Genomic DNA, 144,179 nt, shown 5'->3' on the forward strand with positions numbered 1-144,179 from the left:
GCTGGAAGAACCTGACGGCCAGGTCTGCTTTGATATATTAAATATGCACTTCAGTCCCTTGTCCTGGAGTTCAAAACCAAACACTTATGGCCACATAAAAACATCTAATCAACTATTTGGCATTGAGAAAAGCCCCATTTCAGTGGAGTCTGGATTAGTGCAGAAGCAAAGAATACTCTGTGGCTGAGGTGACCTCGATGTCCTGTGCTCCTTTGGGACTTACCTAGGTTATGACTGTCCCGTGAATTGTTCCTTCACTGGCATTAGAGCTGGATTCTTTGAGAGTCCAGCATCTCCTGAAGACCAGCTGAGACATTCAGCCTTGAGAACTGAACAGCTATTAGGTTCTTGGACCTTCCGTTCATAGGCAATCATTGTTGGATTAGCTGGACCACAACCTGTAAGTCATTCTAATAAATATATATATATAATATAAATATGTAAATATATTATATATGTATGTGTGTGTATGTATTCTATAAATTCTGTTACTCTCAAGAACCTAGAATAATATAGATTTTGATACCAGAAATAGGGTGTTGATTGATAGACCTGACTATGTTTTTGGGAGGATTGTGGAAGGACTTTGGAATTTTGGGCTTAGAAAAGCCATTGACTGTTGAGAGCTAAGTGGGTTGTTCTGTAGGAGCTTGGAAGATAAGAATGCTGAGATCAGTGCAGACAATGGAGGCCTGGCTTGTGAAGTTTCTAAAGGAAGTTTAGAGATGCTGCCAGGGCCATATGCTATTTTGAGTTGAGGATCTGTGTGTCTCTTCTGGTCAGCTGGGGCTGAAGAATCAGTTGTGATTACCAAGAGACCAAAACCAATAAAGTACAACCTTTGAGTTACAGGGACAATGGATGCTGCTCAGCTGGAGCTGTGAAATTGATGGTGATTGAGAGAAGAGAAGCATGACTGAGGCAAATCTTCTGGAATGTTTCCTCAGGGTCAGTACTCAGAAGCCATGTTCCAGAAATAGACAAGGTTGTACCTGGTGCTGGCAGCCAAACTTGGTAGAGTAAGAGTCACCCAGGTGATACTGATTTTGAAGCCATGAAGGGTCATGGAAATCAGCTGTGGCTTGGCATTGTGTATGGTAGGGCTGGAGTCCCTGAAGAGACTCCAGGAGAGGCTATTGGTGAAAGTGCAGCCCAGTTGCAGCAGAGACCTCAGCCTTTTGGGGATGCCAGTGCCATGGGATGACCTCCAAGAACAGCAGCAGTGGAGTGGAGCCAGCTGGGGCCTGGAAGACAAGCTGTGTGTGCTGCAGAGGGCAGGGACAGAGAAGTGACCTGCCCTTTTGAGGAACCCAGAAGATAGTGAGTGGGTCCTAGACATTGGCCATTGAGTTATTTACACAGTTGGAGTTTGGTTTTGCTTTCATTGTATTGTGACTGTGCCTGGTTCTTCTCTCTTGAAGTAAGAAAAGAAGCATATTTTTTTATTTTATAGGCGCCCATAGCTGAGAGAGATTATATGATTAGAGACTTTAAATTTTAAAAGAGACTGAGTTTCTGAATGTTTAAATTTTTAAGTGTTTGAATTTTTAAAGGCTATAGAACTTTTTAAGTTTGCCAAATGTTTTATATTGTGATGTCTTTACTAATGTGTGATTTTATTTAAAAAGATTTATTTATTTATTTACGTATTTATTTATTTTATGAGTATGAAGGAGTACACTGTAGCTGTCTTCAGACACACCAGAAGAGGGAATTGGATGCCATTACAGACAGTTGTGAGCCACCATGTTGTCTGGGAATTGAACTCAGGATGTCTGGAAGAGCAGTCAGTGCTCTCTCCAGCCCTAATGTGTGATTTCTGGGGGGGGGGGGGGGGGGGGGGAGGGGTGAACAAGAGAGGAAAGATTGCGGCTTAACAGTAATGTGTTTGTGCATTATGTTGACAAGGGGTCAGTTGTGCTGGCTTGTTTTAGGTCAACTTTACACAAGATAAAGTCATTCTTGGGGAGGGAGTCTCAACTGAAAAAATGCAACCATAAGATCTGGCTGTAAGGCACTTTCCTAATTAGTGATTGATGGGGGCGGAACAGCCCACTGTAGGAGGAGCCAACCCTGGGCAGGTAATCTTAGTTTCTCTAAGAAAGCAGGTTGAGCAAGCCATGGGGAAGAAGCCAGTAAGCAGTACTCCTCCATGGCCTCTGCATCAGTTCCTGCCTCCAGGTTCTTGCCCTGTGTGAGTTCCTGTCTTACTTCCTTTGGTGATGAACAGCAATGTGGAAATGTAAGCTGGGTAAACCCTCTCCTTCCCAAACTGCTTTGGTCATGGTGTTCATCATAGCAGTAGTAATACCAAGACAAAAGGTCACAACTATCACTCTTTCTTTTCAACACAGTTATAGAATTTTAATTAAATATGTATCTCAGCTGTTTGAGTATTGCCTAGCATGCACAAAGCCTTGGGTTCAAGTCTCAGCTCCCTATAAACAGATGTTGATAAATGATATGATCCTAGCACTTAGGAGGGCAGGGCAGGAGGATCTGAAGTTTGAGATCAACTTTGACTACAAAGGGACTTTGAGCCCATTCTTGACTTATATGACCCTGTGTCCAAAAATAAATAAACAGATACATACTTATAAAATGATTGGAGAGTTCATGTTCCTTTGAAAGTAATTTCATTTCATCTATATTTAAACCATCCAACCTTGGGTTATTGCCATGTAGTTAAAGGAATACATTTGTTCAATGGTATCTCCCTGTTTTTTTTGATTACAAGGAAAGTCAGTTCATGCGATCCAATCATTGGAATACTATTTTATACTTTTTTTTTTTAAAGAAAGCAGAGGGGACAGCTAAAATTAGAGAAGCCTTTTCCCCCCATTTGATGGATATTAAGAAAATATAGAATATTTGGAATCTTTGACTGAAAACGAAAACAACAAAGACACGTGTCAAGTTCTATGTGTGTGGAAATTTGGTGAAAGTGTTCTGGGGTGGCTGTTAACCAGGAACAGCCTGTCTGTTTAGATGTAGAAAACCTCTGGGTATTCACCTTTAACTTTCTATCTGTGTCTCAGTCATGTGAGTCAATGGCTTGATCTTATCAGCTGTCTTAGCTGGTGTTCTATTGCTGTGAAGGGACGCCGGCCGTGACTGCGGCAGCTCTTATAAAGAAACGCACTTAACTAGGCCTTGCCTACGGTTTCCAAGTTTTAGTTCATTATTGTCATGACAAGAAGCATGGCAGCATGCCAGTAGACACGGTGCTAGAGAAGTACCTGAGAGATCTACATCTGGATCCATCCATAGGCATCAGGCAGAGAGCAATACTGTGACTGGCTTAGGCTTTTGACACCCCAAAGCCCACACCCTGTGACACTTCCCCTAACAAGGCCTCTCAGGCAGTACTACTTCCTGATGGCCAAGCATTCAAATATATGAGCCTATGGGGGCCACTCTTATTCAAAACACCACATCAACCTTTAGTCTCTCTCTCTTTCTCTCTCTGCTTTTTATTTATTTCCAGAACTATTGCATTGGGACGAGCCATTCGTGTTGTGGAACTTACCACCTTGACCTTACACATCCTCTGGACATCCTGAGCCTTTTGCTACGTTTACGTAGGAACTCTTCTTTTTCCCATTCGCCTCAGTGGGATAGAATAAACTACATTCTTGAGTCTGTCTTTCAGTGAGCAGGGCCACTTGCTTGGATTCCTGACTCCTGAAACTAAGAAATGTTTTCTGTCAGTGTCTGATGTATATAGAATGCCCTGAATAACCTCTCCGTGGCCTCCTCTCTCTTTCCAACTGACTGCAGAGGAGGAGTTCTGTATGAACAGGCTTTACTGCTGCTATTCCACTGAGATCTGGGGTCGGTGCTTCCTTTGCTACTGTGGCTATTCTCTCGCTTCATCTGTCTTTTTTTTCTTCTGTCCTTTCATTTGTTTTCTTGTGCTTTGCTGTGGTTTAAATCTGAATTCTCCCTGGTGGCTCATGCAGTAGAGGTTCAGTCCCCAGAGGATAGGCCTTTGGGGCATGATTGGATCATGAGTATAAACATCAGGAATAATTATTGATAATTCACAATTTGAAGGCATTATTGATAATGATGGGGTCTAGTTGGGTAAATTAGGTCACTGATGTGTTCCTTGGAAGAGTAGATCTTGACTCTGACCCCATTTTTTCATTCTTTCTGCTTTCTGGCTCTGATGTATGTGATGGCTAGTTTTTCTGACAGTGACTATTGACTTTGAACTGTGTTTCTGCCATTCTCGGATCCGGCAGTGGAGCCAGTTAACCATGGACTAAAATTTTGAGCTAAGAACAGTCCTTCCCTCTCTTAAATTGCTTCCTTGTGGTATTTTGAGTGACACAAAACTAACAGGTCCTTTTCTCTCGCTTTTTTTTTTTCCTGTGTAGCCCTGGCTGTCCTGGAACTCACTCTGTAGACCAGGCTGGCCTCGAACTCAGAAATCTGCCTGCCCCTGCCTCCCAGGTGCTGGGATTAAAGGCGTGCGCCACCACCCAGCTTAGGTTCTTCTCTACTCATTGCTTCACTGTTCTGTGTGTAAAGTTCCCTGGCCCAGTGCGTCCTTTCTCAGCATCTGCTTTTGAGATGCTAAAGAGGACGACAGTAAACATGTTCCTTTTTTTTCATGTTCGAGTGAGTGATTACATGTATGTGGAGAGGTGCACCTGCATACATGCATGCCTGGAGTTCCGAGGGTGGTACGATGTCCACTTGATTGCTCATGCCAGTGGAATCCCGAGGTGGATGTGACAGCTCCTTGATTGTTTTCTATCTCATGTCTTCAGCAGTGTTTCTTGCTTAACCTACAGCTTGAATATTTGGCTTCTAGAGCCTGGCTAGCTAGTTTGCTCTAGGCGCCCCTGTCTCTGAGTCTCATGGGCTACAGTTACAGACCTGATGCCGTGTCCATCCGGCTCTTTCAAGAGTTCTGGATTCTGAACTCCATCTAGTCTTCACACCGAACAGTGAGCGTGCTGTGCCTCCTAGGCCATCTCCCCAGTTTACATCGAACTGTAGACATGTTTTATAGCATGTGCACACTGAGTTGATTTTATACTGTTTTATGACGTTATTTATTCATTTATATTTTTTTTTCTCAACAGGATTTGTTTGTGTAGCCCTAGCTACTCTGGAAGTCTCTTGATAGACTAGGCTAGCCTCAAATTAGAGATCTACCAGTCTCTGCCTCCATAGTGCTGGGAATAAAGGTACTTACCACCATGCCTGGCTCTCATGAGGGATTTTGTTTATAATTTTAAAAGCTTTATTTTTTCACCTCCTTACTCCCTACTAACTGGAAAGTTGGTTCTTTTGTTAGAACTATGGAAACTCATTTATTCAACACTTTATATGAACTGAACACACACACACACACACACACACACACACACACATGTATCTGGGGATCCTATACATCGGTATATTTTATATATCTGAAATGTGCCCTGAAGACTCACGTGTAAAAGGCTTGGTTCCAGATGACAGGTCTTTGAATTCTGCAGGTTGACAGACCTCGTGGGTCTAGAGACATGGCTCATTGGTTAAGAGTACTTGAGGTTTGCTGAGGACTCAGGGTCAGGTCCCACCTTCCACATGGTGGCCTGTCATCTGCAGCTCTAGTTTCAGGTCCTTCCTGAGGCTCATTTGGACTCCCTGGTACCAGGCATGAAGCATGTGGGGCACAGCCACACATTCAAACAACACCCATACTCATGAGAAAATAAGTCTCCAAAGTGTAGCTCTCCCAAGCAATAGCTGAGAACGGACACACATTCGTTGTGTATCTATTCGTGTATATGAAGGCAAGCTTTCATTCTGAAACAGCTCACAACAGTCGTGCAGTTGTGAGAAAACAGTCTAATCTCTCTTTGCCATTTTAGGTTGTAATGAACTTAAACAGGTTACAAGAATGCCTGTTGTACACACAGCAAGAACTCTAGTTGTCAGCAGTTATTAGCAAGTGAAATAATTAGAGTGGATAGAAAAATATCCGTTCCTTGGGATACATTTGCTGCTGCTGAAGGCACCATTTTTTTTTTTTCAGGAAACATATTCTCATTCTTGACAAATAAATGCAATTATGGTGTATTCCTGTGAATGTTAATATTATCTCAAAGGCTTGGAGGTGCACAGTTTATGATTATTGCTTAACTAATAAAAACTTTTGAAGGTTTTTCATGAGAAAAAAGTTCAGTGAAACCAAAGAATTTAGTAAGGCAGAGTATTAGAGTATTCTAGAACGTTTAGTTCACTTCAACAGGTTAGGAACTTGTTGGTTCGGTTCAAAAGCAAAGCGAATACCTCTAATTAGTGTGCTACTTCCCTCAGAAGCCTATGGCTGAATGCTTGTTAAAAGGGAGATTTAGAAGACCCTCTGGGAAATCTATTGATTACCTGAAGAGTCAACCAGCATTTCAGACGTCTCTTTGCATGACTCCAATTTGGACAATCAAGGCATATTCCTCAGTGCAGAATCTGCCCTATCAGAGTCCAAGGAACCCAAATCTGGGGCTTCTTTCTGGGTGTCTTGACTGGGTAACTGAGTTTCTACACCAGATGCTTTGGCCGCCTGGCCTGTTTAACATAAAACCTGTCTGCGCCAGTACTCCAAGGTAGGCCCGATGTATGTTGCTGGTTCTTTCGAGAGCAGGAAAAGGGAACGGTATTTTGGCAAACTAGCGATTGCAGACACCAGAGAGAGGCCTATTCCACGTTAAAGGGCCTAGGCATTCCTGGTACTTGGGTCTTGCAGAGTTTGGTCGCCACCATATTTGGAGCGTGCCTACTTTGGGGCGGGAACCTCCTCCGGAGTGGTTAGGTCACCGCTGGGGGAGGTGACCTTGTTTGGTTTTGGCACGGGAGAGCAGCGGTGCAGCGTTTCTGCCGCCCCCCGTGGGTCTGATTGGCACGGGAGCTCGGGCTGCCCGAGCGCACGGGCGCGCCTCGCTGGCCTCCCCCGGCGGCCCGCGGCCAGGCAGAGGCGGGAAAGCCGCGCGCCTGCGCCGTGGGAACCGAGGCCGGAGGCGAGAAGCGGGGAGCGGAGGGGGCCGTTGGAGCCGAGTAGCGTACAGAGCGGCGTGTGACGCGGGGACGCCGCGCGCTCCCAACGTCGCCCCGGTTTGACGCACACGGCACCAAACTGTGAGTTTCGGGGGTCTTATTTGGTCGGATTAGCCCGGGCCCCGGCTGCGTTTCGGACGTCCGGGCTGAGGCGGTGGCGGGGCTGAGGGTGGCGGACGAAGTTGTGGGGGGACCCGGCCCGTGGCGCTCGGGCCCGGGGAGCTACGCCCTAGGCTGGCTCCCTACCCTCCGAAAGGACGCGTTTTGCTGCACAGGCTAAGATGGCGGCTGCTGCCGAGGAGGCGGAGTTGCTGCTGCACAAGGAGCCCGGGCCGCGGGGTCCGGGAGGCGGCGGTCGCGGGGGGCCGCGGAACCTTAGGTGAGCGGCGGCGGCCGCCGCGGGGCGGGACTTGGAGGCGGGCGGGGGGCCTTTCCGCTGCGGCGGCTGCGGATCCGGTGGCGGACACAAAGGGGCTGAGCCGGGCTGCAGACTTGGGGGTTTTGTTTAGTCACATGTAGCGGAGCAGCCAGTGAGCGGTAGGGGGAAGGGGGCCGAGATCCGGAGGTCCGGGGAGCCCTGCGGTCGCCATTGTAACGACCCGAGTAACGGGGCGGTCCGAGAGCAGCCAGCCGGCGCCCCGTGCGAGGCTACTCCGTGCCGGCCTGGAGCTCCGGCCCTGGCGCTAACTGTCCACACCCCTCCCCTGACTTTGGGACCAGAGCACATAGCCTTCCCCTTCTTCCCACTGGTCTGCAACGTCTTGTGCCGCTAAGTGCCTGGGAAATAACTCCAAGAGGTTAAAAAAAAAAAAAAAAAAAAAAACCCGAAGGAAAAGGACCAAAAAAAAAAAAAAATCACTCGAAGTGTTTGGGTGGCCAAGGGGCTTGGTGGGTATCCAGCTAAAGCTTTTTGCCTCTCCAGGTCTGATTCCCTGGCCTTTGTGTCCCTGGGAACTTAATCTCTGCCAGAGGAAAGCAGGTGTGCTCCATCCACTCCTCCCGAGAACATGAAGATGAGTTGTCCCAGACCCTTCCCCGTGATTGGAAACTTAGGTGGTTTCTTGTTGCGAGACTTCACAGACGACTCTCGTGTTGGGATCCATCCATGGTTTTAGCGACATTAGTGGAAAAGTTTTCTTCAACTGTTTAAGTAATACTGACTTAAATGTAGTTGTTATAAGACTTTCATATTAGATTTCAAATTTTATGTGATAAACTCAACGAGGGGATGGATCCCCACGGCTTGTGGCCCTGAAATGATGGCCCTGTTCTGTGCACGAGTTAATTTCCACAAAAGTACCCAAGCACCATCACCTGTTGTGGCCAGTCCTGATTGATGCCAAGTTGACCGCATCTGGGAGATGTGTTGTATTTGCCTTTAATCGTGTTGTAGTTTAGTTGATTTTGGCCCCACGAAGGAAAGTATTTCAGAACCTAAACAACTAAAGTTCCCCAGATCAAGAAAATCTGCTTCAGGGTCATGTGTAAGTATCTAGGGAACTAGGTGTCAGCAATACAGCTGTACCTTATTTCGCCGTAGGTTTGGTAAGAAAGAAATGGATTCTATACTGAGGTTATAACTCAGTGTAGACCTTTAGCTTGGTGAAACCTGAATGCCCGACTGGTACTAGTATGTATGTTGCTGTTGAAAATATGGCTGTAAAAGTTTTAAATACTTTATACTGTGTTTGCATCATGCATTGTATTCCAAGTAACTAATATGGAAGTGTGAATTCCAAAAGAGCTGGTGCCTTGTAGTGCCATTGATATAATTACATGAAGGAATATTAAAACATCTTTAGTTCTTTGAACTTTTTTTTTTAACATTACTTAAAACTTTAGTTTTCCTTGTTTCTTTCTGGGTATGTATTTTCCCTTTGTTAGCTTTCCTTCAAATACAGAACAGTTTTCTATTAGCAGGCAGGGGATACGCTAACAAGCAGATGGATCATACAATATTACAGAGAAAGCTGGCCGAAAGGGCTACTGTTCTTACTCATTGCCTTAGTATTGAGTAAGTTAATGGTGATGGAAGACATCTCTAACTCCTACCCTAGTCCTAGAACCTGATAGTGGTTTTAAAAGCAAAGGGCATTACTGAGCATACCTGCTAACTAAAGCGTCATTAGTGAGACCTTCTGAGACAATACATTTAATGTTATGTAATTCCGTAGCAGCACTGCTTATGTATAGATTTTGAGAACTTTCCAACACTTGCATGACCGAGAAATGTAAAAATTGAAAACAAAGAACGAGCTTGATAACTGACCTTGAAAAGATGGAGATACTTGCTGTTACTGCTAGGGAAGGCTGGGGAAGATACAAGATGTTACAGGCTGTGCTCGTACCTCTCTCGGTAATGTCATTTTGTTGGATAAACAGACATGCCTCTCAGACTACTATTTTAAGTGACTTTAAGGCCCACTACTGCTAGTACAAGTCTTAGGAAATGCAACAAGTGGTGAGACCATCCATGGTGGAGGTCACAGTGCTGCTTGGTGTGTAGCTCCTGTGGGTCATTTAAAGTGCTTTTTATTTTATTTTCTTTCTCCTAAGGGTTGAAACGCTAGTTCACAATTTTCAACCCTGAGTATATTACACTTAGTCTTGTGCTAATTAGGGTTACTTTGAGGTTTTTTGTAATTATAAAGTGTCACCTGCATGCCTTAATCGCGCTTTAGGTTTTTCAGTTCAAGTTCTAGGAGGGTTTGGCTAGCAGAAGAAAATCTTGAGAGATAGAAATGGTGGAAGGTCTGCCATACCAAAGACACTGTTATTGTGTAGGATTAGAGTTTGAACTCTGCTCACAGTGTGGCTCTGGGAGGGAAAGGGCTGCTTGCTACGTGTACCGGCCACAGGAGGGACTTGGCCTGTAGTAAATGTAGGAGTTGACTTATCGAGTTGCCAGTATGAGTTTATAGAGCATTCTGAGTGCTTAGCAGTTCTGTTAAGAAAATTAAGAAAGATTTAAAATTAGTGGCTTTGTAAATTAAACAGTGGAGTGAATGGTGGATTTTGTAATTTGGGTATTCATGAGGTCTTTGTTTTTCTGAATTTATCTGGTATAGATGTATTTTTTTTATGTGAAAACATTGGACAGTTTATTTGGTGTAGTCCTAAAGGTGCTGTTTGTGACTAGGGTTAAGTAGAAGGACATAGCTGCTTTTAGTACTACCATCTATGCCATTGAATTTTGGAGGTTTTGAAAATGACTGATTCTTTCCAGAGTGGTTGTACCAATTTGCAACCCCACCAGCAGTGGAGGAGTGTTCCTCTTTCTCCGCACCCTCTCCAACACCTGCTGTCTCCTGAATTTTTAATCTTAGCCATTCTGACTGGTGTAAGATGAAATCTTAGGGTTGTTTTGATTTGCATTTCCCTAATGACTAATGAAGTGGAGCATTTTTTAAGATGCTTCTCCGCCATCCGAAGTTCTTCAGGTGAGAATTCTTTGTTTAACTCTGTACCCCATTTTTTAATAGGGTTGTTCGGTTTTCTGGAGTCTAACTTCTTGAGTTCTTTATATATATTGGATATTAGCCCTCTATCTGATGTAGGATTGGTGAAGATCTTTTCCCAATTTGTTGGTTGCCGATCTGTCCTCTTGACGGTGTCCTTTGCCTTACAGAAACTCTGTAACCTTATGAGGTCCCATTTGTCAATTCTTGCTCTTAGAGCATACGCCATTGGTGTTCTGTTCAGAAACTTTCTCCCTGTACCGATGTCCTCAAGGGTCTTCCCCAGTTTCTTTTCTATTAGCTTCAGAGTGTCTGGCTTTATGTGGAGGTCCTTGATCCATTTGGATTTGAGCTTAGTACAAGGAGACAAGGCGGTTCCTCCGAAAACTGGGCACCTCACTTCCAGAAGATCCTGCTATACCACTCCTGGGCATATACCCAGAGGATTCCCCACCATGTAATAAGGATACATGCTCTACTATGTTCATAGCAGCCCTATTTATAATTGCCAGATGCTGGAAAGAACCCAGGTATCCCTCAACAGAAGAGTGGATACAAAAAATGTGGTATATCTACACAATGGAGTACTATTCAGCCATTAGAAACAATGAATTCATGAAATTCTTAGGCAAATGGATGGAGCTAGAGAACATCATACTAAGTGAGGTAACCCAGACTCAAAAGGTGAATCATGGTATGCACTCACTAATAAGTGGTTATTAACCTAGAAAACTGGAATACCCAAAACATAATCCACACATCAAATGAGATACAAGAAGAAAGCAGGAGTGGTCCCTGGTTCTGGAAAGACTCAGTGAAACAGTATTTGGCAAAACCAGAACGGGGAACTGGGAAGGGGTGGGAGGGAGGACAGGGGAAGAGAAGGGGGCTTACGGGACTTTCGGGGAGTGGGGGGGGCTAGAAAAGGGGAAATCATTTGAAATGTAAATAAATTATATCAAATAAAAAAAAAAAAGACAAAAAAAAAAAAAAAAAAAAAAAAAAAAAAAAAAAAAAAGAAAATGACTGATTCTAGTGATAGCTCACCCTGCTGGTTGGCTAAAGTATCTCTCTCCTCTTACACAAACAAGTACCTCATGAGATCTGGAGGGTGGAACACCACATTTAGTAGAGTCTTTCATCAGGGAATGGAGTCTGTGTGAAAGGGTCTTTTCTTGTGTCTGAAGGCCTCAGTTTCTCTGCTCCTTGGTTTTTCTCAGCTTTCCACAGTTGACCTGTGGGGCTACGTGTTTGAGCTTAACCTGGAGCTCTTAACTGATGATTTGGTTTGTATGCATCTTTGTTTTTAAATTGAAGGTCTCTTGAGATTAGAGAGTTGCCAGGCTTGGAACCCCACACTAGTAATTTTCTCACTGGTGTAGCATTGTGAATTTGAGGCTGTAAAGGCTGGTGCCCCTACAGTCCCATCTTCTTGGTCCCCCCCAAAATCCCTTCCCAGATGAGTGATATTAACAAGAAGTCTTGTGATATAACTGTTGCTCTCTTAGAAGAAACGCTGAGATTTCAAGAGGAAAAAGAGTGACTTTCTTGAGGTTGGGGGAAGGAGGCTAGATTAGGCTAGCTTGTCTTAAGAAATTGCCTATGCCTATGCTAATCTTTGATAGACTTCTATCTGTATGGAATTGTTGATGATATTTTGGGTCTGCAGTTTCATAAGTAAATGTAGATAAGTGATTTATTTTATGAAATTTAGTTCTATTAATGTAGATTGTGGTAGAATTAAAATAGACTAGAGTGGTCCAGACAGATAATGTGTAGTAGGCCTTTCTTAACATGCACACCGTTCATTTAATGCACAGCGTCAGAAAAACCTAAGGTGGCAAGTCTTTGGGATTAAAGCACCTTTTACCAGATGCGCTTACCTATATTCTATTGATTATTGAATTTAAAATTTTTGCTTTGTTTGTCCACATAGCTGTGGCTGTCCCGTAACTTTGTATGTAGACCAGGCTGGCCTAGAACTCACGGGGAGATCCCCTAGCCTCTGCCTGGGGTTCAAGGTGTGTAACACAGGTGCTGGGAATCAGGGTGTACATACAGTACCACTTCTTGCTCAGTTATTTCAATCTTTTAACCTTCCTCCATGGTGTTTGTTTGCCATGCACATATTTTTTTTTTTTTTTTTTTTTTTTAGTATCAGATCACCATTAATTGGAGCGGGAGGGTGGTTTCCAATTTGTTTGCAAATAGTTTATGAAGGTTTAGAGGAAAACTTTGCTGGAGTTGGAACTGACTGCATTTGCTAATACTGACAAAGTGAGTATGTAAGCATGTTTATGGAATCAGCTGAGGTAGGAAGAGAGAAAAGTTTAGAAATGTGAACCTTCATTTTCACTGCGAGCACCGAGTGGTTCTGACAGCATCACTGTTTCTTCCAGAAGTCACTTAAAGTCAGCTTTCCTCATCAACAGCAGTTACTGTCATTGTCATTCCTATAGGAACTCAGTTCTCACAGTGGTAGGGTTAGAATCGTTGGCTTTTGTACATGTCCAATTTTAGGCTATATTTACAAAAAAGGAGAATGTTAAAAGAATCTTTTGTTTTTTTTTTGTTTTGTTTTGTTTTATTTTTTGTTTTTTCCAGACAGGGTTTCTCTGTATAGTCCTGGCTGTCCTGGAACTCACTCTGTAGACCAGGGTGGCCTCGAACTCAGAAATCTGCCTGCCTCTGCCTCCCAGAGTGCTGGGATTAAAGGCAATGTTAAAAGAATCTTAGAGCAGGCATAGAAGTGTACCCCTCTGATCATAGAGTAAAACCTGTAACCAGGTTAAAATTCATGATACTTCACTTACTGCAAGTGGATGAGCAGAGAGACTTGGGATGACTGCTTCTTCGTGTCGATGCCCCTGTTTACAACATTCTTTTTTTGTTGCTTTCTCTCTCTCTCTTTTTTTTTTTAACTTTTTTATTAGATATTTTCTTTGTTTACAATGTTTACAATATTCTGAATTCCATTGCTGCCCTTTAACATTTTGGTCATGTGGCTGTGACCATTGGAGGAGAGGAGGGGGTAAGCAGGTTATGTGTGTGTCAGTGTAACACACACACACATACACCCTAGGTAAGAGTGAGGCGGCCTAGGGAGATGGCTCATTTGGTCCCTGCTGTGCAAGCGAGGCCCCAAAATGAGATTCTCAGTGTCCAGGTAAAAGCCAGCTGAGGCTGTGCCTGTGAGTCAATCCCCATGATAAGCCAATAAAGATATATTCCCAGAAACTATGGATCTGGAGTTTCAGGTTCAAGAGAGACCTTGTCTCAAAAAAATAAAGATGGAGAGCTATTGAAGACCTGATGCTAACCTCTCGTCTTCATAAACATGTATATAATGCCACCACCTAGAAACACACCCAAAAACAGGTGAGGCAGGAAATGGGATCTTCCTACTGTAGTCTTGAGTGGGATTCTTAATTTCTCTTAATAGAGCATTTCTTTGCCCATTTTCTTTTTTTTTTCTGTGCACCCCCACACATATTTGATATGTTATCTTTTCTTTAATATTTTTCTCTTTCCCCATCAACAAAATTGTACAAGCTAGTAAAATTTCCATTTTACACAAGGAGATATGTAAACGTGAAATATATTTTATTTATGTTTAAAAGTTTTTGGCAATTTAAAGAATAAGGGAAGGTCTCGAATAATCTTTTTCCAGACAGGGTTTCATGTCGTCCCTGCTGCACCCCACTTCATCATATAGCCAAGGGTGATCTTGATCTCCCATGTGCTGGGGACAAGTCTTCATCATTACTCATGACCTGAAAAGTTGCCTCTGCTTCTAGCACCCTCATATAGTAATGGCATTATTCATATAAAGTGAAATTTGTCTATTATGTGTTTCTATGATGCTAACAAGGTATAAATCTCCATTTTACATATAAGGAAATAACTCAGAGTTAAAACATTATAGTTAACAGATCACCAGGTTTGGATTTGATTCTAGAAATGAGATGTTTTTATTTTCTCAGCGTATGTCTGTCCATCCCTTTACCCTCTTGTACAGTACTTATCTCCTGGTTCTAAAACTCAGCAGTATAAGAAGCATTTTTTGCCTATTGTAAGTAGTATCTTGTTGCCGATTATGGTTAATTGTGACCATTGTATAAAGACTCTTTGTCTCAGTAGTTGGACATTGGTATGATGATATTGGCTAAAATTGAAGCTGCTTTTTCTTTTCTGAGTGACCAAGATGAACAAAATTAATTATAACAAAATCTCAGTGGACTAGGATTGCTACAAGTTTAATCATGCTGTGATGCTCTGTGGAGGACGTTTAATTCAAAATTAGATATAGGTAAGGTGTGCATGGCATACTGAATGTAGCCATCTGAAATTAGTTTCTCTTGTATCTTTATACTCTTAAAAGGCCATAACCTTTGTTAGAAATCATTAGTTGCTATTTAAAATAGGCAAGTATAGACACAGGTCTCTAATTCCAGAGCTTAGTCAAGGTGAGAGAAAAGCGAGGTTCTGTGTTTGGTTACACAGTACGTTCTAGGCTATCCTGTGTTACATAGTGAACCCTTACTTCAAAAACCAAACAAAATAACAAATAGCTGTAATTTTAAAAATCAAATGGACATTAGAGTATTTTATTTCTAAGGAATTTGTTTTACAAACAATAGCTATATTTACTTTTACCCTCTCATTTAGAGGAAAAAACCTGGTCTACAGAGTGAGTTCCAGGACAGCCAGGGCTATACAGAGAAACCCTGTCTCGGAAAAAAAAAACAAACCAAAAATCAAAAAAAACAAAAATTGTATATTCAAAGATAATCTGTGAGGTATTAGAATTGTGGTTAATATTTTATTCCTGGCTGGAATGGAGTACTATTCAGCCATTAGAAACAATGAATTCATGAAATTCTTAGGCAAATGGATGGAGCTAGAGAATATCATACTAAGTGAGGTAACCCAGACTCAAAAGGTGAATCATGGTATGCACTCACTAATAAGTGGATATTAACCTAGAAAACTGGAATACCCAAAACATAATCCACACATCAAATGAGGTACAAGAAGAAAGGAGGAGTGGCCCCTGGTTCTGGAAAGACTCAGTGAAACAGTATTCGGCAAAACCAGAACGGGGAAGTGGGAAGGGGTGGGTGGGAGGACAGGGGAAGAGAAGGGGGCTTACGGGACTTTCGGGGAGTGGGGGGGCTAGAAAAGGGAAATCATTTGAAATGTAAATAAATTATATCGAATAAAAAAAATATTTTATTCCTGGAAGTTTTACATTTTAGATGCTCTTACTGTTAAGAATATATGAGGTGTTATATACCTTTAGTTTAGCTATTCTACAATGTATATATTTCATATATATGTGTACACACACACAGAGAGGCAATTTCTGTCAATTTGAAAAAGAAAAGTCGTGGCAGTGTGTACCCATAATTTCAGGGCTGGGGTGGTGTAGGCAGGGTAATTCTCAGGGCTTGTGAAGCAGCCAGTCTAGCTGAGTCTGTAAGCTCCTAGTTAGTGAGAGACCTTGTTTTCAAAGAGCAAAGGGTAGAAGAGTTGAGGGGATACTCCAGCATCTGGTCTCCATGGGACTCTGAAAATGTGTACCCACAAGTGTACAGGACACCCAGCAGTTACTCTGTAGGTATATTAATAGTACAGGTCAGGACTGCACAGTAGAGGTGAGCTATGAGAATTTAAATTATAGCCACACTGAAAGTATTGGTCAAAATGTAAATGTATTTCAACCCAGTGTATATCCAAAATGCTAGTCTAATATGTTTATATAACTGAAATATTTACATTTGCTATCCATATCAAAGCTTTAAAGTCACAAGCTACTACAGACATAAAGCACATATTTCTATTTAGACAACATAACAGTTACTGAATTGGACAATGTGGGTCCTAGAAAGTCCTTTCTAGGGTTTGGAGGAAAGTATAAAGTTGAAACTTAATTAAATGATGGTTGAAACAAAGGAATGCCTGAGAAGAATCTTACTTAAAAATTGGATAAAAATTAAAGTAGATATACATTGAACCCAAGTGATAGATTGGAAATCTGGGTTAGGATATGTAAGGTATAGAGACACAGGCTAATAATAATGTACATGTGTATAATCTTATTATGGATATTGAGCTGGTATTTAGAATTAATTAATGCAGAGTTAGAAAAATGCTAAAAAAATACCAAAGGCTTGTGGCTCTTCCAAGATTTTCCATGTAGGGGGATAATGTTATGTGATGGTGATGAATCAAGTAGATTGAAAAATGAGGAATGAATCTTAGAGACCTACAGTGATTTGTTTTTAAATGCTTTATTTAGGCAAAGCTTAACCCAGATCTATTAAGTACCAAGAATATACACAGGTAGCTTTTTCCTAAAATCCAGATCATGAGAATGAATGTTTTTTGCAGGGACTGGGGAGGTGGCTCAATGGCTAAGAACACTTGCTGTTCTTCCAGAGGATCTGGGTTCAGTTCCCAGAAACCATATCAGCAGGTTCACAACTGCCTAACTCAGGCTCCAGAGGATTGTATGCCCTCTTCTGGGCTCTGTGGGTACTATACTTGCGGTGCATACACACACACACACACACACACACACACACAAAATCTTAAAATTTTTTTTCTAATTCTAGCACTCTTATAGAGGCAGGCAGATCTCTGTGAGTTCAAGGCTAACCTATGCTCTGTATTTCACAACATAATAACATTTCTGCACTGAAAAAGGTGATCTGTGTTGCCTTGTCATAATTCCCTGTTAGACTGTGCTAGTATTCTGACCTTTTATCACCTAGGTTGGCTTTGTTTCTGAACTTACTGATGGCATACCTAGTTTTCTTTTGAAGGGTGGGAAGAGTTAATGAGTCTTATGTCCTTGTTTGCCATTGTATGACTTTAGAAGTAAGTCAGATGACACTTGGTATGATGGCTTTTTACCCCCATTGTGGTTTATGCCAAGATCGGAGAGGAGCATCTCAGTTTTTACTAGCAGTAACCCTTTAGTGGTTAGTGTTATGACCTCGAAGTTTATTTAGAATTTAGGGATTTGAATTACCCTAAGACAGATAACAGCTGTCTTTTCATTATATTATTATCTATGCATATAGACAAGAAGTAAGTGACTTGTCCCCTTAATGGATACCTTTTGGAGCCTTTTAAATAGTCACTTCTAGATTAAATGTGTGGTTTTTCCAGGGAGCTTGATAAGGTATTTGATTTCTTATTGTAATTGTCGCAGTAGTAATAAATTGTACTTGTTTTACAATTAAAGTATCCACCTCTTAAGTAAAAGGATTCTAGCATTTGTTGTTAACCTATGAATAACTGGAGCCTAACCTTTCAGGTTGTTGCACGTGAGTATAAATAGTTAAAGCCTATAAAGGAGGCTTTACTAACTGAACATTGTGATGGGGTTGCTGGTCAATCATAATGGTATCCTGGCCTGTTATCCTAGCACATGGGAAGTGGAACCAAGGGATTGGGAGTTGAAGGTCATCTTCTGGCGGCAAGGTTAATGAGGCCATCTTGGGTCCTGTGAGCCTGTCTCAACTCTCTTCCCCACTCCTCATCTCCACAGAAAGAAGAAAGAAATGTAATTGTTTATCATGATTTTTGCTTACAGTGTTTGAATTTTCTCTTCAGTTGGAAGCAGTAATTACATGACTGTTACTCATTAATGCTAATCAGTGGAAGCTTTATAATGGCATAATATTAAACTGGTGCTTTGGAGAGAATCTTTTTTTCCCTGAAATCTAGAGTTGTAAAGGTATATAGTAAAGAAAATATGCATCTTTATATTTTATTATACCTAGTTTTGAAGAATGGATATGTTTTGTATATTCTGTAGAAATTGCCGTAAAAGATTTTATTAATATTTAGATTATGAATGTGTTTGAGCTAATAAAATTTTGTATTCTGTGTGAAGAATTTTGGTTTTTTTTTGAATAAACATATTTAATATATTGCTGCTCTTGAGAATTTGCATAGTTGTCTTGAGGATGGCTAACTGTATCTGCTGTATTTTCTTAGGGTAGGCAACTAGGGCTAATGTACAATTGGGTAGATCAGACATTAAAAAAGTACATTCTTTGACTTCAGAATGTTAAGATTTTATAAAAGTGTGGGGGTCTTATTTACTGGATTTAGGAATTTACAAAAGAATTCAGGTGTCATTATGTGTAGAAAACCTGAAGAATATGTTTTATGTTACTGTGTTGTTTGATAACCATTTGTGAGTTTGCGTTTGAGAAATTTGATTTTTTTTCAGAAACATTGTGTTATGGCATGTCTCATTTTTCACATCTTTTTTAAAAACTGTTTGAAACTTTGTATTGCAAAAATAGTTTTTACTGCAGTATGTGTTTTGTTGTATTTTTCTAGTTGAAGGTCAATATGTTACACTTTGAATTGTACCTGAGCCTGAGCAGCCTACCTTGACAAGCAGGCAGGCAGTGCAACAGAAACCGAAATAGGAGCCAGGCAGAGTAAATGCAGAACACATCAGTAAACATTACAGAGTTGAAAATTACAATATCAGTAAAAGTGATATGGTTTACAGGGCAAATCTGCCTGTCACATGTATTTGAACCTGGAGTCATAGAATAAGTTATTTATGTTATTTATTATATTTAAAAAGTTTTGTTTACATCAAGCAGAATTGGCAATCTATGCTTACTATACTTAAAAAAAAAAAAAAAAAAAAAAAAAGGAAGCAGGGTGGAAATCCAGACTAAAAAGTAATGTTCTCTAGGAAATCCAAAATCCAACAGCTTCTTTTAACTATTTGTTAAAGACCTGAAGCAATTAACAAAACCAGACAACACAGCTGTGCTGCAGCTGCCCTGCATTGTCTTCATATAGGGAGGTTGTCCAGTTGACTCAGGGTCTGCTGGGTGCTCTGCAGAGCTGCTGCTGTGTTAATGTGTGAGGGTTGTTTTGTAAAGCTGCTTTGTAAAATAATGTACCTACATTTTGAAGAAGTGCTATGAATGGATACAGGGACTTAGGGAGAAATGGCGGTTCAGAGAAAATCAGAGGTGGGAATTATAGGATATAGTCATTTTTCTTTACTAGAATTAATTTTAAAACAAAGTAACACAAACTTGATACATTGTAGCATGAACTAGAGGGATCTGAAGTTTCCCTTGGAGATTTGAAAAGGGTTCACTGATCTTTGATTGTCCAGAATTCTATGAAAAGGAAAAAAGGTAGCGAGAAAAATGCTTGGGGAGGTGAGTGAGGTTGAGGGGTCAGGCAGAGCAGAGGAGTCACTAAGAGGAGGATGGCTGGTGGGTATGTTTCTGAAACTAGTTTTCAAAATGCTGCCTCAAACTCACCATGTAGACGAAGTAAACTTCACGTGCACAGATGATGTCCTCGCCTCTGCTTCCCAGAGTCTGGGATTAAAGCTGTGTGTCACCACATCCAGCAGAAGATGGATTACAAAAAACAATTGATAATAAATACTGAGGCTCCTAATCATGCAGTACAGAACTAAATAAAAACCTACTTGCTGCTGGAAAAAAGGCTCAGTGAGCAACGCACATGTGAGGGCTTGGATTTGGTAAAAGCTAAGTACAGATTTGTGCATTTGTAGTCTCAAGTTCCTGTGGGGAAGGACAGGAAGAGGGGAGGGGTGTGTGTGTGAGAGAGAGAGAGAAAGGGAGAGAGAGAGAGCAGTGTGGGAAGTGGTGGTGGTGGTTGAGGAGACAGGTGTGTGTGTGTGAGGGAGAGAGTGGTGTGTGTGGGGGTGGTGGTTGAGGAGACAGGTGTGTGTGGGGGGGGGGAGTGGGTGGTTGAGGAGACAGGCGTGTCTGTGGAGCTCCTTCACAGGCCAGTGTAAGTCTAGCTGAATTGACAAGCTTCAGGACATCTCCAGCCTCCACAGGCAGGCACACACATGAGCATATGCACTCATAGGAACATATACATGCCCAGTACTATTCACAAAATGAAACAGTATTACTATTTTCTGCTATTCAACCATTTAGTTGGTGGAAAAGTTTACATTTGAGTTATAAACTTAAAATATTTTTGCATTTATATAGATATGGGTACTTTATGCATGTACATCTGCACACCCACCAGAAGACAGCATCAGGCAATTGTGAGCTGCCATGCGGGTGCTGGGAATTGAACTTGGGACATTTGGAAGAGCAGTGAGTGCTTTTAACCACTGAGCCATCTTTCTAGCCCTGAGTTATAAAATCAAAATACATAGGTCTTTTTCCCTAAAAGACTCAGTGACTTGAGTTTTTGTTAAGTTTGGTGTAAGAACACTTGAGACTAGCGTGGTCTACATAGCTTCAGGACAGTCAGGGCTACACAGACATTTCTCTAAAAACAAAACCCACATTAAAACCCCAGAAAGTTGTACTGTAATGATTGAATTTTGAATGAAATATTTGAGTTTAATGGAATGTAATGCTAATATTAGTCATAGTGTAAGAGGTAATTGATATAAGATCTGATAGAAAACCAAGAAATAGTTAAAGGTAATGATCTGGACCACCTGGTTCTGTTATCCTGTATTAGAGGTGGGTAAAAATCAGGCCCTGTGCTTGGCCAGGTGCTCTGCCTCTGCTCAGCATTAGTAGGAAATACACATTTAGTTCCATGACAGGTACATATCTTTACTAGAATTTCTCAAAGCTTCTGAATTGAGTGTATATTATGCTTTATAATGTCTAGAAGTGTATGTGTAAAAGATAATTCTTGGAATAAAATTAGGAAAAAAAACATGAGAGTTACAGCCATAATAACATTTAAATATTCTGCTTTTTAAAAGAAGAGTTCAAAAATGGTGTCTTAGTTTTAAGTTAGTAATGTGTTTTGAAATAAAATTACATTTTAGCTATAATAGTATTAGCTTACAGAAACGTGATAATAGCTTTTAGAAACATGGGAAAATAGTTAAATTTGACTCTGTCTGAGTTACCTTTTGTCCCCCAAATCAGCTAAAGGAAAGACATTTTCCTTGCTGTCAAGTGGGAACTAGAGATTTCATCTATATTTTTCAACCTGGGAGTTCATATAGATAGGACAGGCGAGGAGAGACAGCAGAAAGCCACTCTGATAGTGTGTGGGCACAGGAGGCCCAGCTTTTCCCAGCTCTCATTCCTGTCGTGATTCCTGAGCTGTGGGAATTTGCGTCCTTGCCGTGGATGCTTGTAGGTTGAGTAGTAATGAGAAATGTGTACCCACAGGAGCAGAAGGCGCCCTGTGAAGGGCACCAGGACATTAAGTGACTGTCAGACACTGCATTAGCTTAGGAGAGGTGTAGGACCTAGAGGCAATGTCAGAAGTCCTGTGTGATCTGGTGAATGCCTTAGGCTGACCATGCTGTTGTAAAGGTGGCCCTCTAGGTAGATATCATTTACTGGGGGAATTGCTTTTCTGCCTGTCTCCTGGCTATCTTGTTTTCTAAGCCTGATTCACCAGTTTTCTTTTCAAATGTAATTATCTGAGACTCAACCAGAATTGATTTCTACTCCTTATCCATTAAAAATTTTCTGGGTTTTGTTTTGCTTTCCATTTCCTTTTCCTGTACCTCCCTTCTCCTCCTCTCCCCCTTCTCCTCCCTTCCCCCTTCTACTCCCCTCCCCCCTCCCCTCCCCCTTCTACTCCCCTCCCCTCCCCTTCTCTTTATTTAATGCAGGATCTCACTCTGTAAACTAAGCTGGCTTGGCTGCAAACTCAGTGACCCACCTGCCTCCTGAGCTGGAATTAAAGGCTTGTGCCACTCTGCCTGGCCTTGCTGTGTTTTTAACAAGTGATAACTAAAGATGAAAATGAAAAACGGTAAAACCAATACTAAAACAAACATGATACCTCTATGCTAAACCAATTGAGTGAAAGAGGAATTTGTTTCATTAGTCAGTGTATTAAACACAGTATTAGGCTTAAATTTGTGATTAAAAATTCGCTTTGAGACATAAACAATATTTCTCAAGTTGATAACTCTAGGGTTGGATTTTAATTCACCTTTAGAATTTTATAAATCAAGTAAACCATAACTGAAGACTGGACTGATTTGAATATAAATGTTTTATTTAATAAAATATTGCTAATGTCCCCAGAAGAGTACATATTTTCTCAAATTCCTATGATTCTTTCTGTTTTATTAAAAAGTGTTTTAGAAAGTTTAATATTGGGGGCTGGAGACTTGTGGATTATGAGCACTTGTTGCTCCTGCATAGAAATCTTTTAAAGAAGGTTGTATATCGGCCTCCAAGAGGGTTTTAATTTTATAGAAGAAAAATTCTATAGACAGTTATTGTAGTGTAGTAAAACTCAATGTTAAAGGATAATAACTAGAGTAACTACTGTGCCTTGCTTGACCATGAAAACATTTGACCGCTGTAGGTTAAAGAGCCATTTAGCACCAACATCCCATTAGAATTATAATACAGATTAAGAGAGTGATCACTGAAGTACACCCTGGCAGCAGGTGGTGAAGACCCTTATAGAGAAACCTGCTGATGCTCAGTGGACAGGGCCTGCAGTTGGCCATGAGCTGGTGAGCATAGGGCCTAGTAAGTGTGAAACAAGCAACACTCACGGATCTTTTCCCTTCCAATTTCTTTTCTTACTCTGAACTGGAAGATCTGCGTAGATGAGAGTTACTAGGCGCAGCTCAGGGTAAGGAATATCATACCTGAACTCAAGGTAGATCAGATAGCTACACGCTGTACTAGGATTCAACACCAGCCTGTTTTCTCCTCTTAGTTGTGGCTGTCAGGATCCCATCCCAGATTAAAGATGGGAATATTCATCCTTTTACAACAGTGATGTGATAAAGAAAAAACAAAGTTGATAGCACAAGACCCAGGTAAATGGTTCAGATTGGCTACACTGTAGTTGGTACCTACCCACACAAAGCTTCTGAGCAACTCTTAAAAAACGTATCTACCCTTAGAACTGAGAGTCACCAAATATTTGAGAATAGCCCCCATCCCCGCCCCCAAATGGTAGGGAAGGAAGCAGAAATGTTGCGAGAACATGGTGATATGTTTAGAAATTTAAGTAAGAGTCATAGAAATATAGACTGGAGTAATGGGATGGGAAATTGAGAACACTGCACACCTAAGAGAAGAATTGAGAGTTCAGTATCTTAATAGAAATTTGGATGGTAAAGTCAAGTCTTCCACAAAAGGTAAAAAGGGGTACACAGTAGAGAAGGTAAAATTAGAACACTTTGGATGGTCAACATGGGAAAACAGACTAGGAGAAATGGATGGAAGAACTAAGTGGTTGAACAAGAATTGAGTTTTACATAACAACAGGGTTCACTGGAGCCTGGTGATGGTACATGCAGGATTGCAGTTGGAGAATAGTATGGGAGGGATATGGAAGTAGCTGAAGTTCAACCTGAGTTGTGTAGCAAGACGGTGTCTCAAAAAAAAAGTGGGGGTGAGGATGGGGTCAGGCTGAGCTGTAGCTCAGTGATAGAGCCCTTGCCTAGCATGCTCACGGCTTTGGAAAACACAGATGCTTACAGAATGTTTAGCATAGTGTTTGGAAACATGTCCATGTCGAAGTTTTAGACAACCAGAAATAAAAGGAAGTACTTTCCCCTAATCATGAAAAGGATTCCAAGTCAGCATTGGGAAATAGTCGGTCATGGGATGACGCTTTCAAGACTGCAGGAAAGTGACTCCGTGGCTCCTTTTGCACTCTATTAACTTGTCTAGTGTGAAGCAGGTGTAAAGCCAAAACCTAGCTGAAAGTTTTAGTTCAGATGCAGTATGCCTTAGGAGGTAACGGAAAGGCATATGTTAAAGTATGGGGTGAACTCAAGAACACGGTTCATTCTAGACATGAGTGCATGGAATCCCTGCAGTGATGGCAGAGGGAGAACCAAGGACTGCGTGTTTGAAGAGTAGCCAGCTCCGATTAGGGCGGGAGGATAAATAGTTCTATGTAGTTTTGGGAAAAACAAAACCCTGGTTGAGCCCTTTCCAGCCCCTGGAACCAGAACTGTTGTAGATTTCAGAGGTGTTTTTTGTTTTGAATATTTAAGTGGAAAATATCAGTAGACAATCTGATACTCCTAAAGTTTTGGCTTTTAGGAGCTTTAGATTTCAGATTTTTGAATTAGGGGTGTTTATAGAGTGAAATTTTGTGGCTTATATGGTTAGGGGTTTTAGAACTTTTTAAAAAATGGTGTCTGCTTTTGGTGTATGAGTTGTGTTGTCCTAGCAGAGTTGAGGAATATTCTAGTTTTTTAAAACTTTGAAGAATGATGCTAATTCTTAAAATATCTGGCATAGATGTCAACTTTGGAGACATCAGCTGAACCTTTCCTGGTATGTCTGTTTAGAGTCCTCATATCTTGAGTCAGTTTTGGCAGTTTTGCTGTTTTATTTTTTTTTGGGTTTTGAGATATAGTTTTTCTGTGTAGCCTTGGCTATCTTGGAACTCACTCTGTAGAATAGGCTGGCCTCAAACTCACAGAGATCCATCCACCTGCCTCTGCTTCCTGGTACTGGTAGTAAAGGCATGTGCCACCACTGCCCGGTATATGCTTGTTTTTTGTTTTTGTTTGTTTGTTTGTTTTGTTTTTTTGAGACAGGGTTTCTCTGTGTAGACCTGGCTGTCCTGGAACTCACTCGAGGCTGGCCTCGAACTCAGAAATCCTCCTGCCTCTGCCTCCCAGAGTGCTGGGATTACAGGCGTGCGCCACCACCGCCCGGCCATGCTTGTTTTAAATAGGAAAGTTTTACAATTTACTTGTCATCCTTGTATGTAGGGCATGCTAATGTGAAGAAGTTTAGATGGGGCATTACTGTAAAGTACCTTGGTGGCTGAGAAAATTGAATTAATGTGCTATTAGAATGAGTGGATGAGCTAGCCAGCAGTGTTTCTGGCCTTAAGTCTGCATTCAGCAACTGCATTCAGGAAGGCGACTGACTGGCTTTGTGTCTCCTGATTAGCTTTTCTCCCACGATTAAGGGAGTTCCTTGGCTAAAGCAAATGGGTGAGGCAGTGAGACATCTTGTCAGACTTCAGCTGAGTAGAGTGTTTGAATGGTGGTGGCAGGATTCTGAAAAAGAGTAGTGCTCTATGTGCCCTGTGACCTTCTGCTGAAGTCTGTATGCCTGTGACATGCTGCACCCCATGACAGACACTCTGCTACCATTCCTTACAACGTCAGTCAGCTCAAGAACCATTGTGATTGGAGAAAAGACTACCTCCTGGTGGGTTTCATGACGGTGTCTTGATGGGTGATTTATGTGATAACAATACACTTGTGATTTTATTCTATTTATATGTGTAGTGTATGGGTGCTTGGCTGGCCTATAACTCTGTATGATGTGCATACAGTATTCTTGGAGGACAGAAGAGGGTGTTGGATCACTGAGACTGGAGTTATAGGTGGGTGTGACTTGTAGGTGATGGGAACAGAATCCAGGTCCTCTGGAAGAGTGGACAGTCTTTTTTAAAAAAAAAACTTAACTTTTAAGATTATATTTAGATTTCTCCCTTCGTCAGACCTTCCAGTATACCCTTTCCTGTTCTTCTAATTCATGACTTTTTCTTTTTCCACTAATTGTTATTGCATACATGTTATATATTCCTAAATATATCCTATCTAGACCATGTAATATTTTATGTGTGTTTTCTAAGCTGACCATTGGGACTGGACAACCAGTTTGTGTGCTCTTCTCTAGGGAAGACACTCTCCCAGCTTTCCTCTGTTGCCAAGAGTGCTTTTTTGTAGCGTTGAGGCCTTGTGGGTTTTTCTCCATCTGCTGTGGCGTGTCCATCGATATCATTCTGGTTCAGCTATGTTCTGGCAGTCTTGTTGGTGAGACTTGTGGGTGTAGCTTCTGACATTACTAGGAGACAGTCTCAGAGTAAAATCCCTGATTCTCTGGCCCTAAAATCTTTCTGTCCCCTCTTTTGAAATGTTCCCTAAGCCTTAGGTGCAGTCTGTTTTGTAGATGTGTCCACTGGAGCTAGACTCCACAGCTCTACATTTTGATTGGTTGTGGTTTTCTTTCTTTTCTTTCTTTCTTTCTTTCTTTCTTTTTTTTTTTTTTTTTGATTTGGTTTTTTTGAGACAGGGTTTCTCTGTATAGCCCTGGCTGTCCTGGAACTCACTCTATAGACCAGGATGGCTTCGAACTCAGAAATCCGCCTGCTTCTGCCTCCCAGAGTGCTGGGATTACAGGCGTGTGCCACCACTGCCCAGCGGATTGTGGTTTTCGGTAGCGGTCTCTGCCTGATGCAAACAGAAGTTTACTTGATGAGGGGTGAGGACCACACTTAACTGTGGGTTTAAGGACAAATGTTTAGAAAGTAGTTAGTGATCATGCTGGTTTAATCGTGATTGGAGGCTCTCCTCCAGTAACTGAGTTCACTAGCACTGAATAGTAAGCTAGGTTTCCAGGCATGTTTCCCTCTTGTTGAATGGGTCCTAAATCTATTAGAGAGTTGTTGTTTACTGCCAAGGTTTGCATGCCTGAGTGTGATTGTACCTGCTGTTGTTGACATGGTTTGGAGCCATCTTAGCTGTGTCTGACTTTGAGTAGCTCCTTCCTTTGGCAGCTGGAATGGTGCCTTGTTGTGCTGTGAAGGCTGGTTCTCAAAAGGGGGTGTTCAGGTCGGTTCCAGCTAAGGAGTCTCTAGGGTAGCCAGTCTAGTCTTAATTGATAAGCCATCTCTTCAGCTCCTGGATTCTGTTTTGATTCAGCCTATTACAGTAGGTTAATTTCTATTGCAATTTAGCAGGAATTTTATGTTGTCCATTTAATAGTACAGGTTATTCCACTATGTTTAATAAAGTATGTTGTGAGATTTTAGAAGATTTTGTTTATATATTGAATTACAATCTCTCCAGTTGTCAAAATGTTGGCAGATTACAGATTATGAGCAATAACTCATTTGTACTTGACCCTTCTGGTTGCCAGTTACATTATTGTTTTTGAGTTAATTTATTACCATTTTAGCTTTCCTATTTGAAATTGCATTTTTCTTAAATTTGACATAATGTGACTATTTTAAGTATGGAGAAGTAACTGTCAAATCATACATAAAATTACAATTGGACAGATTTGGTAGCTATAGACACCCATGACATTGCCACTGTGCCAAGGTAATGAACATGCCCTTTACGTTCAGAATTCTCATCCTGCCAACACAGTCCTTTGTTACGGTACTTCCTTCGTGTCAAGGAATTGGCTGATTGCATTTTTCATTTATGGATAGTTTGCATATTCAGAGTTTTATTAAATGTTATTAGATGAAATCAGAATTCTTTTGTATGGAGTTTCCTACACAGCATAATTTTGAGATTCAGACATCCACTTCATTGACACTTAGTATGATTGATCTTAACAGTTGTATGATGTATTGATATCTTACTGTGGCTAGGGATGAAGATACCATGTGTCTTTTCAAATAAATCACTCAGGATTGAAGTAAAAATCTTAAAATCTTCTGCCTATTTTGCAATAGTTGTTTTCATTATTGGAAGTATACCAACAGGCACTAAAGCAGACACTTACTTGTAGTCTGTTTTATGTCTACGGAGGAGGGTTGGCTACAAGACCCTGAAAGTCTCCAAAATAGTTGGTGTTCAGAAGTCTTATATGAAATGGTTTAGTATTGACATTTAAGTTTGCATATCCTCCTCTATTGTTTAATCTCCTGCCTTAATCCCCGATACCAGCTGAGTGCTGTGCGCGCTGTGCTGGGTGGTTCTGTGCGATTCTTCCCTTCCCTGTCACTCCTCTTTTACTGTAGTTTTTAAACAGCCTGGCATTTACTATTATCTTCTTTTTTTTTTTTAACTGAGTCAAGATCTCCTTTTATACTGAGTGTTAGCTAAATTATGATATTTTCTACACTGTCTGAAGGGAACAGGCATGATTCCTGGTTCTTTTGAGTCAAGGGCAATTTTTCTTCTTTTGGGATGATTACAGGTTTGACTGGTTTCTATATAGGTTGCGTCACTATCTCACGGCTGACACAGGTGTCTTTCCTCTAGTCAGTCCTTCCATATTCTGCCCTTAAGTTGCTGGTTGTGGGTTTTGGACTTGCAGCTGAGTCTCTTCTCAGAGACCGCCACATTCTCTGGCTGTGTGCTCTGTGAACTGGGGCTGTATCTTCAGGTATTGCCTTGCTGCGCCTTTTATTTCTCTTGTAGGCTCACCCTGAAGATTGGTGTGTTGTACTTTTTGGGGTGCTCTTTTTGGGGGTGGTTCTTAGACTGCTCCAGCAGAAGAGCACTATGTGAATTCTTTCCCTTTATGTTGTTTTTTTTTTTTTTAAATCTTTTTTGTTTGTTGTTTTTTTGTTTTGTTTTTTTGAGACAGGGTTTCTCTGTGTAGCCCTGGCTGTCCTGGAACTCACTCTGTAGACCAGGCTGGCCTTGAACTCAGAAATCCGCCTGCCCCACCTCTCGAATGCTGGGATTACAGGCGTGCACCACCACCACCCGGGCTCCCCTTATGTTTTTTCCCCCTTTGGATTTTTTTTATTAGATATAGTCTTTTTTACATTTCAAATGTCGTCCCCTTTCCTGGTTTCTCCCCCCCCCCCAAAGTCTCATAACCCATCTCCCCTCCCTCCGTTTCCCAATCAACCTTCTCCCGCTTCCCTGTCCTGGTATTCCCCTGCACTGCAGCATCGAGCAAAAATTGACAAATGGGACCTCATAAAATTACAAAGTTTCTGTAAGGCAAAGGACACTCAATAGGACAAAATGGCAACCAACAGATTGGGAAAAGATCTTTACCAACCCTACATCTGAGAGAGGGCTAATATTCAATGTATACAAAGAACTCAAGAAGTTAGTCTCCAGAGAACCAATTAACCCTATTAAAAATGGGGTACAGACAAAGAATTTTCAACTGAGGAAACTGGAATGGCTGAGAAACACCTAAAGAAATGTTCAACATTCTTAGTCATCAGGGAAATGCAAATCAAAACAAACCAGAGATTCCACCTCACACCAGTCAGAATGGCTAAGATCAAAAACTCAGGTGACATCAGATGCTGACAAAGATGTGGAGAAAGAGGAACACTCCTCCGCTGCTGGTGGGATTGCAAGCTGGAACAACCACTCTGGAAATCAGTTTGGTGGTTCCTCAGAAAATTGGACATAATACTACTAGAGGACCCTGCTATACCACTTCTGGGCATATAACCAGAAGATGCTCCAACATGTTAATAAGGACACATGCTCCACTGTGTTCATAGCAACCTTATTTATAATGGCCAGGAGCTGGAAAGAACCCAGATGTCCCTCAATGGAAGAATAGATACAGAAAATGTGGTATATTTACACAATGGAATACTACTCAGCTATTAAAAACAATGAATTCATGAAATTCTTAGGCAAATGGGTGGAACTGAAAAATATCATCTTGAGTGAGGTAACTCAAATCACAAAAGAACACACATGGTATGTACTCACTGATAAGTGGATATTAGCCCAGAAGCTTGGAATGCCCACGACAAAATTCACAGATCAAATGAAGCTCAAGAAGAAGGAAAAATAAAGTATGGATACTCTGGCCCTTCTTAGTGGAACAAAATACCCACAGAAGGAGATACAGTGACAAAGTGTGGAGCAGAGTCTGAGGGAAGGACCATCCAGAGACTGCCCCACCTAGTGATTCATTCCATATACAGTTACAAAACCCAGACACTATTATTGATGCCCACAAGGACTTGCTGGCAGGAGCTGGATATAGCTGTCACCTGGAAGGCTCTGCAAGTGCATGACAAATACAGAGGGGAACAACACTCTCAGCCAGCCATTGAACTGAGCACAGGGTCCCCAATGGAGGAGCTAGAGAAAGGACCCAAGGAGCTGAAGGGGTTTGCAGCACCATAGGAGGAACAAGGATATGAGTCACCGAGTAATCCCAGAGCTCCCAGGGACTAAACCATCAACCAGATAAATACACATGGTGTTATCCATGACTCCAGATGCATAGGCAGCAGAGAATGGCCTTGTTGGACATCAAAGGGAGGAGAGGCCCCTAGTTTGGGGAAGGCTTGCTGCCACAGTGTAGGGGAATCCCCTTATGTTTTTATTTGGTTAAGTAATGTAACATTAGGGGCTGGAAAGATGGCTCAGCGGTTAAGAGCACTGACTGCTCTTCCAGAGGTCTTGAGTTCAATTCCCAGAAACCACTTGGTGGCTCATATCCATCTGTAATGAGATCTGATGCCCTCTTCTGGTGTGTCAGCTACAGTGTACTCATTTAGATAAAAGTAAATATTTGAAAAAAGGTAATTAACATTAAAAAATTTTTTAAAAAGATTTATTCTGTTTTGCTTGCATGTATGTCTGTGTGCCATGTGCATATTTGGTGGCCAAGGAGACCAGAAGAGGTTATTGAATCCTCTGGGACTGGATTTACAGGGAGTTGTGTGGGTACTGAGAATCAAGTGTGGGTCTTCTATGAGAACAAACACTTAACTACTGAGGTCCATCTTGGCGGTGGTGGCGCACGCCTGTAATCCCAGCACTCTGGGAGGCAGAGGCAGGCGGATTTCTGAGTTCAAGGCCAGCCTGGTCTACAGAGTGAGTTCCAGGACAGCCAGGGCTACACAGAGAAACCCTGTCTCGGGGAAAAAAAAAAAAAGACCTACTGAGGTCCAGTACCCTTACCTATCTCTTCAGCTCCAGGAGCATATGGCTAGGCAGACCCAGCCTGCTGTTCTCAAGGACGCAGGTAACTAGCCTTATGCAGCATATCTCTTTAACTTTAACTTTTAGTACTAAAAACTGAAATTCTGTGCCCAGTAAGTTCTGACTTTTTTGTGTCCACTCTCCATTTGGATTTTGATAACCATCTGTCTGTTACTATTCTGTTACTAAATTTGACTAGATATTGCACAGGAAGAGAATAATATTAACTCTTCTGATTGTTTTACTTGAGTTTGAATAATGCCCTCAAGTTTCACCCATATTCTTATATATGACATATACATGTATTAACTTTTTGAAGACTATACAATATTTTATTACATATAACAATATATAATCTTTTTTCATTTATCCATTAATGGACTGTTGAGTTGTTTCCATGATATGAGTATTGTGGATATAGCTATGTAAATATATGTTCTGCTATGAGTTTTTTTTTAAATCTATATGCTTGCTAACCGTGTGCTAATTTATTAAAATGTTTTAGGGATTGCTATTGTTGATCAGCATGGTCACATCTTTTTATGTGGTTGAAAGTGTACCATGTGTTCAAGTTTTGTTTTGTATCCTCACCAATGCTGCTTTCTGTTTCTGTTTTATAGTAGCCATCCTACTGACTATGGGGTAATGTCTCAATATGATTTTGATCTGTAATTCTCTGTAATAAGTGATGGTGAACATCTTTTTGTAGGCTTATTTTTTTACTCATCTTTGGAGAATTAGTTTTTCAAATCCTTTACCCATTAAAAAAGTTCCTCCCCATCCCCATCCCCACATAAATTAGTGTTTCCAATGAGAAGTTCTTGAGTTTGGAATCCCATGTGCCTTTCTTGTTGAATCAAGGACAGTTTCAGGACAACGACCTGAAATTTTTCCCCTAGTTTTTCTTCTAGGCATTTCATGTTTTTACATTGTGTGTCTTAATTTTTATCCATTTTGAATTAATTTTTGCATATGGTATGAATTGTCTATGTTTTGTATGCGGATATTGGGCTTTACCAAAATCATTTTTGAAGAGATTTTTTTCCCCACTGCATTTTTGGTATTCTTATGAAAAATTATTCAGCCTTATGTTGGGTGTCTGTCTGGGTTGTTTTGTTCCATGGGCTTGTCTTTAAGTCACTATACTAGTCTGTTGGTGATACTGATTGTTTACTGTGTTTTAAAATCAGGAAGACTCTCCAAGTGCATTGCTTTTATTTGAGATTGTCTTGGCTCTTTGGGCTCTTTCTGTTACTATTCAACTGTCAGGAGATTTTGACGGGGATTGCATTGATTGTAGATTGCTTTAGGTGACTTTGCAAATTTAACTTTATATGTTTATTCACATCTTTAATATCATTATTATGATTTTCATAGTATGATTTCTTGGTTAATTCCTAAATATTTTTGGTGCTATTATAGATGAAGTTGCCTTTTCAGTTTTTTTTTTTCTGATCATTGTTGTATATATAAGTAATGGGTATTTTTTTTTTTAAGATTTATTGATTTATGTATGTGCATACACTGTCGCTCTCATCAGACACCCCAGAAGAAGACATCAAATTCCATCAGATGGTTGTGAGCCACCATGTGTTGCTGGGATTTGAACTCAGGACCTTCAGAAGAGCAGTCAGTGCTCTTAATCCCTGAGCCATCTCTCCAGCCCCCAGTAATGGGTATTTTTAATGTGTTGACTTTGTATTCTACATTGCTCAATTTCTTAATTAGTAGCAACAGGATTTTATTTTTGTACTCTTTAGATTATTTTTCCTTTAGTATCATATCATCAATAGACAAAGAAAAATTTCCCTTTTTCTGAACCAGATGCATTTTATTACTTTCCTAATTGCTACATATGAATTTCTGGTTCTGGGTTGGATGGGAATGGTAAGAATAGGAAGTTTGGTTTTGTTCCTGATCTTAAAGGAAACATGTTCAGTCTTTAATTCTTGTGTGTGTTACTTGTGGGCTTTCCACACATACAATCCTTATAGTTTGTGGTCAATGCACATCAGGTGTCCAGGATAGCTATGAATGTTGCCAAACATGTTTATAGATGACAGCATTATGTTGTGCTGTAAAAAAGGTTGGATACCCTTTTGTCGTATAGTTATTAGCTTGAAGTGGTTACCATATTTAGTTTTATAATAAAGTAGTGCTGAGTTTGGTTGGGTGGGTTTTGTGCATCAACTGAGAAAGCTGTCCTCCCCTCCCCTATTATTGTTGACAGTGTTGATTGTTCTTGTGTTGAGCTGCCCTTCCTGTCCAGGAATATGACTCACTAGGTGGTGGTGCAGACTTGTTTACTGTACTGGTGGATTTGTTTTGACAATACTTTGCTCAAGTCATTCGCATTCTTCATTAAAGATACTAGATTAGTTTTCTTCTTGTGCCTTTGTCTTGATTTGCTTTCAAGATAATGTTAACCTTGTGTTAACTCTTTTTAAGTGTTTGGTAGAATTCTCTAAAGACTGTTACTGGGCTTTTTTTAGTTGGAAATTTTCTAAAAAGGAATTTTAGAAAATCAGTGTTTTGTTGAATGCGTATGTGTGCATCACAGAGACTAAATGATGGTGACAGATCCTCTGGAATTGGAGCTAGATAGTTGTGAGCCACTGTGTGTGTGCTGGGAATTGAACCCCCAGGTCTTCTGCAAGAGTATTACCAAGTGCTTTGAATCACTGAGCCCTCTCTTTAGCCCCTTAGTTGAAAATTTTTAGTTTCTGCATTTTGTTACTCATGTCTCTATGGACTTAGGGCAGGCAAGGTCCCGGTGATTTGTGACCTTAGAGCTTGTCAGTCTGATGGCCCAGGCCATGGCAGTGTAGTGTGTGACAGGAACATGTATGCTTTCAAAGGCTCACCCCAGTGACCTGCATCTGACAGGTAGGCTCTATAGCATGAAGGTTCCACAGCCTTTAAAAACAGTATCACTACTGGGGGACCAAGTCTTCAAAGCACAAGCGTTTGGGAGGCATTTCAGATTAAAACCATGATAGCATCTAACCCTTTTAATAGTTATGGGTTATTCAGAGATTTTACTTTTCTTTTTGTTTGTTTGTTTGTTTGTTTTTTGGTTTTTTTGAGACAGGGTTTCTCTGTGTAGCCCTGGCTGTCCTGGAACTCACTCTGTAGACCAGGCTGGCCTCGAACTCAGAAATCAGCCTGCCTCTACCTCCCAAGTGCTGGAATTACAGGTGTGCGCCACCACGCCCGGCTGTGAGATTTTACTTTTCTTGTGACTAAGTTTTAATATATATATATGATTTATTTTTAAGTATGCATGTATACTGTGTCTGTGTGTGGGTATGGACATTTGAGTATAGGGGCCACAGAGTCTGGAAGAGGGTATTGCATCCCCTGGAGCTGGAGTTACAGGGTTGTGAGTCACGCAAACCGGGTACCAGGAACTAAACTTGGGTCTGCTGGAAAGGCAACAATTTGTTAACTGCTATTTCTTATCCCTAATAGTTGTGTCTTTATATGTTCACTTCTGGGTGCTCTGATCTGTTGCCTGCTGTTGTTCACAATCTTTTAGAAGGATCTCCCAACATCGTCTTCTTTGCAGTGTCCTCTTTTGTTTCTATTTCTAGTAGAGTCTTCTTGGTTTTTAGTTTTGCAGGTCTTTTTCATTTATTGGTGTCTTAGTTTTTTTTTCCTGTCCTTCTTTCTAATTTGTTTTAGCTTAGCTCTTTTTCTAGTTCCTTGGCATAGTTTCTAAATTCCCTGGTGATGTCTATTTAGATGCATCTATTGGTTAAGAGTGAGGTTTTAGGTCAGTGGTACAGCAAATGCCTGTGAATTCTAGGACTAGAGGTAGCCTGGGCAACATATTTATCCAGGGCTTGTCTCAGAGATACCTTTCACAGATTTACTGAGAGATTATTTAAGATGCTAACCTTCCACTGATGTATAAATTTTCTGCTTCCCTTCTGCTATTGACTTTAGTTTCATTGTATTAAAGTCATATAGATGCTTTTATATCTTAAATCTTGACCCTTGTTTGGTAGATTATGTGTATCTGAACGTTTGATTACTTTTATGAAATATGTTGTTTTCTACAATATATTTGTCTGTTCAGCATATTTTCCTTCCCACAGCGGGTGTTATTTGGCGCTTTTGTCAGCATCACTGAGCCAATCCTGTCAGTCACACACTGCTCAAACCTTTCTTCCCTATTATTCTTTTCTGTTCAGTGTAGCACCTAACATTTGGTGCTCATTTTTTCTGAAGATTCTTCACAATGTTTTTAATGAGTTTAACACTTTGAGATGTATTGGTTAGCTACATTAGAAGATCTCTGTTGGAATTTGTTTTTCTCATGATTAGAATATAGTGTGTGGTGTTAGGAAGACACATTTGACAGTTTGGAGTCCTCTCCCAAACCCTGCTGAGGTGACGTAGCCTGCTGCCCGCTGTCGCTTTCTCCTTCCCTGCATCCCCTCCTACTGCTTGCGTAGAATAGTCCTCCTTTATTTCTAGTTAGGTGTGACCTTGGAAGTGCTCCTTTCAAAACAACAGGGAAAGTTGATGGTAACTGGTGCTGGTTTTGGTAAGGGTGCAGAGAAAAGAGGACACCGTGGACTGCAGTGGAATATAATTTAATAGAGCCCTTATATAAGGAGAGCGGGAACACGAACAGATTGAGCCCCACTTCTTCCTATATTCCACAAGAACTGAAATATGTATGCATAGAGCTGTCTATGCTCCCAAACAGCTGTAGTAGAAATTCTGATAGCTGTACGGATGAAGACCAGTTGTCCATCATCAACAGATAAGTACGGAAGGACGTGTGTACATACAGGGTGGACTGCTACTGAGCTTCCGGCTGAGACTAGGGGATGCACCTGGTGGGCTTTATGCTGAGGGAAATGGGGCAACCTAAAGGCACGGCCGCACATGCAGGAGGAGCCGCAGGAAGTGGAACTCCAAGTGGAATAAGGATTTGCTTAGGCTGAGTGTAGATAGGTTCAGGAAAGCATTAAATATTGATCAAAGAACACAATATTTTGTTAGAATAAGAGATATAATGTGTTATACAGAATAGTGACTGATACGCCTTGTATATTTCAGAGTAGAGAGAAATGTTTCATCACTAAACATTAAGTTATCTGACAGTGTAAACCCAGGTCAAAACATAACATTTACCACTTCAGTATTGTGTGTGATTGTTTTGTTTGTTTACTTATTTGGCTATATATATATATTTTTTTTTTTGAAACAGGATTTTTCTATGTAGCCTTGGCAGTTCCAGAATTCACTCTATAAACCAGGCTGGTCTCAAACTACAGATCCGCCTGCCCTTGCTTCCATATGCTGGGATCAAAGGTGTGCCCTACCACACCTTTATATGACAAATACATGGTAACAATTATTTGTTAGCTAAAGTGCACCAGTGTGATTTTGGATGAACATACATTTGAAAAGTTTGTTTTTCTTTCCTTATTTTGAACAGAACAGTGAAAGAATAGCAGGAGTTACTTCATTTATACTGCGGTTTTGTTTTCTCTTGTGGTACGTGTACTTAGCAAAACTTAATGTTTTAGTAAATTTTACTCTATAGTTGGGCAGATTTACAATCTCTTATAACCATAAGTGTCCTTGCATGTGCATTAGTCTACTTGGCCTGCCGTGATAAAATGCCTGGCGGTGATGGAGGCTAGAAGTAGATGATGCGTGTGCAGGTGTCTCTGCTGTGGCGTTGGCAGGGAGCCTTTCCTCGTGTGCACAACGGTATTTGTTCTCGAGCGGTCACTCCAGTACTAGATTATGGATTTGTTCTTGGGGCCCGGCTCATTATTTGCCTCCTGAAGTGCTCTTCCTCCACACGTAGTCAGGGGTCAGTGCTTCCATGAAGGACATTTGAAGGGACGAATGGATGGCCAGTTGTGGAGGCTAGGAGGCAGGCATTATAGCTTTTCAGGAGGCTGGGGCAACTCGGCAAGTTCAAGGCCTGGCTGGGCTATGAAGTAAAGGCCTGGGGTGGGGGTGGGGAGAATCAACTAATTAAACCCAAACCAGCTGGGGAGGTAGCTCCTAGCATTTGCTGTATATGTGAGGTTGTAGGTCCTGTGCTGAGAGGGGGGAGGGAGGGGAAGGGTGTGGTGTCTGGTTGTGTGTGGTGTCTGGTTGTGTGTTCATAGCCTAGTGAAGCAGAGAGAAGAGGGCTGAAGTCGTGCCCATCTCCTGCTTCTTCATGAGTCTGCTGGTGCTGCTCCTGCTTGTGGCCATACTCCCTGGTTGTCAGGGCCATGCCTTCTCCTTGTCTGTGTGTATTCTGTTTTCCTCCAGCCTCCTTACAGCTACGTGCACTCTCACTTAGGGCACGACAGATAATCCAGGATAATCTGGCTGTCAACCTTCCCTTTCCACAACCAAATGCACGGGTTATACAGTACACCACATTGTATACCACAAAGTATACCACATCATTAGAGATCATTCCCACGGGGGCTGGAGAGATGGCTCAGCAGTTATACAGTACACCACATTGCTAGAAATCATTCCCATGGGGGCTAGAGAGATGACTCAGTGGTGAAGAGCACTGGCTGCTCTTCCAGAGATCCTGAGTTCAGTTCCCCGCAACCATCTGTAATGGGATCCGATGCCCTCTTCTGGTGTGTCTGAAGATAGCAGCAATATATTCATAGACATGAAATAAATAATTCTCTAAAAAAAAAAAAAGAAAGCAATCATTGTCTTGAGTTTGTGCATCTGGGTCTGTAGATGTGTTGTAGGCTCTGCTTCCCATCTTCAAAACAAAATTCTCAGGTCACAACAGTAAGTGAAAACTTACTATGGGATGGCACAAGGCAGGTGGCAGCACCTTAACTGTGTGTGTTGTCAGCCCAAGGACTCCTTCCATCCTTTTCAGAGTCTGCTAACTTCTTTGTGTAACATTCCAAACCGCCTATCAGGCTTCCTGCAGAGACTTTTTCCTGTGGGGGACAGCTTGTAGAGGCTGAGGGGATGAGGGTGGAGTCTTATGGAGACTTGCAGCCCTGGCACTGGGGAGGAGAGTGTTCTCATCCAGACAGCAGAGGGAAATGGAGGTCTGTGGTTCCTCAGTGTAGTCCCCAGAACAACATCACCTCAGGAAACACACCACTTCTCAGAAAGGCAAACCTGCGTGTTTCAGCGTAGACCCTACAGAAATCGAAAGGACAGTGGCAGAGCCGGCTGTACTGTAAGCCCCCAGGAGGTCTCTCTCTGCACACCTAGAACCTCTTTTTTAAAGTCTTGGCATCATCTATGCCCAAACTGTATTTGTTGGTGTCTCTAGGCTTGCCTGTGAAATATTAACATGCGTTTAGGATTTCTGGTTCACAAACTTTCTGCAGAGATAGAACCCCTTAATAACCAATTCCTGGTCGGAATGAATAGACTGATTCAATAGAAGATACCTCTGGGCTGTTTATTATCAGCTGTCACTGTGAATTAATGTGGTTATTTCTTAGTGTTGGTATATCCAGAAATAAAAGTGAACTTTCCCTTATTTCTTGAAAACATGAACTGAATTTATTACCCTGAGTTTTACTTGATTATTTTATATCATATACATGTTAGAATTTGACAGTTTGGATCTCTTATTTAGTTTGCACTGTTACGGTTTTAAAACTGTGCCAGTTGGGCATAATGGCACATACCTTTAATCTCAGTCCTAGGGAAGTAGAGGCAGGTGGATCTCTGAGTTTGAGGCCAAACTGGTCTACAGAGTGAGTTTCAGGACAGCCGGGGCTACTTAGAGAGACCCTGTCTCAAAAAACTGTATTAAACCAAACCAAACAAAACCCCAAAAAGTATACTAGCTAGTTGTACTAAACTGAAATAAGAGAGTTTATGTCTTCAGTTTGTTCACACTGTAGGTCAGGAAATGCACAAGCAAACAAAATAGTCACTATTTTAGAATTACGCAGGTTTCATAATTCAATGAAATAATTGATATAACCCTATTTGATAGAAGTGAGGAGATTAAAAACTAGTCTATTGGGATTACTGCCAGGAAAGCCATTTGCAAAGTTAACAATAGTAGAAGGTAGTGATGACCGAGCACTTTAGGTCAACATGGGAAAAAGCTTGGCAGCTGAGAGTTTGGTCTGTCTTAGAAACCGGAAACATCTGGAATGGTATGTGCATGGAGAGTTGAGAAAGTGACGTCTGTGTTTAGGATGAGCACTGTAGAATGACTCTTCAGTTCTGGAAAGGGCAGAATTAGAGGCCAGTGAGTCTTAAGTGGAACTATTGGAGTCATCTAGGCTGACAGTTGAAATATGTGTGGTGGGCCCCCACCCCTGAGAATGTTAAACTTAAAAGATTGCTTTTAGGTAGGAGGAGGAGATTATAGAATTTTGGATAAGACAAAACTCAGTTTTCAGAATTGGTAGAGACAAGTTTTTGGTAAATCCACTTTTAGTGGATTATTAAGAGTAAAAGTGTTAACTACTAAATTGAGGAAGAGTGTTGACTCGGCGTTTCTAATGTGTAGTACATACTTCTATGCTTAGTTGCTGTTAGCTGCTGTCACAGTTAGCGTTTTATTAATGTATCCTTTATTTTGGTGTGGATACAATATTAGATGAACACTGAAATGGCTTAGAAGTATGTTTTATTCATAAACACTCAACTCCTCATACCTGGGCTCTGCTTCCATGGATTTAACAAACCCTGTATTAAAAATGTCTGTGCAGGGGCGGGGGAGGGGGAAGGATTGTGTTTATACCAAGTACGTACAGAGTTTGTACCTAGTACTTACAGACTTGTCTTTCTTAACCATTAGTCTCTAAGGACATCATATCCATAGCATTCACATAGTATTCACTTTTAGAAGCATTGAAGCAACGGTGTAAAGTACATGGCAGTGTGTACATAGGTTGCACACGAAGACTGTGCCATTGTATATAAGGGATCTGACTACTGCAGACTTTAATACCCATGTAGAGTCAGAACCAACTGCCCATAGTTATACATGGTAAGACCAGTAGGACCGATGCTATTTTACTATTAAAAATAATAACATTATTAATAGAATTATTAAATATAATATAAATAATATATTATTTAAATATGGCATATTTAATATTTAATAAACAATACATATAACAGCATATTAAATGTATAAATATTATCAATAGTATTAAAATTAAAAGTAACAAACATTTTTAAGAATTGCAAATTATGTTTCTTTTAAAAATATGTTATATGTACAAGTGTTCTTTTTGCATGTATATATGTGTGCCACCTGTGTGCAGTGCTCACAGAGGTCAGAAGAGAGCACCAGAGGTCCTGGAGTTACAGATAGTTGTTGCCGCCTGTGGGTTTGGGACCTGACCTTTGGTCTTCTGCTTGTGCCTGGAATTACTAAGCCCCTTTTAAGTTTCTTGCTAGGATAGATTATTGCTCCCCTTGAAAAGGTACTTAATTTATCGAGCATTAAGTTAGTCATGTTAATTGTTGAACACTGTTAGATATTTTATGAAAAAGGAAAGTTATAGTTTTAAATTTAAAATAGTGTATCATAGATAGTTTTTTTTCCTACCTAAAATGAAACAAAGAAAACTAAGCGATTGTTTTTTACATGTATTGTTTCAGGCTTGTTTTAATTTTGGATGTGATTATTCTTGCATCGACATGTTAATAAGCCAAAATTTAGGTAAGTAAAACACTTTATTAAATAGTACATATCAAAGTAGGAATAATAAAATGAGTTTGTAACTTAAAAATGTACCTACAAGTCTAGATTAAAGAATTTCAATAAAATTTTACTCTATGCTCTTAACTCTTTGACCACCTTGGTTCAGTTGATTGAATAGGAGTCAGCAGCGCAGAGCGGTGGCAGTGTTAGTGTCTTTCTTTAGAACTGAGGTCTCCTGATGCTTACAGGACATGTCGACTTTTTTGTTGTTGTTTTTTGTTTTTCTGTAGTGGAGATTTTCTGTAGTGTTAATTTTACTTTATTTCCTTAACAAAAAAAATTTAAGCAGTGACTTCTTTCTTTTACTGTAATGTTGAGAACTGGCATGTTTAGTGATACATGGATATGTGTTTGGAGGCCAGAGTCTATGAGGTGTCGTCCTTAGTTGCTCTGCATTTTATTTAGGGAGGAAAGGCTCTCTCTGAACCTCGTCCAGCTAGCCAGCTCACAAGGGAAAGCTGTCTGCCTTCTGAGGAGGAGTACAGGTAGGCCACTGTGCCAACTGTGTGTGCTGCGGATCTGACCTGGGTCTTCATTCTGCACATTTGCTAAGCAAGCACTTCCTCTGCCAGCCTTCTCCCCAGCGGTCATGGCTTTTCTCACGTAACATTCTGACTGACCTTCTAAGGACTGTTGACTTTTAAAAACGTAATTTTGCTGATGTTTTGTGTCTGATATGTGAAAGAATGCTTTTTAGAAATGTAAAGCTTTTGAAAAGATAAAGATACTTGAGTCAATTAACAGGGCCTTAGAATATAGAGTAACAAAGAACAACACATGGTGAAGCTGCCAAGAGTCTTGAAGGAGAGAAGAGGCTTGCACTGCACTTTCAGGCCTTGTGGGGTCTCAGTAGCTGATTAAATACACAGTGCCTGTAAGAACCTTCCCTCTGGTTACATGTCTGCCAGGACATACATCTGGCTTATTTGGGATTATGCAGCATTGGATATGGGCCTTTCTTTTTTGTCATAATTAACTTTTAGCAATGTATAAACTTTAAAGTATAGAATTTAATGTGTATATGAGTAAAGACCAAAGCACCATGATCTAGAATTGTGGATGCTTTTATTTTATCATTATAAGCACACACACACACAAACACACATATTAGTGAATGACTTATTTAAAAAGTTAAAATGTTTTAACAGGTTTTTGGTTTTTTTTTAAAATTTGGCTAGTTGGGTTGACTATCACAGTCAGTCAACCTGGGGTTTTTACACCTGAAACTAGACTGCCTTGTAGTAAGTCCAAAGCAAGAAGAGGTTCTTCCCCGCTGGAGTCAATTTGTGTTTTTTCTTCATTGTAGCTTTGGCAATAAAGGCTGAATACAGAGTTAGCTCAGACCCCTTCTCCTGAAGTTTTGTCTTCTACAAGGATTTTTGTTGTTATTGTTGATTACCTTGATTACCTTGTGTTTCCTTCTGGTTATAAAGTGTGTGGCCTTGTTACACTGTTTGATTTGCATATCTCTAACTCCTTGATTTGCATATCTAGAGAGTTTAGACTAGATTTCCTTTTTTGAGGTCTTTAGGTATACCTGAATTTCAGATTTTTTCTGTTGGAATATGGATAAAAGAACTGTTTAATTGGTTGGATGGGAAATTATGGGCAGAGGGAGGCTTGCACTAAAATTTTAATATCAGAAGTTATTTTATAAAGATTTCATTTAATTGGATATTCCACATTGCCAAGTTTATTGGCATTTTATTCCTTCATGGTTTTGAGATAAGGTCCCACTGTGTAGCTAGGCTGGTCTTGGACTTGCTGCTGTCTTCCTGCCTCAGGTGCCTGACAGTGCTTGAGTGCTTGGGACTGCAGGCTTGCTCACCATGCCTGTCTTACTCACAGATTCTTAGGTGTTGTGTTTATATTGTACTCAGCACAGAAATTATTTGAATTGTTAATTTTTTTCAAATTGTTGAAACAAGTGTAAGTTTGAACTCATCAAAAAAATGTGGTGAACATCTTCATATTGATACATAATAACTTCAGTTTTATAGCTAATGTCATTGCTAGGAAGCAGATGCTCCTCAAGCCTGCCTTCAGCAACTCAGTGCCAGCAGCCATGTCACTACTAGCTGCCAAACGTCTGTCTGTCTGTCTCTGTCTTCCTCCCTCCTCCTCTTTGTCCTACTTAGAGATAGCCTTTTACCCCCTGCCCCCCACTGCCTCCCAGTAAGTCTCTTGTGAGGTCTGCTGTGCGCTGTGATCTTTGCTGCTTTCCTTGGCTCCCCCTACTCACCAAGCTGCTGTTCCAGGCCAGATCCTGTCACGGGGTTCAGAAGTAGTGATCCTGAGCTTAAGGCCTGGTAGCTAATTGCAAAGCTAGAACCTAGGTCTTTTGACTTCTTCCATACTATTCGTTTGAGAAAACCAGTAAAGCTTCTAGCTAGGCTGAGAATTGTGGAATCTCCCTACTACATAACTATTGATCTGCAAAATGTTTTTAAATATCAGTTGATTCACTTAATGGCATCTGATTTGTTGTTATAGTTGTTTTTAGTCCGTCCTTAGTACCAATTCTTAGACTTAGGGAGAGATGACTGGACATGCACTACAGTCTGGACTTTCGGAAAGCCAAAGGTAGTAGCTGTATAACATGCTTTAATCCATACCCAAGCATTTAATATAATACCTTACTCACAGTAGAGTCTGTCTGTCTGTCTGTTTGTTTGTTTGCTTGTTTGAGATAGTCTTGCCCAAAAATCCAGGCTGGCCTAGAACTTCACTCTATATCCCAGGCTGACCTAAAATGCAAGATTATCCTGTCTTAGCCTTGGAAGTTCTGGAATTAGTCTGAATTCTGCTCAGCCTAAGTAGATACACTTCAGGGCCTCCCAAGAGAAGTGACAAATTGAAATGTAACTGTTCATGGTTTATCTGGATAAACTAGAGGACCTGTGGCAGAAGGACAGCCTAAGAAGTGAGGTAAGAAAAGGGAGACTTGATGGGACCCAGAGACCCTCATCATTTTCAGTGTAGAGCTCATCATGAGGTAAGAAGGAGGGGTAGCGCCTGGTGCCAGGGAATAGAGAATAAGGCTGGGGCCATTTTTATTATGGGTCATATAAACCGTTTAAAGAGTTTAGATTATCAGAATATTAATAAGCAGTTGGAGGAGCTTATGTGGAAGTGATGGGAATACATCTGAGAAGATGCTGCTGCTGCTGCTGCTGTGCTGCTGCTGTTGCTGCTGCTGCTGTTTTGGTTTTGATTCCAGGTTCTTATGCTAAACTTAAACATCCCAGTAAAAAACTAGAGAACAGATCACTGGGATGCTAGATTGTATTCAGGATGGACAGTCATATGAGGATAGATATATAGACTGACCTTACAGCAGTAAAATGCAGTTATGAACGTGGTCAGATTTGAGAGATTTTGACAGCAAAATAGATCAGCTTTGGTATTTACTCACAGAGTCAGGGCTAGGGAAGTTAAGGCCACAGTAAAGATGTTTTATGTTTCTAGCTTTGGCAGTGGAACTGCATTCATAGATTAGAACCAAGGGGGTGATGAGTGTTTGGAACAGACAAGAACTAAGTTTTAATTAAATTGAGCTTGAAACAGCCTGAGCCAGGTGACTGAAGTGCTAGGTGGCATTGCGCTCTGAGAGACCCTAGAGTCGTCAGTGCCCTTCTCTCTCCTACACTCATTTTGTTCATTAGTACTTGATCTGAAGATTGTTGAAAATGAATTTACTTCTGTTTTGGTTAGACTTCTGTGCAGACACCCCCTACTTTTTTTTTTTTTTTTTAATTTGGAGATGGGCTCACAACTTGACTTTCTTTTGATACTTCTTTATAAGGTAAGGTACCTGTCACAAGTTTTTTAGGGAAGACAGGAGAAAGTCAAAGAATGACTTTCCCATGTATAAGGGGCCTGCTTCTGGTTCCTGGAAGGTGGGGTGCTGCATGGGAGTGTAAGATTCCTTGCATCCAATTCCCAGAAAATCACTTTCTCAATATTTGTGGTACATATACCAAGCTCCTGATTATCTAACCTAAAAACATGGGATGGTGGTTGCAATAAAAATGGGCCCCAGAGGCTTGTATATTTGAATACTTAGTCATTAGTGAGTGGCACTGCCTGAGAAGGATTAAGAGGTGTGGTCTTGCCAGAGGAGGTGTGTCACTGAGAGTGGACTTTGAGGTTTCAGAAGCCCATGCCAGGCCTTGTGTCTCTCTTCCTGCTGCCTGCTGTAATGGTAACGGACTAATAAACCTCTGAACCGGAGCACACCCTAGTTAAGTGCTTTCCTGATAGCATTGGTGTGGTCATGGTGGGTCTCTTCACAGCAACAGAACAGTAACCACAGGGCACATGGCAAGAAGAAAAGGTGCAAAATATTGATACCTCCTGCAGCACCCTCTGTAGCTTCACAGATGTTTATAGTTTGCATTCTCTGATTAAAATGTAAGACTGTGGTAAGCTCAGATTTACTACTTCTTAAAGATTTTATTTTATGTATATGACTACTTTGCATATTTGTTTGCATACCATATGCCTAGTGCCCCACAGAGGCCAGAAGAGGGCATGGGGTCCTCTGGAACAAGATCTATGTGTAACTGTACTCTCTTTGGCTACTTTATCAGATTCTTTTACCTACTACTCTTCTCTACCCCAATTCCTTCTGTACTGGATGGTTGTGTATGTCAACTTGACATAGGCTGGAGTTATCACAGAGAAAGGAGTTTCAGCTGGGGACATGCCTCCATGAGATCCAGCTGTGGGGCATTTTCTCAATTACTGATCAAGGTGGGAGGGCCCCTGGTGGGTGGTATTATCTCTGGGCTGGTATTCTTGGGTTCTATAAGAGAGCAGGCTTAGCAAGCCGGTAAGAAGCATCCCTCCCTGGCCTCTGCATCAGTTCCTGCTTCCTGACCTGTCAGTTCCAGTCCTGACTTCCTTTAGTGATGAACAGCAGTGTGGAAGTGTAAGCTAAATAAACCCTTTCCTCCCCAACTTGCTTCTTGATCATGATGTTTGTGCAGGAATAGAAACCCTGACTAAGACATCTTCCAACCCCACAACACTAGGCTGAGAAAGGTTAAAGAGGAAGAGGTATTCATCTCTTTAGACTACTACTTGCTGATTAGGGCTGTTGAATTCCTAGGGCAGATCCACTCTTCATTGTTAGGATATCTCCAACCAGCAAACCAGGAATTTAGCAAAAGCATCAAAACTGCAAATGCATCAGCAGGAACCATCAGAAGCAGAGGAGCAGCCACCGCCACCTCATCTCTCTCAGGGCCCTAGCCCTTTTATGCCCCCTCAAGAGTTCCAGAATTCCAGACGTAAACTCTCTTCAGCTGGCATAACCACACAAGTGCCAGAGCATGAAACAAATCATAGTGAGCTGCTGTGGACAGTCTGAAGCAGATATCCCACACCTGGGTTTAAAACAAAAACATATTCATATAACATAGCCTGTTTTTGAAAGAAACCAAAATTGTCACTACAGTTATGCATGGTTGCAAGCCACCCTGTGGGTGCTTTGTCCTCTGCAAGAGCCAGCCATGGCTTTTAATTGTTGTGCCATCTCTTCAGCTTTTAGATAGTTTTATTTTTTTATTTTCATTTTTGTTTTATATTTCTGAGACAGCATCTCACTCTATAACCCTGGCTAGCCTGGAATTTGCTACACTCTAAAGAGCTGTGTCTAAATCTTTCCTAGAAGGCTTACACTCTTCCAGCCCTTCCATACTCTTTCATACACTCACTTGGAGTCAAACAGGGTTCTGCCCCCATTCTGGGCTCTGTCTTCCCCTGCTAGGCCTGTGGATGCAGACCGCCATTCCCAACTCCCAGCGCTATGGCAGAAGACGATAACCACAGCCATTGTCCCAGACTCCGCTGTTCCCACTCCCACCACCACAACAGCAGTGTGCTACCATGTCCCCAGATTCATGTTTTACATATTTAACAGAAATGTGTCTCGTGTGTGTGTGTGTGTGTGTGTGTGTGTGTATACACACATATACATACACACGAGAACCTTTTAGACTTTTTTTTTGCCTGGTTTAGCAAAACCATGATATCCAGGCTTATTTTATTTAACATTTATTCATTATCAGATTGTATCAGTAGCATCGTTACTAATATTTTATAAAGATTAACAATTCATTCTTTGTTTTGTAATTAACAAGATTAAAATTGTTATACCACTCTTTATAGCAGTAAAATAGATATTAAATAAAGTTTTAAAAATGGGGTTGGTGTGTTAGGGTTCTCTAGAGTTACAGAACTTACTGGATGTCTCTGTATTAAGGGGATTTATTGGAATGACTTACTGCCTGCAGTCCAACTAACCAACAATGGGCAGCTGTGAATGGGAAGTCCAGGAACCTAAGTGTTTCAGCTGATCTTCTGTATTAGCTGGAATCCTGATGATGTAGGTTCCCACAGAGGTGCTGGCAGTTAGTGCAAGCAGGCAAAGAAGAGTGAGCCTTCCTTCTTCAATGTCTTCATGTAGGCCCCAGCAGATGGTGCGGTCCAGATTAAAGGTGTATATCAGCACACCTGGATTTGGAACTTGCTCTGTCCCGGGATGGCCTTGAGCTCAAGAGATCTGCTTGCCTCTGCCTCCTGGGATTGAAGGCTTGAACTGCCTTGCCATGGCTGATACGCTGCAAGATCTGGATCGCAGGTGTGCCTTCTATTTCTGGATTGTAGCTCACTCCAAATGTAGTCAAGTTGACAACCAGGAATAGCCAGCACTGTGGGCTTGGGGCTACTCACCTTTAATCCCAGCATTTGGGAGACAGGCAGGTGGATCTCTTGAGTTCAAGGACAGCCTGATCTACTTTGTGAGTTTTAGGACGACCAGAACTATATACATAGCAAGACCCTGCCTCAGAAAAAAACAGACAGACAAAAAAACCCACAAAAACTATACACAGTTAAAATTGTTAATTCCATCTACATGTTTATGCACCTTCCCCAGGTTATTTTGGAAAACACAGATATGGTATTGGTTTCCACTCATATAAATTGGTAATTTTTCTTTTTTACTGATTTTAATTATTTAAATAGAATCATTAAATATTTTCCTTTTTATAATTGGCTTATTTCACTTTGTGCTTAAGGTTTTCCAAATTGTGATGTTTTGCCAACTTCCTTTTTAAGGCTGTTGTGTGTATGTACTATATTTTATCAGGCTTATTCACCAGTGGATATGTAGGCTGCCCTCAGTCTATAGCTTGTGAATAGTGTGCATATTCTGAGTGTATAATCTGCTTCAGTTTCCTGTGGCGGCTGCACCACTTGATGTTGCCCCCGACACTGTACAGATGGTTCTTCACCTGTGTCTTTGCTCATCCTTTATGTTAGGCCTGGGTGTCAAACAAACAAACAGACAGACTCTACTGTGAGTAAGGTACTATATTAAATGCTTGGATATGGATTAAAGCATGTATGCATGTGTGCATGGTAATTTTTGTTACATTTTTGGTAGCAGCTATTCTGATGGTGGTGAGGTGGTGCCTCATTGTACTTCTGTTTATTTGAGAAGGAGTCTTGTGATCTGGGTTGAAGAGCGTTCTCTGTTGTGGCCTCTGCAGTGTAGAGCTGCCACGCTGGGCACTGATAATAGTGCTGCTGAGTGACCTTTTGTGTGCCCGCTGGCATGTGTGTGTTGTATTAGAGGATGTCTCTTCAGATGCCTTGCTCATTACAAAACCACACATCATTGGGCCAAGTGTTGCATCCAGGTTGTGGAAGTTCTTTATGTTCTAGGTGTAATCTTATTACGTGTATGACTTGGAAATGTTTTCTTGCTTCACAAAGATGACCTCACTGTGGACTGTCTTTTGTTGAGGAAAAGTCTGACAGTTCCTGTGATCTCCCCACTCACGATGGTTTTGCTTTTAGAATTGTACCCAGGGATTACTGCCAGACCCACGTCATGGTGCTTTCCCTTTATTTCCCTCTAAGACGTTTGTAGTTTGGGTTAGGGTGATCTTGAACTTGCTGTGTAGCTGAGGTTTACGTTGACTTTGTGATCTGTCTGTCTGCCTCTCACCTGGTATCACCATACTTAGTTGATGCAGTGTTTGTGGTTGAATCAGGGCTTTGGTCTTTCTGCTAGGTGATGTACATCTTCAACCCTGTTTTTAGTTTTTGTGTGTTTGATCTTATTTGTTTTTTTTTTTTGTTTGTTTGTTTGTTTACATTTTTTAATTCGATATATTTTTATTTACATTTCAAATGATTTCCCCTTTTCTAGCCCCCCACTCCCCGAAAGTTCCGCACGCCCCCTTCTCTCCCCCTGTCCTCCCACCCACCCCTTCCCACTTCCCCGTTCTGGTTTTGCCGAATACTGCTTCACTGAGTCTTTCCAGAACAAGGGGCCACTCTTCCTTTCTTCTTGTACCTCATTTGATGTGTGGATTATGTTTTGGGTATTCCAGTTTTCTAGGTTAATATCCACTTATTAGTGAGTGCATACCATGATTTACCTTTTGAGTCAGGGTTACCTCACTTAGTATGATGTTCTCCAGCTCCATCCATTTGCCTAAGAATTTCATGAATTCATTGTTTCTAATGGCTGAATAGTACTCCATTGTGTAGATATACCACATTTTTTGCATCCACTCTTCTGTTGAGGGATACCTGGGTTCTTTCCAGCATCTGGCAATTATAAATAGGGCTGCTATGAACATAGTAGAGCATGTATCCTTATTACATGGTGGGGGATCTTCTGGGTATATGCCCAGGAGTGGTATAGCAGGATCTTCTGGAAGTGAGGTGCCCAGTTTTCAGAGGAACCGCCAGACTGATTTCCAGAGGAGTGGGTGTACCAATTTGCAACCCCACCAGCAGTGGAGTAGTGTTCCTCTTTCTCCACACTCTCTCCAACACCTGTTGTCCTGAATTTTTAATCTTAGTCATTCTGACTGGTGTAAGGTGAAATCTCAGGGTTGTTTTGATTTGCATTTCCCTAATGACTAATGAAGTTGAGCATTTTTTAAGATGCTTCTCCGCCATCCGAAGTTCTTCAGGTGAGAATTCTTTGTTTAACTCTGTACCCCATTTTTTAATAGGGTTGTTTGGTTTTCTGGAGTCTAACTTCTTGAGTTCTTTATATATATTGGATATTAGCCCTCTATCTGATGTAGGATTGGTGAAGATCTTTTCCCAATTTGTTGGTTGCCGATTTGTCCTCTTGATGGTGTCCTTTGTCTTACAGAAACTTTGTAATTTTATGAGGTCCCATTTGTCAATTCTTGATCTTAGAGCATATTGGTGTTCTGTTCAGAAACTTTCTCCCTGTATCCGATGTCCTCAAGGTTCTTCCCCAGTTTCTTTTCTATTAGCTTCAGAGTATCTGGCTTTATGTGAAGGTCCTTGATCCATTTGGATTTGAGCTTAGTACAAGGAGACAAGGATGGATCAATTCCCATTCTTCTGCATGCTGACCTTCAGTTGAACCAGCACCATTTGTTGAAAAAGCTATCTTTTTTCCATTGGATGTTTTCAGCCTTTTTGTTGAGGATCAAGTGGCCATAGGTGTGTGGGTTCATTTCTGGATCTTCAATCCTGTTCCATTGATCCTCCTGCCTGTCACTGTACCAATACCATGCAGTTTTTAACACTATTGCTCTGTAGTATTGCTTGAGGTCAGGGATATTGAATCCCTCTGAAGTTCTTTTACTGTTGAGAATAGTTTTAGCTATCCTGGGTTTTTTGTTATTCCAGATGAATTTGAGGATTGCTCTTTCTAACTCTGTGAAGAATTCAGTTGGGATTTTGATGGGTATTGCATTGAATCTGTATATTGCTTTTGGCAAAATGGCCATTTTAACTATATTGATTCTACTGATCCATGAGCATGGGAGGTTTTCCCATTTTTTGAGGTCTTCTTCCATTTCCTTCTTCAGAGTCTTGAAGTTCTTGTCATATAGATCTTTCACATGTTTGGTAAGAGTCACCCCAAGATACTTTATACTGTTTGTGGCTATTGTGAAGGGGGTCATTTCCCTAATGACCATGTGGTTTTTTTCTTTGAGTTTGTTTATGTAGTGGATTGCATTGATGGATTTCCGTATATTGAACCAACCCTGCATTCCTGGGATAAAGCCTACTTGATCATGGTGGATGATCGTTTTGATGTGTTCTTGGATTCGGTTGGCAAGAATTTTATTGAGTATTTTTGTATCGATGTTCATAAGGGAAGTTGATCTTATTCGTTTTAATGTTGTTTCAGTTGTTTGCTGTCCAAACAATTTATACTTTATTTTTATTTTGTGTGCATATGTGTCTTTGTGAAGGTGTCAGATTCCCTGAACTGGATTTACAGTTGTGAGCTGCCATGTGGGTGTTGAGAATTGAACCCAGATCCTCTCAGTCACTGAGCCTTCTCTCCAGACCCTATCCATCAAGATTTTGATGTGACTTTCAGGATGGGTTCTTATGTTCTGACATAAATGTCATTGGGATTCTGATGGGGGAATGGCATTGAATCTGGAGGTTTCTTCATACAATGTTGATTTCTGTGATGGCTATTTTTTTTTTTTTTTTTTTTTTTTTTGGTCAAATTAACTACATGTGGAATTAACTGAACCAGGGTAAACCCTTGAGGGATTGTTCTTGATCAAATTATTTGAAGGAGGAAGGACCCCACTTTTGATATGGAAGATTCTTCTCATACCTGGGCCACACCTTCTCTGGCAGCCTATATAAAGACACGGAAGAAGGAGGTTTCTGCTCACTGCCCTCTTGCCCTCAGGATCCTGCAAGTCCATTCCTTCACTGACATTGGAGCCTACTCCTTTGGGATTTTGACATACTGAAGACCAGCTGAGGCATCCAGTTTTGTGAACTGAACAACCACTGAGTTCTTGGACTTTCTACTGGTAGACAGCCATTGTTGGACTGGCTGGATCACAGCCTGTAAGCCACTGTAATACATTTTATTCATATATATTCATTTATATCTTCAGACATAATGTTCATATATATACTCATTTTTATAAGTTTTGTCTCTGTAGAGAACCCTAAGTAATACAACTTCTTAATAAGTTTTACAACCTCTGTATTCATCTGTCTTTAATTTCTTTTAGTACTGTTCTGTAGTTTTCAATCTGCAGGCTGTCAGTCTTGGTTAGGTTCATTCCTGAGCATTTCTGTCTCTAGGGTACTCATAGGAAGTAGAATTGTTTTCCTTTTAGTTTGTTTATTGTTAGTTTCTAATAGAAATAGCTTGTCTTTGTGTATTGATTTTTGTTTAGTAGAGCTTTGCTAAATTCTTTATTCTAGCAAGTTTTAGATATGCTTTAGTTTTCTGCATGTAAGTTAGTATCATGTGTAAACATAATTTTCCTTTGCTTGGCCAGCTGGCCGCCTTTCCTCTCAGCCCCTCCCCCCCCCCCCTTCCTGTTGTCCTGTCCACTCCTCCTTTCCTCTCTAGCTAGAGGGCAAGCGACAAACAGATGGCTGTGTGCTCTGTCCGTAGTCTTTGAGAGAAAGCTTATCATCATCATCCAACAATTACATTTGTTGTTTACATTAAACTGTCCTTAAATTTCAATAGTAAATTCCAGTTGGTCAAGATTTTTTGTTTGTTTGTTTTTGTTTTTGTTTTTTGAGACAGGATGTCTCTCTGTAGCCTAGGCTGTCCTGGAACTCACTCTGTAGACCAGGCTGGCCTCGAACTCAGAAATCTGCCTGCCTCTGCCTCCCAAGTGCTGGGATTACAGGCGTCTGCCACCATCGCCTGGTAGGTCAAGATTTTTAACCATTTTCAGTCTACTGCTAAATTGTCTTTGCTGGTAATTCATTTCAGGTTCTTGGTTTCTTTCTACCTGAATAAGTAAAGGCTCACAGATGACTTTCGTAATGAATCCACGATGTACCACAAACTGTATTTTACTCTACTGTTTGGGGAAATGCATAGGACAGAATGTAAGTGGTAAGATGTTTCATAGTAATCACAACCCATGACAGTCACAGGATACCTAGATATTAGATGTTATTACAGTAGATTACACACACAGTCACTTGCATGTATATGCATACTCTACTGAGAATGATATAGGCCAGATGGTGGCACACAGTTAATCCCAGCACTCAAGGCAGAGGCAGGCGGATCTCTGTGAGTTGGAGGCCAGCCTGGTCTACAGAGCTAGTTCTAGAATAGCCAAGGCTATACAAAGAGATCCTGTCTCAATAAACAAAACAAAAGAGTGATTTAGATTGGAAATTTTTAGAGAAGGACTGAGTATCAGTACTTTTAAAAAAAGGTTTTAAGTACAAACATACTTGAGAATGCTGACCTAGGCCATCATGGCTGCCTAATTATACAAATGGAGCTGGGCATGGTGGTTGTGATGGTGTCTATATGCTCAGCCCAGGGAGGGGCACTACTAGAAAGTATGGCCTTGTTGGAATAGGTGTGACCTTGTTGGAGTGGGTGTGTCACTCTGGGTGTGGGCATTAAGACTCTTACCCTAGCTGCCTGGGAGTCACATTTCTCCTAACAGCCTCCTGATGAAACTGTAGAGCTCTCAGCTCCTCTTGTGCCACACCTGCCTGGACGCTGCCATGCTCCATGTACCATGTTGATAATGGACTGACCTCTGAACCTGTAAGCCAGCCCCAACTACATGTTGAATTGCCTTGTTCACGGTGTCTGTGCACAGCAGTGCCCACCCTATGACTGGTATATACCGGTAAAGTCAGCACTTGACGGTGGAAGCTAGAGGATCAAGAGTTTGAGGCTAGAGTGGCTTCCTGAGGCTTTAATGGCATAGAATATAATTTCAGGGCAGGAAATTATTATAGTCTTATCTTTTGCAGAAATTAATTTTCTGAAACATCTAGGATTTTTTAATACTGACCTAGAATTGTCTCAGTCACAGAAAGGATCTTTAGTATGGGGTCTAAGTTTTCTATAACATGGTTCAAGTGGATATTCCCATGTTCCTGTATCAGATATTTAAAGTTAAGCTATTCTTACAGTTAAGGAAATTGGCCTGGATGCCTATCTAAGCTGGGGTCTATTTCATTTTCTTGGGTTTGTAGACATGAAGAAGGGGTCACTACTCTTCATATGGTCTAGCAGGTACTCTATTTTTATCAACATTTAGTGTGGTAGAGGTGACTTTGGTATTTTCACTAATGTGTTGGGCGAAGCATGATGTCTCCTGCCTTTAATCTCAGCACCCAGGAGGCAGAGGCTAGGAGGGAATCTCTGAGTTTGAGACCAGCCTGGTGTGCAGAAGGAGTTCTAAGAGAATCAGGGTTCACAGAGAAACCCTGTCTTGGTAAAACAAAAGAAAAACAAGGGGAGAAATGACTAATGTGTTATATCGCAGTTGAACGTTCGTATAAAGCTTGGCAGGAAACAATTTTAGTGTGCTCATATGGCTGGGCTGCCACAGAGCATCCCACACGGAGACGTCCCTCAGCAGCAGAGACCTGCCTTCCACGTTTCTAGAAATGGGTAGTCTCAGGTCATGGTGTTTGCACGGGTAGTTTTCCTCTGGGCCTGTCACCTTGACTTGCAGATAGTCGCTGTCCGTCTTTTTTTTTGGGGGGGGGGGACTTTTCTGGTATCCTCTCACGTGTGCTAGTCTGCCCTTAAAGAGATACGCCAGACTGGATTAGGGCCTGCCCATCAATTTATTTCAACATCAGCCGTTCAAAGCCTTGTTTTAGATTCTGTCTCTTTGAGGTGTTGGAGGTCAGGGTTTCAACATGCAGATTTGGGGTGGGCACTGGTTTGTAAGAATAGATACATTAAAAATGTTGTCTTGTGCAGCTGAATGGTTGTGTGCTGCAGTGACTGTTTAGGGTGGCTTACCAGGTACTGCTTACTAAAGGGTGTCTGCCAAGATGATTTTTATTTTGTAATGAATATGTGTTAACCATATCTTTAGAACGAGATGACAAATGCCACAGAGTGACCAGGTTTGTGACTTGTTTTATTGTGTTTACTAAAGTATGTATCCACTTGTGGGTATCTGAGAGGCGTTCTCAGAATGAGAAGAACTGTCAAGCTGAGGAGAGCTGTAGGACACCGTTATTTTGTACCATCTATGGTAATGGAGGAGTTGCTGTGGGATTGGATGCAGGGTGCTGAGCATGTCCTCTGACCACTGAGGTACCTTCCTGACCTTGCACATTCACTCAGAGCTTCTTTAATTTTTATGACACTGATGTAAAGAAAAGATAAAGACTTAAAGTATTTGTCAAAATGGCATAGTTTAAAGTAGAGACCGCCATTGTTTAGCAGGCTGTGGCTAGAGTATGAATACTACAGAGTTCTGAGTTGTTTCTCAGGAGATAGTAATAGTTAGCATTAGAACCTCTGTTACAGTGTAGTGAGAAATTCATCACTCAAATTGATATACATTAGAAAACATTTTACCTAAAGAGAAATTAAAACAATTAATGACTTTTTAGTTTGGAGGCTTGGAATAAATTTTTCCCCTCAATACAATCTTTTGTCTTTATTTTACACTGCTGAAAATTATGTTAGATACATTTCCTTCAAAGTTTTTAGCACATATTGGATTTGTTTCATATGAATTTTGAAGCTTATGAGTGAAGTCCCGACTTTGGTTATGTTCTTAGTACATGGCCTGATACGAGATATGCATGCTCACCACGTTTACAAAGTTTCAAGTCCATTGCATAACTATGTCAGATGCTTGTGATCTTTGAGCACACTGGTAGCTAGATACTTGTCAGAAACATTCCGCATATTTGACTGAAGCAGCTGACTTGCATAAAGGAAACATTCATTCCTGTCAGGTTACAGGCCTGTTGTCCCTTTATAATCAGCTTCAGTTTGTTTTGTTTGTCCCTTTATGCTGTCCCACACCATGTGATGGCTTACGATGCGCTGACTATGGCTTCTGTCCTGTTGAACCATAGAGAAGCATTTTCTTGGGTTTTACAGGTGAGTTAGAAGAGTGTTCAGTAGCCATCAATCAGACATTTGAAAGACAGCTGTAAGAAACTGTTGTGCATGAACTTGTTACAGAGGAGTTCAAGAGCTCAAAAGCTTCTGCGGCAAGCAGCCTTGAGCTGATTTGGGGGACATTATGAGTTAAGGGTAACTGGTTTTGTGTGAGAGCGAGGAGAGAAGAGGACACTAGAGCAAGTGAAGACACTACCTCTTGGGGTATGAGGGAGGGACACTGGGCATATCAGATCACTGCAACTGAGGGGTGGATGCCACCCTGCGCAGCTGACTCAGCCGTGGTAAGGGTTTGAATGATGCCCTGAGAGAGGAAAGTGTGAAGCCTTAAGGACAAAGGTCCTTTGTGTTTACCAAGGAGAGAATGGTTGGGAAGGGCTGGGCTTGTGGTGCTGCCCGCCATCTCAGCACAGAGGAGTCACATCACGGAGGGTGGCAGACACCACCTGGGAGACAGACGCTCAAAGAGAGGACAACTGAAGTCTGAGATGCTGTTCGGATATCTTTGTTTCCCACTAAACACACATGAAAGGTAGTTGTAGTAATAACTAAATGACAGCTCTCAGGTCCGCTACCTGCCTCAGTGCTTTACTATGCCTTAGACAGCAGGGTAGCCGGACCGATGGTTTCCCAGCCCGCATGCTTACTAATTGTGTGTTCTGCCTTGGCGGCTCTGGCCCCAGTTGGGCGCCCTCTGGGCTGTGCTCTCCCGGGTCCTTCACATGGCGTCGTGCCTCTGCCCTGCGCTCTCCTCTCCTCCACACTCTTCCGGCATGGCAGCATGGCGCATCTCCCTTCTCTCTCTCCTCCTGGTCCCAAGCCTGGGAATCCTGAAATCCCACCCTTCTGGCTGTTGGCATCTTTATTTACCAACCAGAACCAGCAGGGGGCAGGCTCCCAGAAGCTACGTGCAGGTACAGTTTTTTGGGGGAACATAATTAGCATTTGTAATACAAGCAGCCACATTTCTCCATTTTTGTCCAATTAAAGGGGCTCAGAATTTTCTCCTAGATATATATATTGAATATATTAAATATAATTATAATAAGTATGTAAATTGTAAGGTATGATATACATTTATAACATCTAGTCTATCATATTTGGAAATTTGGAAAATATTCTGCCATCTATCCTAACCTAAAGAGTTTCCAATTCTGTACTTCAAATGTTTGATTTTTAGCTTGTATTACCAATTGCAAAACATCCCTTCAAATCTGGTATATCTTCTTTAATTTTAGATAGTTTAACTTCAGTTATGAGACTATAATTTGTCTTCAGCCCTATCAGAGATCTGAGAAGAAATTACCTGAATATGTAGGAAGTACAAAGACATAGCTTCCAAATCTTACATAATTTGTAGAGACAGCTGCCAGCCTGGATAGTCTCTGATACTTCTAAAATGTTGGAGCATCTGTCCATCTGTGAAGAAAAAACCTGCTCTCCAGAAGCTTGCTTTGTAGTCAGAGGAGAATCACATGTAATCAGATATAAGGACATATGTCCAGTGTTAGAGCACCGTGTGTCAGCAGAGATAGTAGTAGTTATACTTTACATAGGAGGCTCCAGGGAGGGCTGGAGCTAGCTCGGCACAGGGTCATCGACCCACGTATTTGGAGGTAGAACTCGAGGGCCGAGCAGTTGGAGCATGGCCAGAGGCCAGCAGAGAGGCTGAGTAATGAGTGAGGAGCCGGAGTAAGTGAACACGGGCTTTAGAATAGTCACTGCTGGGATAGTCCATGTGATTTTCATGCTACAAATTTTCAGTTCAATTAATAAGTTAATAAGTTAATAAGTTAGAAAAATTTAATAATTTAAAATAGCATTCTGTGATTTAAATTACTTTTTTGTTCTTTTAAGTAAGAAAACATACAAAAGTCAAATGCAAAAGGTGTAGTGTTTTGGATTGAATGGTGGTTTTTCTCTAAAGGCTGCACATTCATTAAGTCTCCTATACCCCAGAGTATGGCCTTATTGAGAGAGAGGCATTTACAGATGTAATCAAATTATATTATTAGAGTAGACCTGATAAGTTGTGGCTGGTGGGTTTTGAAGTGAGGAAGTTTGGGTACTAAGACTCAGAGCTACAGGATGTGAAGTCAAGAGGGAAAAGGCTGCTTATGAGCTAAGGAGATTGTTCATCACCCTTTCCACACCTTCTGTGCATTCCTAAGATCTATGACACGATACGTTTATTCTTAGGGTTTTTGTTTGTTTGTTTGTTTGTTTTAAGCTACCCAGTCTGTAAGACTTGGTTGTAGCACTTCTAGGTTACTATAGAAGTTACTTCACCCTGTTTCTCCTGATTCTTTCCCCAGACTTAACAAGGGTAGTAGGTGGGTAGGAGAGCTTCCCATTGTCTGACTGTGTGTGGTTAGTCTGTAAAGCAGGTTCTGGAATGTGGGTCAGAGCATACCAAGTGGTCAGAGCTGACAGGGTAAGTAGGACCTGCCTTCAGGAGAGTTGTAACTTAGTAACTCTTAGACAGTACCATGTGCTTCTTTAGAGATAAAAGACAGTTTGATTGGACAGTCTCAACTTGGACTCGAATTGTAAGATCCCCTCTCCCATTTTCATAAAATGTTATAGTTAACTTTCAATTACTTGAGGTAATTTTAGAAAATACAATTGTTGCCACTTGGTGGCACTACATGGCTTAAAAATGAGTTAGATTGTTGTTGTGTTAACTGTCCTCTGCTACACAGGATTACATTCAGGGAAGAAACTAAGATAAGAAACTTGACATGTTTGACTCTGATTTGTAAATAAGATAATTACTGGTACCCTAAAGTAGGGTTTATAAAAAGGCCATAAAATATGAAGTCTACGCCAAGGTTTAGTTTAATGGGTAGGGAAGTGTGCAGTCTTCTCCAAGAAACTCCAATAGTTCAGCTGCTGTCGGCGATCCGGCCTTAGTCTCTTTCTTAGTCTAAATGTGAAAAAATAACTTCAGTATTAGAAAGCTCTTCCACATTTTCTTTATTAGCAGTATTTTTCAAGATGAGTGTTTTATATTTTATGAAGCTAAGAATCAGTTATGTTTAGGTAATCAAGGATGCATATTTGGAAAACAGAATTAAATATTAATGAAGCTTCCTACAGCATATTAAGGACTCCAGCAATTATTTCTAAAATACTTCATGCATTTTTGTCATGTACAGAGTATAGATAAAGTGTGTGAAGTGAATTGTGTTTCCAGACACACTTATTCCCAACAAAAGACTTGCACAGCTCCAATAAAGTATCGCACATAGTGCATACTGTGCACAAACTGTTAGACACAGCTCATTGGATACCACACAGTAATCACATCATGACCACAGGTCATAGGATAGATGCCATCAACCTGGGGCACTCCATGTTTATTTTCCCAGTCACTAGGCTTTTGTTTCTGAGTTGTCTTGCCTGACAACTTTCATGGAAATAGAATTATATAGTATTTTGTCTCAACAGTATGTTGGGGAAGTCTGAATTTTGTCAGGTGTAGCCATGGTCCATTTTTACTTCTTAATTAGTGGTTTGTTTTTTTACTACAGAACCTTTGGATTGAAATATACTGTTGAACATGCTGCAGAGTGTAATGTGTTTATTGAATTGTTGGTGTGTATAGGCTGGGATTGGGTATAACACAAGAACTGTTTCCCAGACACTTGCCAGCTGTCTATAGTGACTCCCCAGTTCCTCACCAGTGCTGGGCACTCTATCTCCTCAATTCTAGTCTATACACTAGTGTACTCTAGTACATACACAGATTCATACTCTGGGCACTGCACAAGTATCCAGGGTGGCCAAAAGAGGTGATTGATGTTCTGGAGTTAGTAAAATAGCTGCAGCTGACCTGTGTGGGTGCTGGGGACAGATGCACCTACTGAGCAAGAGTACTGTCTGCTCCTGACTGCTGACGCGTTTCTCCAGTTTCTCCAGGCCTCTTGGTGCGTGCGTGCGTGTGTGCATGTGTGTGTGTGTTATAGTTAATCTTCTCTTTTCTCCTCATTAGGATCTTCCACCCCTTTTATGAGCTTGTTTACTTCTAGATAGAAACTGTTACACTTATTACAGAAACATGCCCAAAGCCTACTGAGGCCAGACTTTCGCTGTCTTGCTGCCTTGTGAAACAAAGACCTTCATTTTAGTGTAGTCCAGTAGGTCTTCATTTTGCTTTCTAGGCAGTGTATCTTGTGTTCTGTTTCTTTCCTATTCTAAGGATGTGGATATCTGTAGTCTTGTACAACAGTGGTTCTCATCTGCAGGCAGTTCTCCTCTTTGATCCCACACCTCTGATTTGGCAATGCTTTCACAAGCAAATGGATAGAGTACTGTGGCATCCCATACATTGGGTTAGGGATGCTACCAGGAGCATACAGTCTACCACATGCTAAGCATCTAGGGTACACAGAGCAGTCATCTAGCCAATGCCATTGGCACTACGGTTGGGAAACTATCCTAGTAGCTTTACTATGGCTATAATTGATTTTTACAAACTGTGTCACCATTTCATATGACTATACATTTTATATGTATTAAAAAAACTTGCTGTTGACATGTATTACTTGGCCATAAATAAGGTTATTGTATACACACACACACACACACACACACACACACACACGGATTTGTTTCTCTTTCTTTGTTTTATCTGTGGTCCTCTTACTCTGCTATCCGTGCCACAGTGCCTTGATTTACATGGCACATAAGTCTTTATATACAAGAAGTACAAGCTCTTTTTGTTGTTTGCACTTCCATCAGTGTTTGTTATATTTTAGATTTTATGAAATTGAATGTATTTGTTATTGTGAAGTAGAATCAATATCTTCATGATATGGTCTTAAGTTTTTCAATTTTTATGAATGTTGTCTCTAAGTCAGTGATTCTCAAATTATTTGTTGACCCTTAATTAAGGTCTGATTTGTCTAAATGGTTCTATCAGTGTCTACACCCCAGTGCAGTTATCTAGGAGCAGGCTAGATATCTCAAGGGATTTGTGCCTCACAGATACTTAGCAACATAGCCGCCCTTACCCTGCTCACCCAGTGTGACAGACAGTCCAGTGTCTCCCCGGGCAAGTGAAAGCGATAGCTATTGTATTGAATGTGAGCAGAAGCTATATAAACACTAAGGATAGTATTTTAAGACATGTTCACATAAGTAATGCAGTTTTATGAAATCCACTTTCTAGTAGAAATTTAGTGAGACTACCATTACTTTATATTTAAGAAATTTTTTAACTGTCTTAATTGAAGACCTTTGTATTCCTATACCTGCTCCTTTTTTATGTTGGAATATCACAAGTCATACAGCCTCTGGAAAATTCCATTATACACTTAGGAGAGAAGGAGAGTAAAAAGGCGAGGAAGGTGTTAGTATGAAAATTGCTTTAATTTTGAGGACTCCTGTGCAGAGCCTCGGGGATCCCCAGTGGTTCTCAGAGCACACTTTTGAGACTTACCCTTGAGCATTACTATTGAATTCTTGCCTGTAAGATTTTAATTTAATTAAGTCATTTTAATCTTTTTAGAGAATGCAGAGATCTAGAATCCTTGAATACCACTTGTGTTCCTCCCCTCTTTTACTCAGTTTTGGGTTATAGTCACATTTAATTCCGTGGTCTTTCCTTTATCCAGCTTTTGTGCTGCTGTAACAGAATACCACAGATTGGTTCATTTATGATGAACAGAGGTCTCTTTGGCAACATAGACTAGGAAGGCCAAAACCGAGGTTGCTTGCTCCTGTTGAGTGCCTTCTTGGAGTGCACTGAAGCATCATTCGGGCAATAGGAAGAGCAGAATCTTCCCCTTCTGAATCCCAAGACAATTCTCCTCACAGCTTAATTATCTCTTCATGCTGGCCTCCCAATGCTGTTGTGTGACATGAACTGAGGAGACGCTTTGCCCCTGAGCTCTCTGCCCACTGCCTCTGCTGTTGCTGGCATTACTGGCACTGGGACGCTAGTCCTTTGTCCTGCCTTCTGTTGCTGCTGTTGTCGCTCGCTCTTCAGCCAGGGAGACCTGGCACAGCACAACTGAAAAAGTTTTCCCCTTATTCCACCTAGAAAGACCATGCACTGCAGGACACTTTGTTAATTTAGCATCACAAAGAACCCATTATGTCTCATGGGGTTTTGGAGAGATCTAGGAAGCAAAAATGTCTTCTACATCATTAGGTATTGACAGAATGTACGCTATTTTATGATTGTTCTCTTTAAAAGTTGATTTGTCCCCCCCACCCCCATAGGGTGTCTCTTTATAGCTCTGGCTGTCCTGGAACTCACGCTATAGACCAGGCTGGCCTTGAACTCAGAAAGCAGCCTGCCTCTGCCTCTGCCTCCCAAGTGCTGGGATTAGAGGCGTGCACCACCACCTCCTGACCTCTTTAAAAGTTGAAATAATTCACATGACATACAGTTAACAATTTTTAGTGATAGCTCTTTGATGTCTGGTATATTTGCATTAGGAGGCAATCACCAGCTTGCATAGGCCCGAGTCATTTGGACACTCCATAAAATACACAGCCTATTATATGACCATTCACAGGTCTCCCTTCCATCTTCACTTGGTGTGGTACTTCTGTCTCTGATGACCTTTTATGATTAGCTACTTAGTTGTGGTTGAATAGCATTCTATTGTATCTTTTGGCTTTTGTGAATACAAGCTGTACATATTTCACTGTAAGGTTTCCCTGTGAGCCAGGCTCACCGCTGTTAGCTACTTTTGAGGCTGAAGTTTGGATTGCAAGCTAAAGACCTTCCTGGACTTCCAAGTGAGCTGAAGTAGTCCAGTGCAGGCAACTTTGTGGGATATGGACTGCTGAGCACTGGCTCCAGGTTTACTGCCTACTGGAAAACAAATCTCCCTGAACACAAGTTCTCACTTGTGCTGAGATTATATGTTATCTAGATGTTGAACAGCTGGATCGTGTGCTTGCATTTAGCCCTGTCGGAACCTGACTGTTGGCTGCAGATGGGCACTTCACTTTCTCATCATCCGTGTGTGAGAGACTCTGACTCACGTTTGTCTCTGTGCTGGTTGTTTCTAGTATATTGTTTGTTAAAGCTAAGAATCTTTGGTATGAAGAATTTATCTTTTTGAGGTGTTGATTTTTATTTCCTCAAGGACCATAAAATGAAGCATTCATTGGCCTGCTGGCTATTTGTAGATCTTCTTTAAACAGACAATTTGATCAATTCTGTCGGTCGTCTCCCTTGTTGACCTGTTTATATATCTTGACTATTTAACATTTATCTAATACATTTAAATAATGCCCTTTGATAAACAGGCCTTTCATTCATTTATTCATTCATTTATTCATTCATTTATTCAGTCATTCAAGACAGAGTTTCTCTGCATAGCTGTCCTGGAACTTGCTCTGTAGCCCAGGCTAGCCTTGAATTCAAATCTGTCTGCCTCTGCCTTCTAAGTGTTGGAATTAAAGGTGAGCACCACTATGACCTACATAGGTCCTTTGTTTTGATAAAGTCCATATTAGTTTTCGCCCCACCTGTGCTTTTGATGCCAGAGAACCCATATTTGATGCCATCTTCTAGGAGTCTTGAGAATTTGGCTTTACATTCAGATTGCTTTTTTGTTTGCTTGTTTTTTCTTTTTGTTTTTAGAGACACGGGCTCACTGAATATCCCTGTTGGCCTAAAACTCACTGTGTAGACCAGGCTGGCCTCAGACTCACAGAGTCTGGAAAGTTAGTTTGCCATGGATGACTGATAGATTGATTGGTTTCTGGCTCTGAAATAGACCCCATCAGTCTGTATCCCTGCCTCTCTACCACCGCCACTTAACTACTGTAGCTTCGCAGCAGCAGGAAATCAGCATGACTTGCCTTGTCTCTTTTAATTCTAGTTTTGCTATTTAGGGACTTTTTAAATTTTTATGTGAATTAACGATGAGTTAAAAGGGGAACATTTCTATAAAAACCTTTAGGATTTTTAAATTTACAAAATGTTTTTATTAGTCATTTGATGTCATACAGGTGTGTACTGTGTCTTGCTCACAGTCACCTCCCCCTCCCACCTCCTCTAGCTGCCCTTACTGAGTTTGCTTTGTGCTGCTTATATATTCAAGAGTGTGAGGCCATGTGTTTACTGAATCCACCCACCAGAGGCCACCTACGGAAAGAAAACTTGACTGTCCTCACGGAAGCCATCTTCTGTCAAGAGCCCCTCCACTCCAGTGCTGCTTGACTGTCCTGTACTGGCTGTGCTCAGGCAGCCAGCTGCTGAGAGGTGATGAGTGCAGCGGTCCTAACTGGGCAGGGCTGCGGGGTGGAGCAGGCGTTGTGCGTGGCTGAGTGTGCAGGCTAACCTCATCCATTGCACACAGAAGCTTCTCTGGTTGGCTCTGAGGTCTGCTCTAATCTGGGCTGCTGAGAAGACAGTTTGATACTGTGTCCATCTAGCAAAACGACAATAGTTAGGACCTCCCCTAGCAGTGAGTTCTTGGTCAGATGTGCAGACCAGATGGGCATTTCCTACTACATATAGTACTGCTAACTTTCTGATTTCTGAGTCTAAGACCAGGACATAGTAAGATAACTGTAGGAAAGGAGTTAGTTTGGTAGCTCAGTGAATAAGGTGCTTGCTACCAGCTAAAAGGCTCACATGGTGGAAGGACAGGTATGACTCCTGTGAGGTCTGTCACCTGCACATGTGTGCCATGAACAGCACAGAGATAGATACACACCTGAAGTCTCACCTTGAGCTTTTTTTTTATGAAAGCAAGAGTCTGTCGAATTTGCCTTTGTACAGTATTTGTCGGTTTCATGCTGTGCCCCAGCATGCCTGCTACATTTTTGTAGTTTTCTATATGGGTTTGCTGTTTGGCCTTTGGATTCTTAAACGTTTTGGTGGTCAGAGGCAGATAGTTCTGTGGTTCTCTTGTGTTCCTCACTTAGCACCGCGTTCTCATTGCCTGAGGGTCATCATAGCAATGTGTTACAGTTGTTATTAAAAGATTGTCTTTGCCAGGCAATGGTGGTGCACGCCTTTAATCCCAGCACTTGGGAGGCACGGGCAGGCGGATTTCTGAGTTCGAGGCCAGCCTGGTCTACAGAGTGAGTTCCAGGACATCCAGGGCTACACAGAGAAACCCTGTCTCAAAAAAAATAAAAAAATAAAAAATAAATAAAAAATAAAAATAAAGATTAAAAAAAGAGAAAGAAAAAGAAAAAAAAGAAAAAATAGATTGTTTTCAATAGTCTTGAGATTAGAGAGCATTTAAGATCCTATAATTAAATTCTCCCCTTAGTTTCAAATAGTGTTGCTGGTTAGTGATGCAATTAAATTAACATGTATCGTACATTTTAGAAAGGACCTTCGTTCCAAGTCATCTTACTTGATCTCAACCTCTAGTTCTGTTCTTGAGTGTTTCTGGCAAATAGCTACCTGCTGAGCTATTCGAGTTGGTTGTTAGATGAGACAGCCGTCTTCTGTATCAAGGGTTTTCTTAAGTTTAAGGTGAAATTCTACCCTTATAATCTAAACATATTAACTACATGTTCTGCTTTCTGTGACAAGCTTTCAATAGTTTATAGAGTATTGACCCTGTGGGTTGTGAAGCTGAGCATACTAACTGCTTCTTTGTTCTGTTATATGGCATGGTGGTTAGTGTTAGCCTCTATTTTTCTAAGTTGTTTGTTATTTTTGACTAGTATTTCTAGTCTCTGTGACACCCCCATCCACATTAAGATACTACTCGGTTGATATAATTATGTAAAATCTTTATCTTCTAGTAGAATCTGGGTGAGAATTAGGTTTGTATGTTCTTGCATTGTGTATAGTACTTATAGGCTTAAATACTAAAAGTATTTAAATGTAGTGATTTTAATGTAGTTTATTGGGGTTTTTTTTGCAGTTAAGATGACAGTTTGTGAATGGTTTTCTCTCTTTGACCCAGTCTTATACCTTACTAGCTGAAGTTGTCATGTGTTCTAAGGATATTGTAAATGAATATAGGGTTTGGGAAAACCTGACTAGAGCTCAGCTAGTGGGCAACATTATAATTTATTTATAGCTGTGTAATACAGTTACTAATGAACTAACTGAGAATGAGGGCAAAATTATACTACATTTTATGTGAAATTGTACTATATAACAAAGGTTGGCATTATGTAATAAGTACCCACAAAATGTTAACCTACTTGCAATAAATACAATTAATAATGTACATAAAAGAATGAAATTAAGATAACTTTTTATTAAAAAAGAATTATTCATGAACAGAAAGTGGACAGCATAGATTTGATGACAAGAAGGTTGTATCTAATCTGAATTACTGAGTGACCTAGGAAGCTTGCTCAGAGGGATTACAGAATAATTATGTTAATATGCAATTATCACCTCATTTCTTCTGTAGTAACCTCAAGATGCAGTGTAGTGAGGGTGTTATAGCAAGTGCTGATAGTTTGCAAAAATACTGATGTTTGAGATTTCTGAGACAATAAGACTAGCTGGAGGCGTGTAAGTGATGATCTGTCATCCTGAAGACAGACCTGACCTCTGTGCCGTGCAGTGCTCACTGCGAATGACTAGAGGCAGCTATAGCTGCAGAACTCATTATGCTTCTAGAAGCTGAAGTGCGCTTTATGTAGATTTTAAACCCCCATTTGCAGCTTTCAAAAAAGTATGCATTTTTTAAAGAACATGTTTAAATTCAGTTAAGAGGAAGATTCTGTGATTATATGACTATAGAAGGATTTTAGTAGTGCTATCTAAACAGTATTTTAAAGAATCTTAAGTGGTACTTTGAATTAATCAAAATCAGGTTATCTTAAACATTGAAATCTTTTAAACATTATACCATTATAGTATGTTTTAGGTTTGTTAGTTTCCTTTATATTTATTTTTTAAATATATTTTAAATGATTTATTTTTATTTTATGTACTTTGGGTTTTGCTTGCATGTGTCTCTGTGAGTACATTGGATCCCTTGGGACTGGAGGTACAGATAGTTGTAAGCTGCCATTTGGGTGCTGGGGGTCGGATTGCATTGACTTGTCTCTGGAATAAAGCTTGCTGAGCTCTCTGTAGCCCTGGTCAGCATCCTTAAACTCAGTGAGTAGTACTTAGCTACAAGTATGTTTCTCTTGTTACAGCAACAAACTGGCGTCAGTGCCTCAGCTATATGTGCCTGTCCATATAGAAGTAGTTGAAAACTGTTCGAAAAAGTGTTAGTTGGTTTGTAAGTCAAATGCTTTTTTATCTGGATGAACACAGTCTTCTTTTAATCTAAGGAAGTAGATGAAAATTATAGATTTTTTTCATAATGTAATGATACAGACTCTTTAGAATGTAATGATGCTGTTTTTTTCATTGTGCCCTGAAATTTGTATAAAATCCTTGAAGAATTTTATAGTCAGAATGTATTAGGAAAATTAAACCCAGAAAAATGTTAGCTGTTCATAAACATCAACTTGCAGACTCTACTTTCTTATAGCATGTTTTCCGGTTGATGAAATACATCGCTATTTTCAGTGGCTTAAGAAAGCCTTGTAATTTCTCCTGAGTACAAAAGACTATGAATTAGTATAGTTAAGTCACATTTCATTATGTGGACATGAAGAAAAACTGACTGGTAAAGACCTAATTTCATGTTTCAGCAGTGTGATTTAGTTTCCTTTGTTTACTAGATATGTTTTGTGGACCAAATATGTTTTACACATGTATTTTTAATATGTTTTTGAGCAAAATGGCTTGCTCTCTTCAGAATGTGAAGTTAGATCTTATTAAGCCATTCTGGTAACAAGGATGCAGCCTTGAAATCAACATGATATTCTACTAGTTTGTCACCCTGCTGTTCAGGGGGCACCAATGAAGTTGCTTTAAATGGAAGGCGTCTGTTCATCCTTCAACCTCTAACACCAGAACAGATGGGTAGAGCACAGAACATGGAAGGCCTTACCTCTGAGGTGGTAACAGTGAAGCCACTCATTAACACTGAATTTACCACTTCGTTAGCAACGTTGCTTCCTGTTGAGAAAAGCTAATACAGGCTTCAAATTGACTGAGCATATATTTGACTACCTCTGTGATTATAATAAATAGAAACAGAAAGTGTCTTTCAGGCTAGTTAAAAACCTGTCACTCATCATGGCGGCATTTTGAGGTTGTTAGTGCTGAGGCAGTTTGCTGTTTTCTTGAGCGTGGCCTGCAGTGCCAGGCTTTGGGACCAGGACAGCCTCAGCCCACTCTTTCCTCACACATGTTTATGTGCTGCCCATTTTTAACTTGTGTTTGTGATGTAGACTCCTGCTGGGTGCTGCATTAGCACCATTTTGGGGTGATACCATTGAATATGATCTTATTGGAAGTCTATTTTTATTACTGTGGAAGTTTGCCAGCTTCAAAGCAGAATTCTAAAATGTGTGAGGGAAGGAATAATGATTGTTGGTATAAATAATGCCAAGGAAAGATCTTTATGATAACTTGTTTGTAATCTTTGATGTGTTTATTAAGCATTTTGTTGAAAGAAGACTGTGTTTCTGTAAGTTATGAAATGAGACGGTTATTCAAATCCTTTCTTTTAGTGCTAGAGTTAATGTTTTACAAAACATGAAACTTGTACTCTAAGTGAAAATTATTTAAAATACCTTAATTTCTGAATTGAATTTTAGAGCCCTGTTGTCTTAAAATAGTATCGTTCACTGTACAAATTAAAAAAACGCAAAGATAATGTGAAGGATATACTTCTTATCTGCAAAGCAGAAACCCAGTCTGCCTGCATCTGGCCTTGGCACACCTCAGGAAGTGTGCAGGAGTGAGAGAGTGGCTTGTGCTCCGACCTCGGAGATAGGAAGCGGGTTTCCTTTTCCTTTGATTTTGCAGTTGCATTCGTACTTACTCAGTACTTACTCAGTACTAAGTACTTACTCCTTTATTCAACAGACGCTCCTCGCTCGCACCTTTGCCTTGTGGTTCAGCGAAACATGATGGTGACCAGGTCGTGCCCCTGCCCTTAAAGAGTTAAGGACAAGCAGTTGTAGTGCAGCGTCCACTTTTCCCAAGAGCCACGTGGAAGAGTGAGTGAGCGAGCGAGCGAGCGAGCGAGTGCACCGGTTATTGCCTCGGCAGCCTCGCTCGGCTCCTTTCCTCACACACGCTTCCTTTGTTATCTTCTTCATCTTCTTATCACAGCTCAATATACGATCAAACGCACGTTGCCGTATTAGATCTACATTATGTATGAAATACACTATAGCATCTCATAAGAAAGTTCCAGCCCTCTACACTACTGTTAGATTATAAATGGTATGATTGCTTTTCAGAAATCCTAGAATTTGGGATCTCAGAGTATGACATTTTAACATAAAACTTCACTGATTTTAATATTAGTAACTTATAAATAAGAATAACTTACTTGAACCTTAAGAATAAGGCAGTTTTGTAAAATTTTGACAGAACACTATCTTGAACAAAACAGTTTTAAAAATTTTAGAAGTAAAAATTACTATTTATAGATAAGTAAGCCAGTGATGTTGATTGCAGTTACTATATTTGACTCACGTCCTTTTCTCTGAAGTGTTTTGTTACCTTCTTCTAAGAATGGGCTTCAGGTGATAAAATAGTTCTTCTTTACAACACTTGATAATTCTAGTTCTTCTACTGTATAGAGTAACTGTCCTTAGGAAAACTGTTCAAGCCAGAGAATTGTTTTTATTATAAAATTACACATGGTTTTTAAAACGTTTTTCAGTGTGCAATGCATTCATTTATATTGTGTGTAAGTGTATGCTGCATTTCCTTAGGTAGTTTGTGTATGTATGATACATAATTTCTAGAAAGCAGAAATAGCAATATTTGCTTTGAAAATATATTTAAAATGGTTCATATTTTGAAGTGTTTTATAATCCCTATAAAGTTATTGATATCTCAATATATAAAGAGTAGAAAAATAAACCAATGAAAATGTATACTTGCAATTTTCCATACATTCCAATAGCATTTCTTTGATGCAAATCTAAATTTTTGTTTTCCATTTTCTAGACTAAATGTGTTAAATGATCTTGCCAACAATATGGATGATTTGAAGATAAACACCGATATTACTGGTGCTAAAGGAGAACTTCAAGATGACAACAATTTTATCTCTGAGAAAGACAGTGGAGTTCATAAACCAAAAGATTGTCAGACATCCTTTCAGAAAAACAGTTCATTGACTTTATCTGAAGAATTGTCAGAGGATCAGTCAGAAAAAGCCTTAAGTGGAGGCCAGTCTTCTTTGTTCGTCCCTGCCAGCACGCCTGCTGTTCCTCGAGAGAACTTTACCTTGCCTACAGGAGCCGTTGTTAACGGACCAGTCTCATGCTCCTCCTCAACAAAGACTTCCAGTATGAATGACAGCAGTGTTTCCTTAACCCCTGGACAGCCTGTGGATCAGCTAACAGCAGAATCTTGCTCCACTCTGAAAGCAGTAGCTGATCATCAGCTGTCTACACCACAAAAAGCCAGTCAACACCAAGTTCTGTTTTTGTTATCAGATGCAACGCATACTAAGAATCCAACCCATTCCATTAAAAAAGTACCTCCCTCTGCTTTAGTTGGTTGTGATGGTCAGAATTCAGTAGGGAATAGCATGACGTCAGAGAGCACTTTACTGGGTGAAGCAGAGGTGGGGCAGGGTGACGATGACACAGTGGTCAGAGACGACTGCGTTGGTGAGTTAGCAGTGATTTCCTCAGGTACAGACGAATTTAGGTCAGAAAATGATACAAACTGGGATCCCCAAAAAGAGTTTATTCAGTTTCTTATGACTAGTGAAGAGACAGTGGAGAAACCCCTCGCTCATTCTAAAGTAGTAGGTCTAGAAAAAAAGAGAAAGAGAAAAATGGATGTGAGCCAGATCACACGCTACACAGAGGACTGCTACAGTGACTCAGGCCGTGCACCCGGGAAATCACAAATTCTACAGGTTGACTTTCTAGGGCAAAATGAGGAGATACAAGCAATAGACTCACAGAACTACACATTATCAAAAGTGCAGCCCAAGTCAGCTGATGGAGACTTGGAGTCTGTGGACACTTTTCAGCATCTAGTTTATAACTCAGATAAATGTGGAGAAGATAATTCCCCTGTTCATACTCGCACTTTAATTTCAAATAACTTAAAAAAGAAATGTGAAGAGAGTGATTCTGAGTCACCTGTTGCTTTCAGCACTGAAGAGCCATCATTCTACCCCTGTACAAAGTGCAATGTGAATTTTAGGGAGAAAAAGCATCTCCACAGGCACATGATGTATCATTTAGATGGGAATAGTCACTTTCGCCACCTTAACGTCCCCAGGCCATATGCTTGTAGAGAATGTGGACGGACATTTCGAGATCGTAACTCACTGCTTAAACATATGATCATTCACCAAGAACGACGGCAGAAGCTGATGGAAGAAATTCGTGAATTGAAAGAGCTCCAAGATGAGGGTAGAAGTGCAAGGCTGCAGTGCCCACAGTGTGTGTTTGGTACCAATTGTCCTAAGACGTTTGTGCAGCATGCGAAAACCCACGAGAAGGACAAGAGGTACTACTGTTGTGAGGAGTGTAACTTCATGGCGGTGACGGAGAGCGAGCTAGAATGCCATCGGGGCGTCGCCCATGGAGCTGCGGTGAAGTGTCCCATCGTCAGCTCAGAGGCAACCCAGAGAAAAACACAAAAGAAGACTCCGATGAAAGACTCTGTCATGTCCAAAAAGCCTGCTCCATTCCTGTGTAAGGTGTGTCCCTTCACCACGTCAGCCAGGAGCATTCTGAAGAAGCACATGGAGCGCTTGCATTCCCCATCGTGTGTTGATTCCTTGGGTAATCCTCTTGGACTTGACAAAAGAAAAAGTGACAGCCTTGAGGAGTCTGTAGATGTCGATAGCACCAAGTCATTAGCTAAACAGCAGTCAGGCACATTTCCAAAGAACTCTGCTTTAAAACAGGATGCTAAGCGAATGTTTGGATCGAGCTCACAGTCAAGCAATTTTTCAAAATTTCATAAGCGGCCACATAGAGTACAAAAAGCCCGGAAAAGCATGGCCCAATCTGGGGTAAATGCATGCAATCAAAACAAGTCTCCTCACAAGAACGTTACTGACCAAAAACCAAAGTATTTCCATCAGGCCCCAAGAGAAAAACCTAACACCAAGGCAGACAACAGTTATTTATATAGACACAAGTATGACAACTACCGGATGATCAGAAAATCAGGTGACTCATACCCACTTCCTTTTAAAAAAGAGGTTAATTCATTAAACTCTTTACATCTATTTTCATCAAGTAATTCTCATAATAATTTTATTTCAGACCCTCATAACCCAGACACCGAAAGGCCAGAAAACAAAGACCACAAGCGTGTAGCTGTAAAAAGAGTAGTTAAGGCTTCAAAGAAGGAAAGCTCTGGTGGAGAGGACTTGGATAGCTATCCTGACTTTCTGCACAAAATGACTGTTGTTGTTTTGCAAAAACTTCATTCTGATAAGAAAGATAGTTACGAAACAGAAGATGACAGTTCCTGGGATAATGTCGAGCTAGGTGACTACACTACACAGGCTATGGAAGATGAAGCCTACAGTGACCTTAGTCAAGAACATGTAAACTTATTGCCTCTATTTAAAAGCAAGATAGAAGGCCAAGGCCCTGGAGACAGTGCTGCCCTGAGTTACGATCAGAATGATGGCTTCTACTTTGAATATTATGAAGACGGTGGCACTAACAGCTTCTTACAGGATATACATGATCCTCAGCATTTGGAAAATGCAGAGACGCCTTTGTCGAAGCACAGTTCTGTTTTTCATTGGAGTGATTTGTCTCTTGAGAAGAAGTCGTGTCCTTATTGCCCAGCAACATTTGAAACAGGTGTTGGGCTGTCAAATCATGTCCGAGGACATCTTCACAGAGCAGGATTGAGCTATGAAGCCCGTCATGTTGTATCCCCAGAACAAATAGCCACAAGTGACAAGATGCAGCATTTCAAAAGAACTGGCACAGGGGCGCCTGTGAAACGAGTTAGAAAAGGTAAGTTCACTGTGCAGAGAGTTGGGGCCTAAGAAATCTGTTCAGGTTCAGAGGAGTTGAAAATTGTGTTTGAGTTTGGTCCTTTTTAGAATCACATAATTTCCGTTTATGAGTTTATTCATTTACAGTGATTTGTAAGAGTCTGATACTACTCTTAAAAATCTTTTTTTAGCTATAGAGAAGTCTGAAACTACTTCCGAACATACTTGTCAGCTCTGTGGTGGTTGGTTTGACACAAAGATTGGGTTATCAAATCATGTCAGAGGCCATCTGAAAAGACTTGGGAAAACTAAATGGGATGCTCACAAATCTCCAATCTGTGTTCTGAATGAGATGATGCAAAACGAAGAGAAGTATGAAAAGATCCTGAAGGCGCTGAACAGTCGCCGCATTATCCCCAGACCGTTTGTAGCTCAGAAACTCTCCTCAGGCGATGACTTCCTATCTCACAATGTCTTACCTCTTGATGAATACCACAATGGCCTAAAGACAGAGGCTCTCTCAGTGTCTGCATCAGAGGAAGAAGGGCTGAATTTCTTAAGTGAGTGTGACGAAACAAAGCCTGAACTGCCCAGTGGGAAAAAGAATCAGTCTCTTACACTGATAGAACTTCTTAAAAGTAGAAGGCTAGGCGAAGAAAGGAATTCTGCTATTTCTCCTCACAAGATCCATAACCAGACAGCAAGAAAGAGATTTGTTCAGAAATGTGTTCTTCCATTAAATGAAGACAGTCCGTTGATCTATCAGCCACAAAAAATGGACTTGACTATGAACTCAGGTAAGGATGCTTGTGAGTCTTTCAAGACCATTGAGTTGTGCTTTGTGAGGTGAGCATCCGCGTGACGTGCCTTCTGAGCATCTTCCTGTTCAAACTGCTGCACTGCAGGGCACGCTGGCTCTGCTGTGGCTCCTCAGAGGATGGATGCCCAGCAGCACTGAGCCTCTGCCTCAGTCTTGGTCTGAATGTAAGTTGAGAACAAAAGCAACACACACACACACACACACACACACACACTCACACACACCACCACCCCTAACCCTACCCCAAGCCAAATGACCTGTAAAACTCAGCACTGCTGTGGTATATGTGGGAGGCTCGTGTTTAGTGGCACAGCAGTATTACTGGAAGACCTCTGACGTGTTTCTGCCTGTGCTGCCAAGTGATGCATTCAGGACTGAGCTGCTGGTGTCCCTCTGCTTAGCTAATGCAAGGCAGCACAGAACAGCTTTAGACCAAAGAATGCTGCCTGTCATGTGATACTATTAACCCAAGCAAGAGACTCCTCCCTGAAGCCTTGTTGTGTTGTGTGACTTTAGAGGACTGTAGTGAGTACAATTGTTGGCTTGGCCTTCTGAGGTTCATGGTTGTGCTCTAATGCAGTGGAGCAGGTGCTTGGCTCAGTGCTACTGCTTTGTGTTGAAGGATTTTGAATATATTGGGAAAGACATGGCAGGTAAAGAATTATTCCTAGGTCTGGTTTATACTCGAACACTAGAAGGGTGTTTGGGTTCCTTTGTATGTTTGTTTGTTTGTTTGTTTGTTTTGAGGTTAAGAATGTTGAGAATTTATGTATGTGAGCCCATGTTGACTGTGTTCTTAGCCAAGTAGAAATCGGTCAGTGTGTTAATAAAGAATCAAATTACTGTAATTCTTGTTCGCTTCTTGGCCAGCACCGAATATCTCAATACTTGTATTGCCATTTTGATTTGGGGAAATGTTAGTAGTCTGAAAAAATGCTTTCTCTGATGTAGGATTCTGGGTAGTAGGGTGCTCTCTTCCACATAAAGGGTCTTTTGAAGTTAGTAGTTGTCTTTTTTTCTTTTTGAGAAGGATAAAGTTTAGTGATTATGTTGGCTGTGTTGATCGTGATACAGTGTTTCTTGTGGCCATCATAATACTGTTGAGACACCCATTGAAATGTTTTGGGGGAGTGAGGGTTGTCTGAAAAGTTTAGAGTTTATTTTTCTACATGTTTCCTTTCCTGGTATTGGCTTGTTGATCATTTATTTAGCGCAAAGATTTTAGCAAAAAAACCCTTGAAATCATTAGCTTTCATTATTGATGGCGCATTCGGAGTAATGAGTGTAAGACGCCCTGAGTGGAGCACCGTGTCTAGCAGCTGCTTCGTGGTGTCACCACCTCCTCTCCAGCCTTCGCCACAGAGCCTCACTTAGAATCAAGCCGTTTAAGATTTTGTGGGTAAAACACTTTAATTACCACTTTCTCAACTAGACTTTTTAATTCTTTTTATTGGTAAAATGCTTTGAACCTTCCCAACAGAACTGTGCTATTCAAATCACAAGACTGGATTTCTTATCACAAGATAAGAAAGGATCTGTGTAACACAGAACTCTGCAAGGAGATGATGATAGGTTCACCCCAGAGGAGCTTGGAGGCCCAGCCCACACCCTTGCACTTTCCCAAGGAGCACAGGCTGGCTCTACATACCAGCTGCTGCAGGCTGCTAAGAGTGAACTCCCTTCCCTTAGTTTAAGCTAAGCTAACTCAGTGAGCCATCAGAAGCCATCTTATTAAGGTACTTTTCTACACACACTGAGCTAAGAAAAATTTCCCCTTTTGAAGTGAGAACTGGATCATAGTTTTCTTTGGAATGACAGGCATGCCTGTGAAGCTTATATGTGTGCATTGCAATCTGACGTTTACAAGTGCTGTTGGCCTGTCCAGCCACTTAATGCGCTTGTGCACGAAGGAAGAGTGCTGGGCTTTTGACTGGTACAGGTGTGTCTGAACAGATCTCACAGCAAATCTGTTGGATACAGTGCTCTCTCTTTCTTTCTCCCTTTTAACCACCACAGTGGTGCCAGTAAGTTAGATGAGATCCTTAGCTCCTTAGATCCTTTTGGTAAGCAGCAATTGAATACACATTACATTTCAGCAACTTGTAAACTATTAGATAGGATTTCAATAAATGATTATTTCCATCTGGTAGAGTTGATTTGGGGGAAAATAGCCCATTTGAGGTGAGCTTTTCAGTCTGTATGCTACTCTTTTAAAAAGTATACTATTTTTGATTTTTAAATTTACTTTTCTATGAGTAGATTTTCTAGTAAAGTCACCTCGTTGGTTAACAAACATGAAAAAGATTCCAGTAATGCTGCTTTGGAAAAGGTCACAGTAAAACCTCAGATATATAGAAGGATTTATTAGTCTGTAAAACTGAATCTTCAGGGGGATGTGTCTCAATAACACTCCCTTTGACCACTGTGTAGAATTTTAATGCCCCTTACCTATATTTAGGATTAATAAACCTAGCCCTCAGCATGCATGCCGACGCACACATTTCTGTGTTACTTTGGTTGGCTAATCCAGTTTTGCAGATAATGTCTTTTGTGGATGTTTGTCAGCTTACTCATATACTATGCTTCTGACACCTTGCAAATGCTCTGCTCTTTGATTTGCCTCTTTCAAGCTGCCTGCTTTACTGAATCCCATTTCTTGCGAATCTTAAACTTCTTTTTCTAAATAGAACTGCACAAATCTTTTTTTAATTGTTGTTAAAATCCTCTTTGTAATATTTTTATTTCTCTTGCTCCTTTGAAGTCATTGTTTCTCGAGTGCTTGTTTTCCTGGCCTTTATGTTCTTCCTCATGCCTACAGCTTATATCTACTGTGACTTTGCTGACAAAGAAACACTGTTCATACTGGGCTCACTCTTCTGCTTCTTCACTTTGTCTCTTGGATTGGGATACAGTTGACAGGGACACCATTTATATAAAGAGGAGGAAACAGTTTTAGTTTACTAGCATAGAGCTCTGACTCTGGGTTTTAAGTTTCTTTTACCTGTGTGTGATAGGCTTGCGGTTGTAGACATGGAAGACGACAGACAGGTGGCAGCAAAAGAAGCTGCTGAACGGGCAAGTGAGTGCCGTGAGCACCATGCTCTGCTCCCCACAGCGTGGCACTTAGGGACAGTGCTGTGAGATGCGGGTCTAGGCTTCCCATTGTGTAAGCAAGTTGTGCTCTGGATTTCGGTCATTTGGAGAAGTACTGCATAGCCAAGCTAGAGCTCAAGCCAAGACTGCCTGACCTTGGCTTTTCTCCCCTGGTTACTATTCTGTATTCTTAGATTTCTGTTGGATAATTCTAAAATGAAAGTGGGTTTAAAGTGGGGAGCATTCTAGTGAGTCTAATTAGAGACAGCAGGAGCCCAGGAAATTGCCTAGGCCTGCATTAGCCTTTGGAGGGCTTCTGAGTGTGTCTCACTGAGCACTTAGCAATGTTCTCTGTTCTGATATTTAATGGGTGAAGTGTTCCTCCACTTGACTGTTGCTTCATTAAAAAATACTTTTGTCTCATCTTAAAACTTTTCAAAAAACAATAGTAGTTTAAGGCACTGGTAATTAATATTACCTTTCATGAAAACAAAAATCAAAACCCTTCATTAACATAAAGAAAAGAACATAAAATGAACTGGGTAAAGTCTAGGCCATCAAGGAAGAAGAAGACATTGCAGTTAAATACTAACTGCCAAGTCATAAGTGCTAGGAAATGAGGTGTGTGCTGTCTGTAGGCATAAAGAAGGAAGAACACCACTGTGAAGACCATCTGTGGTGCTGCTCTCCCGCCACTTCCCTTCCTTAACACTCTGAAATAAAGTGTCCCAGTCTCAAGTTAGCTTCCGGCTTTCCCATGCCAACCTAAGACATTTTCATTCAGCATTATTAATGTTTTTGTTTCCCAGACAAGACTCCTATTAGTATCTATAAATTCCACATGCCTATATATTTCCCAGTATCTGTATCACAGGGGCCCTAGAGGGCTCTAGATTATTATAAGGGACTCATTGGTTCACATGAGTAGCAGGCTTAGCCTTATACAAATTAGATAGATTGATAGATGCTAGATGATTGATAGATGCTAGATGATTGATAGATGGTAGATGATTGATTGATTGATAGATGATAGATAGATAGATAGATAGATAGTAGATAGACAGATAGATAATTCATTTATAAACCATACCTCCATATAAGTACATCACACAGTTGGAACAATGAAAAAGAAAAATGGTAGGAACAAAGCCTCTAAGACTAGACTAGTGTGTTTCCTCCTAGTTCAGCTTTCCTTCATGAATAGTTTTACTTGTGTGGTCCAGTCTTGAAGAAAAAGCTTCAGTAGGGGCTGGGAAGGTGGCTCAGTGCTTCAAGTGCTTTCTGCATATGTAAGGATCAGAAATTGTATTGTGGTGTCCAAGTACATGAGTTGAGCGTGGCAACACCTGCAATCCCGGCGTGGGAAGCAGAGAGATGCTGGCCACCCTGTGCAGTTGAAACTGCAGGCTTCCGGCTCAGTGAGAGAACATCTCAGAGTAAACAGGTAACTAAGGTGAAGACCCAGCTTAGGAAACACCCAGCCTCAGCCTCGGGCTCCCCATGTGCATTCACAGATGTCTTCCATTCCTGGAGTGCCGAAAGCTGTGCAGCCACTGGACTATAAACAGTGGCGATCAGAGTTTAAACTCAAAGCCAGATGCCGCAGTAATTCTTCTTGACTGGCTGGCGTTGAAATGAATAAGAAGTATTTGCCATCAGAGCTTAAGCATGGGACATCAGCAGCAGTCACCTCAAATGAAAACTGCTTAAGGTTAGCACACAGCTTGGTGCTGTCCACCTCACCCCTCAGCAGTTCTGGTGCCTGCTTAGGCAGGCTACCTTCTGAGCAGATCAGGAGTGAGGGGCACATGCCTGTCCCTGCTTCCCTGCTCTCTGTCCCCTTGTTTGTTAAACACCTGCACGAAAATGAACATGCACATGTACTCCATACACACAAAAAAGGATCACACAGTGTAGTCAAACTTACTTTTAAAAACTATCCGTGAGACAGTATCCATATCTTAGCTCTAATTTGTCTCAGTACAACTCACCCAGTATAAGGAATAAGAACATAATCTGTGTTTATGTGGCAGTAATGTGTCATTTATTCAGACTTGGGCAACATAATGAATTGTTCTGGTTGAGTACATTTTCTAAGATTAGTTCTTTAGTGCCAAGGTTGTTTGTTTGTTTGTTTTTTTAATGTTACTTCTGCCCTGTAAAATGGATGGGTAAATGTAACCTTATCCCTTTTAGACTAGCCTAAAAGGGGATACAGTAATTGTTTTATTGTGCCAGCAAAGGCACCCAGAGATTCTTGGCAGGTAACACTGATTAGCAGGCCTGCAGTTCCTGCTGTGGCTCAAGCATTGTGCTGAGCGTACAGAGGCAGGTTGAGTGTTTTATGTAGTGGAAACAAACACGTGGACATGACTGTGATAAGAAGACAGATGGGCAAGTGTGTGCGTGAGCTCCTCGCTGTGCAGTGTAGAGGGAGATGGAAGAAGGATGCCTGGTGCGCTTGAGCAGGACTAGCGAGGTTCTGACAGGCAGGCAGGGTTGCCCCATGGAGGGGTTTGTGGTCACTGGCTCTGTAAATGCTGGGATTTTAACCCATTGGGGTTTTGGTTGTTTTTTTTTTTTTTTTTTTTTGGTATGCTAAAAAAATGTGTCAAAAAGGAGCTACACCCCATCCCAGCATGTGTCGTTTGATTTGAACCTCAACCTTAGCTGGTTGGAACAGAAAATTAGGGTCTAAAGAGGAAAGGAATCATACTTGAAAAAGGAGGGGATGTTGTGGGAAAATGAAATGTTTATTAAGAATCCTGGGAGGCAAGAGGTAAGGAATTAAATAAGTTAGATGGTGAAGTAAGTCAAGTAGAAGACATGGGAATAATTCAATGCTGGAACTTACTTTGTAATGAAGCAAAATCTTTGTGTCTTTGGACTCTCTATGCAGTTCTCCTCCTAGAACGCATTCTGTAGACCAGGCAGCTATAACTCGAGATTGTGTGCCTCTGCCTCCTGAGTACTAGGATTAAAAGCATGTACCACCATGCCAAGCTCAAAATCCCGTTTAATTCCTTCTTAAAAGGACTTTTGTGATGCTTTGTAAACTATTTTTTGAATAAAATATTTGGTTAGACGGAGAAGTTCATTTTAAGACTTAAATTAAGAGTAATTTTAATACATGAGCCATTAGAGTAATGACAATAGGAATGCAAAGTGGGGCAGTGAGTGTGTCTGTTAGGAGAGTGAGCTGGAGATGCGGCTCAGGGTGGGCAGGGTGTCTGTAAATAGCCACTCACACAGGTGGCCACAGATGAAATTTAGTTTTATGATGCCTGATTTTGCTTGTTTCCGGTTCGAGTTTAATTCTGTTTGATTGTGTTCTTCCGCTGCCTGGCTCCAGTCTTATTTAGTTTTATTACTTGTTAGTTTTCTAGTATTTACTTCTTATATGTTATAATTTTCTTAATGTTCTGTGATTTCTCATCTAATGTGAATTCTTGAGTGCTGTTAATGATCTGGATTAAGGTACACTTATAAAATACATTGTTAGCTAGAACTAAATGTAGGTGTTTTACTGTCATTGGCTTTATAGGTATTCCCCTGGTTAGTAGTATTTGTCAGCTTGAGGAAAGCCACAGCTGTTTGAGAAGATGGAACCTCAGTTAAGAAACGTCCTCTCTAGATTGGCCTGTGTGGCATTTTTTGATTAATGACTGATGTAGGAGGGTCTGGGCCCATGGTTCTCTGTGGTACAAGAAGGCAAGCTAAGCAAACTGTGAGGAGCCAGCCAGTAAGCAGCAGTCCTCTCTGGCTTCAGCTTCAGTTTCAGTTCCTGCCCCAGATTCCCTCAGTTATATCCTGACAGTTGGAAGATTAAATAAACCTTTTCCTCCCCAAGTTCTTTTGGTTATGTCGTCTTATCATAGCAGCAGAAACCCTGAGCCAGGCAGCACACACAGGGGTGTGGACTGCTCTTGTGAGGTCAGGCTAGCATAATGGCTCCTTGGAGACTTCACTACTGACTTAGAAGTGCAAGAGTAGGATTTACTTTGTTTGTTTGTTTGTTTATTGGTTTATTTATTGGTTTATGTAGGGGGTTGAAGAATAATGTTAACTCTTGCTATTCAGTGTTATATTTAATGCTCTTAGTTAGAAAATTCCTTGAAAATACCTTATCTGTTTTTACTTTTGAACTTTGTAGGAATATGTAAAATCTTAAAAATGATTAAAAGCCAAATCAAAATCATTGAAACCAAAAATGTGCTGCATTAAGATTTATCTATCTTATTGAACTTGAACGTGACTGGAGGTGGATTTGACTTTATTAAACATTTGTTTAATTGTTCCTAAAATGATATCTTAGAAATATAGAAGCTTATAGAGGGTAGGAATTTGGTTAAAATGTTTTTAAGTAATTCTTTTTTAAAAGGTAACTCAAACAGATTCATTATTATTTTGTTCTATATTTTATATGTGCCTTAGTCTAAGAAAAATAGTCTCCTTGGTAATACTCACTTTGCCAATACTGTTGAATAAAACAGCATATAACCTCAGCTCACCTTAGAAAGAAAATTTTAACTTGTTTCCTTATTAACACAAAGAAATAATATGTTTGTTCTTCTATTTTTTATCATTTATGTCTAGTTATCCTTCATATATATGGATATATTTGTACTTTGAAACAACAGTGGGTACATCTACAAATTGTGCTTTTTCCCGTTTCTACCACATTGACTTTAAATGTAAATAAAATGCTACTTTCCAAGTCATTTACATATCATCCTTTACAGGTGAAATATTGAAATGTTTTTAGGTACATTTGCCCCTAATTGTTTATTTTGATTTGTATTCAGTTATTATTTTATAGTCATTGAAAACAAAGTGTTAAAATTGTTGTGTGCAATTTAGGATGCTAAGGAAAAATCTCCCCAATCTCAGAGTGAAAATGTCAAGGGGAAGTGGGGCTGGCGCATTCAGTGCCCACATTCAGGAGGCTGGGGCAAGGGATCTCTGAGTTCCAACACAACCAGAGCTACACATTGAAACCCCATTTGCAAAGATAAACAAAAGATGATTCTATACTAACTGTCTTTAGATCTTGGATAGAAGAGAAATGTGGTGGTGGAGACTGTGCAAGAGAATCCTCGCTGGTGGAAGGGAGGGGGTGTGGGTGTCCTTGTTCTTAGCCCCCTTTGCATGAGTGCTCCATTATGGTACTAGGTACTTAAGACATGGCACTGGATACAGTTGTACAGTCCCATGCAAAATGCTTACCTAGCAGCCTTTGAAAGGTATGAAATGTTTCAAGAGTATAGCAGCAGAGCATTAAGTACATATGTGGAGCCTGATGCGGCTACACATCTATAAAGCTAGTTTTGTGGCCTCTGTGAAGTCTTTTATTTGCTTGAATCTTGAACCTTGGAGGATTACTGGCAGCAGTTAGAACTGAGTTCCTCAGACTCATTTGAGGACCCCTTGGGACGAGGATCTTTTTCCCACCTCCCAGCTGCTTCGTCGGCCTCCACCACCAGCTTTCAGTGGGGCTAGGCTGGTGTTTACCTCCGTTTGATAGCTTAATTCTTGCTGTTCTTTTCCAAATAAACCCCTAGTTGCTTTTGCTTTCCCAACTCGAACATGCTAACTGCATTAAAAAAAAAATAATTTCTTCCTCCTAGCTGGGCTCTAACATTCTACTTGGGCTCTATCTGGTGTGGCCGTTATGTCTCATTGTAACCATCGCTCATAGAAAGGATGGCTTTGTCCAGGTTTCTCTGCCTCGCACGTGCTTACTTGTTCCTGTAGCATGGTGCACTTTAACACAGAGGCCCCCACCAGGTGTTAATGGAGGACTTCCTACCTTCCAGAATTAGGAGTGTGTTTATTTGGAGATTTAAATTGTTGCCAAGAAGTAACGCTATTGTTAGAAATAACTGGAAATGTGAAAACACCTTTAGAGCTACATGACCAGAGGATGCTGGAAGATTTGGCAGTCATGCTTACAAAAAGGCTTGTGCTGCTATGTGTGGAACACAGAAATTCTGATGAGGGGTGAGAAGAAAGAGTTCTTAAGCGGTTGTGATTGGAACATTGGTAGAAATATGGACAGAAAAAGCCATTCCGTTGAAGGCTCAGACAAAAACAAGAAACAAGGTATTAGAAGCTAAGTGTAGAGGTCCTCTTTGTTATCTTGCTGCGAAGACTGTGGGACACAGAATGGAGGACTAGGCTGTCGGGTGCTGACAGCAGTGCTAGGCAGCAGAGTGCCCACCTTAGCTGCCATGAGCAGTGTGAGCACAGCCACAGTCTAAAGCTGCAGCTCCTTCTACAGTGTGGAGAAGCCTGTGGGCCCGTGACAGCTCACACCAAAGTATCCTGCGTGATCTAGTAGACCCACTGCTCCAAAAGATACATGTGGGAAGCTTTGCCCTTCTAAGTGGCATTAGGCCAGCAAGCCCTCAGAACCTGAGAACTGCAGGAGCAGCTTCCCCAGGGATGAGCAGTGTACCCCCTGAGGGTAGCACCCAGTAGACGGGGGCCAGGGGCCAAACTCCTGCAGAGAGCCTACCTAGAGTGGAGTGTAGACTTGTTGGATTGAGGGTCTTGTGAGACCCTAGGTCTGTGGGAACCCGAGTCAGGGACAGCTGTAAGCATGAGGCCTCCACCTAGGAGATGGAGTTCTGCTCAAGGTAGAGCTGAGCTGTAGGTGACGCACTGCCTAATGCCTGTGGGACCAGGCTCTTGAGTGTGTGGGGGGGGGGGGGCTCGAGAAAGGTGTGGGGGGATCTGGAGAAAGAAAGGTGGTTCTGGAGCTTTAAGGTTAAATGTTGTTCTTCCTAGCTGTGGCTGTGTATAGGACAAGTTTCTTGCTGTTTGAAGGGAGAGTATCTGTGCTGTGTGGGGAAATAGAATGCTTGTCTGAGGTCACAGAACTGCTTCTGGACAGAAGCCTGTAAGGTGAGTCATGGCTCCAATCTCACCCACTCACAGGACTGGAGCTGGTCCTGACACTCTCAGGATAGAGTGGAGGTGTCTGGTGTGTTGAAGATAAGAGTTTTTAGGAGGATAGAAGTCTAAGTCTGGGTTTAAATGTTCCCTCTAAAACTGTTTTATTGCCAAGGTATAGGTTTTAACTGATGAACAGTCTTTGATTTATTTCAGTGAGTGGTGTTTTTTATTATTATAATTTCGTTTGTTTTTTAAAAGTCTTCAGAACTACAGGGCTATGTCCTCAGGAAGTGATTACTGCTGTTACTGTGGAAATGACTGGGGACTATAGGAGTGTTGAGAATAATGAGTTTGTCCAGTGGCCTCGTTTTCTGTTTGCACACCCATCTTACTGCCACGGTATTGCTGAGCAGGAAGGCCCTCGGGAGAAGATGGCACCACACTCATAGATGCCCCAGCCACAGGATTGTGAACCAAATACACGTTGGTGATTTCCATTCCCTCAGTCTATAGCATTCTGTTACAACAGCAGACAGCTTCACACTAAGGCACACAGAATACACCAGTAGTCAGTTGAAGAAGCTCTTAAGTAACTGGGTAGGGATGGATAAGCAATTAAAAATGTTAATGGTGAACATGGTGTACTTCCTGGTCACAGAGCTTTCAGGTAATGCTGAATAAGTCCTCATCCTCTGAAGTCATTTGTTACAATGAAGAAGAAAAGGAAACACTCTCCTCTCAGAAGCAATTACTGGTACACAGCGAGCAGAGCAATGGGAAGCACAGAAGATTTCACATGATGACGTCAATGCTGAAAGTAACCCGTGTTTCTTGTGTATAAAATGAAGTAATTGTCAGAACAGACTTGACTCTGGGTGTGTTGTGTCGTCTAATGGCATACTTGATACCTGGCTCCTGTGAGGTCTTTTTGAGGTTCTTCCATATTTACTAAAACACGACTGCTTTATTAAGAGATTGTAAAGCCTTTGTATATATAACTTTGCATCTCAATTTACTCTTGACCAGTAATTTTGCAGTAACAGGGGAGGTCTTCCGTAAAATCAGATAACCTCAGAGATTTTTAACCAAGTCTTTTGGAGCCCTGGTTTGCTGCATGTTCTGCATTCTGAGTGGCATGTGATGGCCTGCTTCTGTTCCACAGCAGCAGCACAGTTACAGAGCCAGAAAGCCAACCATCATCAGACACGAGTGTGCGCAGTTAGATTTAAAATGCTGAAAATTGGTGGATCTAGAATGCTTCTGTGGCAGACATGTTTGTACACTATTCTTTGCATTCAAGAGAACATTTTGTGACAGTAGTCTCTGATGCAGCAGGTGCTGTATGAATGTCTTCCTTATGTACATGTTTATGTTACTTGGGTTTTTTACCCGCTTTTCTAAATGTATAGACAACATTCCAGGGGTAGGCCGGAGGCTTGTAATTAACTGTCTTGTTCAGCTACTCACTTCACCTACAAAACAGTGTTTCGGGAACCAAGGGATTTTAAAATAACAAAGACTTAGACAGGTAGACATGCAGGTTTTACTCCCAGGAGTCTGAGATTTGAAATATTTTAACCTTAGTAAAGGAGTGAATTTCCAAGAACTTCTCTATCTTGGAAGCCTAGTCAGCAGAGTTTATTAGCTACATAATAACAGCTGCCCTATTTTCTGGTGTCATGACACCTTCAAATACTAACACTGGAATTTTGATGGCTTTATCTACAGTTTTAGATGTGATCATTCATAAAACAGCTTTTAGAGTCGTACAGCATCAGAATTCAGAATATCTTGTTCTTCCTCGTTCATGTGAATATTCTCATCTTCTAAGTGTAGGCTGTCCAGTTGCATATTTCAGACATCACAGCATGTCTCCTCAACTGAGCTTGGTAGCATATGATACATCATTGACCTCTTCTTACTGTATCTCTCCCCATTTGCTGACAGTGGCATTATATGAAGATTGTTTGTAAGGACTGTCAATGCATTTTATTTGTGTCCACAGTAATTTACTTACATTCAACTAGGAATATTTTTTTTTTTGTAATGTGGCAAGTTTAACAGCCAATAAGCTCTCCACAGAAAGAGTGTACCTGTGATCTAACACTAACCCTTGGCTGTGTCCTACATCACAGAGGCAGGCATTCTGTGGATTTACCTCAGAGGCGGAGGGAGTAACTGATTTCTAGTATTTCTCTGAACTCTTTTCATAGTGTGAATCACTTAGAAGTCATTCAAATTCTAAATTGTCCATTGTAGCCACTGTGAAAAAGAAGTGTATGGCGTTTGATCATTCATGTTACGTGAGATGAAGAACTGCGTTTCTCTATGTTAGACTGCTTTGCAATACAGTGCATTTAAGCACATGGTGTGGCCGTGTTAGGAAGGGGCTGTTGCCCATAGTTTGTTTTGGTATAAGAGATTTCCAGTCGCACAGCATCTAAATGCTAAGGGTTAAATTATTAGGTTTGGCCTGATTTGTTTGTTCCAGAAGCATTTGTTGAGTCTCTGCTCTGTACCCGGCTGCTGACTGACATAACACATAACCAATGACAACATGAGAATTTTCCATTTTTATTTGTCTTTGAATTAGTCATTCTTCAATACCTGACTGTTAGTCATACTTTGCTGATTATTAGTCTCTTGTTTTAATGATGAATAGAAAAAAAACCCTGTGAGTCTTATTCTTAGTTTTTACCTTTAAATAAACAGGTGACAAGAAGCTGGCCATCATGACTGAGCTCTTCCACTTATTACAGTTTTAGTTTGCTGTGTGCATTTCTGTTACCTCCCCACTTGTCTGCTGTGAGGAACTGTGCTCTCTGGCTTTGTAATGGCAGCATTGTTGTTTTGGAATCATACTTGGAACAGCCCACATCGCAGGTTCATTGAGCTGCCCGCCCGCCCGCCCTGTTCTCTTACTTGGAATTGTTTCACGGGATTTCGTGGATGAGAGAAGCCATTTGAATGATTCTTGTGTTGCATTTGGATCCTCCACTTGAAACCCTAGGGATGAACTCTTACTGCTCCTCTGCTCCTTGCCAAGCAGCATCTGCAGTCACTGTCACCCCTTTGCCCAGAGGGTCCAAGGACTATAGAACACTGTCCTATCCACTAGTTCAACGATAAAAGCATTTTCTTTCAGTGACTTACATATTGGAATAAATAATTAAGGGGAAAGTAATGGGAAAATGTCAAAGCCAACACTAAAGTATTTGGTATATCCTTAATAAAAGCTTTCTGTTTAACTCACATTTTAATAACAAACCACTGGAGAAAATATAGTGTGAAAAACTGTAAAGAATAGTTGGCTTCAAACACTGGATCCAGCTGTGAACTCAGATAATACACATTTATAGTTACTTTCTAATAAAGCTCACACGTTTGCATGATTGTACATGTAACATGTTGTTTACAAAGGAAAACTGAGCTATGTTTGCTCTTGAATTTCTATGGAAATTGGCTTTTCATTGAGCGTTGTATATATTGTTGATGCTCTAATGCTCAGTTTGCTAGGGTGACTTACTAGAATAATAATCAAGTGCATATTTAATTAAAGAACACTAAAAAGTTGTGGTTTTCCTAGAAATAAGATATTTAGAATTATATATGATTAGAAGTAAAGATTCTCTGTATTGTAACTGAGAACTGAGCTCCCAGTTCTTTAGCACATTTTCTCAGGTGTGCCTGAGTGTCATGAGCTGAATCTGGCGGCTCGTGAGAGTGGCACAAGCCGCTGAGAGTCCGTGTGCACCCCGGAAATGAGGCCGAACAGAGGCTTGCCCGGTGTAATTGAGCTGTTGTGACCTCTCTTATGTAGGCATGTTTTAAATATATGAGGAATTTTAAGTTTTTCTTTTCCTTTTTTAGCCATAGATTGTAAGCAGAAAAAATCAAGGTCAAGATCTGGAAGCAAGAAGAAAATGCTAACGTTACCTCATGGTGCTGACGAGGTGTACATTCTCCGATGCAGGTATATGCCTCCATTGCCCATGTGCTGTGCTCCCTTTTTCAGGTGTCCTTTGAGACACAGTAGTTGGCATTTTTATTTTGTGGCTTGCTCAACAATAAAGTGATCATTTTTTAGAGACAGGCTTAGAATCTTAATTTGTGTGTGTGTGTGTATGTTTGCTTCAACAACTATAATAAAGTGAGGTTTGTACATTAGCCAAATGCTGTATTATACTGTACTTGATAGAAGTGGTGTATTAATTGTTGTGCTTTATATCCTTGATTAATTTGGTTTGGTTTATTTCTACTGTCTTAAGTTCTTGCTTATTGAGAACACATTTACACCTTTTTTTTTTCCTTCATAACACACCTTCCTTCATGCACCTTACAGATATAACCATAGACATCATGTATTTCTGCATTAGAAAAGGGTCTTTCACGAGATATACTTTGGAATAATTCTTGTGAATGAATTTTGATGGTCTAAAAGTCTTTACTGGGGCAGGAGTGATGGCTCAGTAGCTGAGAGCCCTGGCTGCTCTTTTGGAGGACCCATGCTTGACTCCCAGTGCCCTACGACTGTCTGTAGTTTCAGTCTTGGGATTCTACATCCTTTTCTGGTCTACAGGGACACAGGCATTCCCATTTGGTGTACAGACAAAACAGCAGGCAAAATACCCATCATACACATATTTTTAGACATTATTAATCTTAAATAATATTCCAATCTCTATTAAAATTATTGACATTTCCTAAATCTATTAATAAAGGTGTGAATTGATTGTTTCAAGTTAATTTAAACCAGTGGTTCTCAGCCTTCCTTATGCCAAGTCCCTTTAATAGAGTTCCCTATGTTGTAGTGACTCCAGCCATAAAATTATTGTTGCTACTTCATACCTATATTTTTTGCAATGTAAATATCTGATATGCAGGATGGCCTTTGGTGACTCATGTGAAAGGGCTATTTGAACTACAAGGGGGTTGTGACCCACAGATTGAGAACCATTGATTTAAACTTAGCTATGTTCCATGTGGTATATTGCAAGATTTATTTCTTACATTGTAGGCTTTACATAGAGTTAGTGTTATTAAGAGAACTATTATTATCTGCTTCTCTTACAGGTTTTGCGGCCTCGTCTTTCGGGGACCATTGTCTGTTCAGGAAGACTGGATCAAGCACTTACAGCGTCACATTGTAAATGCTAATCTTCCACGGACGGGAGCTGGCATGGTGGAGGTCACATCACTGCTTAAAAAACCCGCCTCTCTCGCAGAGACGTCGTTGTCCTTACTGATGGCAGAAGCAGCATCCTAGAACCAGGAATCCTTTTCCATAGCAAATTTAATTGGATGTAAATTTAAAATTTTGTCTTTTTTTTTTTTTGTAAGCCACATGAAAGTATCCATTATAAATACTAAAGTAGGAAGAATGGGGGACCGTAAATTAGAGTGGCATCAGAGCAAACAGTGCTTCAGACAAGACAGTAAGTAGTCGCATATTTTATATAGGGTGGAAATGTGTTTTTAAGGTTTACTAAGTTTTGTTGGCTGAGTTTACGCAACTAAAGGTCCTACATCTGAGAGCCATTTGTAAAGTGTTGCACATGAATCCTTACAGACAGACTTACTGAAAGATTATGTTCTCTGCAGTGTTACCAGAATCAAGGCTCTGGTTTTTCCCCACACGTACATAGAAAAATAAGATATTATATTTTGTTGGTATGTATTTAGTGTTTTGTATAATACCAGGAACTGCTAACTAAATTTACTCAACTTAGGGCATTAAATATCATGTACTTCATAGTTTGAGACTGTTCCCCCAAATAGGGCAGAGTACTATTCTATCTAGATGTGTAAGTGTTTTTTTTAAATCATAATGGAACGGTTTATATATATATATATATATATATATAAAAATATATACTGAAAAGTTGGAGGGAGATTTGTTTAAACAAGTATTTCTAAAAGAAATATTGTACATAGTCCTGGGAATTATTTGTGGTAAGGAAATATTCTTACTCTGTTGTGTTTCTCAGACAATGAAGTGGTGCGTCCATGCTACCTCCTGCTTTGTCAACAAAGATGCTCTTTACCCTTTCCATTTGTATCATAATAGATTTTAAAAATCTAATGTTCTTTATTGCAAGACATACTTTTGTTAACAGATTGTTTCTTTGTAATGTTTTACGTACAGTTTGCCATGCTTACAGGACAGGGTTGTCTCTTTATTTAACATTGTAGAAATGTAATTAATGAACAAGGCTCACTACACAATTTAGAATAGGCTTTCTCATTTATATTATCTTCCAAATTTGATCATTTAGCAAAACTATTAATACACAAAATATTTCTACATATGATGAGAATGTTTACAATTTCAATTTTAGAACTTGTTTTGGATGTGATTATATGTATGGAAATTGTGTAACACTATGCTCATGCTGAGAACCGACATAACAGAATTACTGAAATAAATGTGCTGTGAGGAATGGACAGTACGGTGCAGGTGTCTTGGTCATGATAAACTGTGATGATACCTTTAAACACTTTCCAAAAACAACTTCGTTCCTTTCATCCAAAATGAGCATTGTTTACAAACAGCGGTTTGTACGCAAGCACCATTCCACGTCATTTCATGGAGTTGCTAATATAGTTGAACCAAGGATACGCATTGATACTTTTCATCATTTGTAAATAAAGTTAAAAACAGTTAAACAAAGGAGTGTTTTGCCAAAAACAACTTCATTCCTTTCATCCAAAATGAGCATTGTTTACAAACAGTGGTTTGTACACAAGCACCATTCCACGTCATTTCATGGAGTTGCTAATATAGTTGAACCAAGGATACGCATTGATACTTTTCATCATTTGTAAATAAAGTTAAAAACAGTTAAACAAAGGAGTGTTTTGGTAGAGTACACACACACACACACACACACACCCCTCACTGCCAGTGAAATTACTTTCCTATGGTATATCTCCTTGCCAGAAATCACTAAATAAAAAGACTTCAAGAATTACAGTGCCTCTAACGTGAAACATTTGTTATTTTTTATTTCATGGGAAATAGTCCATGAAGTTGTTTTATTTAGTTAGATTGTTTATATTATTGAGTTACTTTCATTTTCTAGAAACACTACATGGGTCAATATATTTTATGTGAAGAAATAATTTCCCCTGTTATGGTTATTGAACATCTTAATTAGGTGCTAATTAATGTGTAAAACCAGGGGGTTGTGCTGTGTTTTATCTGAGCCAAGGGTTCCCTGAACCCTAAGGAATGAGATAATGGAAGGACTTTTGAACTCTTGAAAAGGCCAGAAGGAAACTTTGTGTTTGTCTGAAATGATTAAGGTGTACCTTAAACTTCACATTTCATTACTCTTGACTGAGGATATGCCAAGTGCATGTTGATATTGATCACCACTTACCGAGCATACCCCATTGAATTTGCATATGTGTATTTCAGTGTGTGTATGTGCTCTGTCTGTTTGGGGACAGTCTCACGGATTTCTCTGGGCTGGCTTTGAACTCGAAATCCTGCATCTCAACCTCTGACGTTCCTGAGACTGAGTACACCAGTGTGACACTATCTATCCCTTACTCAATATAACTTTTGAAACTGAACCATATGCTAACAAAGCAAGTAGAATTCAGAAGTTTAGGGGAAAAAATGACAGGATTCCTAGTTGGAAGACTTGGGATTTTTAGAGCCTCTTAGATTTAATTATGATTTTTTTCCTAATCATGACAGCTGTCAACATGTAGGAATGCAAGAAGAATTAGTATAGCCTCAGAGTTCAGAATTAAAACCAAGATCCTCCCACGTGGCGTAGAGTTGTGTCCTTGGCAAATGAGAATGCTTGGACTTTCTTTACCTCTTCCTTCCTCCCCCCTCCCCTCCCGTCCTCTCCTCTTTTCTCTATTATTTACTTTCTAGGAACCATCTCTTCACTTCTCTTTGTCAGGAGGGCACAGCACACATGTGCAGAGTCAGAAGGAGCTTGTTAGATAGATATTCCTTGCACCATGTGGGCTGAGTGGTCAGACACAGGCTGCTCGCCTGTCCAAGCTCTCTCTGCTGAGCCACCACACACACTCATCTGTTTCTTGATCTTGTTTTATTGTTCTAGCGAACAATAAAATTTTGCACATGTATTGAGAGTGATTAGAATGGGTACATTTGCCACACTTCTTCAGTTTTTCAATATGTATAATGTTGAGTATAGCTTTGTATAAACATCCTTTGTTACGTTCCTCTGTGCCTGGCTTATTTTTCAGGAGTTTTGAAATTTGTCAAAGGCCATTTCTCCAGTTGTGTGCTATCGGCCTTTAAGTCTATACATTGTATTTAACATTAATGACTTTACTGTGTTACACCAATCTCAATGAAAACTTGTGATGGAATCAAATCGGTCAGGGCATGTGTTTGTTCTTACTGCTATGCTCTTGAATACCAACTGGTTTGTATGGATTTTATTGAATTTTTGTGCTGTGTTGCCTCTCTTGGCTGTCAGCTTGACACACTGTAAAAAGTCGCCTCCATCAGATTGGTCTGGGAGCTTGTCTGGGGGCTTCTTCATTAAGATTAGAGGGCCCAGCCCACTCTGGCTAGTACTGCCTCTAAACAGGTGAGCCTATGCTATACAAAAAAGCCAGGGGGAGCAAGCCAGGCGGCCAGTGTCCCTTTGTGGTCTGTGTCTGCCATGGTTTCCCTCCATGGTACATAAGGGTTTGACCTGAGAGTTAGAAGGTGAAATAAACGTTCTCTTCTCCAGGCTGCTTTTGGCCGTGGTCTTCATCATATCACAGCCCAGAAAAGAAACTGGCAGGTTCACAACTCACTTAGGGAAACGGATGCTTATTTCTCTTTTGCTGTGTCCTTATCTGGCCTTAGTCTCATAAAATGAGTTTAGGAGTCAGTTTGTAGGCTAAACAGAAAGGTAGCAAGCTCAGAAGCAGTAGCTTTTCCTTAGGAGTTGTGTAGATCCCAGCAGCGGGTCCTTGGGTTCTGTGCTGCCCTTGGAGGACTGGCGGGAGCCAGCAGCCTCAGGCTTGTTCTGAGTTATGTGTTTGCGTTTGTGTCTGCTGACACTGCCTCCTCTTAAGTGTGGATCCACTCTTAGGAGTGGATCCACTTTTTTTTTCTGTATTTCTCTAATTTTATTTTTCTAGTTTGTTTTCAAATTCTTTCATAATCTTCCTTCTGGATTTTGTTGAAGTTTGTTTTAACAGCCTGTTCTCTATATTTTAATTTAATATTTTGGGTCTTTTTCTCTCTTCCCTTAGTTTAGGTTACGGACTTGTCAGTCTGGTTTGTCTTTTCAATAAATGAACTTTTTGATTAATACTGTGTATTCTCATGACAGGCTATTAATTTCTGACCTGATCTTTATTATTTCTGGCCACCTGCTTCTCTGGGGCTTAGCTTGTTCTTGTTTCTAGAACCTTGACTGACTTGGTCATTTTGGTCATTTTCAGGATATTACTTCTTAACCGTTTAATTATATATATATATATATATTTTTTTTTTTTTTTGAGAATTGAGCTACCTGTGTCCTAAAAGTTTTAGCAGATTGTGTTCATTTTCATTTGATTTGGTTCTAAGAATTTTTAAGCAGCTTCCTTGATTACTTCCCTGACCCACTTATGTTCAAGGGCTGAAGAAGAGGCTTACGTGCCTGTAAGAAGGCCAGCCACACGCTGGCTCACCCACCGTAACTGCAGCTGCAGGAGAGATGAGGTGCATCTAGCCTGCGTGTGCATGTGCCTACCCACACACAGACATGCATACAGACACATACAATCATTTTTATAAAAGGAATGTACTGTTTCCCAAGAATTTATGTAGTTTTACTAGCTATTGATTTCTGCTTTATGCCAGTATGACCTGCTAAGAAGAGAGGAATCACTTGATTTTGGCATTTGTTAAGAGTTGCTGTTTTGTGATTTAGAATGTGATTCTTGGGCTGCTAAGAAAATTGTGCACTCTGTGTCTGTTGAAAGGCGTACGTATTCTGTAGACCCCCATTTGACCATTTGGTCAGTGTGTAGCTTGACCCTCAAGTTTGTTTGTTGTTTTGTTTAGATGACCTGTCTAGCGAGAACAGGAAATCAGTCAGTTATGTTTGTATTGCTGAGAGGAGGACATGTGATCAAGGCAGCTTTTAAAGAAGACATTGTCAGGGACTTGCTTATAGCTTTAGAGGGTTAACTTCAACCATGATGGTGGGAAGCAGGCAGACATGCAGTCGGAACGTTTCTGCATCCCGGTCCAGCAGGAGGCAGAGGCTGGGGAAATAATTGAGAGGGACAGAGACAGAGATGATTGCTTCCTGAGTCTGTCTTTGTCCCAGGACTTTTGGCATCAGACAATCCAGCTTCGTGGAGAGAGAGGAGAGGCAGGGTGAGGGATGGCCTTTTAAACCTCAGAGGCCACTCCCGGTAACACACCTCCAAGATGGCCGCCATACCTCTTAGGCCTTCCCAAACAGGTCTACACCCTGGTGACTAAGCATTCTCATTCAAAGCACCGCACCCACTATTGTGTGGGTTCAGGACCGGGAAGCCCATTAACATTTGTGCTACGAAAGCATAATTGTCAGCATTCTGTGTGTGTGTGTGTGTGTCCCCTCTTTATTCAGATGTGCTGACCTTTTCTGACTTTTTTTAAACTGGTCTTTACTAGATAATAGGTACACCATGTTTTTAGCTTCTGCTTCCTTCATTGACTTTTATCTTTTGATTCCTAGGCTCAGTATCTATCAGTTGTGTTTCCGTGGAGACAACAGATGGATCTAAACTTTGTTTAGATGCTCTTTGCTAATTGCTGGGGTGGGGGCAGTGTGTACCACGGCATATGTGTTAGGGGAGAGCTTCTATATGTCAAGACTCTCCTTCCCCACGCCCCCGCGCAGATTCCAGGGTTCTAACTGCTCATCCAGCATGGCAGCCGGGCCCCTACCCCAGAGTCATTGCGTCGGCCACTGGTTTTCACTTTTTAATAATCATCAGCTTGTCTGCATCTCCTTGTGAATCATTTTGCTTTGTTACATTTTAAGCTATTGCTGAGAGAGGCTTGCTAATTTTTTGTGATTATACTGGTTGGTTTATTACTGGTTTTTCTTTCCCACCTGTTAGTATGGAGAGTATGCTAGTTTGCTATACTGGGAATGTTTGGTTTCTTCCTAGCTCTGTGTGGTGGTTTGAATATGTGTGCCCCCCATAGATTCATGCATGTGTTTTAAATGGTCGGCCTGTAGGGAGGGACACTATTGGGAGGTATGGCCTTGCTGGAGTAGGTGTGGCCTTGTTGAAGTCCATCACCACGGGGGGTGGGGGGTGGGGGGGTGGACTTTGAGATCTCCTGTGCTCAAGCTCTGGCCAGTGTGGAATCCAGGCCTCTAGCTGCATTCAGAACAAGATGTAGAATTCTCAGCTCCTTCTCCAGCAGCATGTCTGCCTGCACGCTGCCGTGCTTCCCAATGGACTAGTCCTCTGGAACTGTAAGCCAGACCTAATTAAATGTCCTTTATAAGTGTTACTGTGGTCATAATGTCGTCTTACAGCCATAGACACCAACAGTGAGACAGAAGTTGGTACCAAGGACTTAGATATTGCCATGATAGTCCTGACAGTGAGATGCTTTAAGTGAGACTTAATGTGCCATCCTAGCAGAAACATGGAAGACAGTGGTCCTGAGGGTAATTTGAACCACGGGGGTCTGGCTCAAGAGGTTTCAGGGGAGAAGAATTTTAATGTAGCCTAGAGTTTTTCTTGTGATATTTTGGTGAAGAATGTGGCTGCTTTTTGCCCTTGTCTGAAGAATCTGCCTGAGGTTAAGGTGAAGAGATTTAGATTAATTGCATTAGCAAAGGAACTCTCATAACAGCCTAGTGCAGACTGTCTTGTGGTTCACTCTTGAGTGTTTTTGATCAAGTGTACCAAGCTAAGAAAGGACAAATACAAAAATGTATGTTCAAAGATAAAGGGACACCTGAAGGAGAATGGAGTTTAAATCCTCTGTTCACGGAGACAAACAGATTAAAGATACTAAATGCAATTAAGTGAGTGGTGACCACGGGGCAAGATCTCACCCAGTTAAGCTTGCATCTTGTGAAATGGATATTCCTGGAGGAACATTACTACCCATTCTAAAGTTACAGTGTATTTGTGGTTGTATGAGGGACAGTTGTATCATGTTAGGCATTATTATGACCTGGTTCTTCTTTTCATTTGGACATGGGATAAGATTGTAGGTCAGTTGCTAAGCGCTGGGTTGTGATAGCTGTTCTCATTTGCCAATGTGACTATATCTAGAATGCACTACAAGCCAGGAATGGAGGTCACACCTGGGATCTGAATCTTGAGGTGGGATGACACATGCCTTTAATCCAGACCCTGAGGCACAGTGGCCATACTTAAAACAAAGACTAGGTCCAGCTGTGGTGGTGCACATGTCTAACACCAGCACTCAGGAAACAGGCATGTAGATCTCTGAGTTCCAGGCCGGCCTGGTCTACAGTGCAAGTTCCATGACAGCAAAGCTCAGACATGGAAGGAAACTGTGGAAAACAATGTTCTTCCAGCCCCAGCAAGCAGTCGGGCGGTGGTGGTGCACACCTGTAATCCCAACACTCTGGGAGGCAGAGGCAGGCGAATTTCTGAGTTCGAGGTCAGCCTGGTCTACAGAGTGAGTTCCAGGACAACCAGGGCTATACAGAGAAACCCTGTCTCAAAAAAGCCAAATCCAAAAAACCAGCCCCAGCAAGCAGCAGAACTCCACAGCTCTGGCTGTGTGGTTCTGGCTTTAGAATCAAGGATGGAATTTTTCACTGCGACTAAGTAAAGCCATGGAGGCCAGGCATGTGGCAGGAGTGCCCCTGTATGGAGGCCCAGAGAGACCATTGTGTGAAACTACACAAGGCTGTTGTGTGAAGCTGTGAAGGTAAAGCCTGGATTGCCTTGGAGGCCCTGAGATGGCGGAGATGGCAGTCATGGGATACCTGTCAAGGAGAGCTGCTAACTGGAAGTGGAACCAGCCCAAGGAGAAAGACGTGTGCTGCAGTCCACAGGACTGAAAGGAGCTGGAGATCTGCAGGGTGCGGACATCAGACGTGGAGATGCAGTTTGGAGTTTGTGCTGCTGCGTTTCAGTCTTGTTTTAGCTCAGCATTTCCTCGCTGTGCTCCCTTTCCTGTTTTGGAGTGGTAATGTATACCCTATGCCACTGTATGTCAGAAGTATGTGACCTGCTTTTTGGTTTTATAGGGGATTACAGTTAGATTGCATTAAGTCTCAGAAGAGACTTTAAGCTTGGGACTTTTAAGCCTTGTTGAGACTGTGATGGACTCCAGGGCATGTGAGGTGGGGCTGAGTGCATTGTACATATGTCATGGCAGAAGCCTGGGGGCTCTGTGGTGGCTTCAGTAGGGATGGCCCCCAAAGATTTTGTGTGTTTGAATGCTTGACCCATGGAGAGTGGCACAATTAGGAGGTGTGGCCTTGTTGGGGTAGGTAGGGCCTTGTTGGAGGAAGTGCGTCACCATGGAGGTGGGCTTTGGGGTCTCCTACACTCGAGCTCCACCCAGCATGGGATCTAGTCTCCTCTGGGCTGCCTTTGGATTAACATGCAGAGCCCTCAGCCCCTTCTCTAGCACCCTGTGTGCCTGCATGCTGCCATATTTCCCACCATGATATTCACGGGGTAATCTGCCTGGTAAGTGCTGTCAGTGATTTCTGACCCATTTGTTCCTGTGCCCTGACTTCCAGTTGGAAGGACAGGTTCTGTGGGGACAGCACAGCACTTGGGGACATAACTTGCCAAGCCTATACACGATCATTCCTGTCTGGGAAGCAACCTTGTGGGTATCCATCTGTAGAGAAAGAGTTGACTAGTCCAGTGGCTATAACATTAGCCTCTAGAAGTAGATTGTTTCTTTTGGTACTCGGTGGTAAGATCCCAAGCTGGCTGGCACATTTGTCAGTTCCCCTCTGTAAACCAATTATCCTGTGGCCAGCCTTTAATTTGCCTTCATCAAAACATCATATTTGTTTTTCTGCATACTTAATTCCATTGTCAATGGTTGTGTCCATTGACACATGTGGAATCCTTCGTTTTCACCAGATTTGTGTGAGCTACCAGCATAGTCTGAGACTGGGTTATGTTGCCATTTTAAAATGATGATTTCCTTCAAATATTTCAATGGGGCTTCATACCAAAAGCCTGAATAGCTTTAATAAGGTTGCCAGTATTCTCCAACTGAGGCCAGTTTATTGGGGATTTGTTGATTCCTTGACAGAGCCTGGCTGTAGCTTGTGTAGGAGCTTGCAGAACTTTATGCCGTCCCTCAGGCCCAGCAGGAAGTTGGTGCCAACGGCCACGCCTGTGGTCTCTTCTCTCCAGTGGAACAGACTTTCCCTCTGCCTGTCAATACTTGGATTCAGTCTTGTTCAAAAGGGAAGGGCCCCTTTTGAAGCGTCATGTCAGTTGGAAAGACAGGCGGGGGCTATGCCTGTACTCGGGGGTGGGGGTGGGGGTGGGTTAGGGTCGGTTGCCCTTGGTGTCCCTGCTTTGAGCTGAGCCTGAGTTGAGCTGCTGGTCTATATTCATTAGACTGCCTGGCTTTACTGTTGTCCACATCTGCCTCCCACGGCTTTTCTTCACCTCGTCACTTTGGGGCTATGGCAGATTGAGCTCAGACTTCCGGTCTTACCATGGTCTCCTTTAGGCTCTTTCTCAAGATGGAAGCTGGCCCTGCCTGCCCTTTGAGTCCTACAAAGGAAGAGTGGTCTGGAGGCTTGTGAGGGCTGTGACCCCCAGTCGAGTTCACTGAGGCTTTGGCTTGCCCCATGAAGAAGCCTTTAGCTTCCCCACCCTCGTGTGGCTTCGAGGCTGCACAACTTTGTCCCTTTCGGACTCCCAGGAGTCCCTGCTTGCTTTCTGCTCGTTACAGGTGTCCTGTCAGTCCTGTGGATGTCTGTGCCCGCCCTTCCTCCTCGCTTTAGGAGGTTTGTTTTTTTCCTGTTCTCTTACCACACAGGCGCATCCTCTTATGGGCAAGCCCTCCTATTCAGTTTTGAATAGCAAGCACTCCATTACTTGCGGCTCCCACCACAAAGCTGATCACATTAGCATTACATTAGTTCCGCCTCCGCGGAGGCCCTCACCCACTCAGATAGTCATAATGTTTTTATACATTGATTCTTTACAGTGTTCCATTATACCAAGTGTAGTTATACCTTTCATATTGTCTCAAGTTTTAGCTTATTAAACGCTTTGGATAAACATGTATATGTGATTTTTGAGAATTTTATACATGCATGTGATGTACACGGGGCATATCTACCCCACTCCCTTCCCAACTCTTCCCAGATCCCTCTAACATGTTTCTCCCAAATTCATGTCTTCATTTTTTCTTCTTGTTTTTCTCCTTTAACCCACTGAGCTTAGTTGATGCTGCCCACCCGCGCAGGTTTGTCCACGGCAGCATGAGCTGGTAAACAAGCTAGGAACAGCCTGGGTTGCTTCTTAGGGAACAGTTCTAGTACTCAAACTGGTATATCAAAGAGCTGGGTGTGCCCTCACAGTGGAGGCTTTACTCGGGACTCCAGTTGTTTAGGAAGTTCACCTAGTCACATCCTACAGTGCCGGGCAGAGGAGGGGTTACATGACTCTGTTCTTGACATTTACTTACTGAATTGCTTTAATTTTTGCCGTTTTGTTCAGTTCAGATGGATGAAACAGTGTGACTTTGCATGTTAAGGTGCTCGCTGTAAAGTCAGCTAAACCAGAGTTAGCCTCCAAGACACTTCACATGGCTTTTCCAGGTAGACTCTGTGTGGTGATGTGACTATGCTTGGCCAAGGGAGCGACACTATTAGGAGGTGTGGCCTTGTTGGTGTAGGTGTGTCACTGTGGGTGTGGGTTTTAAGATCCTCATCCTAGCTGCCTGGTTTGCCTTCAGATGAAGATGTAGAACCCTCAGCTCCTCCTGCACCATGTCTGCCTGGATGCTGCCATGCTCCTGCCCTGGTGACAATGGACTGAACCTCTGAACCTGTAAGCCAGCCTGAATTGAATGTTGTCCTTGTAAGAGTTGCCTTGGTTATGGTGTCTGCTCACAGCAGTAAAACCCTAACTAAGACCGCGGTTGAACCCAAACTCTGGTCCTTTGCAAGAACAGTATGCTCTCTTAACCACTGAGCCATCTCTTCAGCCCCTTTCACTAATTCTTGTTTGTTGTGGGGTTTTGTTTGTTTGAGACTGGGTCTCTGTAGACGAGGCTGGTATCAAACTCGAACTCACAGATGTCGACGTGTCTTTGCCTCCTGAGCGCTGGGTGTACACCACCATCACCAAGCTTAACCCTGGAGTGTGGAATTGTAGGTTGGCAATTGACACACACTCTGCAGTGATCATGTTTCTCCACCATTATCCACCTGCTCCTTCCAAGACAGCTGTTGCTCCTTTTAAAATAAACTGTAGGTGCGGATGTGGTGGGCCACGCCTTTAACCCCATTGCTGGAGACAGAGGCAGGCAAATCTCTGTAGGTCCTCGTGGTCCACATATGGAGCTAGGACTACACAGAGAAACCCTGTCTCTAAAAACAAAGAAATTCAAGCTTGCCTAAATTCCCTGGCCACCCCTAAGATACTTGTGTTTAATGCTAGTTGTTTTAATTTCATACACTCTATGTATGTGAGGATTTCTTTTTTTTTTTAATTGCCAAGTTTGGGATTTCTTTGGAAGTCTCGAAACTTATTATCTCGAAACTTGTCTTTGTCTCTTGTTCTTTTGAGATTCCAATGAAATAGATGCTAGGTCCTTATTATACACTGCGGGGCATTTATAACCTTGCTTTTAAATGTTTTTATATGCATGACTTGTCCTCAGACTGCAGAGGACAGCCTGTCAGCGCCCCTTACCCAGTCAGCCACCGTCAGCCCCCATCAGCCGCAGTTTGTCAGTTGACCTCTTGACCTCCCAATTTGCTCACTTCACAGCTACAGTTAAGCCTGCCCACGGATGTCCTAATTTTGTAATGTTATTGAGACCTAGAATATTGTCTGGTTCTCTCTTGAGATACACTTTACTGTTTTAGGTACCCCCCCCCCCACACACACACACACAAGCAGCTTTGGGTCAGATACCCCCCCACACACACACACACACAGCTTTGGGTCAGATACCCCCCCCCACACACACACAGCTTTGGGTCAGATACCCCCCCCCCCACACACACACACAGCTTTGGGTCAGATAAGTCTGGAATCTGAAATCGCTGTGGATCAGATTGTATTGCTAGTCGCCTTTCCTGCCCCGTGTCTAAGCTGCGCACTATGTGCTGTGTTTTGTCTGTGCCCAAATGCTTGCCTATATGCTGAACATTCTATTTATTTAAAAACTATTCAACTCTCTTGCAGCCTAAGATAGCATCTTTTAAAGAAAGGTTTATATGTTTGAATGTTTTACCTGTATACATGAATGTGTGTGTATCACACATGTGCCTGATACCAGTGGAGGCTAACAGAGTGGCAGATCTCCTGGACCTGGAGTTGCGGGTGGGTGGGAATCACCGTGTCAGTGCTGGGTATCAAGCCTGAGTCTTCTGCAAGAGCTGTAAGAGCACTAACCGCTGACCCATCCAGTCTGCCCCCCAAGAGCATCCTCACCTTTAAGATTTTTATTCACTTCTGCTAAGTGTTTGGGTGTTCCTGCTCTAGAATGCGTCCAGGTACCTTTGAGTTTATTTGGCCTAGTCAGATGGCTGTAAGGTCGCTAGCTAGCAAACCTAGTTAGTGTGTGTGGTCTTTGGCTTTGTCTTGATTGGTCCCCTGTGACCTACTTGCTTCTCCAATCCGTATTAATCAGAAATCCTTATGTAATTTCTCCGAGCGGGGTTTTTGTATGTTTTCTCACTTCCATTCTCTTTGAAGCTCTCTGGTGTAGCGTTTACATCTAGTAAAACACTTGCTCAATGATAGAGTGAGCCAGAAACACGAAGGGAAAAACTTAAAGAATAAAATTCATTTCTCCTCGTTTTGCTCTTGACAAATGGCTATGGAGCCCTGAGGATTCCCTGGAAGGACGCTGCACTCCGGGATAGGATGGCCGCAGCACAGCCTTGTGTAAGAGCCTGGTAGGATCTTGCTTTATGTTTGTGGGGCAGGAAAGTCTTGTTCTCTTCACAGAAACTGGCATGTTTTCTTTGAAGCTGTCTTTGTATGCTTTAGATTTCTTACTGTTGTAAATACTGTAAATAAGATTTCCTCCCTAAATGTTCTCATTATTTTGCTGCTAGGATGTGTGGCTATGATCCTCTTGTGTGCCAGCATTTCGTCTGTACTGGCTTCTGTGTCTTTTGTCTTGCTGAACTCTTGTATATTTCACTTAATTCCTTTAAAATTCGTCAGCTGTATCATCGGGAAGATGGTGGCACTGCCTGTTGGTTTACAGTTTTCATGCTGTCTTGTGTGTCCGTCATCAAGGCAACAGCACCAGGGTTCTTTTTGCCTGTGATTCTAATAGGCACACTTGTGTGTCGCTGTTGTTCTTACTGGATAAGATTGTTTGAAAAAAAAAAATCCGTTTTGTTTTGTTTTGTTTTGTTTTCTCCCTAGCCCCTGCTTCCGGAAAGACGACTCTGAGACTAATTGTTTAGTAATCAATTCCTAGGCCATAAGCTTCAGTTTGTTTCTCGACTATGTAGTAACTTAACCCATTCAAACTACTGTGTCTTCCAAAGGGTTAGCCACCCGTTCTCAGCTTCTTGTGTCCAAGTTGGGGGCGAGTCCTCTTTATCCTGTCCTGAGTTCAGCACCGCTGGCTTCTGTCTATCTGTCTCCTCTACCCTCCAGCCAAATCTCGCCTTCATTCTGTCCTGAGTTCATCCTTGTGGCCGGTTACCTCTGCTGGGCTCCTGACCTCTAGCTCTCCAGCCTCGGTGCCTATCACTATTTCCCAGAACCCTCTCTTCCTACCAGTGTCCCACCTCCTACTTCCTGCCTCAGCTCATTGGCCATTGGCTTTTTTATTGGCAGGTGATATTTATAAGTGATTCTCTCTACATGAGATCTTGCCCTTTGAGGTGAAGAAAGCTACATCAGTTTCAGCAAGAGCTTCTCCACCATATTTTAGATTGCTGTGTGCGTTTAACTTGCTGATGTTAATAAAATACAATTGATTCCTGCCTCTAAATTGCTCTCTACCTTAATATTGTGAGCTTGATTTACATCTATTTTATTGAATAATTTTATATATGTGTATGGATAAATTTGATCTGTACTTATGTTTTACCTGTCTGGATTTTGTGTTAAACTAAGTTGGGCTTGCCTCAAAAGATGTTGTGAGATTTGACCTTATTCACATTTTGAAGGTGTTCACATCCGTGCAGTTTACTGCCTCTCTGCGGACTTGCTTCCCACCCTCCACAATCGTGGGTCGTTAAACTTTTCTCTACTTTCACTAGTTTTCCAAGAAAACCCGCTATTGGTATTTTATTTATCAGCTCATCTTTCACCATTTCTGGGGTTTTGTTGTTGTTGTTGTTGTTGTTGTTTTGTTTTGTTTTGTCTTGTTTTTTTGTATTTCTAGTAAACATAAGGGGAGTCATTTCCTGCAGGTATCCATTTGACTGTATTGCAGATTTAGATGCATGAGAGATATCATCACTCACTTATTACATGCCAGCTCAGCACTGATTTCATCTTTACCAGATTTCTACTTGAGGGGTGTCCTAGTTAGGGTTTCTGTTGCTGCGATGAATCGCTATGACCAAAAGTGACTTGTGGAGGAAAGGGTTTATTTGGCTTTCACGTTCACACTGCAGTCCATCACTGAAAGAAGCAAGGACAGGAACTGAAGCCGGGTAGGACCCTGGAGGCCAGAGCTGATGCAGAGGCCACGGAGGGTGCAACTCCCTGGCCTGTTCCCCACGGCTCCCTCAGCCTGCTTTTTTGTAGAACCCAGGACCACAGCCCAGGGATGGCACCACCCACAATGGGCTGGGCCCTCCCCCTTCACTCACTAAGAAAATGCCTCAGACCTGGCTCTTGTGGCCTCCTCAAATGACCAAAGCTTGAGTCAAGCTGACATAAAAATAGCCAGTTCTGGGGAGTTTGTAAAAATTTTTTCAGGGTTTAAGATGCAAATGTTAGTAATATTATATTTGAAAACAAACTCTGGGTTTTAGATTACTGAATTTTACAAATATATATGTATACATATATATGTATGTATGTATTTTATTTCTGATTTCTGTCATGCGTATTCAGGATTTAAGTGAAGCCATTAAAATTGCCCATACTATGCCCTACGCTTTTGCTTTACCAGTTAGATTCTGAAAGATTGGTTAGGGCTTCAGTACTGGTGCAGCTTGGTCCGTCTCCCCTACCCATGGCTTTGTTTCTTACATTTCCAGACTTTGTTTTAAGTGTATAGAAGTTGATAGCTATTTAATCTACTTAGTGGATTGTTTGGTATTTCAGATACCAAAAGAAAAAGCTGTCTTCTTCTCCCTCCTGTTGGGTGCCTTCTAGGCCTGCCTTATGTCATGAACACATAGGCCGATTTTACTATTTTGTTCCCTTTGAAACCAATAAAGTGCATCCCCATTCCTGCAGAGATTTAGCTGGGTTTGCTTGTTCCTGGCACTGTCTTAGAAACCCCTCCTGTCTCATCTGAGATGCATGCTTTCTTAAGTTCCTGGGATCCTTAATGGCCCTCAGGCCATTACTTACGAACATCACAGTCTCTCTGTCTCCTTCCCAGGGGACAGTCAGCAGAACTCTAACAGTTACTCTAACCCCCAGTTACTCTAACAGGTAGCAAGTTCTCTAGCAGCCTGGGCACTGAGCTGAAATAGGCTCCATGGACCTGCGCCTTTGCTTTCCTAAGTCACATCAGCATTTAGTTTGTTAAAGTTTCATGACGGGCAAAACAGGCTCTTTGTTCTTTTAAAATGTGCTCCATGACTTTACTCTTCCTTCTGTTTAACGTGCCTCCAGCACCTGCTCACGGTGCGGTCATGACAGTGACTTCACTCCCTTCTGTTTTAAAGTCCCAAGACCCTGTTTTCATAACCCCGAGAAATGCTATCACTGTTGGTCCATCTGTTGGTGTCTTTGAGGCAGTTTCTCACTCTGTATTCCTGGCTGGCCTGGAACTTGCTGTTAGGCAAGGCTCTGCTTCTGCCTCTGTGAGTGCTGGCACTAACAGTCTGTGCGACCAGGCGCGGCAAGACCCTGCATTTACATGTAATTCTCTCCAGTTCTCCAGTGTCTCTGTCCCATTCTGTGTTGAGGCTTCATTTCTAGTTCCTGTTTTCCTTTTGCTTCAAAAGGTGAACAAGTTGAGTAGAGGACTCCTGCAGGCAGTCCTCCCTCGGGGTGTGTGAGGGCCCCTAGCCCTTCTTATGTGAAGCTGGTTGGTTATGGTAGCATAAAGCACAGTTGTTGTGAGCCTAACAGCTCTGCCAGCTCTCCAGCTCAGCAGCAGAGTTGTTAATAGAGTAGCAGTTGTTAATAGAGTAGCTGTGGTCCGCAGCTGGTGAGAAGATGACAGGGTGACTGTGGTGCTGATGGTGGAGGTCTCTCTGAAGTCTGGACGGTGGTTACCGGGAGAGAAAGCCCGGCGAGGAGAGGTGGGTGGGTTACTAAACCAGATGTTGTAACCTGGTTCATAGATGTGTGTCGTTCCTGTGTTAGCCAGACAGATCCGTGCTGCTGTTAGTTTCTCTCACGCTGGGACTGTCCTCCGTGTCCCCATGCCCTTTCTCCTCCAAAATTAGGCTGTTACAACAGCATCCAAAGTATTTTAAATGGCTTATGAAAAGCAAAGTATCTTTTTACTGAACTCAGGCCTAATTGTAATTGTTTGTGTTTAATTATAACTGGTTTGTGTAACACATTTTGTGGGGGGCGGGCATGGTACTTCTGAAAGAGGTGCAGAAAGAAGCTCATTTTGGCAAAAATAGAAAAAGCCGAGCTGGTAGCACAGCATAATCCCCGCATGGAGGCCAGCAGTTAGATACTAAAAAGCCAGACAAAATCACTAGGCAAGCCAGGCACAGAAGAGGGCCTTAATGTGATTTAGAGACCGTGACTGAGTTGCAATCATAGCCCAATCATGGGTTGAATAAGACATCGTGTCCTCTATGGAGATATATTCCAGCAAAAGACTTCTGCGGCCACCATCTGTCCCCCATTCGAGGAGCACGTCTCACGGAGTGGCTGGACCCCAGTGGGATGCACCAAACACGCTTAAACCTAGGCTTGCCTTCCCCTCATTACAGGATCTGAACATCACCCAAGCTTTGTGGGGATTACTAAGAACAGTAACAACGGGGGACTTCTGGTCTACCTGTAGGCACCCCCCCACCCCCCACTTGGTCTTACACGTGCTTTAAAATGTGTCTTTTATGAGGTCAAACAGAAAACATTGGTTACAAAACCATTTCAGACCAGGCAGTCTGACCATCCAAACATCCGAGGTTAAACAGAGAACTCCAGAACTCCGTCTTTGGCTCACTGTGACAACTTCTGGGGAATGGTGCCATTCTTATCCCAAAGCACCTTTAACTGGGCTCGGGAGACTACTACAGTCCCTAAGATGAGCCTTTCAAGGCTTCCTTCTGCGTTTGAGAAGCAACAGTGTGATTTGCTGCATGGAAAGTAATCTTCCTTCAGCTGCTAAATATCTTACTGACTTTACTGTTGGAAGGAGTGGAATTATATTATTAATATTATTTAGGAAGCACCCTAAGTCTAAAGATCCCTAGTCAGTCCTTAAAAAGATTTTGAGTCATGCTCTATTCTGTCATGCTTTTCTGTGAGAAAAGGGGGAGGGTGGGGGTGCGAACCATTTTATTGTTATCATTGTATGAAACTGTGACCCTTAATTGGAATACAATGAAACCTTATTTGGGAGCTGAGCTGCAATTAATAGAAGCAAAGAAAAATAGAAACAGCTTTTTTTTTTTTTTTTTTTTTTTTTGGATTTGGTTTTTCCGAGACAGGGTTTCTCTGTGTAGCCCTGGCTGTCCTGGAACTCACTCTGTAGACCAGGCTGGCCTCGAACTCAGAAATCCGCCTGCCTCTGCCTCCCAGAGTGCTGGGATTACAGGCGTGCGCCACCACCACCCGGCGAAACAGCATTTTTTAAGTGCAGCAGACATAATGAAAACTGTCGTAAGAGGCAAGAAACAAGGTTTACTGCCATTCACTTTACATGAATGGCTGGTTAGGAGGCAGTGCCAATGGAGCCCGTGACTAAGGAAGTCAGCGGACCAGCGTCCTGGAGGAAGCCTGCATGTGCTGGATATGGATATGCAGGCATGGATAGCTAGCCTCATCTACGTTCACAGAATTATCCCAGATAACCTGAGCCGTGATGACAAGGCTGATGAGGTGAGTGGACGGATGGCAAAGGAGGATTCTCACACAGTGTCGGTTCCTGGCCGTGGAAAACCACTGACTTTGGTGGGGGAGGGGGCCAAAATTCACAACACACTTGAAATTCAAGAGCAGGAGACTGGGTAATATCAATTCTGAATAAAGCCTTGGCCAGACAAATCTTAGCCCCCAGGCCTCTGCCTGAGTGTCACCCCCACAAATGTGAAAGGCATTAGGCAGAGGAGGGTGACCAGCTGTTCTCTATCTCCCCTGAGTTCCAAACAAAAAGGACTGCATGTGTGCTTAGTATCAGGGATTTGGGCCAAGAATGAGAATTATTAGTGACTGAAGTTTCTGTCAAAGTCTTTAAAAAAGACTCCCTCGGAGTCTTACTTTGACGCAGGGAGCCCTGTAGGAGGGATGCTGAGGTACACAGGAGTTGGGAAATCTGGAGCACTGAAGGCAGTACAGACACCCAAGTAAGAGTGAAGGGGTAGGAAGCACAGGGTTAGCCTCACCACTTGCATTTAGCTAATTAGCTTCCCAGGAAACTGCTTTTGGAGAGCGCCAGTCTTCAGTTTTGGCTTTCTTGGTTGACATAATTTTGAGTTAAATCTAGTTCTCGTTGGCATCTCCTATGTGTGCAGTTTTGAACAGCTGCCTCCTGCCTGGTATTTCTAAACACTGGCATCAATAGAATCTGATTTTGAGGGTTAGTACCATTTCCCCTCCTCTTCCAATTCCTCCTGTGTTCCACTCCCCCTCAAACTCATGACCTCTTAATTTTGATAATTGTTAACATAGACCCTCACATATAAATATGCAAATACAACCTGCCGGGCCCACTTAGTGTTGCTCATTTGAATATATGTTTAGGGACGACCACGAGGTATTGGGTAACTTGGAGGGGATCATCCCTGAGGAAAACTGATTCTCCCTCAGCTGTCATCGGCTGCCTTACAGCGCTTCCTTCGGAGGCCAGGTCCCGTGAGATTTCCTTCATCCACACTGGGTCAACTGGTGGTGGCTTGTTTAGGACAGCCGGGTAGTTAGATTTCACAGGTGTGGCTCCCCAGTCTTATAAGACACTGTCTTGCAGAAGTCGTCATCCTCTGGCTCCGTCCACTCTATTTCTACAATGTTCCCTGAGCCTTAGGTGTATGGATTGTGTTGTAGACGTATCCGCTGGGGGGATGGGCACCTCATGGTTGGTTCTGGCCAGTCCTGGCTTTCTGTCATGATCTCCGCCCACTGCATAAAGCTTTTTGATGAGGAATGAGAGCTGTGCTTGCTTCTCTCTCTCTCTCTCTCTCTCTCTCTCTCTCTCTCTCTCAACTAGATTCTTCCCCTCTCCCACCCTACCCTGCCCTGAACAGTATACTTTTCCCAGCATGCCCACTGACTCAATAAGAATCACAATCTTCCAGACTGAGAACCATGAGCCTTAGAGCCTGTGCCAGGGATATGGCTTTGAGGCCTTGGGGGGCCTCAGGACGTTGGATCAGAGAGCAAAAATGCCCAAGGGGAGACAGTTGTTGCTGCTAAGGATCCAGGGGGATATTTGTGTTAGGTTAGAAGTTTTGGGTGTCAAGCAAGCCATCTGTGACCCACTTCTACCTTCAGAGTCACTAATTAGAGACTAGCAGTATCAGGAAACCGGCCCTGTGACACGGTATGCTACTAAGTATTTAATGTGTAGTTTCCCTCCCATCTGGTGCTCTGTCTGATGTGGCTACAGGTACCCTGTATATAACATCTGCCGATTTCAGTCGTGTAAATTCCCCCACTGTGTCTGACTACAAGATGGGAAAATGAAACCATGGCCTTGGGAAGTTAGGTAGGTCCCCTCTGGCTCACTGGTGTCCTTTGTCACATACATACAGAAGCATCGACCTGAGCAGCGTCAAGGCAGCAGCTGCCGTTGTCTGTACTTCTCCTGCGTGCCTTATGACAGAATCACAAACGCAAGCCAGAAGCACGGCTCCTCTGAGATCTGCTCTATTGAGGGGTGGCGCTTCATATTGCTGTTTGTGGTAAAGTCACCCAGTCCCTTCCAGTGAAACCATGGACTTACACACCAAAAGATCAGTAGGGAGCAGTACGCATCAGTCCCTGAGGCAGGAGAATTGCTTGGATCCCTAATATGAGGCCAGTGTAAACAACATAGGGAGGCTCCCATTTCAAAGACAAAAAGCTTGGAAGCATGTTTTATTTGGATTTTAAAATGCTGGCACTTAAAGGAGCCATAACATACTGATGACAATGGCACACTGTGTGTCTCTGTTTTTAAGCCGGCACATAGCTCTGGTACAGCAGAGCTGTATCTCCCAACCTCTGGATGCTACAAACCATCCACCTAAGAACTGGAATGTCCCGTTGCTTTCCCATTGTCTTACTTCCCCGGGTGGAGGGGGTTTATTTCATCTCACAGCTTGTGGTCCACAGGCACTCAAGGCAGTGATTGATGCAGAGGCCTGGTACGGATGGCTCAGTCAGTCATGGTTCTTATGCCATCCAGGACTGTGGGCCTGGGGTGGGACCACCCACCCACCATGGGATGGATCCACCCACGTTCTCAGTCAAGAAAATGCATCACAGGCTCCCCCAGAAGCTAAACTGGCTGGAGAGTTGTCTCGGTTGAGATTCTCTCTTCTGAAATGATTCTATCCTGTGTTCAAGCGGACAGAAAACTAGCCATTTACTTTTGAACTCCTGCTTCCTGTAGTTAAATGACAAAATCATTCAGTATCTGTGAAAACCCCCTCAATTTTAGAGGAGAAAGCAGTAGATTTTGAGAACATAATCACCAACATATCTATACTGATACATTAAATGACTGATAATGTTGATAATAATGAATTCCACATTTATGCGCTGGTTTTTGAGAACAGTGCTTGGGTGACATTTTCAGATCGGGAGAGAGGCTTGGGCAGCTCAGAGAGCAAAGGTCCCAACCCAGTGTTTACTCATCCTGGATTTTCATCTGTAGTCTCTGACTCCTAAAGATATGTCTTGCCACTGCTGCACGGTGCTGAATAACCACAGCCTTGCCCAGACTCAGACTCTGCCAGTGTTCAGATGTCCCTATGTGATATGTAAATGACCAGTGCTTCCAATTTTGGGGACGTGTATTTGACTTGGGCAGGGCAGGAGTTAGAAACATTAGACTACATGAAATTCTGTCTTTTCTACTGACAGAATTTATGTGCAAATAAAATTACCACCGTTGTCCACATGCAATTTTGATGTTTGGTTTGGGTGATTTTGTTCATTCTTTGGCCCTCCTTGGTGTTGGGTGTATTGATGATCATGGCGGCTCTGAGTGCTTGTCCTCCCTTGATCCTTAGCAGATATTGTTTATGAGGAGTTCTATCAAGTCAAACTGTGGGCTAGAGAGAAGGCTTAGCAGTTAAGAGGGCTTACTGCTTTTGTAGAGTACTCAAAACCAGTTCTTAGCACCCACAAGCACACACACACACACACACACACTCACATATACATGTAACTCCATTTCTAGTGGACTCAATGCCCCTTTCCTGGTCTCTAAGGGTTCTTACTTGCATGTGGTGTCCATAAAGTCATGTAGGCAAACACATATAAATATACATATTTTTAAAGTCACACAAAGACATTGCTTCCCCAAAGGTGTTCCAAAACAAGCAGTTTCCCTCGATTCTAGAATGTGTGCTCAGGTGAGCCGCTGCCAGGGTAAGTAATTGTATATAAATATATAGTTTCCAAACATGATACAGCCATATCTGGAGCTGTAATTCTGATTCTAATATCCAAGTTTTACAAATGGTGCCATGGTTGGGTGTGGAACCACCAGATGGCAGTATGTGTGGACGAATAGAGCACATACCCTCTGCGTCTGTGTGGTGGGTGTTCCTTTTCTTAGTTCACAAAAGATGTTTTCTTCTTTTTTCCCCTTTTTTCTTTCTTTCTTTTTCTTGGCATATTCTCTCTTTTTCTTTTCCTCTCTCTCTCTCTCTCTCTCTCTCTCTCTCTCTCTCTCTCTCTCTCTCTCTCTCTGTATGTGTGTGTAGAAGCCCACAGTTGATATCAGAGGTCTTCAGTCTTTTTCCACCTTCCTGAGGCAGTGTCTCTCACTGAACCTGAGGCTTGCCTCCGGATGCTGTCTGCCTCCTGAGTACTGGATTACAGGTAGACATCCTTTTTTTTTTGTGGGGTCTTGGGGTCCATATCCTTCCCACTTGCATGAAAGCACTACAGCGATCTCCCAAGCCCACAGAGGATGCTTTTTAAAACAGTCTGAGAGTGAATGGTTGATAAAGTCACTGTAGAGTTGACAAGTGTGACCTGGAACATGGCTGGATCTTCTAGAAACTATGATACTCTAAGTGATTTCCAAGAGAGACTGAAGTATTCATTAAGTTGCCCTGGGGAAATGAGACCAGGGGAAATTGGAATGGAAAATATTAAACTGTTAAATCCAGTGCTCATTCATTCATTTCCTTGTTTTGATGAAATCCCTGACTAAAAAGCAACTTTGGAAGGATTTATTCTGTCTCATGGTTTGAGGATGCAGTTCATGGTGGGGGCAGTGTGGCTCAGGACTCCAGGGAGGTTGGGGTGGGGGCTGTGCTGAGTTTCTGGACTGCTGCTGGTGTTGGTGTGTCCACATCAGAGCTCACAGCCCACCAGGTCCCAGTTTTTCAAAATGTGTCTGTCCTTCCCTGTGTCTGTCCTCCCCTTTTCCTGACATGTCAGCTAGGTCATGTGACCAGCTCTCTATGTTTACTAACGTATTAAAAGGCCATAGAAAATAATAAAAAGAATACTTTTTGGTTATAAACACTGCAAAAGAGTAGGCTGTGTTTGAAAAGAATACTGATAAAATTACACCATTTCTGGGCCAGGGAGAGAGGTCAGTGGGCAGGAGGGCTTGCGAGCAGGAGGGACTCAGTTCAAGTCTGGAGAACACAAGAAAGAAGCCGCACGTTTGCGCTCTGGGTGCCCGGGCCCGTGTTTAGGGGAGCGATCTAGAGACCTAGAGGTCCAGTCCCACCTCCAGAGTAGTAATTTATCAGAGTCGAGTGTGGTTCCAATGTGGGTTCTGTTGACGTTTGTTCCACGGGAAAAGAAAATCTGTGCCCCGGCACCATGCATGCCTGGATCGATGCCTGCTGCTGCGCAAACATCAATTCCTGATGAACCCCACATTCAGGGCGTAAGAATAGGCAGATTCTGACTCAAACCCCAGTGCAGGAAACAGCCCCGAGTAGATTATGTGAGACATAAAAGCCCCTGACCAGAAACAAGATATCAACAGAATAAACAGGCTGCCTGCTGAATAGGAGAGAATCGGCAAACCTCAGATGGGCCAGTATCTGCCATATACAACGAACTGCAGACATTAAACATCAAGGCAACAAAGCTTCCGGTCAACAAATGGGCCAAAGATCTGCTTTCAGAAGAAGGAAGGCAAATGGTCACACGTGCTTTAAAAAGTCAAGGCTTTACTCACCAAGAAATGCAAATAACTTTGAGATTCCATCTCACCTCAGCAAGGGTGGCCACCACGGAAACAAATGCTGGTAAGAATGTGGGGGAAATGAGCCACTGGTGTGTGTGTGTGTATGTGTGTGTGTGTGTATGTGTGTGTGTGTGTGTGTGTGTGTGTGTGTGTGAGAGAGAGAGAGAGAGAGAGAGAGAGAGCAAATTACCATTTAATAACTCAGCTATATGATTCCTAGGCATAGCTGACTGATTCCGTATTCCACTATAAAAATAGTTGCGTGTTCATGTTTATCTATGCTTAATCTTATTTCTATTTTTTATGATCAAGTATCGTGACAAAAAAGGAGAAGGTCTTTATTTGGTTCACAGGTCCAAGTTACAGTCTGTCATAGTGGAGAGCCAGGAGTAACTGGAGTGTAAGAGAGTCACAGCTGCACAGGGGAGCGGCGCGCAGGCTCACTCACGTCAGCATGCTTTATTGGCTCATACAGTTGAGGACCCCCTGCCTCGGGGGTGGAGCTACCCACCATGGGCGGGTCTTCCCACTCTGACTAGGCCCTGCCTCGGGGGCGGAGCTACCCACAATGGGCGGGTCTTCCCGCTCTGACTAACACGATCCATATAGTCCTTCATAGGTGTGCCCAAGGGCAAACGTGATCTAGACAGTCCCACACTGCGATCCTCTTTCCAAGGGACATCACGTCCGTGCCAACAGTCTAAAAACCAAACATCATACGGTTCTTTTCATGACAGGAAGTGAAGTCAGCCTGATGCCCATCAAGAGGTGAGCGGAGGATGACAATGTGGTGGTGACACAGACACTGGGATTTTATTTAGCTGTAAAGAAAATGAAATTATCAAGATTTGAGGTTAATACGTGGAACTGGGAAACTATTTTAAGCAAGGTAACATTGTGCTCAGAAACACGAGTACTATATGCTCTCACTTACATGTAGATCCCAGTCTCTAACTGTTAAATAGACATGTGGTAGAAAGCATGCATGGAGGCCAGGATGCTAGAAGAAGCCATGAGATTGGACAAAAGAGACTATTAGGGAGCGGATGAGAGGACAATAAGGCAAAGTAGAGGGGGGGGCTTGCAGATGAAAGGTTAGAGCAGGGACCTGGGCAGGGAGAGAATCAGCCAAAATGAAATATATATAAAACCCTGTATTAAAATTTGTTATTTTGTAAGATGTTAAAGATAGATAGACAGACAGACATCTTGTAAGCCAAGTTTGGTAACATGCTCCTGTAATCTCAGCACAATGAAGGTGGAGTCAGGAGGAAGACTGGGAATTTGAAGCCAGCATAGATGACATAGTGATACCTTGTGAAGGAGGAGGAGGGGGAGTAGGGGGGGAGGATGGGGAGGAGGGAGAAGAAAGAAAGAAAAATAAAAGAAAAAGGGCAGGTAGGGAGGAAGAAAATTGGACAGTCTTAAATGACTTGAATCCAGAATAATAAAGAATTCTTACAACTGACTGAAAAATAAAGTGTTTAATTAAAATGTGCAAAAACGTGAATAGCTACTTTACCAGAGAAGACTTAAAGGGCCAATTGGCATGTGAAAAAGTAACAGTATGAGTCATCAGGGAAATGCAAATTAAAACTACCATCTTGTTCCAATTATCTAGTGTTCTGTGACAAGCCAGCCTCAAAAGTGGTAGCTTAAAATGACAATATGTTTTCTACACGTATCTCTGCCAACTGGGACGGCCTAAGGGACAACTCACCTCTGCTTCGCCTGGCACAGGCTCAGCCCTCTTGGATTCGGGGCTGGGACTGTCTGCAGTTCCGTTCGCTCTGTTTGGCAGTTAGTGGTATCTGTTAGCTGGGATGATAGCTAAAACTGTTCGAACATTTTCACATCACCCTTCCAGAAACCCAAGACTCCTGTCAACACTGCTAGGTTCCAAGAGCCAAGCGCCCCAAGGGTCAGGACCAGTTAGAAACTGCTCCACTCCTGCCCTGTGGAACACCAGCGAAGTTCTGGTTCTTATTCTGCATTTGAAGTCAGTCACTGAGGTTGGTCCCTATACAAACGGAGGGAGCGCATATCAAAGCCCTGAAATCACCTACATCTTCTACAAGTTATTTGTGCTCCCAAATACATTCATTAACCCTTCCCACACACACACCTCCCCTAAGACTACAGATTTCAGCATCAGGATCAGGCTCAAAGAATGTACCTGTCTAAGCTGTGTGCGCGCGTGCGCGCTCTCCAAACAGAAACAAGTCATCTGAAGACCTATGAACTAAACTGATTCTTTCTCCTCACCTTCATACAGCTGTGGGACGGATGACACTCCAGAACACGTTGTTCAGAAAGAGAAAATGGGAGACCACAAAAGCCATTGTCCCACCCACTCTGAAATCCACTACAAAGGTGCTTGCTACCATGTCCTAAATTGGAGCTTAATGTTATTATGTGGGAATTATTATAGTTCCTGGCTTCTCTTGGGCTTCTCTTTGTCAATTTTTTTCTTGAATTCAGGATTTATTTTTCCTTGCACATAAGAGAAGGTGATTGTGATGGTTAATATTATCAGCCTGACAGACTCTGGGATCACCTAGGAGACAGGTGTCTGTAGACGCCCGCCCGGGAGGGATTATCTAGATTTGACTAATTTACCACCTTACCTGCCAGAGGAGTGAAAACAAGAGAGTGAGCTGAACCAACATCCACTCTGCTTCCCGACTGTGTCCCAGGATATCGCCCGCCGCATCACACTCCCGACTGTCTGTGGAGCCACATGACCTGCTGCTTCTGGATCCTGACTGTGGAGCCACGTGACCCACTGCTTCCTGCTCCTGACCCGTGGAGTCATGTGACCGGATGCTTTCATGCTCCTCATCATGGCTTCTGTGCCATGGAGGACTGTATCCCTTGAACTGTAAGCCAAAACAGATCCTTTCTCCCTTGCCAGGATGCTTTATTACAGCAACAGGAAGAGTAACTGCTGAATGTTTCTGGGTCAACTTCCTGGCCTAAGAAGGATCTAAAATTTTTCTTCCTTATATGGAACCGGAGTTGCAGAAGCTGTGAGCTGTCATGTTGGTGACTGAACCCTGGTTCTCTGGAAAGCAGCCAGTGCTCTTAACTGCTGAGCCATCTCTGCAGCCCAGGAAGGGAGGATTTGTAACGCCCTTACAACTTGGAAATTGTGCCTAAACATAAAGTAAACAATAACACAAACATAAACCACAACTTCTTCAGTAAAGACAAGTGGGCTTTTGTTTGGGATATTTAAGAATCTCATCACTGACCACTAAACTAAGAAAATGCTACAGATATTTCCAACATCAGAGATGCAGCTTTGTGGCTTAGGTCAGAACGTCGCTAAACACCTGCCACCATAATCACCAGACTCTAAGAAAGGGAGAACTAGATTATCTAACTTATATTTCCCAACTTGGCCAGACTCTGGCAACAGATTTCCAAAGCATGCAAAGAAACAAGAAAGAGATGACTCACACTTAGGAAAAATTAACAACAGAAAATGTCCCAGAGGCCCAGACAATGGCCTCCCTGGGCAGAAACTTCTTATCAGTTACTTTAAATATGTTCACAGGTAACTATTTCTAAAGGATGTCTTAAAGGTATGAGAATGTCTTAGAGGTGGTGCATCGCTGGAGGGAATACATTAAAAAGTAAACACAGAGATACTAGAAAGGTACAGTAACCAAAACAAAAGTTTCACTGAATTGAGGTCGCAGGTAAAAGAACTGGTGAAAAGATCAGTTGAGGAAAACGAAGAAGAAAATTGTATCTAAAAACGAAGAAAATGAAAGGAGCTTCAGAGATCCAAGGGGCACCTCTGAGCACACCGCTGATCTGAGGGGCACTGTTGATCTGAGGGGCACTGCTGAGCAGGCCACTAAAAGCTTCGTGGGAATTCCTAAGGTCTGTGAAAAGAAAGGGCAGAAGTAATATAAGAAAATCTAATACCAAAAGTTTAACCTCTGCATCTAAAAATTCAAAAAAATTCCAATAGAAAGACAGAAACATAGGAACACTCTCACCAGGGTCCACACGGCAAAAGCCAAACAGTCCCAAATTAGCAGGATGAAGGTAACTCATCACACACATTAGTGTTTGCGATCTAGTGTTATGTGTTACACACAGGGACCCCCAAAAACACTGACATTGAATTTTTCCCTAGAAACGGCGGAGGTCAGAGGCAGCAGGTAATACTGCCTAGGTTCCAAACCCAAGATTTCTGTAGCTGGCAAATGGGTTAGGTTCCCAGCTTACATCAGGTGGCTCACAACTGCCTATAATGGCAGTTCTAAGGGACCCAACTTCCTCTTCTGGTCTCCTTGGGACGGGGTACATACACATTCATACAGGCCCTCACACACACAATAAATAAGTAAATAGGGAGAGGTTGCTCAGTGGTTAGAGCACTTTCTGCTCTTGCAGAGGACCAGGTTCAGTTCTCAGCACTCACATGGTGGCCACAACCACCTGAAACTCTGGATCCAAAAGATGTCACCCTTTCTGGCTTCTATTGGTTCCTGCACACATGTGATGCACACATACTAACACAGGCTTACACACTTACAAATAAGTAATAAAAGAAGAAACCAAGACAATCTTGGACAAACAAGACAGATCTATTGCTTTCTGACCCTACAGGAAGTGCTAAAGGGAACATTTTAACAAAATGGATAAGAAGATGGGGCCCAACTATAATACTGTGCACAGCACACTCACAAATAGATGGACAGGAAAAGACTATATAAACAATAACTAAAATATATTGGGGGACTGCAGCTGACTATGATTTGCCTCATGCTCTAGCAGGAGAGTGACTTTGCCAGTCGCAGATAGTTTCTGCATTTGTGTGATATTTGGAATTCTTTGGACTTTTCAGAGGGTATATAAATGATAGGGCCCCTGAGAGGTGGGTGTTTGTTGGTAGTTGTTGGTTGTGGTTTTTAAGTAGTCAAGCACAAAGAAGAAGGAGGAGGAGGAGAAAGGGAGGGGGAGGAAGAGGGAAGGGGGGAGGGGAAGGAAGAGGAAGAGGAGGAAGAGGAGGAGGAGGAGGAAGAAGAAGAAGAAGAAGAAGAAGTAGTTACATATCTTGATGGTAAAGATCAAACTCAAGGACCTCAGCAGGAAGTAGTCTTATGATAACATCGCCCCTTTTTGACCCCTGACTTTATTCAGGGATCTCTTTTCTTAACCCATTATTCTTATTGTCTTTCCTATCTAATGTTAGGGGCTTGAAATGGTGGAAGGAAAGTGGTAAAGAAGGGTAGAAGAAAGAAGAAACCAGTCAAGTAGCAAAAACCAGCTACAGGGGAGCGTACACTAATGTCAAACATGTTAAACTTGAAGACAGAAACTTGTTATTAGAGGCAAAGCAGGAAAAAAAGATCAAACCACCAAGAACAACTAACAGGAATATAAACAGCATATGGTATATGTAACAGGATCTCATATTTCAAGAAGAAACTGAATAGAATTAAAGGGAGAGATAATCAATTCAAAGTAGCATTTGTAATCTTTTAATACCTCACATTCCAAAATAAATAAGACACAAAGACAGAACATCAGTGAGGAGAAAGGATATTTGAGCATTACTGATCAGATCTGCCAGGTCTACAGAATGCTCCATTAAAGACAAGCATGGTGGCACACACCTTTCATCCCAGGACTCAGGAGGCAGAGACAAGGACCAGCCTGGGCTACATGGTGAGTTCTAGACCAGCCGGTGTTACACGGTGAGAACTGCTTTGCTCAACAACGGGATACACTCCTTTAAGTGCACGTGGACCATCTCCCAGCTTAGTCAGCCCATACATTAGGTCAGAAAACAGGCCTCAACAAATACGCACATCAAAATCATACAAAGCATATTCTCTTACAGTAAAATTAGAAGTCAGTAACAACAGAAAATTGGGGGAATTCACAAATATGTGAAAACCAGCACAGCTCTAGTAACTCGTAGACACTCAGTCAACATGCCTAACAACTAAATCAACAACTGGTCTAAAGAGAGTGAAGAAGGCTCAGTTAACCACCAAAGACAAGAGAAAGATTCTTGGTACTGATCCTGCACAAAGGCTTAAGCAACAGGCCTGGCAGTAACTGTCCGGAGACTGACAGACCACAGCCTTGCACAATAGTTGCTTCTGTGGGAATGTCTGCCTGGAGATTGCCAGTCAGTCCTTCAGGGATGTCATCCAAGATACCAATCCTTGATGGCTTGGTCACTGCTCCAAACGGCTTCTGCCACCTACTTCATTTTATCTTAAAAACTCTCCTCTCCTGTTGCATACCTGAAAACACAACTTACCATGGCACTCACAATCCAGTTTCTCATTGCACTTCTGAATAAACCAAGCATATTTGTTTATGTTAACAATTAGTAAGCAAAACAAGTTTCAACAAGGGAAGTCCTGGGCCAGATGGCTTCGCTGGTTAATTCTTCCAAACATCTGAAGAATAATGATGGTGCTCCTTAATAAGGAGACAGAAGAGGAGGAGGAGGAGGAACACTTTATAACTCTTTCAAAAGACAATATAAAAAATACTCTCAAATACCTCTTGAATATGCATGAAAAGCTTAGCCAAATATTGCCAAATCAAGCAATATATAAGAAGTATACACTTATGATGGAAAGTGGATTAAAAGTATTAAAAATCAATGTGCAGTGGCCCAGTGGGTTAAAGCCCTTGTCTGCCAAGCCTGACCACCTGAGTTTAATCCCTGGAGCCAAATGCTAGAAGGAGGGAAGCAACTCCCCAAACATCCCTGTAGGCGAGTCCAGCTGTGCAGTGAGGTAATACACATGTGTATGCTCAGGTTTAATTTTTAAAATTAAAAAATTTAAAAAGACAATAAAGAATGTTGGCAAAGATATGGGAAAACTGGAAAGCTCATATGCTGCTGGTAAGAGTGAAACAAAAAACTTCCTCTGCAGGAAAGACTCTGTTAGTTCCTTGAAAAGAAAGAATCGAAAACAGAAACCCACAAAGTTTTGTAGATGAATTGTACAATTAGTATTTCTTATAATAGCCCCAAACTAGGAGCAACCTAATAGACATCCATCTGTTCAGCAAAATAATATCCACAAGCATCCTGGGTGTGTAAAAGACGGCAATGATGGTAGCTTAAAGTGAGTCCGTTTAGTCAGCTGGCATTGAAAGGCAGGGGCCTGGGCCGGTGGATATGTTAGAGAGTGCCCTGGGTAGGTATCTCCAAACCACACAGGCCAGGATGACTGAAACAAACAGGATACAGACCAAAGCTGAAGCCCCGTGGATGAGGAGAATGTGAAATAACACAGACACTTGTTAACACATTTTGTCAGCTTCTTTTAAACATCTGACCGTGATTCACAACATTCCATGACACTCATGCTCCTATGAGCATGATATGAAAAGAAACAAAACATATCTGCACAAATATTTGTGCACACATATGCACAGATGGTTTGCGCATGGAAATTCAAAGCTGTTAATCACCAAGATGTCCACTAACAGCAAGAAATAAACAAAATTTGGGTTATACAAACAATGGAATAGTATTTGGGAAAAGACTACTAATACATGCAAAAATGGAAATTTCAAACAAGTAGAGGAACACACACTGAGCACACTCTCACACACACACTCATACAGATACACTCTCACAACACACATTCACACACATGCATACTCACATACACACATGCACATACACACATGCACACTCACACTCTTACACACACACAAATACACTCACATAGACACATACAACACATTCACACACACATACATTTACATGAATATACACACTCTTACATTCACACACACACTCAACTCACATATTCACACAACACATTCACACACTCACACACATACACACATGCACATATACACACTCTTACATTCACATATACACACACACTGACATAGACACACAGTCACACACATGCACACTCACACACATGCATATACACACTCATACCCTTACACTCACACACTCACTCACACAACACTCACACACATACACACTTACATGTACATACACACTCACTCTTACATACACATACACACTCACACACACATACACTGACACAGACACACAGTCACACACATGCACACTCACACATACATGCATGTACACACTCTTACAGTCTCACAAACTCACACAACACTCACACACATACACACATGCACATACACACACTCTTACACACACTCACACTCTTACAGTCACACTCTCACACATACACTCACACAGACACATACTCACACAACACATTCACATGCATATACACACTCATACCCTTACACTCACACACTCACTCACACAACACTCACACACATACACACTTACATGTACATACACACTCACTCTTACATACACATACACACTCACACACACATACACTGACACAGACACACAGTCACACACATGCACACTCACACATACATGCATGTACACACTCTTACAGTCTCACAAACTCACACAACACTCACACACATACACACATGCACATACACACACTCTTACACACACTCACACTCTTACAGTCACACTCTCACACATACACTCACACAGACGCATACTCACACAACACATTCACACACATGCACACTCACACACATACTTACATGCACATGCACACTCACACTCTTACACACACACACACACACACACCCTAAGCTATAGTTCTACTTTATTCGAGAGTACCGAATAGAGAAACCTAAAGGCATAAAGCATGTCTGTGTCCAGGGTGGGGTGGGTGCATCGACTGCAGAGAAATGAAGAGAAGCTTTGGGGGGCAAGCCTTCTGTACCTTGAGTGACTGGACTGCTTTGTGTATAAATTACATCTCAGTGAAGTGAAGGGGGCGGGCTTTCAGAGCCCAGTTCTTCCCTGCTGTCTTCACCTTTAACCTCTTGCTTAAAAACACTGTCCTGAATGACCTGCTGGCTCCTTCCAAGCTGCTGTTCTGTCTTCTTGTTTCTTTCAGCGTATTCCCAACAGTTCAGTCAGGCTTCTGTTGAAACCCAAGTTACAGGGCTGGGGAGATGGCTCGGCAGTTAAGAGTCCCACTGCTCAGTCAGCAGCACCTCAGGTCGCTCACACGCTACCTGTACTGATGTGGCACAACACAAGCAACATACATAAATAAAACCAAATTAACCTACAAAAGCAGAAGTCACATTGCACCAGTTACTTGCTCAAAATGCAGACTGCTGTAGTATTCGCATGTCCCGGATACCACTTATTTTGAGACTGGGTCTTTTGTAGGTAAAGACGACTTGCGATCATTCTTCCTCGGATTTGCAGGTGCTGGCACTGTAGATGTGCAGTGTGCCAGCACACCCTCTCTGTGGAAGCTAAGGACAGAACCTTCGGCTTCACAGATGCCAAGCGGCTGCTTTAGCGACTGAGCTACATCCCAGCCCTTCCCTGTGCGCGTTTGGCACAGATACAGTGTCCTTTCAGATGGTTTTAAATCTCAGTTGATTGAATCCAAGATACATAAGCCCTAATACAAAGGACTGTCTGTTTGTCACCAAATTTCTAAATATTGGCACCTTTAAAAATATCTTATTTTACTCAAGAAACTCACTTTGTATGATTTCAGTCTATTCAGCTTTATTGAGACATTTTTCATGTTCTAGCGTATTGTCTTCCACGGTGAGTGCCCCATGCACCCTTGAAGGCAGTGCGGACTCTCCCTCACGGGGTGCTGTTGGTACGGGAGTGCCAACTTGGCTTGATTGTGCAGGTCACTTCTGTATTCTAAATGATTAGGACAAGGCCTACTTGTAAGGGGATATTAAATCTCCACTTAAAATTCCAATATAGGATTCTTTTTTGTTTTGTTTTGTTTGTTTTTTGAGACAGGGTTTATCTGTATAGCCCTGGCTGTTCTGGAACTCTGTAGACCAGGCTGGCCTTGAACTCAGAAATCCACCTGCCTCTGTCTCCCAAGTGCTGGGATTAAAGGCATGCGCCACCACTGCCCGGCTCACTTAAAATTACAAATATTCTATTTCTCTTTAGCTTTAGCAGTTATTGCATAGTGTGATTTGACGCTCTAATTTTGATACACAGTTGTAAAATTTTTCTGATGAATTGACCCTCCTGTTTTTGTAAAGACATAAGGGTGTTTGTGGAGAGTTTGTTTTACTCCGACATTTGTCTACTAATCCCACCTGTCAAGTGCTTGCTGTTCGTGTGCTCTGCCTTTCGCCAGCTTCTAGATTAAAGCAGCGGTTCTCAACCTGTGGGTCACACCCATTTAGGGTGGAGTGGCCCTTTCAGGGGTCACCTGAGGCCATCTGCACATCAGATGTTTACGAAATGATTCATAACAGTAGCAAAGTCAAAGCTTTGGATTAGCAACAAAAATAATTCTTGTTGAGGTGACCCCTCAACAAGAGCAAGCAGTTCTTGTCCTTTCTTACGGTCACTGGTGTTGCTTTCCACATGTAACAGAGAGGGAAGGCCCCGTCAGATCTCAGGCAGTGCGCTGGCGCCCGGCCTTCCTCCATGGGCCCGGGCTTGCTTTATCTCATGGCTCCCTGAGTTCTCAGATGGTGAGTGTTCTGAGTCCACGTGCCCCATCTTCTTCCTTGTGCACAGAGACCCCACCTGGTAGTTGATCTGTTGTTGCAGGAGGTTGCCATGGTGTACTCTGGGGAGGCTGTGTTTATTGCAGGAGACTGAGTAGAGATTCACTCGTTAACCAAGTCAGACTTATAATATGTTCCACCTGACAGCAACTACCTTCAGGAACAGAGCTGAGACACAGCTCCAGACAAAGCTGGGAGTAAAGCCAGGACAGCTTCTTGAAAAAATATTTCCTAAGACTTAATAAAAAGGGGATCCCACCAAAAGGACTCCCCTGAATGCGTTGTATGTGTGTAAAATATCCAAGGAACAGATTCAATAGTAAATGATTTAAAAATGTCTTTCCAGCTGCTAGATCGTCTGCACTTTGCACTGCCCCAAAGAGCCCCAGAACCTGGATTACCTAAACCTGGATTGCCTAGACCCGATCTCTGACCTACTGCAGTAAGCTACACGGCAGTATTAGATAATTGTGAGCTCTTTTTTTTTTTTTTTACCAAGTGCCATATGGTTTATAAAAGTACGAATACTGTTAAATTTGTCTTCCTTCCGCCTTCATTTTTTAGGCCTCTACCTTGCGTTTCTTTACAAAGTGACAGACAATGATCACTGTTGGCTTTGGTGGTGTTGGAAGACCAGATATAGTGTTTTGGGGGTGAAGTAATCACAGGCCCTTAAAGAGACCATTAGGAGACAGTGTGAAGACAGCAGACCCTTGTGAATAAGGGCTCGCCACACTGGGCTTGTCACCCTGAGGTCTGTGTCTTCTGGCTCCCCACTGAGACTTCTCTCTCTGACCCCCTCTGAGCCAGAGCCTCGGAGGTGAGTCTGTTATTTCTGCAGTCTGTGCTAGCTTCCTGAGGACCATCTTCTTACAGTGTCTGAATGTGATTAGGACACAAGGTGATTATGTTCTCACAACAAGTGATTGAGAAATAAACACACTGGGTCCACACCTAGGATCAATAGCTTCCCCTCCTTTCTTTTTTGTAAGAGACACTCCTTTTCACTGAGGCCTTTATCTGACATTCTGTTTGTGGGAACTTGGCATAAAAGATGGAGTTTTCTGCATTTTTCTACTGGGGAAAAATTGCTAATTTGGCTTTAAAAGAAATAACCTTTTCAAATGCACAAAGCAGTGCTTGATAGATTTTATTTTTACTTTATTTTTTAATTTTTAAAGATCTATTTATTTTTATTTTATGGGTATGAGTATTTTGCTCGCATGTATGTCTGTGCATTATGTGCATGCCTGCTGCCTGAGGGCTCAGAGGAGGGTGTGGGATCCCCTAGAACTGGAGTTATGGATGGTTGAGAACCACCATGCTGGGAATTGAACAAGGGTTTGATTCTCTGCAAGAACAACAGCCTCTTAATGGTTGAGGCATCTCTCCAGCCCCGGTTTGATGGCTTTTCAAAGATGAAAGGAAGTTTTGAAAATCAAAACTAAATAAATGATGGTTTCCCAGCCCCTATACAAGACATCTAAATGCGCAGGTACATGGTTTTCAAGGCGTCCTTCTACCCCAAGCAAATTAACAGAGGCAAGCAGAAGCAATGGTTCTGTGACAATGTCACACATCAGGAGGTTGGAGAGGCAATATATTTTGGGTGTCTCTCAACTCCTTCTTTTTCTTGTGTCATATTTGTAACAAGTGGGAGGGGCAGGTGGCATAGCTCATTGGTAAGATGCCTACCTAGCGAAAGGTCCTGGGTTTTATGCTTAACATTGCAAAAACAAGAAAATGTTTTAAACACTGCCCTCCCTGGTTCTACCCATAAGTTTCTTTACTTGGTGGTGTATAATGTTTCCATTCAACCACTTAACTGCTAACCCCCAGTTTGACGATAGATTTATAAACCTGATGGACTAACAAGGATCATGTAAGAAAACCACCCAGGAAACGGGCTGCTGCTTCCCTATGCTCTGTGAAATTTTGAAACACTATTGTCAGAAAATCCAGGCAACCCTGAAACTTTTCCCCCTGGGTTATCAAGAGTCTGAGACAATTGATGACATTACATCGGTCGTTCATTTGAGATCCGTGGAACCCACAAAAATCAATAGTTTTCCATTATCAGGTCCAGCTGGGTCACTGGTCTGTCAATGAGCTGTTACAATTGCTGTACAGGGGTGAGCCTGACCAGTCAATTGCTGCTGACAAGAGGAAAACATGCTGACAGGAACGGGGACAAGTCAGAACACAGATTTGCACTTCAGTCTGCCATCCGAGGAGATTCAGTGCAAAGCCATTTTCAAGACATAGGGCATAGGGCACGCGCCTCGGGAGGCCTGGGCAGTCCTGAACCCTCTGGTTTCATAGCACAAGCACCTAAGGGCCTGCCCTGGTTCTAGACAAGCAGCTCCTGTGGAGACTTCGCTGTAGTCTACACCTGTGTTTGAAGGTGAGGGGACCACTCAGAACCGTCCTTAAACAGACCCCATGGTATCCAGAGCAAGGCCGGGGGTAAGGAAACGTCTGCTGCTGACTCGGATGAAATTAGACATGTGTTCAGAATGTAAACACTGGAAGGAGGTTTGAGAGATGGCCTAGTGGGTAAAGGAACTGCTGACCATGCCATCCCGAGAACAGTCCCCAGCACCGGTGTGAAGAGCCATGCATGCTCGCACACCGGCTCTTCTAGTGTAGGAGAGGCAAAGACAGGAGGATCCGGGGAACTCACTGCCCTGCTTTCCTCTCCGTCGTTCTTGATAAAGATTGTTTTAATTTGATTGCATGTGTCCGAGTGTTTTGCATGCATGTACATGTGTGTAACACCCAAGGAGCCCAGAAAATGGTGGCAAATCCTCCGGAAATGGAGTTTCAGATGGTCGTGAAGCACCATGTGGGTGCCGGGAACTGAACACGTGTCGTCTGCAAGAGCAGCCAGTGCTCTTCCAGCCCCAAACTATGTTTGATGGATCCCTAAACAGCAGGTCCAATTTGTCTCAATAAATAGGGTACAGACACCTAAAGCCTGGCCTCCACGTGCGCACACATATGAGTGAGCACGAGAATACACACGCATACACCACGTACACACGCACAATGCTTTTAAAACATAAAAGAGGGAGAAAATGGGCAAGTCTGGACAATCTCACTAAGCATGCTGCAAAGCAGGACTGACTGAGGACGGAGGATCCTCTGGTGTGCTGCGTAAGCTCTATCTTATTAGGTAATATCACATCATCCATATGTTGGTCTGAATGTGAGACTAACCGAACTAAGTAGCTCTGCCTATCTTCTCGTCTACAGCCCTGGGTCTGGAGAGGTGTGTGGCTAGGACAGTCTTGCCTTGTGCGCGAGTGTGTGTTTGCGTGTGTGTGTTTGTGTGTCTGTGTGTGTGTCTTAGTTACAGTTTTACTGTTACAAACAGACACCAAGACCAAGGCAACTCTTTGACAACATTTAATTGGGACTGGCTTACAGGTTCAGAGGCTCAGTCCATTATCATCAAGGCGAGAATGTGGCAGCATCCTGGCAGGCATGGTGCAGGAAGAGCTGAGAGTTCTACATCCTCATCTGAAGGCTGCTGGCAGAATACTAACTTCCAGGAGCTAGGAGGAGGGTCTTAAAGCCCAGACCCACAGTGACACACCTACTCCAACAAGGCCACACCCACTCCAACAAGGCCACACCTTCTAATAGTGCCACTCCCTGGGCAAAGCATATACAAACCACCACAGTATCTGTGTTCGTGTGTGCGTGGTGTGTGTGTGTGTGTGTGTGTGTGTGTGTATGTGCTCGCTCTTGGGTGTGCATGTATGTGTATGCATGCATGTGTGTGTCTGTGCGTGTGTCTGTGCATGTGTGTGTGTGTGTTGCTTTCTATCTTGTGGTGAAAAGTTTGGAAGCAAATGTAACAAACATTGTTATAAATAAGCTATTTAGAGGCTAGATCGAATATTGTCTTTTGTTCACTTAATACAGTGGTTCTCAACATCCTAATGCAGTGACCCTTTAATAGAGTTCCTCAGGTTGTGTAACCCCCCCCAACTATAAAATCATCCTATTGTTACTTCATAACTGTAATTTTGCTACTGTTATGAATCATAGTGTAAATATCTGGTATGCAGGGTATCTGATATATGACCAGCATAAAAGGGCCAACCTCAAAAGGGTCGAGACCTCTAGGTTGAGACCACTGATTTAATATATAAATGAGCTCAGAGGGCGACAGTGAATGAAACCCAGAATCCAGAATACAACTCAAAAGTCTCAGTGGGGTTCGTACCTCTCCTTAATTCACAGAGGAGAGGATTTAACGGCAGTGGAGAGGCCATGCTGCTGAGGACCCAGCCTGCTGAGGGTCTCCAAAGCCTCACAGACTTTCCCAGAGCGTAGGTCTCCTCACACTGGCTGGCTCTCACACATCAAACTTTAAGAGCTCCAAAGAGAAAGATTATGATTTTGTTTCAATATTATGATTTTTAATTTTCCACTCTTATTAATGTCTTTCCAGCATTAAAGTATACAGCCCCTCGATGCCTGCAGTCTTGGGTTGAACCCCTGGAAGGTGGCAGTCACTGTGTTCCCTCAGCAAAGCTTGTACTCAACTATTTTACTGGAAGCTGAAGAGCTCCATCCCCCCAATACATTCTAACACCCCAAAATCATTTTCAATGAATGAGGTTTCTCTCTCTCTCCCTCCCTTCCCCCCCCTCTCCCTCTTTCTCTTTTTAAGGAGTTATAACGAGAGCAAATTTGCTAGTAATTAGATGAGCCAGTCATGTCTTCCAGCGCTTTCGAAGCTTGGAATTCACCAGAACCCTCATAGCATTAATTAAAAAGAATTTATGTTTTTTTAATAAAATGCTTCATGTTTTAGCTCCTTTATTCCTGCACCAAATGTGATTATGTGGGGGCTGAAGGGAATTCAGGTTAATATGTTGACACACTTAACAATGCATGGTCATGCTGCACAATACGCTTGGCTGGTTTGGTTCAGTGCACCCCCTGACAGGGCCTAATCATCCTGTGCCCTAAAGGCAGAGGGAAAGAGAGGATTTTAATTACTGCTCTGTATGCAAGTTTGCCAGCATTAAATTGAGACATAATTAGGCCTCTGAATTTTAATAATTGTCCTAGCTAATTGGGCAGACAAGTACGTTATGCGGCATGCCGTGATTAGATAATTAGTATTTCCAAATGACAAAATTGGGCTCTTGATTACAAATTCTACATGAAGGGGGAAGGTAGTGAGCAGATCTTTACAAGTCTATTAAGGGAGAATTTAGCGACGGTGGTAATTTAGTGTTCATCAGGAGGCTGAGTCTCACTCTCAGAGCCAGTGTCTGGGACCAGGGCCTCTGGCCCAAGCCGCCTTCCACTGCGGCTGCGCCCCAGAATGCCCTGCTTTTTGTCCTCTGGGATCTCCCCTCTCCCTGGCTAAGCAGCTGATACTGACCCTGGCTAAAGCGCTGTGGGTGCATAGCAGCTGATAACTCGGAAAAAGAAATCCTAGAACTTGGAAAGCAAGTAGAGGAGACATTCCCAGGAAATGTCCCAGACATTTCCACTGAAGCTTTTTCTTGCAAGTAGCTGTTTAATTGTTTATTCATTCATTTTAGGCCCTCACCCCAACACAGAAAAAAAGGCATTCCAGGCTGGCCTGGTCTAGTCTGCCTACTAACTCAGCCTTCTTCCTGCCCAGCCTCCTCTTAGCTTGCTGGGACCGAGTGAGCTCCAGTGCCCAGCTTTCTTTCTTTCTTTACACTTCATCCAGAGTTCACTTTTCTCCTTTTATCGTTATCCCACTAAAATAGTTTGGCAAACAAACAAACAAAAAGCAACCTAAATCAAAAATTTAAAATTGTGCCAGGTAGTACATACCTATAATCTCAACACTGAAAAGGATGAGGCGGGAGGATCACATACGTTGGAGGCCCTTAACTCAAGACAAAAAAAAAGACCTATCAATCACCGTTACCATTTTACATTTCTAGGATATTATATTATTAGGGGGAGGAGCATGAACATTCAAGACTGCCAGGGTTTGGATACCCCAAAAGCATTGTCTCGAAGACTTGCTCCTGAAGTCCTGGCAATAGGTGGCTGCCTTCTGAGGGTGGTGGGGACTGTATCCCTCATGACTGAATGGAGTAAGGATGTCACCAGGCATGCCTTTGAAAAGGACCTCCATCATCTCTTCCTGACCACCAGGCACTGAGCTGCTGTCCTCTGCCGCGCTGGTCCAGCCTGGCTTCTGGCCAAACAGCAGTGGAGCCCACAGAACCCCTCCCAGGCTATGAAGGATAAGAAACATTTTCTCCCTAGTTTCTTTAAGTATGTGTCAAAGCAGCAGAGAGCTGATACAGTCTTCTCTTGGTTTGAGGGTATCACTTAAGAGTTACATGACCCTTGATAAATTACTTAGTGTCTGCCTCAGCTTTGTCACTGGCAAGACAAAGAATCTTTTCTGTTAAGACTGTTTATGGGATTAAACAAAATAATTTACAGCACTGTGGCTGGCAGGGACTAAGGTAACAAGTTAATGCATATGAAGTTAGAAACAGTGAACAGCACAGGGGAAAGGTAGTGGGCTGGCTTCTTGCTGTGCTGACCTTCAAAAGAAACAAAAGTCCTCATCACACTGTTTTTTGAGAGAGGGCTTTGGAAACCCCTTTTGTCCTGAGGGCAGTCTAGCAACTCCAGGTACCCTTCGATCCAAATGCCCAGTCAGCTTTCCTTTCTACTCAGTCTTCATCAGCTGCAGTGAAAGTGCCAGACCTTCTGCCTCCCCCCTTACAGTCACTGGCTTACTCTGCACATTACCACATTGTTACCACAGAGGTAGACTTCTGGGTACCTAAATCTTCTCAAACGTTTTAAATCAGTGTGTTGAGAAATGGAACCCAGTATTTGTAAGAAATCTGAGTGTTTCTAGGGCTGTCTTTCAAGCAAAAAGAACATTAGTTGGATGCAAAGCCGGGCCCTTGCAAAAATGATTATAGTTGGTTCCTGGATGAAGGCTGGAAAGTTTGTTAAGGGAAATTCTGAATTTGTGGATCCATATAGTTCTGACAATTCAGAACGAAGATAAAGAAAACAACAATGTCTCCATGGTTTGGTCCAGACTGAACCAGTATCTTATAATTTTTTGTTTGCCATGGTTGTTTATGAGTTTATGAAGTTCTGGTAGGTTCCAATTTAGAATATGCCGCTCCCCATAGTGGGTAATTGACATGCCCCCAGCCCCGCCCCAACAGCACCTCTACAGGTCACCAGCACCTAAATAGTAGAGAAGTGGCAAGACCTTGAGGCCTGAGAAGAAAGGGACACTATGGTTGGAATGAAACCATTCTGTCGTTTGGAAAGATTGGACGCTTGGAAAGATTCTAGGGCAGGGGAGAGAGTGTGAAGAGTACTCCTCATGCCCAGTCTGTGCGCACACAGTAGGGAAACCTCTCCTCTGAGGACTACTGTTCTCCTGCTAGTTCACTGCCCCCACTGCTCCGGGGTGGCGAGTGTTGGAGTGAAGTCGGTGCAGAGCCCTTGCTGCTCTTTCCAGTTGCCAGAGAAAGCATCACTAGGGAGGGAGGGATAACTGTCAGAAGGATTTTTCTCCCCTGCCATACAATGCTGAAGCTTCTCTCCCTCTCTCTCTCTCTCTCTTTTTTTTTTTTTTGAAGAAGTACGTTTATGACTGATCGCTCAACACCTTGTTGGTTCTGATTGCAGAAAACACACCTTATAAATATATGATAACCATCCTGTAATAGAGAGTGTCACAATTTACTTCACAGTGCGTTTCGGGCTGCTAATTGATCGTTTCAGTCCAGGGACGATTTGGAATAAATTATAGCCATCAAAAGGATATCACAGCTCATTTTGGTGGAAGGGTTTCCACGTCGCTTCGCGTTCATCTCCGGAAGAGGGACGATTACACCCGGCGGGCTGGGAGGCGGGGAGGGAAAGGGACCAGCGAGGAGGTGGCCGGTGGGTGGAGCTTAAGCAGTGAGGAGCCGGCCCTGGGGCGGGGCCATCGTGGGGGCGGGCCCGTCACGAGGGCGGGGCCTGGCTGCGGCGGCGCAGGCGCTGCACCTCCGCGGCCGGACAGTAGAGGCCTCCCTTCCGCGGAGGTGGTACAGGCTGCTCGGCTACCGGGCGAGGTCCGCGCGCAGCCCGCCCGACGCGCGGTTCCCCGGCCGCTGTTTCCCGCTGCAGGCGGCGGCGCCGGGCCTCGGAGGTGAGCGTGGCCCCCGGGGCCCTGCTTGGGGCGGGTGCTCGCGCGCGGGGCTCGCCTTCCTCAGCTCCGCGTGCGGTCGGGGGAGCTGGGCGTCGCGGGCGGGAAGGCGGTGCGGGGCGAGCGCAGCCTAGGAGCGCAGCCTAGGGGCACCCGGCGCCTCGGGACTCACCCGGGTCGGCCGGGCCGGAGACACGGCCCCTGAGCCTTGGGTGCTTGGCCCGGGTCACCCCGGGGTATGCGGCCCTTGCCCCGGCCCACTGCGGGGTCGCCACCGGGCCACCCCAGCTCATGTGTGTGTGGGTCTGTGGACCGCAGAGCAGACGGACCCAAAGGTCGACCGGCACATGGGGTTGGGATTGGACAAAGTTGCTGTCCTCCGCGTCTCGCGAGCCTCGACAGTCCCCAGCCCCGCCCAGGGGACACTCTGCCAGAAGGAAAGAGTCCCTTCAGCTCGGTTGGCCCTGTCCCTCTCTTGGCTAGTGGGCCCTCTCCCAGGTGCCCGGTCTTGTTCTGTTTTTTTTTTTTTGTTTGTTTGTTTGTTTGTTTTTTGTTTTGTTTTTTGTTTTGTTTTGTTTTTTTAGTCATCTGTCGCGCTAATACAGTATGTCACTCTAGGACAGGGATGTTTCTGTGGAGACTTTGACAGCAATCATCATACCAAGCCATTATGAAATGTGATATCTGTGCTTTGCGGAAAGACCGATAATACATAAACCAGTTCTTGACACAGTATCTCATAAGGAAACATCTTGAGGCTATCGGGAAAAGGCATTTTAATTCACACACTAAAAAATATTTTGTGCTTGGTTGACATCTTTCAAAATGTTGAATGAAATAGGAACATTTACCATTTTGTACGTATTTATCAATGTCCTCACAACAGCCCCCGTAGGAAGGAGGAGAGTATCCTCTTGTTCTATAGTTCTGATAAAGTAAGGAGCAGGCAGGTGTTATGTGACCTCTCGATACTCCACAGCAAGTTAATGAGATTTCTAGGAGACCAAGTGTTCCCTAAAACTGGAGTAATTGGAAAAGTCAAACTCAGATTTGAATGTTTTGAGTTCGACATGTGGTTGTCAGGGTTGTATTTGCATGGACCAAATCCTGGGGAATGTTAATTGTGGGTTTACTTTTACAGTGAACCCCATGAGCATTGACCACGGTAGAGTTTTCTTTTCCTCCATGTATGCTGTTCTTTGTTATTGATTATTGATCAACACAGATATGGAACTCAACTTTGCCAATGAGCAAGATCACTACAAACATTTAATAATTGTTAAAATGTAACATATTATTTCCCGGTTATAAAGAAACTCTGAGGAGTATTATTATTAAAGAGCTAAAACCTGTGATTTTTAAATGTATACCAATGGCCAAACCATGCTAACCAAGGGAGTAAAATAAACTTTCTGCAGCTTGTGTTCTCTTCACAGCACTCTTCACAGCACCAGAAGTTTTGCTTTCTCAAACTTTGTAAACAAAGTTTAAAAGGCTTACATGACTCAAGAGTTTATAATACCCTTTTAACTATTTTAGAATGCAGATTTCCTAAGTGGCTCTTTTTCTTTATGTGGGGTGCTGGACTGCTCAGTTACACATAACTGGAAGCTCTAACTTTTAGTTGAAATTAAAGCCACTTACCTTTGTTTTTCAGCCCCAACTCAGTATTAAAAATTGCACACAATTAAACCAAGCAAACAAAACACATCTCAAGTAGTCATGCACATATCAGTTTAAGGTTAATTGGTTTAACAGAAATGGGAAACATACTTATATTTATTCCAGTGATTTGTAGGTATAATTTCTCTTGGATAATGCTAGAAATCATTCTAAACAGTAACTTAACCCTTGAATATTAAATCGGAAAGGTGACTTTAATATAAAATTGTGTTAAGTTCAATAGTGAAGGAAGTTAGTAATAATTTTATTCCTAGCCCTAACACTGTGCTGTATGGATGAAATCCTGTAACTGAGATATTACTGTAATTTATGTCTGTCTTTTTAATGACTATCCCAGAGCCTATACACATAATTTGATGTGTTCTTATTCAGCTAGCTCCCTTGGAAGCTTGCCACTCAAACATCTTTTGCAGCTGTCTACTAGGTACTGCATTTTGGTGCCCATAGCCCATCTTGTTTTTTAAAGCTTTGAAAAGTCTTATCTTCCTTTAGTTCCTGAAGGAGAAGTATATGACCAAACCAGAGTAGTATCATTTGAGTTCAAAACAAACTGAAAGACAATTGGATTGCTTTCTTGGGCAGCTTTTAAATTAGTTCTACAGTTAGTTTACCAATATAGTTTAAAGAATGGCATCATCATTGGAATAAGAGTAGTTACCAAGGGACAGTTTGAAGAGAAGTACTCATTTGGAATTATAAGTTGTCTTTAATTGTCAATGAATTATTCATTTAGGAGTCATGTACATGTATAGCAGTACATTGGTATATGCTGTGGAGACAGATTGCTTCAGAAAGCTATATTATGAAGAATTTGCCTGGGCCAGATGTATTATATACACCTTTAACTGGAGGCAGAGGCAGTGGATCTATGTGAGTTTGAGGCTAGTCTGGCCTACATAGTGAGTTCTTGAATAGGTAGTTAGAGCCTATCTAAAAATAAAATAAAATAAAATAAATAGATAAATAAATAAATAAATAAAGTTTTGGTTGGATTTTTATGAGAGTTTGTAATTCTGGCATGATTTTTGAAACCTTAAAATATGTGGTAGGGTTTTTTAAAAGGTTACAATCTCATAGTCAAAATAGGATTGCACAAGCCGGGCGGTCGTGGCGCACACCTGTAATCCCAGCACTCTGGGAGACAGAGGCAGGCAGATTTCTGAGTTCGAGGCCAGCCTGGTCTACAGAGTGAGTTCCAGGACAGCCAGGGCTACACAGAGAAACCCTGTCTCGAAAAAACCAAATCCAAAAAACCAAAAAAAAAAAAAAAGGATTGCACTATAAGATTATACTAAGTTGGTATTCTATATTCCTTGAACTATAAAAGAACAAGACTTAAAGAATCCTTTTGGTGGGAAGTATGGTGGTGGGCCAGCAGGTATGGCACTGGAGCAGTAGCTGATAGCTTATATCTGATCAACAAGTTGGAGGCACACACACACACACACACACACACACACACACACACACACACACACAGGGAGGGCCGTGGAGAAACTGGGCCGGGCTTGGACTTTGAAACCTGAAAGCTGACACCCAGTGACACACCTCCTTCAACAAGGCCACGCCTCCTAATCCTTCCCCAAGAGTTCCATCAACTGTGGACCAAGTATTCAGACATTCTCATTCAGATCACCATACCCAGTGATCAGGAAAGATCAAAGGGACCAGCCAAAGATGAAGGAGTTTTTCTGTTTAAACAATGAATTGCAAATGCAGATGCTTGAGCACCTAGGAAGATGTTAGAGAAAGAAACAGTTTCAAAGGAACAAGTAAATTCCCTCTTTTTTCCCTCAAAACAGATTAGATTTTAAGATTAACCAATTTGAATTAGACAAAAGTAAGGTCCTTATTTTGTAGTTCCATATGAAAATTTGAACTTTTACTCATGTCTGCTATGATAAACTTAGTTGTGGAAATGGACCGCTCCAACCCACATAGCAGGGTTGTGTACCTAAGAGGCCCACGAATGAGGTAAACAGATGCAGTTCCAGATTTCCTTTCTGTGCGAAGACTATGTGCTGTTTGCTCCTTAGGAAAACAAAGCAGCCTTCATTAGCAATGCAGGGAAGCATTAGTACCTCCCAACACTCCATCTGGGAGTTGTGAGAAAACACTTGAAGTGATTTTAGCCTTTCTTTTCAGGAACCCTAACCATTATGTCTGCCTCTTTCCAGATTTAAGTCAACTGTATGCTTTTAAATATTAATGTTCATAGTTTCTGTAGCTTCACAGGTAAGGTAAGTGGTCAGATGGTAATAGAGAAGTTAGTGACTTTAAATTTACAAGATTCACAAGTAAGTCCTAAATATAGAATAGGTGAGCCCTAAGAATTACAAAATACCAGGCGGAAGAAAGTCCTGGTTCAGCAATGGAGACCAGGCTCATCATGTAAACACTTCTAATAGTTGAGACATATTTTGATTTTCCTGAAAGACAAAATATATATAATAGCAATACTCCTTAAGTCTTTTCCTCCTGTGTGCACGCACAGAATTTTGTGTGCTGAAACACAGGCTTTGTAAGTTGAGGTAAGGCTTGTTGACTTCAATCTATCTAGGAATTTGAGACAAACTATATATGATGGTGACAGAGTGGTCTCACTACCGTGGGAGAACAGAGACAGGTGACTAACACAATATAGTCACCGTCCTCCCTTCTCAGATTCATAACTACCTCATCAGATTGAGGGACTGTCAGGTTTTTGTTTGTTTCTGTACATTTCATAAAGGCCTGCACATATAAGGAATAGCTTCCTTAAGATCTCAGGTCCAGACCTGCAGCAGTAGTTCTGAAGAGACACTTGTGAGAAACTGTAGCACATCTCTATGTGATGTGGTACAGGGTGTCTCTATGTGATGATGTGTTACAGGAGAAAGCTGTGCAGGCCTCTATACCTTGTCCTTGTATTGTCAAGGTTTTTTCCCCTCAACAACTCTTCAAAGCCCATGGGCACATCCATGATATGGAGAGGAAGAAGTTGGCCTGAGTTCCACACATCGCCTCACTTGACCTATGAACATGTAATGCCATCTTTGCCACAACAGCCTATTTCTGCTGCAGAGATAAGTGTTTCAGGCCATTTATAAACAGGCAAACAGGATGCTAGCATATACTTGTAACTCCAGCATCTGGAAAGTATAGGTAGAGGATGCCTGCTTTGACTATATAAGCAAGTTAAAGTCAAGCCTAGACTACAGTAGACCTCATCTCAGAAAAACAGAATGAAACAAAACCAACAACACCCCCATAATTTGTGTCTTTTGTTTTAATTCTCTTATCCTCCTCTGGGTACCAAGAAGACCCAAGATACAATGGAAAGAGTTATTTCCTTTTCTCTCTCAAGAAACACTGCAGATTTGGGGAGGATCATGGCTTCCTTCCATAGAGCTTGGTTCCTAGAAAAATAGGGAGCATGTGATGTGCTACAGTGTGTCTCTGTGTTGTGCTACAGTGTGTCTCCATGTGATGTGCCACAGTGTGTCTCTATGTGATGTGCTATAGTGTGTCTCTGTGTGATGTGTCACAGTGTGTCTCTGTGTGATGTGTTACAGTGTGTCTCTATATGATGTGTTACAGTGTGTCTCTATGTGATGTGCTACAGTGTGTCTATGTGATGTGTTACAGTGTGTGTCTATGTGATATGTTATAGTGTGTCTCTATGTGATGTGTTACAGTGTATCTATGTGAAGTGTTACAGTGTGTCTCTATGTGATGTGCTACAGTGTGTCTCTATGTGATGTGTTACAGTGTGTCTCTATGTGATGTGCTACAGTGTGTCTATGTGATGTGTTACAGTTTGTCTCTATGTGATGTGTTACAGTGTGTGTCTAGGTGATGTGCTACAGTGTGTGTCTATGTGATGTTCTACAGTGTGTGTCTATGTGATGTGTTACAGTGTGTCTCTATGTGATGTGTTACAGTATATCTATGTGATGTGCTACAGTGTGTCTCTATGTGATGTGTTACAGTGTGTGTCTATGTGATGTGTTACAGTGTGTGTCTCTGTCCACCCTTCTGTTGAATGTCAGATCTCACCTACTGAGGAATGAAGGCAGCACCGGATCTCAGAGGTCATGATTAGAGCAGTCTGCTGAGTGTCCTGTACACAGTGACATTTCATTAGTTCACACTCTATGAAGAATGATATATTTAATCCAGCACAATGTAGTAGCTTTTGAAGAAGCAATCAGATGGTCTGTATTTGAATATTAGGCTTTCTACTCAGTTGCTGAATGGCTTCAGTGGATTTCTTTCCTCCCCCTCCCTCTCTCCCTCTCCCTCTCTCTCTCCCCCTCTCCCTCTCTTTCTCCCTTCCTCCCTCTCTCTCTCCCTCCCCTCCTTCTCTCTCTCCCTCTCTCCCTCCCTCCCCCTCTCTCCCTCTCTCCCCCTCTCCCTCTCCCTTCCTCTCTCTCTCCCCCTCTCCCTCTCTCCCTCCCCTCCCTCCCCCTCTCTCCCTCCCCTTCCTTCTCCCTCTCTCTTCCCTCCTCTCCCTCTCTCTCCCTCCCCCTCCCTCTCTCCTTCCCTCTCCCTCTCTCCCTCCCTTCCCCTCCCCTTCCCCCCTCTCTCTCACAAAAGTGAAGGGTTGCTGAAAAAGAACTGTGGTAAAGTTTGCAGAGAGGAGAACTGCCTCACAAATAGCAAAGTCTCTACAGGGGCGCATGCCATGGTTGGAGGGATTTATTTAAAGGAAAACTGACAGTAAAGGTAAAACTGTAGTGCCAGGGAGTTCTTGTGAATATTGAAGGGCTCAGCAGTCGACCAAGGAGTACAGTGATAGCCCAAGGCATCAAAACAGATCTGGGACTCTCTAGTTGTGGGACAGGTGAAGTAGAAGGTACTGAAGATAGTGTCTGGAAGGTAGGCACAACAAAATGGAGGTGTGAGGATGTCACAGTGAAAAGTACCGGCTCATCAGCCTCAGTACCCTTGCTCTGTAGAGAGCCTGATTGAAACAGTGTTCTGATTTACTTCAACTCCTATCCTTAAAACGGATGCTATGGTGCCTATCCCATTAGATCAAAGGGATTAAATGGAAGAACACAGTGCCTGGTACCTTCAGTAAATAATTTATGTGATGCTTCCAGGGGCAAGGAGAGCTATTGTCTTAAAAAGCTACAATGCCTCCTGTAGGAAAGTAGGGGAAAGTCAAGCCGAGAGGCCTCTTGCTGCCTAAGGATGGAGAAGGCTTGAAGCCAACTTAAAGTTCCAGAGCTGTTAATAGCCAGTTAGAACTGCCAAGGCTTTCAAGTACAGTGCAAGTTTAGAATAGTTAATCTCGCATTCAGAAGACTATCAGGTAAAGGAAGGAGTTCATTCCCGAATATGTGTGGCCAGGATCCCGACAGGATGGTGTCAGGCCACTGCACCTTAAACTGCCATACTGTTTAGAGGTCAGCAGTGGGTTGTGACAGTTTGTAGAGCTGATTTGTTCTGCTTAGCTTGTAGACTTGTAATGTTTGGTGGTAGTTGTTCAGAATAAAACTAGGATGGCTCTGTAACCGTGGAAAATTGGGCTCACTCAATATCTAGACACTGACAGGCATGAAGTTAAAGAGTCTAAATAAAACCTTTAACTTGCTTCAGCTTATAAAACAGCCACTGCTTCCCTTGTCTGCTGTTTATTCTGAGAGTGTGTATACCTTAGTGTCAAGGAAGACAGGCGACTAGATCAGTGATCGTAGTCTGGAATTTCAGGTTAGCATTTTAATAAAAACTACATTAGGATATATGGGGGAGGACCCAGCCAGGCAACTTTGGTGAATATATTTGGTGTCAACTTAATGTGGATGATAAAATTGCATTTTCTCTCTGGAGTTGAGAAACTATGTAATTTAAAAATACAAACTCAAGAAGTAGGGATTCTAACGCAATTTCTTTATTGTTTCATATTCTCCACTTTTGTTTTATGTTTATACCAGTTTTGTAGTGAGAGAATACAAGGTAGATAATTATATTTCTAAAGAAAATCGCACTGATTATATCGATTTCAATATTTAAAATATTAGGAAATCCTAAGTGTGGTTAACAGGAAAGCGTCTCCTGACCGATTGCTGACTGCTGCCTGACTGTTGATGTCCTCTAATTAATTAGCCGCAAGGGTAACACCATGCTCACAGCTCATGTGGCCTGAGCTTCCAAGGTACCTGCATTGTGCTGTGGAAGATGTGTGTCAAGGGGTTGTATCCAGTAGCTGGCAAATACAGGAAGGAGATAAATGACAAAGGGAAAAAGTAGGCTGTGACATCAGAGGCACATCAAACTGGCTTAGTCCTGTTGTTGCCAAGCAAGGGTAAAGAGGTGGACTTCAGACCCCATCTTCTGAGTTTAGTGAAGTCACCTGCTGGGATGGGGAGGGGAAAACAGAAGGCAGGGTGGTGATGGAGCTGGGCAGAGGCGCACACAAGATACATGTTTCAGCTCCTTTCACTCGTCCAGAAACATAAAGCCATCAGCAGCCTGACCCCAGGGACGCATGGGAGAAAGCCAAAGACTGTTTTATGAGGATATATCGACATCTATGCCACCATAGCAGATCATCCCGGGGAGTCCCTGGGTAACGCCTTGGCAGAGGGTTTGGAGCAGAGACATCGTTGGGGAGAGGGTCTTCAGGGGACTGTGGCATTCATTTGGCTGAAGGGCCTTATCAGAAGCCAGCCTTTTGGAGGAGGCCCCCATGCAGACTGCAGCCTTGTGCCCCTTACAGCCTTCCCCTTCTGCTTCTGAGGGGGACCTTTCTCTTCCTGTCCCCCTTTCAATTAAATGAATTAATTACCAGGCGTTTAACTTTTGCCAGACTCTTTCATTACACCCGGAGTTGTTGCTGAGCGGCAAAGGGAAGTAATAACATTCGCAGTGAGGGGCAAATCCTGTTAATGAACAAATTAAAGTTCAAACAGTGATCCAAGTTCACAACCTCTCTGTGGCTCCTCTCTTTAATAAGAGTTGTACTGTTACGTTCTTGCTCTTTCTCCCTTTATTACTTTTTAAGCTTTTCATCAATACTGCCGGGGCATATTTGAGGCGTCCAACCTTTCAGCCCCGACAATGACTCGAGCAGTTATAATCCTGTCTTAATTTGGCAACTTTTGTAAAACACATAAAGGGCTCAGGGTCACCTTTGGTCACCAAGGCCCTGGGATCCTGTAGCTCTTACCTCCCACCAGGACTGTGGGTTGCGTGGGCCACTCCTCAAGTGTTCCAATCCCCCTGACAGTGAGGCTCAGATGACTTAATCCTCCACCACCACCTGCCTCCCTCTCCTAGGCCAGGCCAGTGTGAGTGAGTGACTGCTACCCTATGGCAGTGCTCCTGATGGTTTCCTCCCAGCCGTGGATATGGATGCGCTGCAGGAGGGGATCTGTGAAGAGGGAGGCCAGCTAAACTACAAGTTAGGAACCTGGGCAGGGGACCAGGGCTGAGGTCGGAGGGCGCCTGACCCATTCCTTACCACGTGCTTCTGGCCACACTAGTGGCCCCTGCATCTTCTTCTGGACCCAGTGTCCTTAGTCCTGGAAGAAAAGGCTGGGAAGGGTCTGGTGTCCGTCTACCTCTTCTCTGCCTCTGTCTCTCTCTCTTTTGTACTGTGGATTGCGTGGGGGTCCTTTCCACCTCAGTGCCTGGCTTCTCACCACATCCCCTGAGTGTGGCTAGATATAATCACCATGACAACTGCAGTCTATGAGCATACACATAATAGAGATGAAATAGACAGAAGATTAGCATGCCACGAGAAGTACAATAAGTTTCTTATTTAGCATTTAGATAACTGTCTTTCCTTCGGAGCAAGCTTCAAAGTTGAAGCCAGTTTAGACCAAGAGGATTAATTCTTTCTCCCGCATGCTTCATTGAATCTCTCATTACCAAACTTTGTCTGTATTGATGTAAGATTTGATTGAAGATTAGAGCATTTAGCAAATCTTGCTTTTCTGCATGTATCAGGGTCTTTCAAGCACAGATCACGGTGCCCAGTGGTCAATACCCTTACTTTTATCCAGTGTCTGCTTCATTTAAACTTAATCAACTCCATCAATGAACTGGAACAGGGAAACGTCCCTGTGGTAAGAATGTTGTGCTTTTGTGGGATAATTCTTTGCTCTTTCCAGATCTGTTGGCGTTAAACCCAAAATTGCACTATGATGAACTTTTTTTTTTTTTAATCAATATGATAATGACAATTGGGCCTGAACACTCTGGTAATTCTTATCATACAGCAGGATCTGGCCCCCGTTACCAAAACAACTTGTGGTTCTGCAGTAGGCTCACTCCTTTTGTGTGGCTTTAATACCTTTTCTTTCCTGACACTGAATATTGCTCAGGCTAGAAAATGATACATCTTTGTAGGGAAGGCTCATATGTCACAGCCAGGAACTGAAGCAGACCTATTGGCTGTGTGAATTATCTGACTTGCCGCAGTGAATTATTTGCACTGTTTCCCTACCTAGTCAACAAGTTCCTAAGGTATAGTAGAGATCAATCAAAACTGACAGCCTTCGTGTGAAGGCTTTACTGTGTAAATCTGCTGCACTCGTCCTGGCCGTGAGGCCCCGGCATCTGTATATCATTTTTATACTACTACCAGTAGAGCAATTTCAAAAGTATTTGCAAGGAAAATGCGTGTCCCCATCTGTTCCTGGAAGCATAAATGTGCCACCTTCAGAGGGTTTTCACTGGTAATCATATCTTTAATGATCAACAGACTAGTGATATATACCTTTCCATAAAATGGGGTTTTCTTCATTTTATTGTGATTGGCTAGAATAAACAGCTTTTCCATATGTTAGGGAGATAAAATATAAGATTAGCAGAAGTCGTTTGTTGGATAGTAAACAAAAGAAACAATTCATTCCAAGTAATCTTTGAAAAGAAGCAACGACAAAATTAAGTTGCAATAACAGCATCTGAGCCCCACATCGGGAAACAGACCCCGGTCCTTCTTGGAAAGGAGCCGTTTAAGGGCAGAAATGCAGACGCTTCTAGGGGGCTCTGGTGGTTTGTTGTGGAGCCAGGGGAGGGAGAGAAGCAGCGAGGAGGGGGAGGTAGAGCTGCAGTAATAGCTGCTTGTTCTCTCTCCTGCAAGGCTCTATTTCTCCCCCTCCATGTCTCCCCCACTCCTTGGAACATCTGCCTCGCCCCCCAGCCCAGCATCCTGGGTAAGTTAGTGTGTGGTGTTAAAGCCGGAGGATGCTACCCTCCTGGTTTTCTCTTCAGGTCTTAGAGAGTAGAGGTTATCAGAGCACTTTAAAATAAGCCCAGATTCCCACAAAGGAAATTTCTCTTCTCCCACAGAAGAGGGAGACCATAAAGGCTTGGGGACCCTGAGGAGATCTCCCAGGAGCAGAAAGCTCTTAGAGACCCATCCCGCCTGTGTAGGTCACAGTCCACAGATGCCTGGCAGAGCTGGCACTCCTGAGCACTGACTTCGCAGCTCAGGGCCAGGGCTCCTTTCCCAATGTGACCCCTTTCAGCTTTGGGGAGCTACTTTGGCCAAATCTGGGACCTTTTCCCTAGTGATATCCTGCTAGAAGTCTCCGGTTCCATTTGTCCCAAGAGTTAGTGATAGGGCAGTAGGATTTCAGCAATACCCTAAGCCAAGGATACCATTCTCTCTGAGAACTCTTCAGGGACACAGGCCGGCCAGCGGCTTCTGCTTGGGCGTCCTTTCTTGGTCTGGATTCTTACAGGCTAGTTTTAGGATGGGGTGGAGGAGCAAAGAATTTCCTAATTTCTTTGTATTTGCTCAATACCCAGTTTTTAAAATTGACTTTCTGTTACTTATCTTTTCTTTCTATCTGTGCCCTCCATTGCACGGAATTCTTTGCTTTCCTCAGAGGGCACTTCCATTGCAGTAGGGGAGGGAGCAGGACTGTGAGTGTGCTCTGTGGGCAGGGCGCAGTTAGAAAGTCCTCTCTAGCTTCTTAGCCCTAACGTCTTCCCATCAGGCTCCAGTAAAGCTTAGGAGCAGCCACAGAGGTAGAAAAGCAGCATATCCCAGGCTGTCACGAGGAAGGTGGAGTGAGCCACAGTGCCGAGGTCCCCTCTTAGAATTTCTCCTGATTTTAGGCTGGATTATATATAATCAGACATAGATTTAGAAATTCAGATTAACAGATAATTTGTAATTTGACTGGCTGGGCCAAGTTTATGCTAGAACCACACTTAAAACCTAGAGAAAAGGCAGTCACACCTGCTGCCACAAGGCCTTGCCATACAGTGCCAGATTTCCACAAAACTTCTTATAACAGAGAAAATTATGCCATGCACTATAGGTGAAATGTACCACGCATTCCTGGAAGAAACTGAATCTCCCAATTTCTGTGTATTTGTTTGATACCCAGTTTTTAAAACTGAATTTCTGTTACTTATTTGCAAAAAAGCAAAAGGCAGTAAAAATATAACAGATTTCTGTGAGAGGTACATTTTGCGTTCTGTTCCTTTCCTTGCCTAGGAAGATGAGGGTGCTGTTTTCAGTTGGAACCACATCACACCTTTGTGCAGTCTCTGACGCAGAAGCTTTGGCGGGCACGTGGGTGCCTACACCAGAGTAAAAGTCGCCGCACAGCTTCTCTCTGAGGCTCCGCTTAGCTGGGGCCAAGAAGCCTTGAACTGTAGCCACTGAAGAAAGGATCCAGGCTATACCCCCCTCCAACACCTACACTAAAGCCCTTTGCAATAATTTCTTTTGCTAGGTCACCACAGACCTGGTCCACATACAGAGATGCAAATCTTAGAAACTATGGACAAAGGCTGAGAAATCTAAAGCCATGCACGTCATGTTCAGTGTGAAAATTACACCATTGTTGTTATGTCTCCCCTCAGCCTCATTGCCTGGAACGTCAGCAGGTCCATGTCTGCCTCCTTGAAAATGTTCTCCCTCACAGATAAACCAAGGAATCCACAGGCCCCTTTCACTTTAGAAGAAAATATTTAACTTAAATTCTCACTCATGTATTTGAAAACATATAGCGTGATCGTGTTAATTTGCAGTGTGACTTAGTGGCTATAATCTGTGTATAGTTACTTTTCTTTTTTAAAGTATCCCTTCAGAGATAGCTGGCAGTATGGCAGTACTGGAAAGAAATTCATTTAAAAAAAAAAAAGCTAAAGAAATAGCTCTTTGGGAAGGAAAATAATTCCAGTGAGAGCTAAAGTGAAATGAACTTTTAAACTCTGGTATAAATTCCCCCTTCCCCCTGCCCCTGTGACAGTCAAAGGTACCACTAAACTACAACAGTATTTAAAGTTATTTTTAGAAAATGGACATTTGGGGGATTGAAAGTTAGGTTTTGGTGGTTATCGCTTTGGCACCTAATGACTTCTACTGAGAATTTCCCATTTGTTCCGGAAGGAAAGCAATTTG

The 144,179-nt window shown here is 42.2% G+C and overlaps 1 protein-coding gene and 2 pseudogenes across 12 annotated transcripts; 1 reads left to right on the forward strand and 2 right to left on the reverse strand.

The window, feature by feature from the left end:
• Positions 1 to 6,835: 6,835 nt before the first annotated feature.
• Positions 6,836 to 90,508, forward strand: Znf644 (zinc finger protein 644). Of its 12 annotated transcripts, XM_052198045.1 has the most exons (8): positions 6,836 to 7,134; positions 7,976 to 8,537; positions 40,732 to 40,792; positions 41,240 to 41,319; positions 69,742 to 72,746; positions 72,919 to 73,524; positions 87,408 to 87,510; positions 88,611 to 90,508. In XM_052198045.1, exons 5-8 carry the CDS (start codon positions 69,773 to 69,775, stop codon positions 88,801 to 88,803), a joined length of 3,876 nt encoding a protein of 1,291 aa, XP_052054005.1. In that variant the 5' UTR covers positions 6,836 to 7,134; positions 7,976 to 8,537; positions 40,732 to 40,792; positions 41,240 to 41,319; positions 69,742 to 69,772; the 3' UTR covers positions 88,804 to 90,508. The 12 variants fall into 12 exon arrangements, with proteins under 12 accessions (XP_052054005.1, XP_052054002.1, XP_052054003.1 ...); XM_052198042.1 differs by lacking the exon at positions 41,240 to 41,319; XM_052198043.1 differs by lacking the exon at positions 7,976 to 8,537.
• LOC127696935 (uncharacterized) lies at positions 37,930 to 38,043 on the reverse strand (annotated as a pseudogene).
• Positions 90,509 to 97,139: 6,631 nt separating the features above from the next.
• On the reverse strand, positions 97,140 to 118,696 carry LOC127696239 (calponin-3-like; annotated as a pseudogene).
• Between the last annotated feature and the right edge of the window lie 25,483 nt (positions 118,697 to 144,179).

This window comes from Apodemus sylvaticus, chromosome 11, assembly GCF_947179515.1.
Source record: "Apodemus sylvaticus chromosome 11, mApoSyl1.1, whole genome shotgun sequence".
NCBI classification, from domain to species: Eukaryota; Metazoa; Chordata; class Mammalia; order Rodentia; family Muridae; genus Apodemus; species Apodemus sylvaticus.

Bases quoted from the DNA above. Each gene is read 5' to 3' on its own strand.
- Znf644 (XM_052198038.1), top strand. From the start codon at position 7,335: ATGGCGGCTGCTGCCGAGGAGGCGGAGTTGCTGCTGCACAAGGAGCCC. The intron at 7,433-69,741 runs GTGAGCGGCGGC...TCCATTTTCTAG, and splicing joins GGGGGGCCGCGGAACCTTAG to ACTAAATGTGTTAAATGATC. The intron at 73,525-87,407 runs GTAAGGATGCTT...TTCCTTTTTTAG, and splicing joins GGACTTGACTATGAACTCAG to CCATAGATTGTAAGCAGAAA.